This window comes from Homo sapiens, chromosome 4 (genome assembly GCF_000001405.40).
Source record: "Homo sapiens chromosome 4, GRCh38.p14 Primary Assembly".
In the NCBI taxonomy this organism is placed as follows: Eukaryota; Metazoa; Chordata; class Mammalia; order Primates; family Hominidae; genus Homo; species Homo sapiens.
Genome location: NC_000004.12, coordinates 64,038,612 through 64,182,790, shown reverse-complemented (window position 1 = coordinate 64,182,790; position 144,179 = coordinate 64,038,612). Strand labels below are relative to the sequence as shown.

The window sequence follows — 144,179 nt, the reverse complement described above, 5'->3', positions numbered from 1 at the left end:
GACTTATACACTAATAATGTTTCTGGTTCACAAAAGTTATTTATTTTATAAAATATTTTGTTCCATATATCTAGAAAAACATTTTAATAGTTAACTCTTTGGATCAAGTTTCCTGAGAAACTTCCACTTTCAAGATCTTCCAAACAAGAAAATTGACTGAAAGCTTGAAGCTAAAATATCAAACTTTTCTTCATGATTTCTTAATTACAATGTAATCCCTGGGCATAAACAAGGTGACTTCACTACTGTGGTTAAAATCATAGCCTTTAAATACTAGTTACAGGAATACATACCCTTTCCTAGATCAATCTTAGAGTTTTCTGAATACGATCTAAGTTCAATAGGTGGTGATAAATGCATCAAATAAATGTGTTGTAATTATTTTAAATTATGTATACTATTATAAAAGTTTCATTTTCTGAAGCTCTGCAAGAACTCAATGTTACATTTTATATGTACTGTAGGAAGCATAATGCTGTAAAAAATAAACTGTATGGACAATGTGTCCAAAAAAAACTTAGAAATAGGTATAAACTCTAATAATGTTACTACAGTTATGAAACAATTTGCTGATTCTATATGAACTTCTCTCTTTACGTTGAAAATTGCGATAATAACATAACCTTTTTTTTTTTTTTTTTTTTGAGACGGCGTCTCCCTCTGTTGTCAGGCTAGAGTGCAGTGCAGTGCAGTGCCGTGATCTCGACTCACTGCAACATCTGCCTCCCAGGTTCAAGCTATTCTCCTGTCTCAGCCTCCCGAGTAGCTGGGACTACAGGTGTGTGCCACCACACCTAGCTAATTTTTGTATTTTTAGTAGAGACAGGGTTTCGCCACGTTGGCCAGGATGGTCTTGATCTCCTGACCTTGTGATCCGCCCACCTCAGCCCCCCAAAGTGCTGGGATTACAGGCGTGAGCTACCGTGCCCGGCCAATAACATAACCTCTCTTATGCTTTTGACAGAACTCTGCTGGATATCATGTGGAAAAGTCTCCATGTGGTTATTGGCACAAAGTAGTTGTTAAAATAAATGGGCCATTATATTTTACCCTTGATTTGAGAATAAAAATTGAAGATTATAGAAAATGATCAGACAGTCTGGCCAACATAGTAAAACCCCATCTTTATTAAAAATACAAAAAATTAGCCAGGTGCAGTTGTGTGCACCTGTAATCCCAGGTACTCGGGAGGCTGAGGCAGAAGAATCTCGTGAACCTGAGAGGCGAAGGTTACAGTGAGCAAGATCATGACATTGTACTCTAGCCCATGCGACAGCGTGAGACTTGGTCTCAAAAAAAAAAAAAAGAAAAAAAGAAAAAAAAGAAAATGGTCAGAATATATCATGGCTCATAAAATTTCGGGATAAACCTTCCTCTTTATTCTGCTTAGAAATTCACATCTTTTTTTTCCTGTATGCTAAAACATGTCATCTATTCTGCTCTTGCATTATAATCTGATCAGAAAAAGCATTATCAACTGGAGAGACTCATTTTTGCCAACCCTGATTCCCAAGACACACAGGGCAAGTCAACTTAATTATAAAGGAATAGGCTTTCCAAGACAGTTTTAAATAATTGCTGTAATTATACCCCCCAAGAACTTCCTTGTTCTTTATACTCAGACTGATGATATAAAATACTTTTTAAATTTTTAAACTCTGGAAGTTTTCTAGAAACAGGAGTGTAAACAACAACAACAACAACAACAAAAAACACTGCTATTCTTTATTTCCTGCAGGGTTTTTTTTATGTGCTAACACTTTCCACTAAGAGACAAATATAAAAAATATCACTCTCAGAAAGACCAGAGCAAACTTCCCTTACCCAGAATGTGAGGGATTGTTGCTAACCTATTTTTCAGGAGAAGAATCATTAAAATCCTGCTATGTTTCACACCTTGGGGCAAATGTGTACATAAATTTTCCTTTAACAATTCAGTTTTGAGCAGAACTCCTGACATACCTCAGATATTTTCTCTGACTCTTGATACATAAATCTGCCAAAATAATACTTTGTCTACTAAAAATGCTTGGAAAAGATTCTTCAAAATCTCATTACATTTTTGAAGCCTCAGACTACTGTAATTGCCAAAGGCAAATAAATGAAAATTGACTTGTTATTTAGCATTAAACAGCCTTACTCAAATAGTGTTGTCATTGGCAAAGATTTCAAGCTACTTCAATAACCCCTTTTTAATTTCATCCTCAATATCCGATGCCCATTTATATCCACATGCAATTATATTTCCTCCTGCATAAAATACATAATCATACCACCAGCTGGCTATAACCCACCAACATTTCCCCCTCAAGAGTGGGAATAGTTTGGAACCCTAAAATTGTTATTACAAATTAGTTCTTTCCCATTCTAGAATATTATCTAATCAGCCAAAGGTAGATGTGTGATATTCTCAGATTGAATAGCTTAGATTTTTTTTTAAATCTAAGATCCTCATAACAATATATTGAAAAGCAAAGAAGTTAATCACAAAGAGTACTCTACTCATCTTCAAGTACTCAAAAGTCATCACCATATTTGGCAGTTGTAACTACTCATTAACTTTTTTTTGAGTTATTTGATAGGAAATGAAAAGATTTCTTACATTTCAGCTTGCCTCTCTTGTGTCCATATAATGTTTGTTTAATGGATTATACATTTTATTGCATTACATTTAACGTCCAATTGACTGTTTAGTCTTTAATATCCTTTGTTATTATGAAAGCCTCTGTATCTTAACATTTTCAACTATAGGGCCTGAATTTGCCTGTGCCTTGTCATAACAGTGTTATTCCTTATTTTTCTTTAATTTCCTTTGTTTAATATGTTTTTATATCTCCTTGTATTTTCAAACTTTACTTGATAATTTAAAAATGCATCATATTTATAACACATAATAGTAAAATAGTACTAAATAATGGCTAAGTACCTGAGATTCAAACCAGAATTCAAGGCAGACTGCCTTTGCTATTTACTAAGTAAGTAGTGACATTGGATAACATTTAAACTAGTTATTTTTTAGTTTCTTCATAGGAAAAATGAGAAGGATAATTGTCCCTCTCTCATTGGTAACTGTGAAGATTAAGTGGGATATTAAGTATTAATCATTCAGATGCTTTTTAACATCTCTACATTTATATAAGTGAATTTGTATCACTTGAATTTATTAATTGCATTTCCATTCCATGCATAATTATTATTTATTTTATGTTATGGCATTTTCTAGACATTGAGGAAACTGAAAAATTATTAAATATGTTGTCTTAAATGCCTTAAAAGCTAATTTTCCTGTCAATAATACAATATTTGGATGGATACATACAATGAAAATATTAATCAAGAAATTAATAAGATGACTTCTGATCATGATAAATGCTATGAACATTTAATGCCATACTATGGTCATGAATCAAGGTTCAAGGAAGATGTCACTGAGGAGGTAAATTTTGAGCCGAGATCTAAAACCTGAAAGGATTCAAACACTAAGTGTATCAGGGAAGCTAATTACAGGCACTGCAACTTGTAGACTATTTCCAAACAGTAAGATACAGGAAACTTTGGGCTCATATCATTTGTTTTTCATCTCTCAGGAATCATTACTTTGTGTGTTATCCAATATGGAAAGCATGTTTGTAATTTTTCTGTTGTTTAAGGTGAAAGGTATATTTAGTTCCTTTGTGTTTTGAATCTTCATTTACATGAAATAACTTTTTTATTTTGAGATTACTTCCAAATTACAGAAGTGTTGAAAATAGTACAAAAATTCACATATATCTTTTACCAAAGACTACTAATTAACTATACCCTTTACCTAGAATCAGCTATTATTAACATTTTATAATTTTTGTGTCTTTTTTCCTTTGCACACTCACACACTTCTGAATCAACAAAGAATAATTTACGGCCGGGAGTGGTGGCTCACGCCTGTAATCTCAGCACTTTGGGAGGCTGAGGAAAGCAGATCACGAAGTCAGGAGTTTGAGTCCAGTCTGGCCAACATAGTGAAACCCCGTCTCTACTAAAAATACAAAAAATCAGACGGGTGTGGTGATGTGTGCCTGTAATCCCAGCTACTCAGGAGGCTGAGGCAGGAGAATTGCGTGAACCCAGGAGGCAGAGGTTGCAGTGAATTGAGATCCCACCATTGCACTTCAGCCCGGGGGGCAGTGTGAGGCTCAATCTCAAAAAAAAAAAAAAAAAAAAACCGAAAAGAATAATTTACATACTTCGTGACCCTTTACCACTAACTACTTCACAACTACATTTCTAAGCGAAAAAACAATCTCATTCACAACATCTCCAAAATTTTCAACTTCAGGAAATGTAATATTGATACAATATTATCATCTAGTATACAATCCATATTCTAGTTTCATGTAGTGCCCAAAAAATGTATTGTATAGCCATAGTTCCTCTGATCCAGAATTCCACCCAGGATAATTCATCACATTTAGTTATCTTGTCACTTGTTTTCTTTATCTGGAAAATTTTATATCTTTCTTTTTCTTTCATGGTTAACATTTTCTAGGACAGGTGATATGTTTTGTAGTATGACCCTTTATCTAGATTTGCTTACTGTTTTGACATGATTAAATTGAAATCATTTATATGTGACAGAAATATTACATAAGTGACATTTTATCTTTCTCAATGAATTATGTTGGGAAACACATAATGTCTCTTTATCCCACTATTGCTGATGTTAATTTTGATCACTTGGCTGAGGTGATGTTTACCAAAATTCTCCACTGAAAAGTTATACTTTTCCCCTGTGTAATTAATTATAATATTTTATTAGGAAGCCAATTTGAAATTCTGCAAATAGGCTGTTCATTTTTTCACTGAATATTTTTGCATTAATTGATAATTCTTGCTTGAGTCTTCTTTTTTTTACTAATTTTATTGATTTTCTAAACCTAGCATTTTTCTGCATTCATTAGTTGTCATTCTACCATACATTTTGATATTTTACTGCTTCTCTCCTCCTTCCTTCCTTTCTTCCTATTTTTATGCTTTCTTTTTTATTTTCTATAATAGCAGACTGTGTATACATATGCTATTCAATGGAATATAATACTTTATCTATGTTATTCTTTTGTTCTTCAAAATGTGCCAGATTTGTCTAGTCCTTGCAAGATAGCTTCTCTTTTAAAATGGTCTCTTATTTTTTAGCATTTATTATTTTATGACACTAGATATTACAGTTTCACCCAGCACTTTTCTTGTCATAGCCCAAGAATTGTCTATTTCAACACGGTCTCCAATTTCTTATGGCAAAATCAAAGTCAAAATGCAAGGTTCTTATTACTATTGGAATGTCATTGTTTCTAGGCCAAATTAAAAAGAAAAGAAGAAACAAAAATGACTTTTTATGTTATATGTTTACTGTTTTTCTTGTTGTTTTGTTTTTGCTTTAGGTTCATGAATGAAAGACATCATTTATTATGTAAGGATGATTTAAGTAGGAAAATGTTTTGATAGAATATTTTTTGAGATGGAGAATTAGTAGTGTTGGTTTGCTCTTGTTAAATTTGTGATACCTATTAGATATATAGATAACGATAGAAATTAGCCAGATGTAAACATTTGAAGTTAGTGGAAATGTTAGAATCAAGTAATACATTTTAGAATTAGTAGAATATACATGGTATTTAAGGGCATGATATTGGATGAGATCACTTAGGAAATGCATATAGAAATAAAAGAGAAGCAGTGCTAAGATACTGTAATAATTAGAAATCAAATAGAGACCACAGTCAACATCCTCTGTGACATCATATTTTATACCTCTCCCTCTCTTTAGCTTCAGTGAAACTGGCACTTTTGGTTTTCTTGAACATAGCATGCAGCCCTGGAATAAGATTTTAGTATTTCCAGAACTTCCTATCTGAAAGATATTTAGACCAAATCTAATTTTTCATTCTTCCTCAACTGTACATCTTTGAGCAATTGCCATTTTCTCTCTAAAGACATCTCTAACTTATTTAATGTGTCAATCCTCACTCCTCTTTCTTGATTATTTTCTATTATTTCCCTTAACATTATCCAATTAACTATATAATTGATGTATTTATTTTTCTTAGTTTCTGTCTTTCTTGAATGTAAGCCAATCAGGACAGAGAACTTAGCATGCTTTGTTTATTGCTATACTACCAGTACTTTAAAAAGTATATAGTATATAATTATTGCAAAATAAATAATCGAACAAATGATATATAGATTTCAAACCAATTGCAAAAACAAAACCATATAAAGAAGTATATTTGTTGTCATTTAAACACTTACCAAAATGTTTAATGTCAGTAGCAGAACAAAGATCTTTTTGTATTTAATATTATTTTCATTTCAGCAGTACAACATTCTAAATAGCCATTAAAAGTGAAACTACCTTTAAAACTGTTTCGGTTTTTAAATTTCCTTCTTTTTTTTTTTTTTTTGAGACGGAGTCTCGCTCACCCAGGCTGGAGTGCAGTGGCATGATCTCAGCTCACTGCAAGCTCCACCTCCTGGGTTCACACCATTCTCCTGCCTCAGCCTCCCAAGTAGCTGGGACTACAAGCGCCCACCACCGCACCCGGCTAATTTTTTGTATTTTTAGTAGAGACGGGGTTTTACCGTGATAGCCAGGATGGTCTCAATCTCCTGACCTTGTGATCCGCCCGCCTCGGCTTCCCAAAGCGCTGGGATTACAAACGTGAGCCACAGCGTCCAGCCCAGTTTTTAAATTTCTAAGACATAGAACTAATTACCTTTGATTATGTTATTTATTTATTTATTTATTTATTTTTAACTTTTGAGACAAGAGTCTTGCTCTGTCACCCAGGTTGGAGTGCACTGGCGGGATCTTGGCTCATGGCAACCTCCATTTCCCAGGTTCAAGCGATCCTCCCAACATACTGATCTTTTATTAACATGAACTTATTTTACCATTTTTCAATTTTAAAGTATAAAATATTCAAAAGGAATTTTTCAAGTGATAGTTAATGTGCTTTCTTTCATTTTAGTGATCAAACTGTGCGAGTGAAAATTGTTCAAATGTTTATTTTTTACAAGAATCGGATCATAAAGTATATCTACTTCAAACTTGATTTGTTCTTTGCTTAGCTAATTTTTATTAAGTTTCACATTTACGGACAAGAAGAGCATGCTATTTTTTAAGTATTTAAACACTTTTCAAGGAAAATTGTTTCATTAACATTTTAATATTTATCTTCAAATAATGCTTCAACACCTTACCATGAAATTTAATTATATGATTTAAATAGAGATACAATTTGACATTTAATGCTCACATTGAACTTATGCCTTGTTCACATAGAGAACTATACACCTTTATAATGTATTATTTTACAAAAATATTAACAATGGAAACATATTCAAGTTGCTTAAAATAATCAACATATATATACTAACCTGAATTTTTATTAATATGTCAAATGAAATAAAATTGGCTCAAAAACAATTTAATATATATCATAATTCTTACATTTTATGTGTCATAGAATGATGCAGTAAGTATGACAAATATATTGAGCTGCTATCTAGGAGACCAGAATAATTAAATAGTCCTATGTCTTAAATAATCCAACTTCACTGAAAGCATCTTTATTTTTTATTAGTGTCATATTTCTGGGTAATATTTAAATTTCCTGGAACTCCAAAGTAAATAATTTAAAGTATAGCCTAATTATAAACATAAAATTGAACAATGTCAAGGAATAATTTAAAAATTTAGAACAGATTTTAAATAACAATTGTGGATATTAACAGAAATGCAGAATCAGTTACCTTTAATATTGGGCTTTTAATTTTACATATTTTTCCTTGAGTTCAAAGTAGGAAATATGATGGTAGGGTCACAAGATCCTTAGCATGTCACTTTTCCAGCTCAAAACCAACCACTTTTTTATCTGTGGCCAGTGGCACCTTTGCCTGAGTTCTGTTCAGGCTGCTGTGCTGGTTCCACCCACTAGGCCCAGCAGGCCGTGCTTGGCTCGCTCTACTGGCTTGGACTCCATGCCTGCCAAGGGTGAGCAAGACATGGAGCAGTGAGGGGTGTGTAAGCGAGTGTGGGGTCTGGCCACTGCTCACAGCCAGGCGTGCCGGCTGCGGCAGGGTGGACAGCTCTAGGCCCTGGTACAAGCGTCGGCTCCCTACGAGGCTGCGACTGCACCAGGTGTATCACAAGTAGCTTCCATTGTGGGTGCCAGAGAATGCAGTGGTGCCTGGAAGCTTGGAGACACCAGGAACCGCAGAGCCCCAAGGAAGTGTCACAGCCCTGACTTGGGGAGCTACTAGGTCTGGGCTCCTGAAAGTGCTGCAGCACTTCTCTCCTTCTCTCTTCTCTCCTCCTAGTGGAGAGTCGGGGGCATGTCTCAGCCCTGTTTGTGTTACAGCACTTTCAGTCTCATCATTTGGCAGGTCCTGAGTTATTGTCCAATGTCCAGGAAGAATGAGATATGTGGACAACTGGAAGGTGAACAAGGCAGAGAGGAGCTTCACTGAGCAATAGAACAGCTCGCCAGAAATCCGAAGTGGGTAGCTCCTTTCTGCAGTTGGTAGTCCCAGTGCCTGTGTGAGACTGGCTAAGTCTGGGGTTTTTATGGGCTCAGAAGGGAGGAACTGTGTGCTGATTGATCCATCGGTGGTCATGGGTGAGCCCCAAAAAAGCACTCCAGGCCACAGACTCCACCGGGAACTGGTAGCCAATCCCCAGGTTTCAGGCCATCCCTGGCTTGAAGGTGGGGTTTCACCAGGGACCCACCCCTTTCTGCCCAGGAACCTGTCTGCCTCCCACCATCTACATGCAGTCCAAGGCACTCAGTCTGTTTGCACTGAGGAGCACTTGCAGGCCTGTGCTGAGCTGCCATTAGCCCCCTCCAGCATCCCTCTTGTGCTCCTTGGCACCCAAAGTCTGGAGGAGGCCGAGGTGGTGGTGGGGGATAGTATGTCAGTGCCTTCCTGAGCGCGTGCACAACCGGCTGGGTTGCAACAGCACCCAGGCTTGGCCACAACTTTGCTCGAAAATTGGAGCAGGCACCAGGATCAAGGGAGAGGCCAGGGAGTAAGAGCAGAGACATCTGAGCCAGTGGGGCCAGGGGAGTTTCCTGGTCTCCCAAGAGTGCAGGGATGCCTGGGTCTGGAGCTGCAGCTATCCAGCTGTGCCCCAGAGCCTGGCGCTCCTGCCGCACCAACTCAGTAGGGGGCAGGGCTCCCACCTGTTCCTGCCTCCCGCTGGCTCCATGGAGTGTGCAGCCCTGACTGTGCCTCCCCTGCTGCAGCTGGCATCCCCGCAGTGGCTGCTCTAGATGGGCCACCACCACCATCAGAGGCACTTCTTTTAAAAATTATATTTAATTTAATAAATAATATTAGAGCCAAATATATAATTTTAGAAATATTGTGTTTGCCATGATGCAGTTACAGAGTGACTATGGAAATTAAATATGTATTACACACTGAAAGTACGAAAATCATGACATGGCCGGGCACAGTGGCTCATGTCTGTAATCCCAGCACTTTGGAAAGCCAAGGCAGGCGGATCACCTGAGGTCAGAAGTTCAAGACCAGCATGACCAACATGGAGAAACCCTGTCTCTACTAAAAACACAAAATTAGCCAGGCGTGGTGGTGCATGCCTGTAATCCCAGCTATTCGGAAGGCTGAGGCAGGGGAATCGCTTGAACCTGGGAGGTGGAGGTTGCGGTCAGCTGAGATGGTGCCATTGCACTCCAGCCTGGGCAAGAAGAGCGAAACTTTGTTTCCAAAAAAAAAAAAAAAAAAAAGGTCTAGGCACAGTCGCTCAAGCCTGTAATCCCAGAACTTTGGAAGGCCAAGGCAGGTGGATCACCAGGAGTTCGAGACCAGCCTGACCAATATGGTGAAACCCCATCTCTACTAAAAATACAAAAATTAGCTGGGTATGGTTGCACATGTTTGTAATCCCAGCTACTCTGGAGGCTGAGGCAGGAGAACTGCTTGAACCCTGGAGGCAGAAGTTGCAGTGAGCCAAGATTGCACCACTACACTCCAGCCTGGGCGACAGAGTGAAAAAAAAAAAAGAAAATATGACGTAAAATTTTGTTTATTTAGCATATTGCAAGCATAAAAGTTAGAATATGCTTAAATAAGGCTACTTGTGAATTAAGAATTATTATAACAATCTGTTATGATTATTCCACAAGTGATTCCTAGAAGTGAAAATAATTCATGCTCTTCAGCTAATGATTTTATTTTTGCTCAAAGAATAATTATAAGCATATAGATTCATAGCCCAGTTAAATATATTTGAGATGTGAAGTAGAACATGGCATCAATGATGAGACCAATAAGAAATTAAAATATAGCATGTTATTTTAAAAGTTGCTGTTTATAAAAATGTTGTATTATTGGTAGATCATTTGCATATTTTTTCTCTACAAGTCTGCTATGATCATGAAGACAGAGACCACTATGGTTATATCTAACAGAAAGATATTTAAGAAAGGAATTTAGAAACAGCTCTTATAAAACAACTGGAAAAGCTGAGGAAGCACAAGTCAAGGAAACTTGCCAGTGGCTTTTGGGAGATCAAAATTTTTTAGTTAATATGGGAATTAGCCATTGATTTTCTCAGACTTCTGCAGCACTAGTGAGAGTATTTTGATAGACAATGCCCACGGTCACTGTCAAAACCTTATGTCTGCCATATGTATGTCCTGGCCCATGTGATTTTTCACCACATCCACATGAACAAGAATGGCATTTACTTCTGTTATGCCCTCCAAAGCTTTTGTTAATGCTTCTTCTTGGTGGAATACAATCTAAAATTCTGCTGATGGGAATTATGTAGAAATATATGTTCTGGGTTTCTAGCTTCTACTACACTGGCAAAATCATGCAAGGAAAACTTATTATTGAGTTGCTAAAAGACAGCATAAGACAAACTCAAAATCGTATTTAAGGTTTATACCTTTTAAAAGAATTACATGGGACCATAGAGATACTCTAAGTAATACAATCTCCATTGCAGAGTATTAATCACCACACTTAACTATGTAGACTCTTCAAAGAAGCTAAACTATAACTGAAAAAGAATTATAGGCCATATATATAATTTTCATTAGAGAACCAGCATTTGTGTTCTTAAGGAAAATATAAGAATTATCTCTTCTGTGTTATTCTTAGATATTCTGGCATCAGCTTATATTTCAGTCTCTATTTTTATATGCATAATAGTAGTAGAGTTAGAGGTATAAAAGTGTTTTTTTTATGTTTTATATTTTAAGAGGAAAAGTTTTATAAGGCATATATGTTAGTTATACTTATCAACCATTACCAATGTTTAAGTATTATTTTATCTTCACTATTATCATAAATTGCACTAAATCCTATATGAAAACAAGTAAGGTATAAGACAAAACATTACACGTGTATGAGTGTATATGTGTATGCATTGTACATCTATGCACATAGATCTTGTATAGGATATAAATAAAAATGTGTATTCTCTGTGCTTTGTAGTGTATCCAAACACAGATGAGGTATTTCTTGGTATAATTTTACATCCGTACTTAAGACTGTGTTTGTACCCATGTAATTTAGTGACAGTTTCATGCATGTTAAATTTAGTGACAGTTTCATGTAAGTCTGGCCGGGCGTGGTGGCTCACATCTGTAATCCCAGCATTTTGGGGGGCCAAGGTGGGTGGATCACCTGAGGTCTGGGATTCAAGAACAGCCTGACCAACATGGAGAAACCCCGTCTCTGCTAAAAATACAAAAATTAGCTGGGTATGGTGGTGAATACCTGTAATCCCAGCTACTCAGGAGGCTGAGGCAGGAGAATCACTGGAACCTGGGAGGCAGAGGTTGTAGTGACCTGAGACTGCATCACTGCACTCCAGCCTGGGTGACACAGTGAGACTCCATCTCAAAAAATAAATAAATAAATAAAATAAAAGTCATAATTTTTCCAATTATATCTTAGGATGTTTACATAAAATTTTAATTCCTAAGAGCACATACCTTGCAAATTCTCATTTTTCTGATAGGTTTGTTACTTGGTTAAAATGTGTAAAGTTTTAGTGTGTGGTTGATAATCTAGATTCATGTAAAAAATGACATTTCTTGGCAGTTCTACATTTTCAAAAAATTACTCATAATCTGAGAATAGAGTAGCTTTCTGCAGCTTTCATTGGAATACTTATGTTTTAAACATCTTCTCTATACCTGGGGACAGGATCCTCTATGATATAGGCCAATTGTTAATGAAAACATGTTTTTTAAAGTATCAGTATCCTGTTGGTTTACACTGATATTCATTTGGATTAATGAGGCACTCTGGTAGTTTATAGGATATAGGCTAAACTCATTTGATTTATGTATAATAAATAGCTCTGCTTCAACAGTGTTGACTGTTAAAGTACTTCAAGTGAACATTTGTTCTTGAAGAATAAATCACACTGGTTCAACTAACCTGAAAAACTAAAAAATCCTGGTAAAATATGTAAGTTGAGTAAATGAGGTAGAAGCATCTCTACTTTCCATGGAGAATTCTGTTACTTGTAGATCTTAAACATCACTGAATAAAGACAAGTAAGTTCTCAGTGGGGTAAGAAAAATGAACCAAGGGAAAAAAAAGGAACTCTTTTACTTTTTACCTCATCATTGTTGCCAGTCAAGACCACCTGATCTTTGACAAAGCTGACAAAAGCAAGAAATGGGGAAATGATTCCTTATTTAGAAGTGGTGCTAGGATAACTAGCTAGCCATATACAGAAGACTGAAGCTGGATGCCTTCTTTCTTCAGTTTATAGAAAAATGAACTGAAGATGGATGAACAACTTAAAGGCACAAGCCAAAACTATGAAAACTATAAACTATAAAAACCCTAGAAGACAACCTAGGCAATACCATCCTGGATATAGGAATGAGCAAAAATTTCATGACAAAGATACCAAAAGAAATCAGAATAAAAGCAAAGATTGACAAGTGGGATCCAATTAAATTTAAGAATTGCTGGCCAGGCGCAGTGGCTCACGCCTGTAATCTCAGCACTTTGGGAGGCTGAGGCAGGCAGATCACAAGGTCAGGAGATTGAGACCATCCTGGCTAACACGGTGAAACCTCGTCTCTACTAAAAATACAAAAAATTAGCAGGGTGCGGTGGTGGGCGCCTGTAGTCCCAGCTACTCTGGAGGCTGAGGCAGGAGAATGGTGTGAACCTGGGAGGCAGAGCTTGCAGTGAGCCGAGATCAGGCCACTGCACTCCAGCCTGGGCGACAAAGCGAGACTCCGTCTCAAAAAACAAAACAAAACAAAACAAAAAAATTTCTACACAGTAAAAGAGACTATCAACAGAGTAAACAGACAACCGACAGAATGGGAGAAAACATCTGCAAATTATGCATTTGACAAAGGTCTAATATCCAGCATCTATAAGGAACTTAAACGAATTCACAAGAGAAAAACAAACAATCTCATTAACAAGTAAGCAAAGGTCATGAATAAACAATTTTGAAAAGAAGACATACATGTGGCCAATAAGCATATGAAAAAATGCTCAATATCACTGATCATTAGAAAACTGCAAATTAAAACCACAGTAAGATACCATCTCACATTAGTAAGGATTGCTATTATACTAGTAAAAAGTAAAAAAATAACAGATGCTGGTGAGGTTGCAGAGAAAAAGGAACACTTATACACTGTTCATGGAAGTGTTGACTCGTTCAATCATTGTGGAAAGCAGTGTGGCTATTCCTCAAACAGCTAGGAGCACAACGGCCATTGGGCCCAGCAATCCCATTACTGGGTATATACCCAGAGGAACATACATCATTCTGTCATAAAGACACATGCATGCGAATGTTCATTGCAGCACTATTCACAGTAGTAATGACATGGAATCAACTCAAATGTCCATCAATAACAGATTCGATAAGGAAAATACAGTACATATATACCACAGAATACTATGCAGCAATTAAAAGAACAAGATCATGTCTTTTAAATTTAAGAATTTCTACACAGTAAATGAGACTATCAACACAGTAAACAGACAACCTACAGAATGGGAACGTGGGAAGGTGGATAAAGCTGGAGGCTATTATCCTTAGCAAATTAACACAGGAACAGAAAATCAAATGCTGAATGTTCTCATAAATGGGAGCTAAATGAAAGGAATTTATAAACACAAAGGAAGGAAACAACAGACATTGCAGTCTACTTGAGGGTGGAGAGTGGGAGGAGAGAGAAGAGCAGAAAAGATAACTATTGGGTACTGGACTTAATTCCTGGATAATGAGATAATCTGTACAACAAACCCCGGTGACATGAGTTTATGTATGTAACATATCTTCACAGGTACCTCCAAATCTAAAATAAAAGTTAAAAGATAAGAGGTAGATGAGGTTGAAAGAAAAAAGAAAGAATGAAAAGGAGGAAAAAAGAAACAACAACAGATATGTGGTTTGCACTTCATACAGTCCAGACTTCTTGGAAATACTCGTATAACTGAAATTCATCTGCTCTGGAAAATGCCAAATAACTCTCTTTAATTAGACCATTTAAATTCCGTTAAATACTTTACTTCATGGAAAGTTCAAGCTCCAATATGTTCAAAAGCTTAGCTGATTGTTGAAACAAAAAAGCCCAAAGATATTTCTCTTCTCATTATCTTTTAAACAGAAGAAATAAAAAATGATTAATAACCCTGAGGTGCTGAATTAAAGTAAACTTGAAGATGCAAGGGGAGGAGAAAATGAAATGAAAAATGCTCTGTGCTTCCATAGCTTCCACTTTCAACATGAGAGTGAAAAATAAAAAAGAAAGAGAATAAAATAAAACAAAATTACAAAACAATTACTGGTTTCATTCTAAGTGTGGAGATTGCTTTTTTTTTTTCTTTTTTTTGACAGTCTCACTGTGTTACTCAGGCCATAGTGCAGTGGCACAATCCAGGCTCACCCCAGCCTCAATCTCCCGGGCTCAGGTGATCTTCCCACCTCAGCACTGTTTGTAGCTGGGACTGCAGGCGACCATCACCATACCCGGCTAATTTTTGCATTTTTTGTAGAGACTGGTTTTGCCACGTTGCTAGACTGGTCTCGAACACCTGGACTTGCACGATCCTTCGCTTCCAAAGTGCTAGGATTACAGGAATGAGCCACCACACCTGGCCCTATATACTTTTTTTAAAAATTTACTTTAAATATAAAATTCAGCCTTAGCAGCAGAGAACTGGAAATCTCTGGCTTAAAAATATATTGATTTTTTTTTCATTTCTCTAAAGTAAGTTCAAGCTTAAGCAACCTGGAACTTGTGTGCAAACAATGTCCTGAGCAATTTATCACCCATTCTTAGCTTGTCATTCCAAACATATAGTAATATCTTGTTCTTGAGTACAAGATGATCACTGCAGCTCCTGGCCTATTTTCTGTATTCACATGATAAAGGAGAAAAAGCAAATAGCCTGTAAAAACACCTCCCTATGGAGTCAGGTCACTTAAAAAGCTTTTTCCATAAAAAATAATCCAACAACTTCTCTTTCCAATCTTTAGCCATGCTTAAGTTAAGTGCATGAAACCAATCCAATCACTTTCATTTTTTCCAGGGATGCAGTACCAGGTTACCCATGACCTCATTTGAAAAAAATCATTTTACACTCATCTCAAATTAAAGGAAATGTTGGAGAGATGTTCAAACTTCATTTTTTTTCCTCAGCGTAAGAGGGTGAACTTGTGGTAGTAGTATGATACCAAACACTGAAATGAAATACATAGAGAGTATACACGCAAACACACCTTTTAATAGCTTATTTTTCTCAAGATTTTACAGAAATTGTTGCTATGCTTTAATGTGTCATATCTACAGATCCCACAGTGAAGCTTGTTAAATAGCATTATGGCAACCTGGCCAGCTCTCTGTTTCCTTTCCTGGACATAAAAATATTTGTTATATTTAACATGCCAAAGTAAATGGAAACAACTATTGCATGATTGTTGGTTGTATAAGTATTCAATTATATGTATTGTTTATGTATTTTTTGGATAGATGTTAGAGTGAGCATTTGCTATTCATTACCATGAAAAACCTTTTTAAACAAATGATTATATGTATCAGTATGAGATTTTATTTCAGACAGAAGCAATAAGAAATGAAAAATGAGGTAACTGCACAAATAGCAATAGGAAAAGCACGGTTCTTGATTAACGGAAGTAACAGCAGCCTCCTGACTCTGGTAAGGCAAAGTGATTCTGTCTATAAATATCTCAAGCATTAAACAACAGCTCAACCTTCGATGGCACCCTAGAAATGCAGCCAGGTACTTTCTTTAAGCTCTGCCAAAAGTTTTGTGAATTAGTTTATAATTTGTTTTAATCTCATTTTAGAAAATTCCTTCCTGTTTAAAACAGCTAATTTTAGTATCTGAAACCAATTATGTTGGTAAATAAAAAGTACCAAGACTGGTTTCAGACAAAAAGACTTTGAGAAAAGTAGAAATCTGGTTAATTTTGGAAGAAGTTATATCCAAATTAGCATCAAAAGTTATAATTCTTATAGTTTTTACCACATGGTAAGTGAAGTATTTTTCCACCTGTTTTAAATTTTCACAGATAAAGGATCACCCTGATGTTTCTACTGAAAGCAAGGCAATCCATTTTGTGGAATGAATACTTGCTGTTATAAATTATGACTCTGGTCAAAAAGATTATAAGAATGAATAAGCTGGTTGAGTACATATAACTGCTATGAAAACCTTAAAGAAAGACAATTTCAAGCCTGCCATTTTATGTTCTTATACAAAAGGAGAATCCAAGAACTGTGCAATCTCTAGACTGCTTTGGAAGAATTACATTTTTCTTTGTAGCCATGAAAAGATGTAGAAAGAAATAAGATTATGGTCCTATAAAGAACTGAATTACAATAAATCTATAGTAGAGAAACTTATGCTAGATGTACACACATAATCAGAGACAGCTGAAACAGATGGGAATGATAGCAATTGTTCATTTGATTGGTAGACAATGTTGATTGGTACTTAATGTTGGCTTATTCTAAAATATTTGAGATGTCATAAATTATGATAAATTATATAGAGAAGTAATCCAAATGCTAGGAGATATGTAAGTTGAAAAAATGTGTGAATCATTCACTATTCTTTAATTATATCCCTGGAGATGTGTCTGAGAACATTCCCTTCAGGAAAGGAAAGGAAAGGAAAATTGCACTAGTGAGGAAAACAGCAACAATCTGGAAAACCTCTGTATCAACTGTCCTCGGGAAAATAGGGATGGAAGTGAGAGATTCTGCAATGGACCCCCAAATGCATGGAGTAAAGCCAGATAGAGTCACTTAGCAAACAGATACAAGAAGGTATTGTATGCTTGTCAGATTAGACAGCAGGTCAGAAGTGGCAAGCCAAATAGCTACACTCTCAGAGCTCTTTGCTAGTAGTTGATTATTCATTTATCCCACGGATCAACTTAACAAATAACCTAGAAGATCTTTGTTAACTAGGGGGGAAAAAGAGCTCTATTGTGGAGAGCATGCCTGATATGGTATCTTTCTTGTAGAAGCAGTCAGATTGAGACCAGCTTCTTTAGGCTTGTTCAATGCTGGTAAAAAATGTTTCTTTGGTGTCAAATATAAAGTATACGCAAGGGCTTGGTAACCTAAGTTTTCTTTCACCACAGGTCATCTGACATCTAATGTTCATTGGTAAAAACTTCCCAGAAATTTTGTTGCTCCTGCTCATCCAAATAATCTGTGAACTTCCAAGCATTGCTCAACAAACCCTTTACTGCCTAAACTACTGGGTATGCATTTGTTGTCTGAAAATAAAAACTTTGACCCAGAAGTCAGTCTTTGAATAAGTCTACTGGAAAGCAGTTAAACATATTTAAATGATTTTATTGTATTATATACGGTAAATTCTATTGCCACTGCATACTTTAGATAAGAAAATAAATCAGTATGTTTTTCTTAATGATCATCACTGCCAGGTGGTGAACCACTGGTAAAAAGAGTTGAGATTTTAAAAATCATGTCAGGTGAAAACTGTGAAAACATAAAATAATAATAATATAACACCTTACATTTTCCCATAAAGAGTATAAAGTTAATCGTCAATCCCAAACAAGAAAATTTCATTCAGGCTTTATTTATTTATTTATTTGGAGATGGAGTCTCGTTTTGTCGCCTGGGCTGGAATGCAGTGGCGCGACCTCAGCTCACTGCAACCTCTGCCTCCTGGATTTAAGTGATTCTCCTGCCTCAGCCTCCCGAGTAGCTGGAGACTACGGGTGCACGCCATCACACCCAGCTAATTTTTTGTAGTTTTAGTAGAGATGGGATTTCACCATGTTGGCCAGGATGGTCTCTATCTCTTGACGTGCATTCAGGATTTATTAACAAACAAACAAAACCAATACAACATAGGCTCATAATGTTCTTGGCTTCTTCCTCTATGACATTTAGATAAAATGAAAATACAAGTAATTACCAATAATAGGCCTTTATAAGGTATCTTAAGCTGTATCACTTTTAAAGATTGAAACCCCCTTCTCAGGAAGTACCTCATAAGATTACTAACAACCCCAAACTTAGAACTGCTTTCTACCTGAGATACATCTCCTCCATGGATGCTTGCTGAATAAGATCATATCAAATACTTTTGACAACTCACTCTACTAATAGCTGCTAGAATCTATTAACTTTAATAAAAATTCTCTTGCAAGGAATTCCTTGTTTCACCTGGTTAAGAAGATATACAAGGCCCTTCTCCAATCATTACTCCCTGTTGGAATTATGCAAAGGAATTTAAATTGTTTACAAGGGATCTCATGCCTCCATGGGAGGACAGGATTTAAAATAGTTGTGCAACTGAAATATGTTTGACATATTTTAAGCTAAACTTGTGCATGAGGGTTGAAACTTTATTTTCAAGTAGAAAAGAAAAAAAAGGTAGGCACTGGAAGTTTGTAGAACAGTAGTACTGTCTATCTTGGGTTTCTAATCTATTACATCTACTCTATTAGCTTTCAAAGACACCTCCAGAAAAGGGAGTATTTCCCCAACTGACAGAAACTCAGCTTTTAAATGTAGTGTGAAGTCATTTCGTCTCATTCTAAAACTTCCCAGATGAGTAATCTCTTCAAGATCATAATAAGTAGATATTTGATAAAGCATGCTATTTGCAATTCTAAATTTTCCCTTATGAGGAAATTTCCTTATATGACAACAGAATATAGCTACGCATCACCATTAGCATTTATTTAAATTGTCAGAAATCTTAATAAAAGCTTTAGTCAAAATATAATACAAACTAAATTATGACAACGCAAGTTCTCATGCTGTCTTTAATGTAGGTACAAAGATAGTTTCTTTTGCCATCAGACCTACACAGTTGGCAACATAGAATCTAGTTCCATTTGCTGCATTTGCATATTGTCAAATATTGATCATGGTATTTATCTCATTGTTAGTTCAGCAAGATGGTCATATGTGATGAGACTCTCTGTGTTATCTAAAGGAGTTGCTTAAAAACAAACAGATAGCTCTGTTTCACTGTACTGTGTAAACATACAAGGGAAAATGTAGTCTAAGATCAACATTCCATGTTGTATGTATGATAACTTACTACTTGTAGATTTGTGGAAAGATAAAGTCACTGCTGTTGGGTGTTGAATTATGACAGTACAAATGATAGGGCATACGATTTGGAAAATATGATCTCCCAAATTCTATTCCCATAAATTATAGTCTTTATAGTCAGACTTACTATTACCTTGTAACAATGCCTTCACATGTACCCTCATTGCAGTTACTATTCTTAAACTGTCTTAAGCTTAACTTATCCAGATTCTCTTCTTTAATTAATCATATTTTTCTACCATGTATATTTAAGTGTTGATTATTAAATAATATAGTATTTTGTATTAGCATCTGGGCATGTCTTCATGAATTCCCTTTGTAATTGTACAGTAGATTTTTGATCTGTTTTTCCTAGCCAAAAGATACATCAACATGATAATAATTTAGACTTTTCTTACAAATTTTTCTTCTGGAAATTCTTAATAAATGCAAAACTGCATACATTCTAAGGTAAATGTAATCGGTTTTCTGTAGATTTAGGTATGTTTGTGTTAGTATGTGTGCATGTGTGTGTGTATGTGTGTGTGTGTTGTCAAAACTTCTGGTTTTGATTCTTTTGATTTTGTATAGATCAAGACTGTGACTTCAAATACCCTGCTTAACCCAATCCCATCTTCATTTTCTTTTGTGGAAGAAAAGCATAATTTTAAATACTAACATATCCCATGCTTTGATAATTATTATCCCAAGGAAAATTATTCTAGATTCATAATAGAGCATCAAAGAACCTTCACTATGCATCCAAATAATAAAAAAATATAGTTCAGGGAATAAGAGAAAGCAGCCAAAAATAATTTCTTCCAGTCCGAGAACAAGAATTTGAGGAGTGACACACACCCTTAATATTAGAGTTAGACTAGGTTGCATGAAGAATTAATTTTTTGATGTTTCCCAGCCCTTCCTTGTGAAAGTCAGGCCTTTGGGGCTCTGGTGTCCAAATGCTTTAGATCAAATCCAAGTCTCACTCAAAAATAAGCAATGGGATGCCAACTTCCTTAAATCTCTTGGTTTCTATTTTCATTTTTATAAAGTAAATGTAAGAATGCAAAGTATTTCAAATATTATATTTTTTTTTATAATTTACTGAAAAGCACTTTGTGGATTTTCAAGCCTATAATAAACACTTGATACAACTTAATTATGGGTAGTTTTTGTAACTCTGGAAATAAAATCTACCTCACTTTTTGTCCTTTTTTTTAATGATAGTCCCATAAATATTTTAATTACAAATGTGTATTTAATACTGCAAATGTATATTTAACCTATGCATTTAATAAAATTAGATAAGCAATCTATATTTGCATATTTTAAAATAAGTAACATTTAGCAAACAATAGAAAAAGCGAGTCACCAATTTTCAAATCGCAAAATAATAATAATAATAATAAAGGTGAGTTTTTAATATCGATTAAAAAGTATGTGTTTATAATACCTAAATCTGCTTTGCTTTAATTTCAGATTTGCAAAACAAACACTATATGACAACACTATATGTTTTTTTTCTATTTCATGCAGTCATGGTTTAGGAAAATCTGCTTTCGTATAAAGAATAATAAAAGTAAGTCATTTAGCATAAATCTAGGGCAACTAATCATAACCGCATATGTACTATAGTATTTATTAAAGCATTACATTAGAAATTCTTGATTTAATAGCCAATACATTTATCACCTCTTGAAACTTCAGCATATATGCTTTACATCACACAGGAGGAAAGAGTTCTGCATACACAAATGTTCACAAAATAACAAAAAGCAGAATAAACTAAATTCCTAGGAAAATCATAATGATTTGTATGAAAAAGTGTTTCAAAAAAGATTTCTGCAGTTCTTTAAATAAGACTTCTTTAGTAAAGGAGTTCAGAAAATAAATCCACTTATCTAACTATCTGTCTTTTCATTCATCTCTCCATTCATCCATCCATGCATATATACATTCATACATACATAAAAAAATCACAGAACACACATCCTTTTCAAGGTCATCGCAATTGCATTTCAGGTTTTCATAATTCTATGCTACTAACTATAAAAAAGCATGCCTCAAAATAGCCAGTAATCAAATTTCCTAATTTTCTTAAACAATTTTAAGAAGTATTATGATAACCAATATAAAATGATGTAGAATTACTGAAAAAAAAAAGATGTTAAAAAAGACCAAATTTAAAGTCATTGACTTACACTCTCATGTAGACGATGTGTTAGGCCGTTCTTGCATTGTTATAAAGAAATACCTGTGACTAAGTAATTTATAAGAAAAGAGGCTTAATTGGCTCATCGTTTTGCAGGCTGTACAAGAAGCATAGTGGCATCTGCTTCTGGGGAGGTCTCAGGAAGCTTCCAATTATGGCAGAAGGCAAAGACAGAGCAAACCTATCATACAATGAGAATAGAGCAAGAAAGAGAATGGGTGGGGAGGGACCACACACTGCTTAATAACCAGAACTTCCTTAAACTCAGAGAAAGAGCTCACTTATCACCAAGGGGATGGCCTAAATAGCCGTTCATGAGGAATTTACCCTCATAATTCAAACACAACCTACTGGGCCCCATCTCCAACACTGGGGATTACATCTCAACATGAGATTTGGAAGAGGCATCCAAATTATATCAGACGATCAAATACTTTCTACTTGTTAAGTGATCATACTTCCTTATCCAGACTGTAATATATCTCCAAGTCCTGGCCTTATAATCAGTTCTTTCTCAGTAAAGTGATAGTATTCATTGAATTCTCAAAATAACTACCATATTGGATTAGTCCGTTTTCACACTGCTATAAAGAACTACCTGAGACTGATATTTTATGAAGAAAAGAGGTTTAATTGAATTGCAGTTTTGCAGGCTTAACAGGAAGCATGACTGGGAAGCCTAAGGAAACTTACAATCATGGGGGAAGGCGAAGGGGAAGCAAGCACACCTTACCATGGCAAAGCAGGAGAGAGAGAGGGAAGGCGGGATTGCCACACATTTTCTAACAACCAGATCTCATGTCACTCACTATCAAAAAAACAGCAAGTAGTTATTCCATTTCCATGGTTCAATCATCTCCCACCAGGCTCCTCTCCCAACACATGGGAATTCCAATTTGAGATGAGATTTGGGTGGCGACACAGAGCCAATCCATATCACATATGTTTTTTTGTTTGTTTGTTTGTTTGTTTTTTGAGACTGAGTCTCACTCTGTTGCCCAGACTGGAGATCAGTGGCACGATCTTGGCTCACTGCAACCTCCACCTCCCGAGTTCAAGTGATTCTCCTGCCTCAACCTCCCAAGTAGCTGGGATTACAGGTGCATGCCACAGTGACTGGCTAATTTTTGTATTTTTAGTGGAGATGGGGTTTCACCATGTTGGCCAGGCTAGTCTCTGCCCTCCTGGCCTCCGAAAATGCTGGGATTACAGGCATGAGCCACCGCACCTGGCCCACATATGATATTTCGTAAAATAAAACAGGTATGTGAAGCTTACAAAATTAAAACACAAATCACTAATTTTAATACTCTAGCTTTGATATATAAACCTATTATCTGCCAATAGAAACCGATGAATAGATAGATAGAGAAATAGGTAGATAGATAGAAATGTAAACAAATAGATATATGGAAAATGATATGATCTTCATTCAAGGGAAGTTTTGATAGTATTAATCATTAAAAAAATAAGGTAATGTGTTATAAATACTGATGCAAAACAATATGCTTTGTAATTAGAATAATTGTATTTAATTCAAGTTTAAATAAATTTAAGCACCTGGATACCTATAATTTTCAAGATATGAAAAAGGCCTATTTTTTTCAAAACTTTAGGGAAGTTTGGAATATAAACTTTAAAATATATAAGGGATTTCTTATCTTTTTAACTGATCTTTTAACTAATGTTTGCCATTGTCCTTAAACGAAAATTGTTTTGAAATAAATTTATTTGACTTTTAACATTTTTTTAATGCTCTGAAAAGTAAATATTAGTCACCTGGATAAGCATTTTGCCACATTGCATAGGACAGATAAGAACACAGGGGTTGTGGGAATATTCCAGAGTAATAATTGAACCCAAAGAGTGTATTTTGCAACAAGAGAATGTGAAGTACATTAGAAATATCAAGCCTCATAGCAAGTATAAAAACTGGACCCTCCAAACCATCACATCATTGATCCACTTCTCAAGGAACAATTCGTGTGTTGGCTTCCTGTGTATCTGCAAGATACATCAGAATATCAGTGGGCAGACGCCACCTAGTGGTTGTCTGTGTAGAGAAAATGAGAAGTTCAGTAATTTAGAAGATAACTTACACGTCTTTTTAGCTCATTTAGCAACTTCCGTTGCTACGAACATTGATACTTGGATTTTAAATGCTTAACTAGGTGGCTTGTGTGGTTTCTTAATTCTGCTTTGGTCAGCAAGATCCCAAAGAGATTTTGCTGACACTCAAAACAAAATAGCAACAAATACAGCAAACAATGAAACCAAAATGAAAGTTGAAAACGTAAAACAGCAAAACTTATAGTTAAAGATACAAAATGCTAGAAATAGCATTTCTATTAATGCTAATAGAAAATAGCATTCTATTTTGTATTTCATTTACTGTTACATTCCAGCATGTAAAGAGAAACCACCTGTAACTATTTTTTCTTCAGGTTAAACAATTATTTACTATAATTAAATTAAGCCAACAAAGGAATAAAAGAAACATGAAAATAAGTCTCCCCAAATTAATTACTTTGTCTATTCTATATTTATGAAGTAGTCTAAGTCCAGGGAAGTTCTTTAGGTGTTATATTATCCAAGGTTTAATTAAACTATTTTAATTATTTGTTTCTGCTATATCTAAAAGTTTTCTGAATTACAGTTAAACAATTAACATTTTGGGTAAAAAATATGCTTATATGCTTAAATCAAATGAAATTGGTGTTTTTGCCTGGTTTTCTTATTTCATTTGGTTAAAAATTGAATCAAACTAATTGTAATAGTAAAATCTCATATGAGTGTCTGACTTATATTTACATTTTACTCAGATACGTATAGTAAATTTAGAACTATTGAATTATCTGGAATCAAAATTGTTTAATAAGCAAAATGTCTCATTATCTACAGCAGTGTGATATGGTTTGGCACTGTGCCCACACCCAAATCTCATGTTAAATTGTGATCTCCAGTGTTGGAGGTGGGACCACCTGGTGGGAGGTGGTTGGATCATGGGGATGGTTTCTAATGGTTTAACACATCCCCCTAGTGCTGTCTTGTGAGTGAGTTCTCACAAGATCTGGTTGTTTAAAAGTCTGTAGCACGTCCCCCTTCACTCTTTTTCTTTCTTGTGCTGCCATGGTAAGACGTGCTTGCGTGCCCTCACCTTCTGCCATGATTGTATGTTTCCTGAGGCCTCCCAGCCATGCATCCTGTACAGCCTATGGAACTGTGAGTCAATTAAACATATTTTTCTTCATAAATTACCCAGTCTCAGGAGTTCTTTATAGCAGTGTGAGAACAGACTAATAAAGAAAAATGGTAGAGAAGTAGGGCATTGCTTTAAAGAAACATGAAAATGAGGAAGTGACTTTGGAACTGGGAAATGGGCACAGGTTGGAACAGTTTGAGCTCCAGAGAAGACAGGAAGATGAGGAAAAGTTTGCAACTTCTTAGAGAATTGTTGAAGGCTTGTAACCAAAATGCTGATAGTGATATAGACAATGAAGTCCAGGCTTAGGCGGTCTCAAATAGAGATGAGAAACTTATTGGGAACTGAAGTAAAAGTCATCTCGCTATGCTTTAGAAAAGGGACTGGTAGCATTTTGCCCCTGCTCTAGAGATCTGTGGAACTTTGACCTTGAAAGAGATGATTTAGGGTATCTGATGGAAAAATTTTCTAATCAGGAAAGCATTCAAGATGTGGCCTGGCTGCTTCTAAAAGCCTATGCTCATTTGCATAAAAAAGAGATTATCTGAAACTGGAACTTATATCTAAAAGGAAAGCAAAGCATAAAAGCTTGGAAAATTTGCAGCTATACCATGTGGTAGAAAAGCAAAACCCATTTTCTGAAGAGAAATTCAAGCCAACTGCTGAAATTTGCATTAGTAAAGAGAAGCTGTATGTTAACAGTCAAGACAATGGGTTATATGCCTCCAGGGTGTTTCAGAGACCTTGGTGGCATCCCCTCCCATCAAAGGCCTTGAGGCCTAGAAGGAAAACATGATTTTGTAGGCCAGGCCCAGGGCCATGCTGCTCTTGGAAGCCTCAAGATATGGTGCCCTGTGTCCTAGCCACTTTCGACTCCAGCCATGGCTAAAAGGAGCCAAGGTACAGCTCAGGCCATTGCTTCAGAGGATGCAAGCTGCAAGCCTTGTTAGCTTCCATGTGGTGTTTGGCTTGCAATGGCAACAGTTGAGGTTTGGGAGTCTCTGCCTGGATTTCAGAGGATGTATGAAAACACCTCTGTGTCCAAGCAGAAGTCTTCTTCAGGGCTGTAGCCCTCATGGGGAATCTCTACTAGGACATTGCAGAAAGGAATGGTAGGGTTGGAGCCCCCACACAGAGTCCCCACTGGGGCACTGCCTCATGGAGCTGTGAAAAGAGGGCCACCATCCTCCAGATCCCAGAATGGTAGATCCACTGACAGCTTGCACTGTGTACCTGGAAAAGCTGAAGGCACTCAATACCAGCCCATGAAAGCAGCCACATGGGCTGTACCCTGCAAAGCCACAGGGGCAGAGGAACTGAAAGGCCTTGGGAGCCCACTGCTTGCATCAGCAAGCCCTGAATGTGAAACATGAAGTCAAAGGTGATTATTTTGAAGCTTTAATATTTGATGACTGACCTGCTGGGTTCTGGACTTGTATGGGGTCTATATCCCTTTTGTGTTAGCCAATTTTTCCCTTTTTGAATGGAAGCATTTACCCAATTCCTGTGCCCCACTGTATCTCTTTTTTGCTTTACAGGCTCACTTGTGAGCCTTATTGGTGGAGGAGACTTGTCTCAGATGAGACTTTAGACTGAGAGTTTTGAGTTAATGCCAAAATGAGCTAAGACTTTGGAAACTGTTAAGAAGGCATTATTGTGTTCTGAAATGTGATAAAAATATGAAATTTGGCAGGGGCCAGGGGTCAAATGATGTGGTTTGGCTGTGTCTCCCCACCCAAATCTCATGTTGAATTGTGATCTACAATGTTGGAGGTGGACCCTGGTATTGAATCATGTGGGTAGCTTCTAATGGTTTATCAACATCCCCTAGCACTGTCATGGTAGTTAGTTATCACAAGATCTTGTTGTTTAAAAGTGTGTAGCACATTCCCATTTGCTCTCTTTCTGTATCCTGCTCCATCATGGTAAGATGGTAAGACATGCTTGCTGCCCTTTTGCCTTCCACCATGATTGTAAGCTTCCTAAAGCCTCCCTCCCCAGCCATGCCTCCTGTACAGCCTGTGGAACTATGGGTAAATAAAACTATATATATATATGTGTGTGTGTGTGTGTGTGTATATATAGTTTTATATATATAATATATATATGTGTGTATATATACACACATACGTATATGTATATATACACACATACGTATATGTATATATATACACATACGTATATGTGTATACACACATACGTGTATGTGTATACACATACGTATGTGTACACACATACGTGTATGTGTATACACATACGTATGTGTGTATATATATACACACATACGTATATGTGTATATATATACACACATACGTATATGTGTATATATATACACACATACGTGTATGTGTATACACACATGTATATGTGTATACACACATATGTATATGTTTATACACACATGTATATGTGTATACACATTTGTATATGTGTGTATATATATACACACATATGTATATGTGTACACACATATGTATATGTGTATGTATATACACACATATGTACATGTATGTATGAGTATTTCCCAGTCTCAGGTAGTTTTTTATAGCAATGGGAGAACATACTAATACACAGTGATTCAAGAACATTGCTGAAATATTATTTATTGAAAAAATATTGATGGCAGGAATGGAGAAGCATGAATGGAAATACATTTTTTGTTTGCATATATCAGAAGATAGTTTGTTCCAATCAACAAGATGTCATGAAAAATATGTGAGGACTCCCCTTTATTTGTTGGCTTTCATTGTATGGTGACACATTTCAGTGTAAATTTTTCACCAAAAAATAGATCTATAGGATATTTTAATTTTCACTAAACTAATCCACAATAGTGAACAAAAAAACCAAAATATTCTTATAAAGTAACCATAGAAGGATGATACTGATATTATAAAGGATTAGTGGGAAAATAATAACCAAACTGTCTGCTTTACTAATTTTTCAAAATATTTTTTATTAATTACACTATAGTTTTTAAAATAAGCTCACTAGATCTGAAAAGAGTTTTCTCTATATCATAAAATTAAGAAAATGACTTTCTGAAATATGAACTTAAAAACTATTGCTAATCAATAATTGTATATATTATGCCTTGAAAAATTAAGCTACAATTTTTCCAGAGATCAATATTTATAAAACATTAAAAAACTTAATATCTGGGTAAGTAAGGCAAACTAGAAAATAAATTAGCCATGCTTTAAGTGATATCATAAATTTCTACTACATAGCATTTATAGATACATACATATAGAATGTATATATATGTATAGATACATACATATAGAATGTATATATATGCTACGCATGTATGTGTAGCATTTCAGTCATGCCTGTGGTTTAGGATTAATTTTTTATGTTAACAGCATTCTTTGTCATTAGATTTGGCTTGACCTTGGTTTTAATTACTAAAAGCCACTTTATCTGAAAAAATCAACAGAGACTTTAGCTGTTAGAAACACATTAAATGAAAAGGCATTGTAAGAGAGGATCCCAAGTGATACTGAATGCTTTAATTTGCTTCTTTTTATTGGCTTGGAATGTTCTTATTGAATTCCCTTAAAGATTGCCAGAAAAAGAAGCAATGTTATTAGTTTGGTTTTTGACTGAGTTAATTGATAATTGTGTGTCACTAAGCATAAAGAATAAGAACATCAGAACAGAAAGACAAACTCAAAATAATCCTAGTCAACCAAAATTCTTTCTTTGTTCATTTTGTGTTCAAAATTAATACAATGTAAACTTACTGATTCAAGCATAATACTTCTACAAAAATATTTTCTTTCTATTAGAATAATGAGTACAACCAGAAGCTTAATTGCAAACTGAGTAATTAACATAGTAAATGAATCATTAACACATTATGGACACATGTTTATTTTATCTTGCTGGAACCATCAATTTGAATAAAGTGTTCTATAATTTACTCAGTATATATCTCTCATTTCCTACTGTTTGGTTTTGGCTTAAATCATTTGACTTAATATCTGTCATAGATCTTATATTTATAGTATGGTCATTATATTTCAATTTAATTAGAATTCACCAAATTGCATTTGAGGCTTCTGATTTAAAGACTTTAAATATATTCAACCATTCATCTGTAGAAGAAAAAAATAAAAACATTTTCTTAAATTTAATATCTTTTAAATTTTATGTCATCTACATACTAGAAAAATAAATAAAACTTACTGTTTCCTAATTTTGTCTACCCCTGTCCATGTATTAGACAGTCCTGACTTTAGCCAGTTGCAAACAGAGCATATGGACAATGTACTTTTTTTTTCACTACACACTGTTGGTATATAAAACATTTATGAGAAAAATAAGTTAAATTTTGTATTTCAAAGTAGAAAAGAAAATATTTTACATAAGCTGATTGATGTTACCAAAGTATATATCCAGTGAAATGATTGGGAACATACATGTATTAGCAGATTGAGATGATGTTCCACTGATGCAACAAAGCTGAAACAAAAAATGCAAAAGGCTTTGAGTAGTCAGAAATTCCTTGACCTTCTCCCCTTATCATGAGTTTCATTCAGAAACAGCAAAGCACACATACATAAAAGAACTGTATGTTTCTGAACATTTACAGTAGGTGGCTGCTTTTGCTATTGTAAATTAAGCTAAAATTATGTTTGCTTCATCTACACGAAGTTTTTTAACTATTTTATTAAAATCTCTTTTTGACTGCAACTTTCAGAAAAAGAAAAAATGCATTGGAGGCGTGGTGGGCTTGATGGTAGTACAATGTATTCTAGAAACAGAATTGACAAAAATCAAGCACAGGTAAAAGAGTACAGAGACATGAAGGACTCTGTTAATAATACACAGTGAGGATCATGCAATTCTATATTTTTCCAACCTTCACCTCTCTGGAAGTAGGAAAGTGAGACTTACTCTAGTAGAACTGAATCATATGTTAGACTTCTGGATCCATAGTGGTTCTCTACCTTCACTGTACATTAGAATCATCTGTGGGATTTTTAAAAAATATGGTAATAGAACGCCAATATTAAATAGATATTTCATATCTTAAGCTCTGTAAGTAATGCTGATGTAAAATCAGCTTGAAGATTGAAGCTTTTATGCATATTAGGAAATAATTTAATTTTGTATACATAAAACAGTTATGCTGATTTGTATGGGAGACGGAGATTTGAGCAGGATCTAATTGGACTACCTGTTAATAACTTACATAATGAACAAGTCTTGGAGCCCATTCTACACAAAGCTATTTATAAACAAATGAGTAAATCACTGACATATTAATAAAAATAAAGAAAGAGAACAAAATGTAATATAAGATATATAAATGTCTCCAAATATGTAGCAAGTGCCCATTATGTCTATTCATTGAAAGAATACTAACTAAAATAGAGAAATACTACTTCAACTATAAAATTGTCAATATTTTAAAGAATAATACTTGTGCTGGCAATGTGTAATGAGAGAGGCATTTTGTTGGTGGAGATGTAAATCAATACAATCCCATCTAGAAAACAAATGAATAACAATTGCAAAACACTTAAATACACTCCAGAGTTGAATAGACATATTTATTATAAATTGGTAGACATGGGGAAAGTTTCAACAGTGATTTGGGTCTCATTTTGAGAATATTTATGACAAAATGCTATGAGACATAAAAGTAGAACAGTAATTTTCATTTCTAATTTTCCTCTAGGGGAAGGATATTTGAAGTGGTTTAATTCAATAATTAACTAGTAAATAAAGTATAACTGGAGTACTTCAGAATATTCACAATACTGTTTAAAGAGATGCACCTACTACTTTCCCATAGATAGGAAATCCTCTGACACATATGCTAATGTCTGAGAGACCACATTGTTTTGCTCAAGATATCAAAATTGACTTCCATATGAAATATTCTTTAACAAGAAAGAATCAGTTAGTGTGAAAGGAAGGATGTGGGTTACAACAACTTTATTCTTTCTGTGTCTTTAAAACTTAAGTAGTGACTCCAACAACCTCCTGGAGAGTCTTGAACAATAGTTAAACTAAGGAGAGATTCTCTGAGCCAGATGGACTGAGTTAATATTCTAGCCTTGTTATTTCCAAGTAATGTGACCTTGGGCAAATTATTTAACTTTGCAGAAGGTTATTATAAAAGTGGCTTGAGTTAATATATGTTTTTGGAAATTTACCAGACTTGCTATAAACACTGTAATTATTGTAATGTTATATAGTCAGGCACAGGTCTAACATAGCACCATTTTATTTGAATCAACTTGTGATGAACAAAAAACAATGGTATTTGCCTCCGCAAAAGTAAAAAGAAAACCATCAAATATTCAAGTAGGTTAAGAGACTTGAAAACTGATCAATGACCTCAGAATGACCTATGACCTCATATTTGTCAGTCTCAGCTTACTGCATTTTGATTCTATATCAGCCCTAACTTATGAGCATTTTCACTCAAGTGAGTGTATTTTCCTATAAAACTGCACACATATTATGCAGTCAACAATTTGGCTTATTAGGTAAAAACTCATTAACATTATTAGTAAAATAATTCTGTTTATGAGTGAAGTTTTGAATCTGATTTTGGCTTAATGAAACATTATTTGAGCATAATCACACCACATTTCAATTCAAAAATATGTCTGCAACATCTGGTTTTGATTGCAATATAAATGACTTTTGTTTTCAGCAAAGTACCATGCTAATGAGCTCTCAGCTGGCAAAAGCCTATTTAAATATTACATTAGCTGAAGTTAATTTAGTAATATAAGTAAAGTTTGAAGTTTGTAAATAAAAGAAGTGCTTTATTTTTATTTATTAATAAAAGATGTTCATAGAAAAATATGTATCAATGAAAAAATGCAAATAATAGCTCTTTCCACACTTAACAATGTGTTTGAGCATCAACAACATACTCTAATAATGTAGTTATTTGGGTTCTCAGCTAAATACATAGCCTTTTCCAAGTTTGAATGAGCTACATATTTAGTTAAGATCTTTAAATACTTTCATGAAAATGCTGATTCTAATAATACATCTCTTTCATTGCTTTTTAATATACAAATATAGTATCAAATAATATTTTCCCAGATTCAGTTTTGATTGGAAGCTTTTGAAATAAAAGATATTCTCTAGCAAATTCTATAGTAGGCACTAATAAAAATACTCTTCTGTTTCTCATTATTGTTAATGAACCACAAAAAATAAAATACATCTACTAAATCTTAATCAATAAATTGGTAAATGAAGATATTAAAATAATTTAATCCAAAATTTTAATAGATATATCAGCATTTACTATACCAACTTAGTTGCTGAAGGTGTCTGTATAATAGCTCAATACACGTGTGATGGAGAGCATTTATTTGGCCAAGTCTGAACTTGGAAATATCCAGTCATTGGTACTATAGTATATGAATTCCAATCTTATGGTAGCAATAGTAGAATATTGAATCTCCATGAGCAAAATGAGAGTGATATAAACTAATTATTAAATATCAGTTCCCACCTGCAAGCTACTCTTCCAGGTATTGCTGATACAGTAGTGAAGTAAAAGCAGCCCAGCCCCTTCCTAATTACACTTACATTATAGGGGGAAAGATAGGAATGAAACTAACAAATAAATAATTTTATTTTGACTTTAAGGATAAATGCTTAATGGAGATAATAAAGTTAACATAAGAGTGTCATGAGGAACTAAAGCTGCTTTTTTACATAAAGTGATCTAGGATATATTCTTAAGGAAGGTGATGTTTGATCAGGGAACTAAAAGAGGCAGGAAAACATGTTATGGTGATATATCAGGGAAGACAGTTCGGGTCAGAAGAAATGCCCAGCACCTATTCTTTACATGGAGCCTCCTAAGAAACTTCCAAGAGCAGCAACAGATGAGTGAGAATGGGTAAGATGCTTTTCTCTGAAAACTGGTATAGTAGGCAGGCATGACCCGGGATTTCTTTTCCAGTGAAGGAGAGAGAAGGAGCAGGATCATTTGGCTGCATCTGAATATTCATTGTGCCTGAAACTTGTCACATTTTCATAGAAACCTTTCTATTGATTATTTGCATCCTTTTGAACTGCAAAATCAGTTCAAACAGTGAACAGCTCTAAGAATCATTAAGAAAAATATGGATTTTTCCAGAGTATAGACTACATCATTAGTGAATTCTATTTTGAAAGTGTAGTCTTTTGAAACAAAGATAATTATGTGTCACATATGACTCACTACTAACTAAATTCAGGTAAATGGTATTTGGGATCTAATTAGGTGAATTGTCTTTATTGTTCTGTAACTTTCTTTTCTAAAAACTAGCCGAAGTTGGAGCTGTAGGATTTGAAATATCAGATGTTTGTAAATGTTTTATTTGTAGTCAAATAAGCCCTCTTTTAGCCAAATGATTGGTGTCATCTAAATACAGTCTAATTTGTTATGATACTTGATGACTTGATTTTTCATTTTTCACATTTGTCTTCTATGTAGTTTAGTGATGATAACATTGGGCTGAGAGTTATATGACATGGTTTCAAGATCAAGTCTGTTACTAAGTTGCTATAGTGACATTATAAATCTTTAAACGACAATTTCCCCTTTGTTTTTTTTTTTAAATAATACAAGTTATCTACATTCTTACAGAGTTATTTTGAAAAATAGAAGGAGTAATGTATGAAGATACTCTTTGAAATTGTAAAGCACTGTTCAAAGCTATCATTATACCAACAAAAAGGTGATTTAATATGGGTGTTTTCTTGTAATGATAGGAAACCACTCTGTTAAGAAAATATACCAATATGGCATTCCACTAGTATAGAATTACTAAATTATAATTTTTCAGAGAAATAAAAAGATATCTTTTCTAGAAATGTCACCTTTCAATTTGAATTCTATATGCTACTAGTTTTTATGGGCAGCTTATCTGCATTATTATGCTTGGCATCTTATGGCTTTGTATAAAAAAGGTATATAGTAATATACCTGTAAATGTAAAGTTAATATATTAATGTTTAAAAGGCACTCTGTGCTTAAAAAGAAAAGGCTGGGTTAGGCACAGTGGCTCACACCTGTAATCCCAGCACTTTGGGGGGCCAAGGTGGACGGATCACCAGAGGTCAGGAGTTTGAAACCAGCCTGGCCAACATGGCAAAACCCCATCTCTACTAAAAGTACAAAATTAGCTGGGTGTGGTAGCATGCACCTATAATCCCAGCTACTCAGGAGGCTGAGGCAGAAGAATTGCTTGAATCCAGGAGGCAGAGGTTGCAATGAGCTGAGATTGTGCCACTGGACTCCAGCCTGGGCGACAGAGCAAGACTCTGTCTAAAAATAATAATAATAATAATAATAATAATAATAAAAGACAAGGCTGAAAAGCCAGGTCTTCAAATATCTACCTCACTATAAGCAACATGAAGTAAATTTATGAAAATATCTAAGCAGATGAATTTGCTAGTTTGAACAGGTCAGACAAATTCAGGAATTAATAAATGCCAATTATTGTAGTAGCTATTATCTTGTAATAATAAATCAGCCACTAAAATCTAATTAAACTGACTTAAAATAATGTGTATACATGTATCTATCTAGTAGTATAAATGTGCTAGTAAAATTATGGTTGCTTTATCATCCCCCTGGTTTAATCTTTTTTCTTTTTTTTTTTTTTTAGACAAGTTCTTGTTCTGTTGTGTTGCGGGAAGTCAGGGACCCCAAATGGAGGGACCAGCTGGAGCCACGGCAGAGGAACATAAATTGTGAGGATTTCATTTTAATATGGACATATATCAGTTCCCAAAATTAATACTTTTATAATTTCTTATGCCTGTCTTACTTTAATCTCTTAATCCTATTATCTTTGTAAACTGAGGATGTACGTCACTTCAGGATCACTGTGGTAATTGTATCTAACTGTACAAATCTATTGTAAAGCATGTGTGTTTGAACAATGTGAAATCAGTGCACCTTGAAAAAGAACAGAAAAACAATGATTTTCAGGGAACAAGGGAAGACAACCATAAGGTCTGACTGCCTGTGGGGTCGGGCAGAATACAGCCATATTGTTCTTCTTGCAGAGAGCCTACAAACAGACATGCAAGTAGGGAAGATATTGCTGAATTCTTTTCCTAGCAATGAATATTAATAACTAAGACCCTGGGAAAGGAATGCATTCCTGGGGGGAGGTCTATAAATGGCCACTCTGGGAGTGTCTGTCTTATGCAGTTGAGATAAGGACTGAAATACACCCTGGCCTCCTGCAGTACCCTCAGGCTTATTAGGGTGGGGAAGAAATCCCACCCTGGTAAATTTGAGGTCTTACCAGTTCTCTGCCCTCGAGCCCTGCTTTCTGTTGTTTAAGATGTTTATCAAGACAATACGTGCACAGCTGAACATAGATGCTCATCAGTAATTCTAATTTTGCCCTTTGCCTTGTGATCTTTGCTTTTGTCCTTGCCCTCTTTCCTCAGAAGCATGTGATCTTTGTTCTCCCTTTTGCCCTTTGAAGCATGTGATCTTTGTGACCTACTCCCTGTTCGTACACCCCCTCCCCTTTTGAAATCCTTAATCAAAACTTGCTGGTTTTGCAGCTCTGGTTGGCTTCATGTTCCTACTGATTTGTGATGTCACCCCTGGAGGCCCAGCTGTAAAATTCCCCTCTTTGTATTCTTTCTCTTTATTTCTCAGCTGGCCGACACTTAGGGAAAACAGAAAGAACCTACGTTGAAATATTGGGGGCTGGTTCCCCTGATATCTGGAGCACCAACATGGTCTTTCTTTTTCTTAAGTACATGTGAGAACCTGATTCCCTTTGGTAGTTGCAGAGAAACGTTCATTGGTCCGGTCCACAGAAACGCTTGTTTGGTTCCCTGACGATTGGTGAGTTGTCCAGGTCAACCATGGGTCACGCGGAGTCTAAACATTATGCTTATCTCTGCTATATTAAGCTCCTGTTAAAACAGGAGGGAGTTTGAGTCTCCATGGAAAATATGGTCACTCTATTCAGGGCAGTGGAAGAACACTGTCCTTGGTTTCCTGAAAAAGGAATCTTAGATGTGGAAGTAAGGGATCATGTTTGTGCAAAATTCCGGGAACTGGTCCCAACAGGAAATTATGTTCCCATCACTGTTTGGGGTAATCGGCCCACGGTATGTGACATCCTAATGACATACCAATCCTGTGACCCCCTGCAGTTACCACAGTTTTCTAAATCTGGCAACCCTCTACCTCTTCCTCAGCTTTCGTCTCCTGCTTGGCCTTTGTTATCTGATCAGACTCTCCCTTCACCTACTCCTCCCCCACCTGACAATGTTGAGAAATCAATATCTAACTCTGGTGACTTCTGCTTAACATCATCCCCTGATGATCTTATTTCTTTTCACGAAGAGCTGATACTTGTAGCTCCCACAGCCCTGACTTGGACAGCCCGAGAGTGTAAACTTTTGGGTAACATTAATTATTTAAAACCTACTTTAGGCATTCTAACATATGCTCTGTCTAACTTGTTTTCTATGCTGCATGGAGATTCCAATCTCCGCAGTCCCAGGACTTTGACCCCTGAGGCTTTACTGGAACTGGAATTTGTGGAAGAAAGAATCCAGACTGCTCAGTTGTCTAGAGTACAGCTGTCTCAGGCTTTTCAGCTTCTGGTTTTTGCTTCATTGCACTCCCTTACCAGGCTAATAGTTCAACATAATGATTTGGTGGAGTGGTGTTTTCTTCCTCATTCTGTGTCAAAAACTTTGTCTGTTTATCTGGACCAAATGGCCACCCTAATTGGACAAGCTCAGTGTAGAATACTTAAAATTTCCAGATTTGATCTGAATTTAATTGTGGTTCCTTTAAATCAGCTCAAAGTTCAAGCCACTTTTCAACATTCCATACTGTGGCAAATTCACTTGGCTGATTTTATCAGTGTTATTGGCAATCATTATCCAAAAAACAAATTGTTTGATTTTATAAAAATGACTTCTTGGGTGGTCCCTCAATTGACCAAAGATCAGCCCATTCCTGAGGCCGTTATAGTGTTCACTGATGGTTTCAATGATGGAAATGCCAGTTATGTGGGTCCTACAGACAAGCTTATTTCTACCCCTTATTCCTCTGCTCAAAAGGCAGAGTTAATTGCTGTAATTACAGCCTTACAGAATTTCCTCAAAACTTTAAATATTGTCTCTGATTCAGCTTATGTTGTACATGCCACTAAAAATATAGAAACCACTACTATCAAACATATTGATAATTCTGAATTGGCTTCTTTATTTTCAAGGTTACAACAGGTGGTTCGCCAGTGTAGACACCCTTTCTATATTGCACATATTAGATCTCATACCACTTTACTGGGACCCATATCTGCTGGTAACCAAAAGGTTGACTGTTTGGTCTCTTTTGCAACCCAGGAAGCTCAGGAGTTCCATAATCTCACTCATGTCAATGCTGCTGGATTAAAAAATAAATTTGCTTTCACCTGGAAGGAGGCTAAGCTAATTGTTCACAGCTGCCCTCAGTGTCAGGTCTTTGTACTTCCAAATCAGGAACCTGGCGTTAATCCCAGAGGCCTAACTCCTAATGATTTATGGCAAATGGGTGTAACTCATGTTAGTTCCTTTGGCAGACTTTCATATGTACATGTTTCTGTAGATACCATCTCAGGTTTTATCTGGGCTACCTGCCAAACAGGGGAGGGCACAGCCCATGTTAAAAAAAATCTGTATTCTTGTTTGCAGTTATGGGGCTTCCATATCAGATAAAAACAGACAACACCCCTGGATATGTTAGTAAGGCTTTTGATTTATCTATGCAATAATGGGGAATTTCCCACATTACCAGAATCCTTTACAATCCTCTGGGACAGGCTGTGGTGGAACGGGCCAATAATACCTTAAAAACTCAATTGTCCAAACATTCTGAACAACAAAAGCATAATTTGACTACTCCCCACTCCCAATTACATTTAGCATTGTTTACTTTAAACTTTCTAAATGTTCCTAAAGACAATACTCTGACTGCAGCTGAATGCCATTATACAGGCAAAAAATTCTCCTTAAATGAAGGCAAGCCAGTGTTATGGAAAAACTCCCAGATCAATACCTGGGTATCTGGAACAATTATAACATGGGGGAGAGGGTATGCTTGTGTTTCACCAGGAGATCACCAATTCCCTGTCTGGGTGCCCACTAGAAGACTTAAACTTCATGTGAATACTGACAATGAAAACCACGGGGAAAAGACATCCACGTCAGAGACTATCCTCATACATGGTGAGACCTGGGCCGACTCCTCAGAACCTGGCACACCAAATCAAAATAGGTCTGGTTCAATCCTCCCTAATGGCAATGGAGACCCCTCTAACTAATCCCACTTCTCTTAATTACCTTTCTTTTTCTCCTTACAAACCTAAAAATCTCATCACTTCTATTAGCCTGAAAATAACATCCCTCTGTTCTTAGCTTCCTCCTTCAGCACTGGATCTTGCTTAAAATAGGTTTTAATTAATGATTCTCCTCCTTATACTTTCTGTCTCACCAGTTTCCCCTCATACTGAATTACCTGTTACACAAAATTATTCTTACTGGGCTTATGTGCCTTTTCCTCCACTTATTTGACCTCTCATCTGGATGGATGCTCCTGCGGAAATCTATACTAATGATAGTGTGGGGATGCCTGGAGCTACAGATGACCATTGCCCCGCTCAACCAGGAGAAGGCACTGCATTTAATGTTACTACGGGTTATAAATACCACCCTCTGTGCCTCAGACATGCACCTGGTTGTATCCACCTAGAAACTCAAGTCTGGGCTGCTTATCTTCTGGAGAGATTAGCTTCAGAGGAAATGGGACGTTTGGTCTCTGGCCTCTCCCTTTCTCCTTTAAGACAAATGAAAGGGGGAGTAATAGGAGATACTCCATATTTTCAATACAAATGTGCAGGAAAACCACGTCCTAAAAATTTTGAGGGCCCATCTAAAACTTTAATTTGGGAAGATTGTGTTAACTCACATGTAGTAGTATTAAAAAATGACTCATATGCTTTGGTAATAGACTGGGCACCAAAGGGCTATTTAAAAAACAATTGCTCCTGTGGTGGAAGGGAATGCCTGGAGGCTACTTATTTTATTTCTTATTGGGAGGACAAGGATTATCATCCTACTTTGCATAGGAGATTCAGCTCATTCTTTCCCTTAAAATGGGAAGATAAGGGCATTATCCCCCTGAGGCCTCCTATGATATTCCACATTCTGAGCCCAGAACACCCAGAACTTTGGAAATTGGCTATTGTCATGTCCAGACTTCCAGTATGGGAAGCGGAAACTTTTCTGTCTGTTCTCCCCACTACCGCCTCTCGCATCCATGATTCTGAACCCCATGATAAATCCCCTTTCGGCCCTTTTCCTCTTTTTGATGCCCATCTTCCTTTATGGGACTGCAATTGGCATTATAATAATGCTTCTCAATCCAGGTATGTCCCTCTACTTCTTTGGCATCCTGGGGCGCCTTAGATTGCTTCTTTACAGCGGAGAACATCAGGTGTGGCCACAACCACTCCTCTCCCTCAGTATCAATGTAGATTCAGACATTCTGCTTTGTTTACCTCCAACCTAATTATTCCTATACAGAGTTGTGTTAAGCCTCCTTACATGCTGTTAGTGGGAAATATCAGATTTGGATGAACAATCAAACTGTCCAATGCATTAACTGTCATTTATACACTGTGTTAACTCCCGTTTTGACTCCAGGAAAAATGTAATGTTGGTTCGAGCTCAAGAAGGAATCTGGATACCGGTAACTTTGCCCAGACCTTGGGAATCCTGCCCCTCAGTACATTTAATTAATGAAGTGTTACAACTAATTCTCAAAGATCTAAGAGATTTGTTTTCACTTTAATCGCTGTGATCATGGGCCTAATTACAGTCACTGCACTGGCCACCACTGCCAGAATGGCATTACATCAATCTATTCAAATGGCTCATTTTGATAATGATTGGCAAGCCAATTCCACTCAAATGTGGAATTCTCAACAAGGAATTGATCAAAAATTGGCTAATCAAATTAATGATCTAAGATAGTCTGTTATTTGGCTTGGGGATCGGCTTATGAGTCCCGAACATGGCATGAAAATGCAGTGCGATTGGAATACTTCTGATTTCTGTATCACACCATATTCCTACAACGAGACTGATCATTCATGGGAAATGGTCAAAGGACACCTTCTGGGTAGGGAAGATAATTTATCCTTGGACATAACCAGATTAAAAAAAAAATTTTTTTTGAAGCCTCTCAAGCTCATTTATCCATTGTGCCTGGAGCTGAGGCCTTAGATCAGGTGGCAGAAAGTCTTTCTGGACTAAACCCCATGACTTGGATTAAGTCTATTGGGGGCTCCACTGTAGCAAATTTTGGAATTATGTTTCTCTGTTTAATCGGCTTGTTTTTAGTGTGACGGATCAGTCAAAGAATCCTGCATCAAAATCAAGAGAACGAACAAGCCTTCATCGCCATGGCACATTTATATAAAAAGAAAGGGAGAGATGTTGTGGGAAGTCAGGGACCCTGAACGGAGGGACCGGCTGGAACTGTGTCAGAGGAACATAAATTGTGAAGATTTCATTTTAATATGGACACATATCAGTTCCCAAAATTAATACTTTTATAATTTGTTACACCTGTCTTACTTTAATCTCTTAATCTTGTTATCTTCGTAAGCTGAGGATGTATGTCACCTCAGGATCACTGTGATAATTGTATCTAACTGTACAAATTACAAAAAGAGATACAAAAAGGAGCTGGCATCATTCCTTCCGAAACTATTCCAAACAATTGAAAAGGAGGGACTCCTCCCTAAATCATTTTATAAGGCCAGCATCATCCTGGTACCAAAACCTGGCAGAGACAAAAAGAAATTAAACCCTTCAGGCCAATATCCCTGATGAACATCGATGTGAAAATCCTCAATAAAATACTGGCTAACTGAATCCAGTAGCACATCAAAAAGTTTATTCACCATGATCAAGTTGGGTTCATCCCAGCGATGCAAGGCTGGTTCAACATATGGAAACCAATAAACATAATCCATCACATAAATAGAACCAATGACAAAAACCACATGATTATCTCAATAGATGCAGAAAAGACCTTCGATAAAATTTAACATCCCTTCATGTTAAAAACTCTCAATAAACTAGGTATCAATGGAACATATCTCAAAATAGTAAGAGCTATTTATGACAAACCCACAGCCAATATCATACTGAATAGGCAAAAGCTGGAAACATTCCCTTTGAAAACCAGCACAAGACAAAGATGTCCTCTCTCACCACTCCTATTTAACATAGTATTGGAAGTTCTGGCCAGGACAATCAAGCAAGAGGAAGAAATAAAGGGTATTCAAATAGGAATAGAGGAAGTCAAATTGTCTCTATTTGCAGATGACATGATTCCATATTTAGAAAACCCCAGCATCTCAGCCCAAAACTCCTTCACCTGATAAGAAACTTCAGCAAAGTCTCAGGATACAAAATCAATGTGCAAAAATCACAAGCATTCCTATACACCAACAATAGACAAGCAGAGAGTCAAATCACAAATGAACTCCCATTCACAGTTGCTACAAAGAGAATAAAATACCTAGAAATACAGCTAACAAGCGATGTGAAGGACCTCTTCAAAGATAACTACAACCCATTGCTCTAGAAATAAGAGAGGACACAAATAAATGGGAAAACATTCCATCCTCATGGATAGGAAGAATTAATATCGTGAAAATGGCCATACTGCCCAAAGCAATTTACAGATTCAATGCTATTCCCATTAAACTACCATTGACATTCTTCACAGAATTAGAAAAAATACTACTTAAAATTTCATAGAACCAAAAATCTGTCTGAGTCACCAAGACAATCCTAAGCAAAAAATAAAGCTGGAGGCATTATGTTACCTGACTTTAAACTATACTACAAAGCTATCATAACCAAAAAGCATGGTATTGGTACCAAAACAGACATTTGGACGAATGGGACAGAATAGAGACCTCAGAAATAACAAGCAATGGGGACAAAACAAGCAATGAGGAAAGGATTCCCTATTTAATAAATGATGCTGGGAAAACTGGCTAGCCATATGCACAGAACTGAAACTGGACCCCTTCCTTACACCTTATACAAAAATTAAATCAAGATGGTTTAAACACTTAAATGTAAAACAAAAAATAATAAAAACCCTAGAAGTAAACCTAGGCAATACCATTCAGCACATAGGCATGGGCAAAGACTTCATGACAAAAATGTCAAAAGCAATTGCAACAAAAGCCAAAATTCACAAACGGGATCTAATCAAGCTAAAAAGCTTCTGCACAATAAAAGAAACTATCATCAGAGTGAACAGGCAATGTACAGAATGGGAGAAAATTTTTGCAGTCTACCCATATGACAAAGGTCTAGTATCCAGAGCCTACAAGGAACTTAAACAAATTTACAAGAAAAAAGCAAACAACCCCATTAAAAAGTGCACGAAGGATATGCACAGACACTTCTCAAATGACATTTATGTGGCCAACAAACATGAAAAAAAAGCTCAGCATCACTGATCATTAGAGAAATGCATATCAAAACCACAATTAGATACCATCTCATGCCAGTCAGAATGACGATTGTTAAAAAGTCAAGAAACGAGGTTATGGAGAAATAGGAATGCTTTTACACTGTTGGTGGGAATGTAAATTAGTTCAATTATTGTGGAAGATAATGTAGCAATTCCCTAAGGATGTAGAACCAGAAATACCATTTGACCTAGCAATCCCATTACTGGGTATATACCCAAAGGAATATCAATAATTATTCTATAAAGACATATGCATACATATGTTTATTGCAGCACTATTTACAATAGCAAAGACATGGAACCAATCCAAATGCCCATCAATGATAGACTGGATAAAGAAAATATGCTATGTATACATCATGGAAAACTACGCAGTCATAAAAAGGAATGAGATCATGTCCTTTGCAAGGAGATGGATGAAGCTGGAAGCCACCATCCTCAGCAAACAGGAACAGAAAACCAAACACCACATGTTCTCACTCACAAGTGGGAGTTGAACAGTGAGAACACGCGGACACAGGGAGGGGAACAACACATACCAGGGGCAGTTGGGGGATGGGGGACAAGGGGAGAGAGAGCATTAGGACAAGTAGCTAATGCATGTGGGGTTTAAAACCCAGATGATGGTTGATAGGTGCAGCAAAAAACATGGCACATGTGTACCTATGTAACAAACCTACACATTCTGCACTTGTATCCCAGAACTTAAAGTAAAACAAAAAATAAAAAAAAAAAGAAAATTTAAAAAGGAATACTTCATCTTATCAGAATTTTTTAACAAAAATTTTAAAAAGTAAATAAAAACAGGACCAAAGCAAGTCTAGGCAGCTCATTTTTTGCTAAGGGAAATTTTTGCTTATGATGAATTCTTCAAATATTTTTTAATTGCAGTAGCCAGAGAAAAGTATTCAAATAAAATAAACTGTTTAAGATTATTAGCCTTTGGCAAGAACAGTTGCTAGAAGAGTTCAGGACATTAGGAGTAAACTCAATATTCACTTAAAAAACAAGAAAAATTACTCAAGAGGTTTACCTTTTTCTTGGTATGTTCACAGATGCTACTGATACTGCAAAGCAGTTGTTTGAAGAGTCAATGTCAAGTTTGAAGTGACAGCAAAAGAAGTTCCTACAAAATATTTTGCATGAAACAACTACAGGTGACAAGATTTTTAAAGAAATTGAGAAGGCAGTAATGCAGTACAACTTGTAGTGGAATCTGCTGAGATGTTTTATGGCTGATTGTGGAAAAAAGGTATAGAGCAGAAAAAGACATTTAAATAAACTCACAAAGCTTGTAAAAATGCAAGGCTTTAAAGCTTATAGTTATCCAATGCATTATTTTTGAGCAGATACTTTGTGGGAAATATTTAAACCTATCATGTGTAATTGTGCCAGTAGTGTCAATGGTAAGGTTCATTTCTTCTCATGAACTTAATTATTGCCAATTAATGAGTTTTTGCCAAAATAGAAGCTGAATATTCTGGCTTGCTTTACCACAAAGAAGTTTTATGACTTTAAAATAATGAAGTTTTATTGTGACTGTGTTAGTTGAGGGCATAGATTTTTTTTTTTTTTCTGAAAGAGTACCACCCTCAACCACTAATGTAAAACATTAAATAGCATTGGAAAATAACTTTTGCTGCAGACCTTATAAAGTTCTTAATGTTTTTTTATTGAAATTACAAAGCAAAATAGCACTTATCTTTTTAACATGTATTGTAAAAATCTGAACAATTACTTATATCACTAGGATCACAGATACTAACAATTTCATCAAGAGAAAGATCAAATAACATTCAATAAGTATCTTACAACAAATCATGGATTGATAACATTATTTGGAAGTTTCTATATGTATAAAAAGTAAAAAAAATTTGAAAAATGAAATATGCAAATCTCACTCCACATCAGCCTTATATGTTAGATGAATACTTGCAATCAATTTTGATGATATGGAATACTCACTTTGAATCCTGTTTAAGTGAAATGTTATTATCCCTCCCAAATATATTACTTTTATTAGTATACCTGTATTATAAAAATATTCTATTGTTATTATTCTTTGACTTACGAAATTACAATTTTGTGGAAGCGTGTTATTTCTTGTTATATAAGTCCACACATCATATTCTCTATTTTGTCTTTTTGGCCTGAAAGGCATAAAATATTTACTATCAGGCACTACAGAATATACTTACAATGATGTAATTTTATTTGAGAATAATATTTAATTCAAAAGCATAAAAATGTACCATATGTTTACATAAGTTATTATTATAATAAATTTTATAAATTATTATTGCACAATATTTTATTAATAATAACTACATTCATGGTTTTAGTCATTTTCCTATATATTAAAAGTCCTACATTTGAACCCATATTTTAGAAATATTATGTCAATATCAGTTAGTTAGAAAATATTTCCAAAGCTTTAATTTTTCAGACTCTTGTTCATACAGCTATTTCAATATACAGTCATGCACAGCTTAAAGGTGGGTATAAGCTCTGAGAAGTGCACCTTTAGGTAATTGCATTATTAGATGATTTTGTCTTTGTACAAATATCATAAAGTGTACTTACACAAACCGATATGGTATAGCTTTCTATATACCTATATGGTATAAACTATTGCTCCTGGGTTACAAACCTGTACAGTATGTTGCTGTACTGTATACTGCAGGCAGTTGTAATACAATAATAAGTATTTGTGCATCTAAGCATATAAAAGGCATAGTAAACATATTTTATGAGATAAAAAGTGGTACCCCTGTATAGGACACTTATCATAAATAAAATTTGGAAGGCTGAAAGTTATTCTTGAGGAGTCTGTGAGTGAGTGGTGAGTGAATGTGAAGGCATAGAACATACTGTACACTACTATAGACTTTCTAAACACTGTAGACTTAGGCTACACTAGAGTTTTTATTTTAAATGTGCTATAAAATTATGACAACTGTGGTGTCACTAGGCACTAGAAACTTTTCAGCTCCATTACAATCTTTTGAGATGAATACAATTTTTAACAACAATATATTTTTAAAAATTAAGATAGTAGTCCTGATATTCTGAATTTGGGTATTGTCTTTTTTTTTTTTTTTTTTTTTTTTTTTTTGAGGTGGAATCTCTCTCTGTTGCCCAGGCTGGAGTGCAGTGGTGCCATCTCAACTCACTGCAACCTCTGCCTTTCCAGGTTCAAGCAATTCTCTTGCCTCAGACTCCTGGGTAGCTGAGCCTACGACCAGCTAATTGTTGTATTTTTAGTAGAGATAGGGTTTCACCGTGTTGGCCAGGCTGGTCTTGAACTCCTGACCTCAGGTGATTCACCCACCTCGGCCTCCCAAAGTGCTGAGATTACAGGCGTGAGCCACTGTGCCCAGCCAGGTACTGTCATTTCGCCTTCCTTTTTATTTCCCTTTCCTTCCTTTGCCTTGCCTTCACTTCTCTTCACTTCTTTTTTCTTTCTTCTCTCTTCCCCTTGCCTGGCATTGTCAGGCCCTTCTTCTCTCCCCACCATTGATCTCTCCACAAAAGCTTCCTTACAGATAAAGTCTTCTTAATTAATACACAATCTTAGATGCATCATTATTATATTATTCCTCTGGAGCAATATTTACTTCGTCTTGGAGTTCTTTGAAACATCTATAAATCTAATATGTTCACACACGCGCGCGCACATACACACACACACACGCACACATCAAAACAAAACAAGAAATCTCCACAAATTCTTCCAGTTGCCTCTTGATAAAAAAAAAAGGCTTAAACGATTGAGCTTCCATTTTTTATTATAAATTCTTTCTGCTCTGTTCTTATATTTATAATCTGTATTAATTCCTTTTCATTTTTATCTGAAAACTGACATTATTCCTTAACAATTCTTCCTTTGAAATGTATCAGATCCTAATCCTTCCCCTTGTTTTTGTATTTGGTCTCACTCCGTTACCAGGCTGGAGTGCAGTGGCGCGATCTCGGCTCACTGCAACCTCCGCCTCTCCGGTTCAAGAGATTCTCCTGCCTCAGCATCCCGAGTAGCTGGGATTACAGGAGTGCGCCACCACGCCCAGATAATTTTTGTATTTTTAGTAGAGACGGGGTTTCACCATGTTGGCCAGGATGGTCTCTATCATCTCTTGACCTCGTGATCTGCCTGCCTCGGCCTCCCAAAGGGCTGGTATTACAGGCGAGAGCCACCTCGCCCGGCCCCCTTGTTTTATAAGTCCAGAATTAGCATCACACGTTTAGAATTAGATTGGCTTTTCCACATCAGCTAATGTAATCTTGGCTTCCACAAATGAGTCAAAGATGTGATCAAACATTGAGACATTATTTGCATAAACGTAAGATGGGCTGCCATTTCCAGTCCATTTTACATAATGTCGCCAAACCCGTTCACCCAATACATATTTTCAATCATTTCATCAACTGAAAAACTATTCAGTCATTTCTTTTTCCTGTTGAATGTCATCAAAACTCAGTCTCAAAATCAATTATGTATATCCGCGTTTTCCCAAAGTTGTTCTGTAAAACAGAAGTTTGTCCAGACATCAAAATTGATGTAGAACAAATAAGAAATATTGTGTGTGGTGGTCGATTAAGCATGGGAAACTCTGAGTTGAAGAAATTTAGAAAATTTATTTCCCAAAATACCTCTTAAAAATTTTCACTCCATTTTTCTACTCCCCTCAAAGGGTTGTTTGTTTTCAGGCTTTAATATGCATATTCTGTATTCTTATTCTTATTTAGAACTCTGTATTCCCTTCATACTATATTTACTTCTGTTTGCTCCCTAGGTCTTGTGTTTTCCCAACACACATTTTCACATTCTGAAATGAGCATTTTTTACTTAGAAACTATTTAAAGTCTATCATGGTGAAAGTCTTCAAACAAAAACCCAGCATATAATGCTCACTCCTTACTCTGATTAGTTGATTGTACTTGACAGTTATAAATAATCAAATACTATATTGTGCCGCCATTCTCTTGCCTTTTGGATTATCCACAGGATTAAGCACATTAACCACACAAGTATTTTCATCTTTTTAAAAAAATGTGTTGGTACAGAATAGGTATATATATTTTTGGTGTTACATGAGATATTTTGATACGGCATGCAATGTATAATAATTACATTGGGGTAAAATGGTTATTTATTACCTCAAATATTTATCCTTTATGTTACAATTTAATTGTACTCTTTTAGTTATTTTAAAACGTACAATTCAATTATTTTGACAATAGTCACCCTGTTGTGCTAGCAAATACTAAGTCCTATTCATTCTTAATAACTATTTTTTTTGTACCTATTAGCCATCCCTGCATCCCTAATTGAAGGACAAAAAAATTTAGGTTCTTTCTTGGTTGTACTATTTCTGAGAAAAATTAAAAGCTATTGGAATTTATAATACATTGAAACAAGTAGAAAGACAGTGTAAAGTTTATGCTAAAAGAACTGTAATTAAAAGCAAACTTGAATTTTAGTTGTCAGTGTATTTATAATTAATTCATATTTGGTTACCTAAAAACCCATTGCCCCTTTATGTAAATTATGTTGTAAGATTATTTCTGCCAATTCTTGAACTCTTCAGTAGTCTTCTGCCTGCTCTATGGGGAAACATTTGCAAACTAAAAATTATAAAAATTTTAGCCTTCATGGATGGGCGTGGTGGCTCACGCCTGTAAACCCAGCACTTTGGGAAGCCGAAGTGGGCGGATCACCTGAGGTCAGAAGTTCGAGACCAGCCTGGCCAAGATGGTGAAACCCCGTCTCCACTAAAATTACCAAAAATTAGCCGGGCGTAGTGGCGGGCGCCTGTAATCACAACTACTCAGCAGGCTGAGACAGGAGAATCTCTTGAACCTGGAAGGCGGAAGTTGCAGTGAGCTGAGATGGCGCCATCGCATTTCAGCCTGGGCAACAAGAGTGAAACTCTGTCTCAAAAAAAAAAAAAAAAAAAATTAGGCTTCATTCACATTGTCAAGTGTGTATGAATCTATGTTCATACTACATTTTGAAATTTTTTTTCTGTACACTTTTGTCTTACAGCAACATTGAACTTTGTTTAAAATTTGAAAACAAATGCAGTCGTAACAAGAATTGAAAAATAATGTGATTTCCATGAAATATTCTATTGTTTTAAAGTTAGGCAAAAATATTATTTGTGTCAAGAAAGGCAAAGTGCTGTCATTTATTGTAACTTGTGTCTTTCCAACTTTTTTTAAATGTATTTTTTTCTCTCCAATTAGAACTTGCACCCAAAATGGGTAGCAGTATTCTTAAAAATAAAATTTATAAATTATGTGTAATTCACTATTTTACCTTAAACGATAATCATGATTCATATATACCTTGTAAAACTTTAAAATATAAGTACAATATAGTACATGTATCTGTGTATATATATTTATCATATATATACAAATGTACATAAATAGCATGTATATAATAAGTAAACAATCAAACGCATAAACAAATAAAACTCACTATAAGCCACATTGCCTAACTGTTTGATTGGTCTGTCCTATTTAATTTGGAACTAAGCTTTACTTAGACTTTTTCCTTTGAATGACACTGGAAAAAACTCACCAGGTGTTTGAACAATATTAATGAAAGGAATAAAGAGAAAAAACACTTTTTGTTAGCATATTTACCTAATACCATAGTATTAAATCATATCTTGAAATGTTGCTACTGACTGAGCTGCCTTTTAACTAAAGAGTTTTCTATAATATGGAACATAACAAAATAACAATAACATGCACTAATACATGTTTCCATATATTTCTTCCTGTGTTTTGTTCTGAATAAGAAATTTATAGACTTATTTGCAAATCTCATTTCTTTAAAAATGATAAAACCTAAATTTATGTAGATGAAAAAATGTGCATAATTGTGCTAATCTTTTTTTTTTTTTTTTGAGACAGAGTCTCCCTCTGTCACACAGGCTGGAGTGCAGTGGCATGATCTCAGCTCACTGCAACCTCCTCCTCCCAGGTTTAAGCAGTTCTCCAGCCTCAGCCTCCCAAGTAGCTGGGACTACAGGCATGTGGGCATGTGGGCATGTGGCACTGTGTTTGGCTATTTTTTTTTTTTTTTTGTATTTTTATTAGAGACGGCATTTCACCATGTTAGAGAGGCTGGTCTCAAACTCCTGACATCAGGTGATACGCTCCCCTCAGCCTCCCAAAGTGCTGGGATTACACACGTAAGTTACCATGCCTGGCCAACTGTGGTAATCTTAAACAACAAATCACATTGGACACAGTGAAGGATATTCATGCTCTGCCTTGTGTTCTGTGTTTAGTGCCCTGGTGTCACTTTCCACAAACTGCACATGGAGTGATCACACAGAGAGCTAATTATATCTTTATGAAGAAGCTCATCCTTAATCCTTGAACTCAGACATTATTATTTGTGCATTATTGAGCCAAAAGACTGCCTAAAGAAAATAATATGCAATGCACTCCATATTAAAATAGCTAATTTTACAAAATTTTTGGACGGACACCAGAAAAAAAAAAAGTGACATATACGGTCACAGACAATAGTTTACCAGGGTATTTTCAGTATTCTAATACAAACAAAAGATAAAAACAATATATTTTGCTGGAATTACAGATGTAACTATATAATGAAAATATACTAGTCAGGGAATGGCATGAAATGATAAGGAATCTAAAAAATACTATCCAAAAGCTTAATTTTATATATTTATAAAATTTTAGTTGAGATTATTAAAACCCTTGAAGATAATTTTTTGGCTTAATTATTACTTTTTCATATGCAAAATAAAATATATAAATTGAATATTAACATGTATTTCAAAATATCCCCCAGTTAACATAAGAATTGGTATTTCTTGCTTTTAGGAATGTATACAAGTGGTTTTTAATTTTGTTAAATAAAATGCCATCTAGGCAGCATACATTTTCAGAAATTTTTTTTAAAAAAGGATCTTTGCTAGGAAATTTGGCTGTAGTATTGCCCTTTGTATAGAAAGTATCAAGAGAAGTAAAGTTGCTTTTTTCCTCTGTTAATATTGTAACCATTCTTCATTAGATTATCTGCCCTTTGTCAATAGCTGTCACACAATAAACTTTTTTTATTTCCTAGCAAGGACAGTAATTATTAAATGGCTTTTCTAAAGGTTGTCTGTAGTTATGTTGGGAATAGATAGCTATTTGTAATCCCAAAGCTCTGCAATAACATTAATTCTAAACTAAAGGTTAAAAGCATAAATTTTTCCAATATCCCCTGCAGGAAGACCAACTTTGCAATCAACAAAATGAAAACAATAATGCTCTTTCACAAGTTTTTTATTTAATTATTGAAACATTCTAAGGTATTATGTGGTTTTTATATGGAAATATGCAGTTGGCTTGTCATATTTCTTTATAACCCAACTATGATGAAGGTATAACCCTTGATATGCCTTTGATATGTCCTCCAAAAATATATATTTCAGAATTAATTAAATTATTGCAGCATTTTTACTCGACATATTGTTAATAATCAACAGATTCAAATCGAAGCATCCTTCTGATATAAATTGGATTTGAAAAACTTACATAATATATAAACATAAATCAATTTATAGTCATTACTATAGTCTGAACTAATAGGATTGTCTTAGTTTTGACACTGTCAAAAATGTTGTAGATATTTTCAGGTACTGAAAAATACTTATCTAAGTTAGAAGGAAACTGACTCCTAAGCTCTGTGGCTATCACTGCTTCCTAATCTTTGTCAATTTTGCTGGTATTCAGAGAAGACATAGGCAATGTTTGAACATGTCATATATCAGGTAACTATAATATCCAGTCCATGAATATTCTTATAATTTTCTTCCACATTTAGGATTGATATAGGAGTTAAAAAGAAATTACTTAGGCTGATAGTGAGGGTACTGGAGTCCTCGGTATGGTTTTCCTTTTTAATGAAAAGCAGCCTCAAATCATTTTCTGACGAAGAGCAGCCTGTAAAATCGAGCTGTGGATACAGACAAGCAAGCTGGAGGCTTACAATGGTGAATGCCAGCAGGAGAGAACTGCCTGAGACTAGATATGTTCATACTGGAGGCTTCATCTTCCCTTCCCTTTGTCAGCCATGTGTACAGTGAAGAGCAGATAAGATGGTGCCAGTCAACTGGAAATTATATTTGCATAATAAGATTAGGGTGGGGTGGCCAGCCTTCCTGTGCACTATGTAAACGTCCCACCTGATCAAACCAAACTGTGGGCTCTACATAAATCATGCACCACCTCCTCAAGCCTGCCTATAAAATCTGACAAACTTCGCTGATAGCCAGTCTTTCCTTTCAGAAGTCCCTCTCTCTCACTAGAGAGAGAGCTGTCTCCTTTCTCTTTCTTTTACATATTAAATCTCCACTTCTAAAAGTCCTCGTGGGTGTACATGTCCTAAATTTTCTTGGCACGAGACAATGAATCCTGGGTATTTATCCCAGATGACAAAGCTGCTTCAGGATCATGTGGCATTACAGTTTTCCAAAGTTGAAGTACGGAATTTCATTAAATTTGCAAACTAAAATATGCTGTATCATTGGAATGCTAAAATATCCTATTTTGCTTACATATAATGTCTTCAGATAACACTTTGAATATGTGAATATTGTGTTATTTTTAATACATACTCAAAATTCTTTGACATGTCACCTATTAAGATGTCAGGTTTCCTTATTAATGACTTATTTCACCAATAAATAGTGAAAGTGATATTTTGTAATTTCTGAGACTGGGTCATAAAAGATCGTGTAACATCTCTGTTGTTTTCATTGATCTTTTAGCCACAATGCAAGAAGTTCAGCTACTCTGAAGCATCCATGGTATGAAGAAGCTCAAACCATATGGGTACATGGGAAGCCATGTGTAGCAGCTCTGGTTGGCAGTTCCAGTTGAGCCCAGTCTTTGTTTCAGCACAGCACAAGCATCACACTTATGAAAAAAGAAACTGTCCAATGTTTTCAGCTCCTGGTCATTTTAATTATGCTTAGGCATGAAAATCTTCCCAATTGTGGCCATAAGCAGAGCAGAACAAGTCATTTTTCATCCAAATTCCTGACCCACAGATTATGTGACCCCTTAAAAAAGAGTTGACTAGATTTGCTCATATAGATTTGATAACTCAAGTATTTTAAGTCCTTTGTATATTACTTGGACCTGTGGTAAACGATATTTATTTTGTGATATACAGAAAAAAAATTATGTACTGTTTTTCAACCTTAGATTAAACTTTTAAACACAAATCACACAGAGTATACTTTTGGTTCCAGAGCAAAACATACCTATTATTATATTTACTATAAAAGTGGATGTTCCCATGACAGAGCCTATGAAAACAGATAGCAGAGAAATGGTAGTGAGATTTTGGGAGTCAAAGCATCCCCATCTCATAAAGTACTATGTCAAAAAAAATTGCGTATACTTGCTAAAAAAGAAAAAGAAATGTAGAATGTCATTCAACATTGAAGTATTATGTAACAATAGGAAAAGAGAGAAAGCAGAGATAGGTAATGTTACAAGTAAGTTAGACCTCTATATGCCTAGCTTTCTTTAAGTGATAACAGTTTTCTTTATTCCCAATAAAGACTATTCCTATTTACCACATATATAAAATATTAAAAGCATATAAATATGTATATATTAGATATAGAACTATATATAGTTACTTATTTAAAAATGTATAAAATACATAAAATATTCCTATCAACCAGAAGAATAAAACATCTGCTGAGGGATGAGGCAGAGGGCTTATTTTTGTTGTCAGCTTTTCTGTATAACAGTTGAATTTTTAATTGTGTGCATACATTTTCTTGACAAGTATTTTAAATTGATAATCAAATAAAATATATTGAATTCATTGATTTTGAGAGGGAAGTGGGAGCTCACTTAAGGTATGACACTAAAAATGCAAGTAGGGTGCAAGTATTACAGTGATATGATCAGTGGATATGGCAACTAATTACATGAAGAGTGAAGTAGATGAAAGACTAAGAAATGGGAGATTGGGCTAAAGAGATACTATTAATCTGAAATCCAGTCAGATACAAGGAATAACAAGGATATGATAAGTTCAGCTGAAGAACTAAAAGAGGATACATAGAGTAGATCATTCAATTATAGAAGTCTGTGTGCAGATAAGCATTATAAATATTAATATAGTAGCCATATGTATAGTAGTTATTGCTAATAAACAAGATATGTTTTGAAACAGAAAAATATAATCGGTTTACCAATGGAAAGTAAAAGAAAATTACTATTTTCAAGACAGCATGATTATATTTCATGGAAATGCCATTAGGAGAAATGAAAACTTACTGGAACTAATGAAAAGTTTGCGAATTGACAAGCTGGAAAGAAAAATACATACTAATTCATACTTTTATGATTTACCAGTAAAATATTAATAATTTTAAAATAACATCAAAAAAGAACATTTAATCTACATGCCAAATTATTGATTGTAACTATCTCTGTATTAGTAGTAATTAGTAACATTTTTCTTCATCTTCTTATATGTTTTATACACTAAACAGAAAATCATTTTTTAAAAAGAAAATAATTTATATATGTGTAATACATAGTGAAAAAGTATTAAATGACACTAAATATAAAGAAGCATTTAAAAAATGAAGAATAATTAAACAAGTGGCTGTTTGGAAATGTCGGAACACATTAAGAAAGGATTATAACCATGGCACACATTTACCTATGTAACAAACCTGCACATTCTGCACATATATCCTAGAATCTAAAATAAAATAAAATTTAAGAAATATAATAAAAATAAAATAAAATAAAATATCCTTGTTTCAGTAATAATTTTTATCTTAACGTGTATTTTGTCTGATATTAGTATATCCATTCTAGCTCTCTTTTGCTTACTGTTTGTTTTTTAATCCTTTATACTTTCAACCTATTTGTGTCTGACTCTAAAGTGCATGCCTGTTGTAAAGAGTATGGAATTGGTTTACAGTTTTTAAAATCTATTTTGTCAATCTCTGCCTTTAAATTGGAGTGCTTAAACTACTTGCATTTAATGTAATTGTTGATAAGGTAGAATTTACATTTGTAATTTTGCTATTTCATTTCCATATGTCTTATTTCCTTTTTGTTTGCATATTCTGCCATTAACTAACTTCATTTGTATTAAATAGATATTTTCTATTATACCACTAAAAAAGAAAAAGAAAGGATTATAAGGATTATGAAAAAAATAACAATTATGAAAACATAGAAAGTAAAGACATAATTTACAAAATGAGAATTCAACATAAATGTCTAATTCTAAAAACACAAATCTGTGTTGCTATGTTGATTAGCATATTTTCTGTAACAATAAGAACTAACCACAAAAGAGTTAATAAATTTTGAATTCAAATTTTACAGTTGGTTTTCTTGTTATACACCACATATATATATTTTCCTGAAGAAAGAGTAGTTATATTTCTGGATAAGTTATCCTGGTTTATTCTTGTTAAAAAACTATAATAGAAGGGTTTTATAGGCAAACATTGAATAGCAATCTTGTTATTGGGTTACCATTGGGATACAAGAGATGTTTCCAAGGGGACGGAAAGATTGGATAGTTTTAATACAATTAATTTCCAGAACTCAAATTCTTTTTGCACTATTTCCTAAAATGTATCTTCCTGAGTCTGTGCATATGTTGTTCTGGCTTTATGACACCAATTCAAATTGCATGTTTGTAATCTTCCTTCTTCTACTTTACATTAGAAAGGCAAACATTTACCCATTCAAACTCTTACCTGCTCAGGGGTACAAAAAACTGTCAGGAACAATTGGCAATAATTGATGCATCTACTGAAAAAGTGAATGACTCTAAACTGGCTCAAAAGTTGTTTTTGCATGTAGGTGCTTGTAATTATCTGTTTTCAATAAAATAAGGGAGCTTCAAATTAATTTTTTAAGTAATGAATAATTCATATTAATTCTAATGATGCAGAAATATGAGATTAAGTTGTACATTTTCAAGGAATTTTTAAAAACTGAGTTTCATTGCTATAATTTCTTATTTCTACATAAATATTTATGTGAAAAGTTCTTCAACAGTTACATGTATAAAAAAATGAGGAACAGGCCAGGTGCAGTGGCTCACACCTGTAATCCCAGCACTTTGGGAGGCTGAGGCAGGTGGATAACTTGAGATCAGGCATTTGAGACCAGCCTGAGCCTGGCCAACATGGCAAAACCCTGTCTCTACTAAAAATATGAACATCAGCCATGCATTGTGGTGCACTCCTGTAATCCCAGCCACTCAAAAAGCTGAGGCAGGAGAATCTCTTGTACCCGGGAAATGGAGGTTGCCGTGAGCCGAGATCATGCCACTGCACTCCAGCCTGGGTGACAGAGTGAGACTCTGTCTCAAAAACAAAAACAAAAACAAAAAAAAAAAGGAGGAACAAAAAAATAATAAATTTTGCCTCCTTGAATCAGTATAAGTAATATTTATCCATGAGCACAACAACCAATTTTGTATGAGTTATAGTAATCTCACTAAGAGGAGTATCTCTAATTAAATATTATTTACAAAATATTTATAAAAATTTTTAAGTATCTGTATAATTTTGGTTAAATTTACACTAATCATATGTTGAATAATTAAGTCGTAATAAGCTCTAATACAAAAAATTATTTTTAAAATTTAGACATATATATTTCTTTGTTCAGACTGCTGTAACGAAATACCATTGACTGGGAAGCTTCTAAACAACATAAATGTATTTGTCACAGTTCAGGAGGCTTGGAAATCCAAGTTCAGGGTGCTGTCAGATTTTATGTCTGCTAAGAGAATGTTTCCTGATTTACAGATTGTGCCTTTTTCACTGTGTCCTAATATTGTGGAAAGGATTAGGCTTTTCTGAGGCCTAGGCTCTTTGAGGCATCTTTTATAAGGGCCCTAGTCCCATTCATAAAAACCTCCACTTTCACAATCTAATCACTTTCCCAAAGGCCTCATGTCTTAATATCATCATCCTGGGGATTAGTTTCAACATATACATTTTGTGGGACACAAATATTCAGGCTTTAGAAATCTATATTTAAAGTTTACATAGATATAATAACAAATATAAAAGATATACAAGGAAAGACTTTCAGTATTTCAATATGTCAGCATGATATAATCTATTAGTGAAGCATAATTGAAAAGGATTAAATTAGAGATTGTTTGTAAATTGCATTTTTCATTGAATGTTAGTGCACATCAAATCATCTTGTTTAGATAGCACTGGATTCATTGAAAAATGAGGCAATAGTTTATATTAAAATTTTACTGTTAAATATGCATTAAAATATTAAATTATTTAATGGCAAGTTAAATTATTTACTCTCTTTTAAAATAAAAGTATACTTTTTATAAAGAAAAGGATAAGATAACTTGTTTTTTCAGAAGCTTTTAGGGGATACACTAGTAAAATTTTGAGGACAAAATTTTGAGGACAAACTACAGAAGCACAAGAGAGTTGGGTGTGGGCAGGTTTAAGTTAAAAACTATGTTTTGTATGAACAATTAAGAAATGATTATTAAATCTGTTCACCCATTAGAAATATTCAGGGATTTTTAAAAAATGCTGATGCTGAAGGTCCACCCCAAACCAACTGAATCAGCATTTCTGGACAGAGAAGCCAGTCGTGAGCATTTTATTATATCTATTTATTATTTAAAAGCACCTCAGTTTTTTTTCTAGTGTGAAATAAGAGATGTCTCCAAGGTCAATTCATTAAAAAATAAGACATAAGGAATGATATGGGTTCACTTGAGAAGAAGAATTTTTCTCCCTAGTATTAATATCTCTGACTGTTTTGTAAATAATTTGTCTGCTTCTCTTCCTCTTCCACAAAAAGTGTAAATTAAAGAGGTAATGAGTTTTCAGTATTGTAGCTTCCCAGATGTTAGGAAAGAAGGGGAAGAAAAGGCAGAATACAGTAAGGGATAGACAAAGGAAAGATTTGCAACTGGGATAAGATAAAAGGTTTTTCTTTTGATTTTGCTTGGTTTTCTCTTTTGTGCTTCTTTGTTTTACAGCTGAGTTCTATCCTTAGAGGAATTCTAATGAAAAAAGATAATTTTATTTACTGTTTAAATCCAGGAATGATAAACAGAGAAACAGAAACAGTGGAAGATTTTTCGGTAGCTAAATGAGAATTGCTCATCAAGTCATCAAAGAATTCATCGGCTATTGTCAATATTACTAATTCCAATTGGTATAAAAGTGCAATTGATATTTCTGATAAAGGTTTTTACAATGCCTTCTTTGTTACTGGTTATTCTGGAATTTAAATAATTTTAAAAGAGCTCAAAAAGAGAAATGCGATAATATGAAATATACCATACAATAAATACTTAGAGATACCATAAAAACCTGTAAGAAATATGTCACCTAATGTACTTTTTTTAAGAATATAAATAATTTAATTGTTTCTAGACAAATTCAATTTACTCATTATATTAGTTCATATTTTTCCAGTCGCTTATACTGTGACTCCAGAATTTGGTTTCAGTATATTCATCATGTTAAAAGCAGGGTTTAAATCAAATTGCCTACATTTAGCCGCCTAAATGCTAGGACACCAGGACTGAGATTTGCTGCTTTGTCGAAATGTCCTACCTTCTGTCATACCCAAAATTAGTATTTCTGTAATCCTTATAAATTGGTTTCTGTGGACTGTCAATCACTCCTCTGGGGCTCATTGTAAAGCAGAGAGATTTTGTACATGTAATATAATAGCTTATTTTAACAGGGTCCACAGACATTTACTTCTAATTGGTCACATTGAATATATGAAAATCAAGCTGAAAGGTTAGCTATCCCTAAAGGAAGAACAAAATATTTTCTTTATATCTATCATAATTTGTCTCATTAAGGCAATAACTTAGTCATGACATTTTATGCTTGTACCGTGTTTCTTAATTTGAGATTTCAGAGCCAAACTATATAAAACTTTTGGCATATCCAGTGATCACATTTAATGAATATCCACTTTAGTTTCCCCATTATAATGTTATTTCTCAGATTCAACTATTATGTTACGATACATAAAACCTTAAAATTGTTAAAGTATAATTTCTTAATTAATACTAATAGTCATTTATAGAATATTTATTATAAAATATTTTAACATATAACATAAATATTATAAAATATTTAACATATAAGAAAAAGCTACAATCAGGATTATTAAAATATTTCCTCTTTAATATAGTTCTAAGCACTTCATATTGAAATAGAAACAAAAATTATAATAAAAATAAAAACCTATAATGATCTTATTCTACATTTGGTAAAAAAATATATTTTAAAATATTCAAACATTTATTTATGCAAACTTTTTTGGATTTGAATCTTCTAATATTTTCTAGTTTTCTAAGTAAATGACAGAATATAAAACATATACATATATACACCCCAAAATATTGTTTTATGTATACATTTTCTTAAATGTGTATGAAATACACGCACATAAAAACACAAACATGCATTATATTTATTCATCTGCGATATATATTTATAAATATTATACGTATATTTATTTTTTAATGAATTAGTGTGTAAGTACTCAAATTACACATTATATAATACATTTTGAATTTACAGATTATTTTATTGGGTTTTCTTTCAGGATTTTTCTCATATTTTAAATTCCAGTTACCCTTTTCAAGGCTGTTTTTGCATATCACATTTTCATGAAGGCTAATGCTTAGGCAACGGAACTAGCATTAAAGAGTTAATCCTCGGGTTTTCAGAGGGCAAGATGGCCGACCAGACACATCCAGGTGGAACTGCTGCCATCCAGGGACCCAGATGACCGCTGTACTTCTCACAGATCTTCCCTCTTGGGGGAGGGAAACATACAGAAGCAAAGGTGAATGGGGAGAAAGCTGGGAATCCTACACAGTGTTACTGAGCACCTGGACTCATTCCTGGCCCCCAGTGACTCCAGGGGCATGGGTGGGTTGAACCGGCAAGGAGCAACCAGCTCTCCACGGGACCTCTGGAACTCTGGCAAGAGGAGATCCCTCAATCACCAGGAAGACTAGAGTTGGCAGGGAGATCTGCTTAGAGAAGTGGTAGGGGCAGCACACCAACTGAAATGGAGCCCAAAGGGTTTGGTGCAGGAGCCTCTGTAGGATGCATGGATAGAGAAGGCCATCCCCATAGGCTAGACTTGCTACCACACCAGACTTTAACCCTAGGGAAACTGCAGGTCCTGAACTATGCAGGGTGGTCTTGCCCATCAGATGGGGCCTGTCTGACCTTAGCACCCCTTGGTCTGCTGGCCTCTCCAGGAGCCCCAGCCTGGTCACGCCTACCTGCAGGGCAGCTTCGGTGCCCTGGGGATCCGTATCATAGCTTCTGTGATAGCAGGACCCTGTCTGACCAGTGGAGAACTTCAGACGGGCAGCCCCCATGGCCACGCACCAGCCTACAGACTCCCTCCTCTCACTGCAGCTTCCCTTGGACCCATCGCAACTCCCCACATTACTTTGCTGGTGTGTGTCTGAACAGGCGGGTTTTGCCTTCCTTGCTCCACCAGTACGTAAATGTGCCTGCACCCTGCCCTGCCGGCGGACACTGCTGCCAGGTGAATACAGTCCATCCCCTTAACCCCTGGCAACTGTGGAAGGAGCCTTGGAGGGCACAGAGTCAGCCAGCCCACCCTTGTACTAACACTACTGCAGGAGTGAAGCCAGGCAGAGAGAACAATGAATCCTCCCCCGCCCTGAGTGCCCACTCCTGCTTGTGGTACACAGAGAAGGTACACAAACCTGGATCCACCAGGGCTCCACCCCAGAGCCAACACCAGCACCAGTGCAACCAGAACACAGTCGCCAGCAGAGACCCTCTCCCCCACTATCTCCTCCTCCTAACTTCCTGGCCTCCTCCACTGTGATTAATGCCTTCAGGGAAGCAGCTACCCTGGCACTCACTAGCACCTTGCCACAGCCAATAAGCATGCACCCCACAGCACTACCACTGTGGCTGGTGCTGGCATATGTGAAGGAGAACAAATCCCTCTGTCACCACACTATGAAAAGCTTGGGTGACACCAGCCATTAGTGGTACTCCAGGAGCAACTTAACTTCCCACAGTGCAGTGGATTCCTAACCTCAAGGAGCTAGAGAACAAAGTCGGGCCCAATGCAAGTCCCCGCAAGTTAGAGAATTTAGTCTGGGAGCTGGGAGCTAAGCATTGCCCCATAACATCTCCCGGAAATGATGTGACTCAGCTGAATCTACCATATACGACAATCAAACCCTCATGGTCATTAAATAGGATTAAAAAAAAATCCAAAGGTGAGTAGCTGCAAAGATTAAAGGAATGTTATCCCATAAAGATAAGAAAAAATCAGCATAAGAACTCTGACAAAATCCAGAGTGCCTTCTTCCCTCTAAATGACTGCATCACCTCTCCAGTAAGATTTCTGAATGGAGCTTAGTGACTGACATGACAGAAATATACTTCAGAATATGAATAGGAGTGAAGATCATTGAGCTACAAAAATACATCAAAACCTAATCCAAAGAATCTAAAAAACAAGATAAAACAATGCAGGAGTGGACAGACAAAACAGCCAGTATAGAAAAGAATGTAAGCAACCAGTTAGAGCTGAAAAACACACTGCAAGAATTTCAAATGCAATCACAAGTATTAACAGCAGAATAGGCCAAGCAGAGGAAAGAAGCTCAGACCTTGAAAACTGTCATTCTAAAATAAGACAGTCAGACAAGAATAGAGAAGAATGAAAAGAAACAAACAAAACCTCTGTGAAATATGGGATTATGTAAAGAGACCAAATCTTTGACTTATTGGTGTCCCTGAAAGAGATACGGAGAATGGAACCAACTTGGAAAACATATTTCAGAATATGATTCATGAGAACTTCCTTAACCTAGCTAGGGAGGCCAACATTCAAATTCAGAAAATGCAGAGAACCCTAGTAAGATATTCACAAAAAGATTATACCCAAGACACATAATCGTCAGAACCTCCAAGGTTGAAATGAAAGAAAAAATGTTAAAGGCAGATAGAAAGGTTAGGTCACCTATAAAGGGAAGTCCATCAGATTAACAGTGAACCTCTCAGCAGAAACTCAACAAGTGAGAAGAGATTGAGAGCCAATATTTAATATTCTTGAAGAAAAGAAATTCCAATCCAGAATATCATATCCAGCCAAACTAAGCTTCATAAGCTAAGGAGAAATAAAATCTTTTGCAGATAAGCAAATGCTGAGGGAATTCATTGCCACCAGACCCACCTTTATTAGACTAATAAAGAAAAAAAGAGAGAAGATCCAAATAAACACAATAAGAAATAAGGGTATATTACCACCGACACCACAGAAATACAGATAGCCATCAGAGAATTATGAACACCTCTATGCTAATAAACTAGAAACTCTAGAAGAAAGGATAAATTCCTGGACACATATACCCTCACAAGCTGAACCAGGAAGACACTGAATCCCTGAACAGATAAATAATGAGTTCTGAAATTGAGTCAGTAATAAATAGCCTACCAACCAAAAAATATAAATAAATAATAAAAGCCCAGGACCAGATGAATTCACAGTTGAATTCTATCAGATATACAAAGAAGACCTGATACCAAGCCTTCCTCAAAAAAATGAGGAAGAAGGACTCCTCCCTAATTCATTTTATGAGGCCAGCATCATTCTGATACCGAAACCTGGGAGAGACACAACACAAAAAAGAAAACTTAAGGTTGATACCCTTAAAGACCATAGATACAAAAATCCTTGACATAATACTGGCAAACCAAATCCAGCAGTTCATCAAAAAAATGTATCCACCATGATAAAGTAGGTTTTATCCCTGGGATGCAAGGTTGATTCAACATATGCAAATATATAAATATGATTCACCACATAAACAGAACTAAAGACAAAAACCACATGATTATCTCAATTAACTCAGGAAAGCCTTTCAATAAAATTCAACCCCCTTTCGTGTTAAAAACTCTCAATACACTTGGTTTTGAAAGAACATACGGCAAAATAATAAGGGCCATCTCTGTCAAACTCACTGCCAACATTATACTGAATGGGAAAAAGCTGGAAGCATTCCCCTTGAAAAAAGGCACAAGACAAGGATGCCCTGTTGCACCATTCCTATTCAACAAAGTATTGGAAGTTCTGGCCACAGCAATCAGGCCAAAGAAAGAAATAAATTGCATCCATATAGGAAGAGAGGAAGTGAAACTATCTCTGTTTTCAGACAACATGATTCTATATTTAGAAAACCCCATGGTTTTGACCCAAAAGCTCCTTGAGCTGATAGACAACTTAAGCAAAGTCTCAGCATACAAAATCAGTGTGCAAAAATTGCTAGCATTCCTATAACCCAACAATAGTCAAGTGGAAAGCCAAATCAGAAATGCAGTCCCATTCACAATTGCCACAAGAAGAATAAAATACCTAGGAAGATAGCTAATCAGGGAGGTGAAATAACTCTGCAAGGGAAACTATAAAACATGCTCAAAGAAATTAGATGATACATAGAAATGGAAAAACTTTCCATGCTCATGGATAGAAAGAAACAATATCATTAAAATGGCCATACTTCTCAAAGCAATTTATAGATTCAATGTTATTCTTATTAAACTATCAATGACATTCTTCACAGAACTAGAAAACACTATTTTAAAATGCATATGGAACCAAACAAGAGCCCAAATAACTAAGGCAATCCTAAGCAATAAGATCATACTACTTGACTTCAAACTATACTACAGGGCTACAGTAATCAAAACAGCATAGCACTGGTACAAAAACACACACATAGACTAATGGAACAGAATAGAGAACCTAGAAATAGGCTCCTCAGCTTACAACCTCACCTTACAATCTGATCTTAAACAAATCTGACAACAACAACAAAAAAGCAATGGAGAATGGACTTCCTATTGAATAAATGGCACTGGGATAACTGGCTAGCCATGTGCAGAATATTGAAACTGGACCCTTTCCTTACAACATGTTAAAAAATTAATTGGATTTAAGATGGATTAAGGACTTAAATGTAAAACCCCAAACTATAAAATCCTGGGCAAACAACTTAGGCAATATCATTCTGGATGTAGGAACGGTCAAAGATTTTTGTGATGAAGATGCCAGAGTAATTGCAACAAAAACAAAAATTGACAATTGGGATCTAAGTAAATTAAAGATCTTCTGCTTAGCAAAAGAAATTATCAACAGAGTAAACAGAAAAACCTATAGCACAGGAGATAATTTTTGCAAACTATGCATCTGACAAAGGTCTACTATCCAGCATCTAAAAGAAACCTAAACAAATTTGCAAGAGAAAAAAGAACCCATTAAAAAGTGGTCAAAGTACATGAACAGACACTTTTTAAAATAATATGTACAAGTAGCCAATAATCATATGTAAAAAAAGCTCAACATCAGTGATCATTAGAAAAATTCAAATTGGCCGGGTGTGGTGGCTCACACCTGTAATCCCAGAGCTTTGGGAGGCCGAGGCAGTCGGACTGCCTGAGGTCAGGAGTTCGAGACCAGTTTGAGAACAGTCTGGCCAACATGGTGAAACCCCGTCTCTACTAAAATTACAAAAAAATAAAAATAAAAAAATTAACGTGGCTTGGTGGCAGACACCTGTAATCCCAGCTACTCGGTAGGCTGAGGCAGGGGAATTGCTTGAACCAGGGAGGTGGAGGTTGCAATGAGCCGAGATCACGCCACTACACAAGCCTGGGTGACAGAGTGAGACTCCGTCTAAAAAAAATAAAAAAAAAAAAGAAAAATTCAAATCAAAAGCAAAATGAGATATGATGTCACATCTATCAGAATGGCTATTATTAAAAAGTGAGAAAAAATAATAGATACTGGTGAGATTAATTTGTTCAACTATTGTGGAAGATAGTGTAGGCAATTTCTCAAAGTCAATAAAACATAAATATCACTTTACCCAGCAATCCCATTACTAGGTATATACCCAAAAGAATATAAATCATTCTATCGTAAAGACGCATACATGCGTATGTTCATTGCAGCACTATTTGCAATAGCAAAGACATGGAATCAGCCTAAATGTTCATCAATGGTAGATTGGATAGAGAAAATATAGTACATATACACCATGGAATACTATGTAGCATAAAAAGTAACAAGATTCTCTTCTTTACAGGAACATGGATGGAGCTGGAGGTCATTATCCTTAGCAACCTAACTCAGAAACAGAAAACCAAATACCATGTGTTCTCACTTTTATGTAGGAGCTAAATGATGAGAACACATGGATACACAGAGGGAAACAACACATACTGCAGACTATCGGAAGTTGGTTGGAGGATGGGAGAAGGAAGAGGATCACAAACAAAAGCTAATAAGTACTATGCTTAATACCTGGGTGATGAAATAATCTGTAAAACAAACACCCATGGCAGAAGTTTACCGATATAACAAACCTGCACATGTACCCCTGAACTTAAAATAAAAGTTAAATTTGTAAAAGTTAATCTTCAATAAATACTTGTTGTCTAAGCAAAAATTGATATGCTTAGAAATATAAGCATATAAGTAAAGCATAAAAAACATAAATCTTGTTTCTTCATGTTATCTCTTAGGAAAAATTTTATTTTATTGCAGGTAGAAGGACTAGAAAATTCATTTTGATTCACTAAATATTTGTTGAATTGTGAGAATTCTTTTCTTTGTCAACTGATGTTAATTGAAGAAAATATTTTTGTTTTTAAAAGAGGTACTCTTTACCTTAAGGGGAAGAAATAGAAAAGATGTTACTAAAGTAGAAAATTATTTCACAATGTCTATTGTCCTGTTAACCATACATGAAACTAAATGGAGAAGAGAAAGGAAGTATTCTTGAGTGGTCCAGGAATGTCTGTTCTGTCACTCTTGAAAAATAAGAAGAGCTTATTAAGTGGACAAAATGAATAAGACAGTAAAGAAAAGAGCATTTCCTGCAAGATTAATATAATGTAGAAATAAGTTAATTAAATAGGTACATATTTATTTTCAGAAATCAAGGAATAGCTATGTAAAAATACAGCCTAAAGTTACATTATGAGTTAGGGTTAGAAATGTGACTGGATTTTAGATTGTAGATATTGTTGATCAGCCATTCTAGGGTACTTTAACTTTATTAAATAAGCAACATGGGGGCAGAAAAGTATCAAAATCGGTGTTTTAAATTAGGCTAGTCACAATCAGATCATATTTTCTGAAAAATAGCAGTGGTATGCAATATTGACTAGAGTGTTAAAATGAGAAAAAAATAAGTTAGAAGAATGTTCACATTTTGTAGTCAGACACATGGGTACAAAGCAAAATTTTTATATTTATTAGTGTTGGAATTTGGATAACATTTAAAAAAAATCTGACACTTGTAGAAATTCTTTCATTCATTCATACATTCATTGACATATCCATTCACATTCCTGGCCTTTAATATTTGATTAATAAAAGGAATGTGCATTTCAGTCAAATAAATAAATACATAAAAATATTATATACTAGTAACTATGATGCAGAGAATTAAGAAAGGGTAATAGGCAATTAGCAACATAATAACAAGATCTTGGGAGGCTGAGGTTTTGGAGGAGTCCCCTTTGAAAAGATGACATTTAGTTTTGACTGACAAAAAGAGTAAGCAACTGTTTTTGAAGCATACGATGCAAAATATGATGGAACTAGATTTGCACGTCTGAGAATTTTTTTTAAAAAGCCATAATATTTGTCATTATTAAAGGAAAATACCCACACACACAAAGATAATATATGAAGATGTAAGGATTAGGAGTGTCATAACATAAAAACTATTAACCATGTAGTCGACGTACTGTGTTGTTATTTTGAAATTCCCACCTTTTCAACCAATTACAGAATTTGGTACATTATCAGTTTCAAAGAATTCTTAGAGAGTGATCTTTGCCATTCTGTGGGGTAGATGATGTAGGATAAAAGTGAAGCAGATAGAATCATAAAAGGCAGGAAATGATTTTATTAATTGCTATTTTCTGAATTTGAATTTGTACATGTATTTTCTACTTACATACTAAATAGCTTAGAAAGTTAGTTTGAATATGGTTATCCTTAGAGAAAGATGTTAAAATTACATGTTAGTACAAAAACCTCATAAAGTCTCCAATTACGAGATTAGATAATACTATTGAGATTTTTATAGTTTAAATAAGCATTTTTTTCTTTTGCTTTTAAAACTGTTTGCAAGTATTTAGCTTAATTAAATTCAGCGGAAGTCATATAAATCTTTTTCAGATTTCTTTTTATTTATAAAAGTACTTCACAATTTCATTTACAGAAACATTGAACATAATTATTAAAAATAAAAAGAAGACTAAAAGCTACCCCTTTTAAATTCAACATCTATTATGACCTAGACAATGAATTGAAGGCTTTATATCAAGTCTTTCATTTTAGCATAAAAGTAAAGTTTATTGATATTTTATAGATGAAAAAATAGAAGAGGTTTAGAGATAAATAAGTTGTACAAATACACACATCAGATATATGGTCTATCCAAGATTCCACTTCATGTCTGTTTTACTTCAAAATGCACAGTGCTGGAGTATGCGGTATCTTGTGTGTTACATTATAATCAGTAATGGAAATTTACAGATGAGGAATTGGTTTATTTCTTATGCTGAGAATGAGGGGAGAAGCTCATAGACAAGTGAAGGCATGCATCTATAGATTCAAAACTTTTATTAATCAAAATATTTTTGACAAATATGGACCTTCCAAAGATTAACATCTAAATTTTGATCACATTAATGAGTAAACAAAAATTGTGCCTTATATCTTGGCAAACATCTTACGTTTATGTTCCGGATCCCTTTATGTTGACTTTAAAATTTCATAATAATATTTGCTATGTAAGAAATGTAACGCATCACTTTGAGGACTGAAAACATCGATAGAGTAACAACTATGTTTGTTCTTACCGTTTTCTGAGCTATTATACAAATACATTCATATTTGTGTGTGTGTGCCTGTAGTTACAAACTTCTCAAATATGGCACATTGTGCTTCTGAGGGGATTATATATCAATATTGAGAAAGAAGTTTAATATAAAATGGTAAATTATGAAAAAAATTTCTAGTACCTGAATATGATGTACACATTGCATTTTTAAAACTTCAGTTAATGGCGGTTTAACACTTTGCAGCCTCGAAGTGCCTTCTGAAATATTGCATTAAATATAATTTAGCATTGTTTGTTAGGTGACTTTGACTGACTAAAATGCAGTTTAAATTGGCATAAGCAAAAAGGAACCACCATTATGAAAATATAGCAATTTTTTATCAAATGCAAGTGTAGATATATTGTAGGGTCTGAGTAAAAACTAGAAATGGGAACTTCCATGGCCTGAGGACTTTCTTCATTTCTTCTGTTCCCATCCATTTACTGTCCCCAATAGAGGTGTTTTTCCTATGCTACTTTAATATACAATGCAAGAAACATGGATCCAAGCAACTCTATGATTTTCCATAATTCTCTTTTAGCTAAGAAAGGAACCCAGGTCATAGTCTTTTTTCCAATCCATAATAATAAAGAAACATAGGATTAGTTTGTCCAGTTTTGTAGTGTATTGTATATCTGACCAAAACCTCTGGCTTAAAGGCAATTTATGTAGTAAGGCCTTCTTGCTGAAAGTCATGAGATGAGGAAATGAGGTGAGGATCAAGGTGCCAGAAAATAATCTATGCCAGGAAGAAAATTCTGTTTATATTTATTATAATCTATATATACATTTTATTATATGTCATTATGCTTGAATTTATTGTACATTTTTGAGAATCAATAATCTATATCAAGTAAGTTTTATTTAACCAAAAGTTTTTATGAGCCAGGATGCCTTTTCTGTGACCACGATATCAAAAAGCATATCAAGAAAGAGCTAAAAGAAGCTTCCTAATCTCTCATATGTTTTCTCCTAAAATACTTTAAGAGGTGATTAAGTTGCCTATTTTTTTGACTTATTAAAGAATATTTTCTTATTTTTGCATTTGTACATGTATATTTACATTTAACTTGTAAAGCCCTGTTCTGTTTATGGTTGGATAACTGAATTTATCTTAAAATTTATTTAGTAAGATGTAAATTATTCTTTCACTTTCATTGGTATTTAAACTGTCATAAAGTTAGAAATAATTTATCATTGCACATACAAGAAGTATAACATACTACATGGAAAAAACTGTAGATAAAAGGGAAAATAGATCTTAGACTATTGTTATATCTATCCCACATGCAAATTATTTTCATGACAAACACAACAGTTCATAGATTGATTCTTTCTGTCATACTCCATTTTTACTTCTGATTATTATAGCCAGACGACTACATGACTGTGTATAAATTATTAAAACTAAATAAAAATGTTTCATGAATCATATATTGTCCCTTCTGAATTCAAGAGTATAGTTGCAGGACTAATCTTGTGTTCTGATTGGCTATTTATTGTCTAGGCATACAGTTTCACTAATGAAATTAGTGAAATAAACAGGTTGAAATTCAAATAAGACATACTAAATTGTATCATTAAAAAACTCATGAGATTTTAGACCTGAAATCAGTGTAAATATTAATTAAATTAATATCTAAAGAAGCATAATTTATATTTTTACTAAAATAGGCACTTCATAAATACTGGTTAATTTAAAAATTGCTCAAAGATTAATCCAGTTGTGAATGGCTAACCACACTATTAAATAGCTATGCCACATTAAATGCATTTCATTGCAGAGTACAAAAAAAAACCAGAGTGCATATTTGAAATGTAAAACTCTTAATTTACCTAGACTATTCAGGTAAAGTAGTCTCTAATTTTTCTAGGATATGTGATATAGGTATTGTGATTCAGAAAACAAATAAAAATATTTTTGAAAGAAGTAATGTTATACTGATATTGTACTTTTAAAAGTTCTAAATAAATGTAAGTCCTATGTTGGTTAGACATTTCAGACTATACTTCAAGGGGGCTTACAGTATTGATTAGTATAACATGAATACTTGTTTTACTTTTGTATATGTTTGTAGATAATTTGTGTAAATATTTTAAGTAGTAAATATTTTGTGAGACTTTTAAAATTGAAAGTATATTTAGTATGTTATAGAGAAAAAGGTATATAACTTAAGTATATAGAACTGCAAGTATCCATTAGACATTCAATTAATGAATAGATACAGAAATAGGAATAAAATGTAATCATAATAATGCATCATTTTAGAAAACAAATTATAAACCACAAGATGGAGCTGGAATTACATTTTCTATAAAAAGTGAACAAATTTTACTCAAGTTATGTTTTCAAAATGTATGTACTCTATGCAGTACATTTAATTTTTAAAACACCATATAAGATTGTATGTATTTCCAAAGTGCTCATACATGTACAGTCACAAATATTATCATTATTTAAAATATGACTCTACAATACACATGTAAACCTATTGGTAAAAGACAAAATTACAAAAAAAATTAATTTAAAGATTGAGTTGGCTTTTATTTGTAATTTTAGAATTAGGCAACACCTCTTACTATAAAATGACATGAGTATCCCATTAAACTGAAAAGAGAAGTTTGGTTTTATAGGCAGAAAAGGGCTAAAGAAAGCAAAATCAAAGAACAAAAAATGGATTGGTTATTTAAAAGTTACTTGCTTTACAGGCTTAAAACAGAGGAGACTTTCTTACTATGCTAACTCAGAGTGACTAAAGTTTTCTGTTTTTGTAGAAAAACTGACCCATTTTCAAGTTCAGTTTGATCAAATGGCACTAAGCATAATTTGCTTCATTTGATCTGGTCAGTTGGGACCCAATATGGAAGGCTAGTCCAAAATAATGACACGTTATGAATGTTAACACTATCAAATTTCATCTATCAAAATTATGTTAAAATTTTCATAGAAATATTTGTTTTATAATAAAAAGAATCAGTATAACAAACCAGGCTGAAGGAGATTTTTGAAAATGACTGCTGAATTGTTGTCTCTATTAGTTACCAAATAATAAAGTGATATTCATTATGGAAAAAGTATTTTAGCACGATACTTACAGACGATCATTTAGATAGTCTTATATGCACATATATACCTTACACATTATAATACATTATATAAAATGCCATTTATTAAAAATGATATTTGGTGAGAACCAGTTACATCCTTCTTGCTTTTATCTGTTTTCCTGTCTTTGATATTTTTGTGAACTGAGACAAAATTCACTTTTGTAGAACTTCCATTTGAAAAACTTCTCTTTAGACTCGTGGCTTAACTTGCATGCTTGTGAAAGAATACGTAGCACAGTCACCTTAACCAGAGGAAAACTTCAAAAGCACTGCTAATGATAACAATAGATTTTTAAGCTATGGTAGACAATTTATTAGCTGTGAAACTATTTTCGTTTAATACTTTATTTCTAGATTTTTAACAAAATATTGAATAGTGATAGCCGGGGTACTTCACCAAAAATTATTAGAGGTAATATACAAATTCAATTAAATTGTAGAATACAAAATCAACTAATAAAAATCAGTTGCATTCCTATAAAAAACTTTTTTTTATTTTAAATTGTTAAATTGAGCAGAGATCACGTGTTCCCTTTAAATTAAGATAATTTGTTACTCAACAAGAATATATGCTGCCAGAAAGATTATACTTTATTGCTTAAGAGTATCCAGCACCATTGATATATGTCAGAAAGTCTACTATAATATGAACATTTTAAAATTATCTCCAGATTTGTTTAGAAGTGGGATGTAGGCTCAAAGTTTCTTCGTTTTGTACAATCTGCATTAGATATATTGAAACAAAAATTAAAACTATTGAAATAAGCTATTTATTTAGAAAATTATGTAAACATTCTTAAAGTACTGTAATTTAAGTAATGTTCGGGGCCCTTCTGGGGTGCTGAGGAAGTTCTAAGAAACTTCATGGCTCATAGTTTTGTTCTAGTCCCTCTTGTGCTATCTGAGCTGCACTCTCTTTCTTAAATGTAATAACTCATTTCAGTCTGATCAACTACAAGGAAATTACTTCAACAATTTTTTAAACTAAAAAAATAAGGGTTTTTGTAATTTAAAAAATATTCACTCAGTGAAATGGCTAACCTTTTATGAAGAATTTATGCTAGAAAAGTCTCCTGGAAAGTCAGGAGTGAGTTTACTGTCCTGCTATTGCAGGTCTCTTTAGATAACCCAATTATTGGTTATCTAAATAACCAATATTTAGATATTGGTATTGAATGGTCTCTTTAGATAACCCAATCCTGCGGAATTGGGAGGTTGGATGAGGAGCCACTAGGCAGATAAGACTGGTTGTACTGAAGAAGAGAAAAAAAGATGAGCACTTTAAACATTCAGTTTCTTTTGAACCACAAAACAGTTTTGCTCCAGTATGTAAAAAAAATTATGTGTTTTGCCATGAAACTGAAGATCTGATAAGAATAGGTGACAACAGTGCTAGTATATAAATGCCATTCAAATTAAAATATCCAAATCCGGGCCAAGATTAATGATTCACCCTTCAAAACTGGAACCTATACAAGATTGGAGAAGAGGTTTTTAGGCATCAAAGGACACTTAGAAATCCCAGGATATTACAAATGGAAGGGATTTTAAGAATAATCTCATCTTAAATTACAAATAGTTTTCATTGTCCAAGCCACATCCAAATAGTTGATGCTGACTGGCTGAAGCACTGTGTGGATTCAGGTAAATTCAGATTTATTTGTAAGAAATATTTCAACTTATAAATAAGATTCATCAATTAGAGGAGTTGCTGCATACCTGCAGTATATCATGTAAAGCTAAACATCATCTAAAAATCATCACCACACTTAAAGATATGCCCAATATAAAATAGCATTATATCACTTAGAGGCAAGGCTATAAAAGTACGGTCTCTGTATTTAGCACTTAGTCCACTTTGCTATTCTAGAAGTATCAGAGCAATCTGCATATAAATTTTGATAGTTCACTAGTAATTTTTAGCTCAGAAACAAGCAGTTAATATATGCTATACATAAAATAGCTAGTGGATCATTAGTATTTATTTTTAAAATTATATTTGCATTGTATTTCTTAAAATCTATTAATCATCCTGAAATTGATAACTTTTGTAGATTGAAATATTGCCCTCATTATTTTAATTCCCCCTCTTTTCTATGGCTTTCTGAGAGTGATAATGCACTTTCTAGCCTCTTAACTTTGGGTTTAGCCATGTCACAGCAAAGCTTAATGTAAAGTGTTACTTGAATAATTTTTTAAAGGATAAATTACCAAAGTTTGTAATTTATGTCTACAATATAAGGAGCACCCTCATTGTGTCATTATCTAAGCCATGCCAAGTTTCAACTAAGTATCTCTTAGCAGAAGAGTTTCAGATTGTTTTCAAGAGAAAACAATGATTATTTATACAATAAAGAACAAATATATCTTTTCCCCAACATCTTTGCCTATATTAGGTATGCATAAAGGTAAAATGTTATTTTATTGCCTTAGATTGTTTATTTATTCATTTTATTGTTAGGTTCACAGGTCAAGTCATGCCTGACTGCTAACAAGAAGTTCTGTTCTGAATCAAATGTTACACTATGTCTTTGTAGAGAACTCAGACAATAAGCATACTTTGTATTTCTCTTTAAATATCATGGTATTCTCAAATTATTTTAAATCCTTGAGGGACAGGGATATCCACTGCTACAGTTTTTAACCTTAGTCTATTAGACACATGTGGAGCTTAATATATAGAGAGATGTTTGGTTCTGCCTCTTAGCATCTCTTGCACGTGGGGACTATATAGATTTGCTTATGAAACAACAACCACAACTATATCCTCTACTGGTGCAAAATCAGGGTCAAAATTCATTGAAGTTAGCAATACTTCTTTAGTCTCAGATCAGCTAAAAGATAACAACATGCTACTAGGTGTGTGTTATGTCATATCACTGTCAGGAACAGTTTGTTGTATCTGTTTAAACAAAGTATTTTCCACTTAATTGCCACAATTCTAAATGGACATTTTAAGAATACTCAGTATTGGTTGCCTATACAATTCAGAATAACAATAATACTAACTTTGCAGTATAATCAGAATATCAGAAAAAGGTATTTTAAGATACCTACTAATTAATTGAAGTTATACATAGAGACATTAATGAACATATACATGTAAATCCATATTTCTAAAGATTTCTCCAAAGATAGTAAACTAAGCCATGTGATAAAGTTATAAAATTTAGTCTAAACTTTCCTTTGATGAAAAGCAGCGAGCACAGAGGAAGCAAATAGACTTGCTTAGTTAATAATGGAAGGTGCTGCCAGCATGCTTTCTTTCAGTATATCAATTTATCATCCCTCTAGTTTTTTGGTTAACAATTGCTTATTAGTAGTCAGGTCAGGAACCATAGAAAAGAAGAATGTTCAAGTTTTGAACACCAAGATTTCAATTTAACATCTGTCATCTAGAAACTAAGTAGATGGCAACTTATACACCATACTACTCATACGACTCAATATTTGAGTACTCATTACACTCAAATAATAATGATGTTTCCATGTTTTGCAAGCCTTTTTCTAACTAACTTCCAACTGCCATGTTTGTGTAAAGGCAATTAACGAAGGACATTTTAACATAACGTGGAAATAACTAACTTGTTACATGAATTATAGAAATCAGCAAGTCTGAAACAGTTGGTCTCTGCATTAAACTAGTTCTCTGTCACCTCATTGGGTAGTTACTTAATCTCATTATAAAATAGGTGTGGTGAAGATGATGAAAAGCAGTAAAGACAGGAAAACTGGAGAGACAGATCCTGGAGAGAGAGTTACGTCGTGTTCTGCTTGAAGCATCATACATTATTAAACTTCAGAGATATGTATGTTCCAATCAAAAATGTCTGTATCTCTAAATACTTCCACATATTTGCAGTTAACTACACTTTCTTCTGATTCTGTGATGTCTGAAAGGCAATCGTGCACCAGTGGCATTTTGTTAGTCTCAGCTCCTTACTCTGTATATAATGTGTTTTTCTCTGCCCTGAAGGTGCAGCCAACAGAGTTTCAGCATTAAATCTACTATTTACAAACTAGTTTAATGGCATCATAAAAACATTCACAAAATATCATTAAAGGTCGGCAATAAACTGCCTAAATCTTTTTGCCTTTTAAATATATGGGTGACGAGCATATCCCCAAAAGCTATGAGTTTGAAAATTAGCTGCTGAGCATGCACTGCAGTTAATTTTCATAGCTGCTTAAATATGATGCATCAGCAACATAATAAACCATACTCCTGCATAATAAACCCTTCTTTGATGCAAATCAATAGGGAGTAGTGCTATATAAAAATAAGCTAAATACATGGGAACTCTGGGACACCTATGAACAGCCAGAGCACATACAAGCATCACAAAGCCCGTTAAACCATTTTTTTGATATGAGTTTTGGAGCAAACTGGTAATAGCCAACTGTCTTAGAAAATACAAAACAAACATAAGACAATCAAGTAAGACCCAAATTATAGAAGTCTGGCTCTCTCACGTGATTGTTTCCTAGGTAACCAGGACAGTGAAATAGAAATTTCTCAAAGCAATCAAAACCACAAGTAAGATAACATTAAAATGCTTTTGCACTTATATCTTTACTGATCCACAAGAACAAAATTCAATTTAAGTAAAATCCGGGGATAACTTTGAAAGAAGAAAAGTGAGTTCATACTAATACCATCACGTTATTTCAGTAGTAACAGTCACTGCCTTCCAGTGTTTGTAGGTGAGATAATTTGATAAATTTGCCTTAACACATATTCATATTCTCGTTTCATCTAATTAAATTGAAAAGATAAGGTCACAAAGGTAAAGCTATTGCGAACTGCTACTTCAGACTCTACAATATTCAGTCTTCTGAGAAACGTTAGTATTGGAATGCCGGGTATAGCACAGGAATAGTTGCTGCTTTTGACACATATGTTCTTAATAGATTTGAACGACTTTCTTTGGATATTAGATAAAAGTTAGGTGAGTTTTAAGAGCTTCAGATGACAACTATGCTGGATGTAAAGTAGCACCAAGTTTCTAGGGACCCACTCACAAAAGTGCCACATTCAGTTTTAAAATGACCACTTTTAATATTTGACAGTAATGCCGAGAAAGCATTTGACTTTTCAGTGCTTCCATCTACTCCCTTTTAAGTTAAAATGACCACTTTTAATATGTTAAAATGACCACTTTTAATATTTGACAATAACACTAACAAAGCATTTGAATTTCCAATGCTTCTACCTCCTCACTGTAAACTTAGCAATGATATCTGCATGCTTCATTCTGTCCAAAGGAAAAATGAAAACTAAAAGGATGATGTTTTATGCATACTTATACTCTAATTGATTCTCGACTTGTAATTGTTTCACCACATATGCTGGTGTTTTCAAAATGTTTCTATATCCTGGGATGCACATAATCCTCAGCAGCACACATTGTTTTATGTTCTGGCACTAACTGATCCAGAGACTTTCTCCCTGAAACTTACTTGTTCTCTTTAATATTGTCTAGAAAGTGAATTGTTACCTAGGCTATTAAGTGGAACTTTTCCAAGATATATAATGCTTTCCAATAAAACATAACTGAATCATTTATTCATTCATTAATTTTTCAGATTTTAATTGATCACCTAGCCTGAGTAGGCACTTTGCCTGATGATGGGGGAAAAGGGCAACTGTGACCAAGTAAATCCTGTTAAGGAGTCTTCTCTTGTAGAAATTTGTACTAATGTGCAGAGACTGTAAATAGATTATTTATACTCCCTTTACACAAATACTGTAATGTCAACATTATCTTTGTTTTGTAACTAAGAAGGCAGAGAATTAAGTAAATTATCCATTGTTCATCAGAACAGCAAACCAACTAACCATGTCTCTCGTGGCACTAAGCCTAAACCAAAAACAAACAAACAAAAAAATCTGCAAAAGCATATAATCAAAGATAAAGAAAAACAAAAGAAAAAAATAACAAAAACAGAAATGTCATGTAAGCAGAATCTTAAAGACAATATCTGATCCTTCAAATTGTTGTAGACATAATTGGCAGTCCTGTGAGAGATCAAATACATTGAACAAAAAATAAGGGCAAATGTTTTTCCTTATCTCAGAATTTCAGCTAAAGCCACAACATTAGGGAAAGAAGGCAGTTAGTATCTCCATGTCTTAAAGTGCCAAGGAATTGCAATACATAGTCCTGTGCTTATCGTAAAGTGAACAAACTGAAAATCTTTAACTCTAAATTCAATACTAGATTCAGCCCATATAATATGACATCAGAATTTCAAAAGAAAGATCTATATTTTGTGAGCTTGGCTAAGTGAGAGGTTGATCAAGAGTTTTCTTTTATTTTCTGTCTTCCCTTCACATTGAACCAAGTAAGGATGGATATACAACTGTTTTTTCATCTCTTTCCTGTCTTGGATTATTTTGAAGAAGGTAGGAAAACCTAAAGGCCCACCCAAGTGCCATAGAATAACAGATGAAAAGTAAGTTTATAGGAAAGCTTCATATGTGTTTTTTGCAATAAGGAGACAGAAATTCTTTTTGTTTGTTTGTTTGAGATGGAGTCTCACTGTCTCCCAGGCTGGGGCTCACTGCAACCTCTGCCTCCCGGGTTCAAGTGATTCTTCTGCCCCAGCCTCTCGAGTAGCTGGGACTACAGGCACATGCCACCACGCCCATCTAATTTTTGTATTTTTAGTAGAGACGAGGTTTCACCATATTGGCCAGGCTGGTCTCGAACTCCTGACCTCATGATCTGCCTGCCTCGGCCTCCCAAAGTGCTGGGATTATAGGTGTGAGCCACCACGCCCAGCCAGGTTCATGATTTTTATATGAAGACTCCAGAATATAAAAGATGGCCGGTTCATTTCATAAAGACAAGGGAGAAGAGAAAGAGCTCTGGAAGATCTGCTCATTCTGCCATTATTTGCCATGGCAAGAAGTAAGTCTCCCATGGGGCTTAACAGTTTTTTCATTTCATTCGTGAAGTATTTGCATCTATACCCCCTACCTCACTTGCTCTCACTACCATCTCAGTACATGACACCCCTTCCCCTGGACTCTTAAACCTTCTCATATTCTAGAAATTGAAGGGACAGTAAATTTCTACCTTTTTTCCGGCATGAGCATTATGATGCAAAAATGGATAGAGGTTTTCTTTATTTTAGTGCTTGACAAAGCCGACGTGCATACTGGGGAAGAGGCAGCAAGTAATTAGGGGTCACACTTTGTCAGGAACTCCGTAAAGTAGTTATGTTGCTTCAGGAAAAAGGGATTTTCTCGGATATATACATAAAGGAAAAATGCTACACAGCTCTAAAACTTTTTCCTTATATCAATTAAGGCTGTGTACATATTGTTTTCTTCTCGTACACAGCATAACAGTTTTGACAATTCCCTGAGTCAGTGTACTTATTCATAGTTATACTTTATTTCATTTTTTCTTTCTGTGTATGTAACATTAAAGTACCTGTAAATCAATACAAGTAAATGGCTAGAGATACATAATCTTAATGAATAATCGCTGACAATTTCTCAACAATAGTCCAATTTTTTAAAAAAAAATCAGAGATCCTGGTGCCTTCCTTCTTGTGATATCTCCATCTTTCTGGATTTTTAAAAGTTATACAATGATTATACTGCTTTGATCTGGTCTACAAACAAAGACACCAAGAAAGGAAGATATCTCGGCCTGCCCACAGTAATATACATCTCTACTACCCAGGCTTATTGAACCTCTCTCACAACATGCTTGTTGTCAAGGAGATGGGGACATGGACCCTACAGTCCTCTGAGGACTTCTGAGCATCTTGTCTATCCTGACCACATCCTACACAGAAAAAAAAATTTGCATGATGGGAAATATTATCTCAATATTTCCTCCTCTTTTAAACCAGTTAACACATTTACTTAGAAGGAGTATTGTGGTAGACTGAATTACACTCCCCTGAAATTCCTATGTTGAAACCCTAACCCTCAACGTGAAAATATTTGGAGACAGGTCTTTAAAGAGGCTATAAAAGTTAAATGAGTTCATAAGAGTAGGGCTCTAGTTTAATATAATTGCTATCCTTATAAGAAGAGAAAGACATGAGGATGTGCACATGGAGAAAAGACGGAGGAAAGGCAACGTGAAGACAATGAGAAGATAACCATCTGAAAGCCAAAGAGAGGCCTCAAGAATAACCAACCAGCTGGCACCTCTATCTCGGACATCCAGGCTCCAAAATTTTGAGAAGTAAATTTCTGTTGTTTAAGCCATGCAGTCTGTAATATTTTGTTATGGCAGCCCTAGCAGAATAATCCAAGTATTGTCCTTTTTGTTTCCGTAAATGTCTGAAGTACTCCTCTGAATTTCAACATAAAAGTTCCTAAATGGAATCAAATTATCTTAACTCTTACCTTTCACCTCTCATGCTTATCTTTGGCTCCTCTTATTTTTCTTGGTATAATTCTTAAATATTAAATATATATGCTGTGTAGTTATCATATACAGAGCAAAAAATTCCAAGGGAAAATATAAAGTGTTAGGGGAAAGAAACTACTTACGCATCTCTCATTGATCAAATGGAGAAAAAAAGTCATGAAAGCATTGAAGTTGTTATAATGACAGTGCCTTGACTTTGGCTGAAATCTCATCCTGTGAGATAAATACATAGAGGAGTTTTAAAAAAAAAAGGCATGCCAACAACAAAAAACCTAAAAAGAGATTATTGTTTTTCATTTAGTTATCTTTTAGAGTGCGCATATGCCTGCAAACCCTTATTGATATAAAATCACCTCTCTCAGAACGTAATTTAGAAGTACTACACTCAGAGAGGTGCTACATGCAAGTTTTTACTATAATATCTTGCTGTGATAAATGACTGGTTTTGAGTACAAAATCCGATGGAAAATTTCAATAAATCTATTTCATGTCAATAGAGATGGCAAGCAAGAATAAGAAATGTATTGAAAAAATGACAAGTCTTCTCTGTCTATACTCTGCTCTAGTTAGAATATTTACAAAATAGATCTTCCTGCCATGTTTTTTTTTGATCTATGTTTTATACTTATTCCTACTTACATGGATGAAGAAAGTGGATAACATCCTAGTACACCCAATTTCTAAGATTAGACAAGGGTAATTTCTTTAGGCTAAAAGTAGTAAGTCCTCTAAATTGACAAAGCTGATACTTCAAATGTTGACAATAAATTGAGTAATTTACAGAAACCTTTACATGGTAAATAGAATTCTAGGTACTAATATGGTCTTAAAATTATATTTCCTTACTGTATTATTTACAACTGTAAACATTTAAATATAGACAAAAAGGTAGATGTAAATCAACACAAAATCCATAAAAAATTCAAAATCAGTGCTAGTAATGCAAAATATTAAATTAATACCATTATATTCATGTGATGAATGCCGTGTTAAATATGATGTTACATTCATAAAGTAGAATTACTATGACAGATGTAACATATGCTATGTAAAACCACCTCTTCTGCATCTGTGTTCCTTTTAAGTTACAGTGATTTCCTCATTCATAATCAGGAGGTATGGATAATTACAAACAAAACAAAACAAGCTATGGCGTTTGTTAGCCATCACTGGGCCAAAACTAACATAGATACTTAAATTTCTTTGTAGTTCTGAGTTACTTTCATTAAAATGATTGAACAAATGTGATTGATTAAACACATTTTAAAATTAACTTTAAGTAAAAACAGCAGAATTCTTGATAGCTAAACACATTTCATGAGCTACACTAAACTTAATATGGATAAAAGTGGCAACAGATGTCAAGACTCTTAAATCCTAACAAATAACAATATTGTGAAAATTAACTTGGAATTCTACAATAAAGTTTACAAGTTGGAAAATATAATGTATACTAAAAGATCACAAGATATTGCTGTTAATGATATTCAATTTTCACACCAATAAAAAATGTAAAACTAATAATACATGCAAAATAAGGTAACATTTGGCCTTTTTTCATTGTTTACTGCTTTTTACCAAAATTTTTTTCAAAAAAAAAATTGAATGCAAATGTTTTCTTAAAACGAAATCAAAATAAAAAATCAAGCTCTTTTTCTTTTCAAGGAGTATGTTCATATTTTCATAATTTATCTATCACAGCTAGAAAATATTTGTAAAAACTTTGCCACTTTAAAATTTTTAAGGAGTTGGGTCCAATATTTTTAAGCAGAAGCACTCTAAAAATGAATATGTGAAAATTTGTTTGATTTCTATCAGTCATTCACTGCAGTGCCTGACATTAACCTTGTTTGCATATTTGGGATCTATCTAGTTAGAATTAATTTTCAGTGAATAAATTCACCTTCTTCTCTGATATGTTGTTTGCCTGTCGATAGGAAATCCCATTATGAGATAAAAACGCTGTATCATAAAAGAAAAAGGAATAAAAATTTATAGGTGATGCTTTATGTTTATATATAAATTAAGATAGAAATTGCAAACTTTTAGAATAGTAGGTTTATTATCTTGTTTGAAATAATTAAGTAGAACTAAGAAAAATGTATGAACAAATTCAGTTTTATGAGAGAACCAACTTAAATAGAAACAAATCAAAGGAAGTAAATATAAAGAAATATCTCACTTATGTGAGGAATGACACAAATATCAGGAGTCAGATTATCTTCACTAATATAGAGAATAGTGTAGAGAAATTGTGTGGGGTAAAAATATTTTTGTTAATTTTGTTGCAAACAATGAAACCATGAAAGTTTAAATTAATTCCAGTTATTAAAATATTTTATGTACAAAATTAGCCAGGCATGGTGGTGCATGCCTCTAATCCCAGCTACTTGGGAGGCTGAGGCAAGAGAATCACTTGAACCTGGGAGGCCAAGGTTGCAGTGAGCTAAGATCACGCCATTGCATTCCAGCCTGTGTGACAAGAGCAAATCTCTGTCTCAAAAAAAATAAAAAAGCTTTTATGACTTAGTGTGTCGTAAAATAGTAAGCTTTATATTATTTATTTATTATTATATTAACTTTTAAAATATGCCTTATTAATGTCAAGATTGGCCAACCAGATAATCCGTGTGAAAAAAAGATCAAAAGTTTAGCCAACTAAGGCATGACATAATGCAAAGAAAATAACATCTTTAAGATAGTATTATATAAAGTGTGAATTAGAAATAAAAGTAAAATTCTGACCCTTATGTAGATCTTTAACAACTGGAGAGAATCTGAAATTATTGGAAACTCCAATGGACATCAAATGGCAGAGCCTAAATTTCAAGGTGGCTGAAATACACTGATTTAATAAAATAAATGTACTTAATTTAATTAAGATAGCCCTATATCGTTGTTATATTAAAGGCTCTCTAGGAATAAATAATTTAATTAACATTAAAATTATGTAATTTCATAATCATTTCGGAAAGTTTTGCTAGATCCTTTCTACCATCTTACACTAAAATGCAGAGTTTTAATTTTAAAAAATTAAGCACCAAATTAAAATACAATTGAAAAAATGATAAATACAATCTGCCCTGAACTTAACTTAGAGTTGATCATGAGACTCCAGCACTTATATCTATCTATATATAATATAATCTTTTTATATTTGTTTCAGAATATTTAGTAGATATAATCATGTATTTCATATTTCCTAATCTGCAAGTAAGCAAATTTACATTGGCTAAATTTTCTTCACATTATCTAGGGCATGTTATGGCATGAAGTGTACTAATAACTAATCTCAGATTCAGGTGAATATGTTTCTATTCAGGATACATTGAGATTTCCAACATTACAGCAAAATAATGTAACAGTCAAATAATGTATCACCAGAATTACAGAAATCATGAAAGAATATTTAAATATTGAATAAATAATGATTACTTCTGCTAGTATTTCTACTTGTAAAAATGACAGTTAAAATCTCAATTTTTTTCAAATTACCTACATTTTGGTTTTCATATGTATCTCCAGTTTCTTATATATCTGGTATAATACAATATATTACTAATTAATTATAATTGAGATATTATAATTAAAATGGTCAATTTAGAAGAAATAAGGACATCTTATGAGGCATTTTCCATATTTTTGTCCCTTTATTTATTGACAATGTTTAAAAATAAGCAATTTTGAAAATATTGTTTGAAATTAAAAGGACGGAATAAAGAAGTTAGAAAATGATACGAGTGATTAAAAGAATAAGATGAGAAACATAAAAAAAATAGAAAAGTGTAAAATATTTAAAGTCAGTATAAAACACAACTTTTACTCATGTTTCTAATACAACTGAATGTCTAGTCACACTATGATTAAACTTATACAATTGCATGCATTATTTATTATTTCATAGTCAGAATCATTTCAATAGAAATAAAGAAATGATTTTGAAAATTTATTGCATAATCTGAATAATCCAAATGTTTTATTGATTAAAAAATAAATATCAATTTCTGTCACCAAGTAGGCATAATCATAATTAAAACAATATTTAAATTAATTGAAAAATGGCACATCATTTTGAGACTTTTCCTATTTTGACATAAGTTGCTCTTCAGTCTTTTCAATGGGAAAGGAAAAGGATTGAACAGGAAGAGGGATTCTGAGATATTGAGTAGTGCAGATGGACTTTGAAAGCAGTAAGAATCAGGGAAGAGTTACTTTGCATGGTCTTTTTGCCCACACATTAATGGTGCTTATCTATGTCTCTGTAAAATAAGCAATTTCCTGATAGTAAGCTGGATGCCACTCATGTTTATTACAGGTTTTCTCAGAAGTTTTTGTTTATAAATTGTCCTCTCCATCTCCCTCCCTTAGCCACTTTTTCTTTTTCTTTTCTTTTTTTACTGAGACGAAGTTTCGCTCTTGTTGCCCAGGCTGGAGTGCAATGGTGCAATCTCAGCTCACTGCAACCTCCGCCTCCTGGGTTCAAGCAATTCTCCCGCCTCAGCATCCCCAGTAGCTGGGATTACAGGCACCCGCCACCACACCCAGCTAAATTTTTTTGTATTTTTTACTACACGGGTTTTCCCCATGTTAGCCAGGCTAGTCTCGAACTCCTGAACTCAGGTGAGCCACCCGCCTCGGCCTTTCAAATTACTGGGATTACAGGCGTGAGCCACTGCACCCGGCTCCCTTACCCATTTTTTAAAATTCTTATTTAGGACTTCTATTACTTTTTTTTAAAGAAGGAAACAAATAAACATTGTAAACAATCACAAAAATACTGTAAAGTTGTTGAATTCCTTGCTCATTTATACCTCTGATTCAACGTTATTAGAAAAGGGGCTGAGGGGCCTTTGAGGGTTGAGAAGTGTTTTCTGACTACTAGTCTTCCGCACTAATGCGCTAATGAAATCGACTGGTATATATCTTCCTCCTCCATCGGTCCAGGCAGGCACAAGAAGTTTCTTTTAAGAACCCTCTGATAATACTCCAAATGTTGGTTCAATACTAGAGATATGTAACAAAGAACTACTACCCCAATAAATGACTAAATTGTTTCCCCAATATTAGTGATGATGGCTGAGGAAAATGGTACTGTTGCTTTACGTAGTATGTCATAATTTGGTTAAAGAAATATAATAGGGCTGCATTTCTTCAATTAAGGTGAAAACTTAAAGTAGTGGTGAGTGTTTACTCTTTAACTGGTTCTTCATGGCACCATTAGGAAAACAAAAACATTTGAGGGTCTGAATATACCATCTTATTATTCTAAGCAACTTCCCTTGCCACTGATCTGTTTCTTATGAACTTTTACTTAGTTTTTTTGTTTCTGGATAAACCTTCTTTACTATTTGTGGATTTTAACTCAGATATTTTATTATTTGGATTAAAGGGAAGATTACAGGATACTAAAGCTTAATGCCTTAATGCTATAATCTAAGCTAAAACGTTTATCAAACAAGCCATGTATAACAGTTTAGACATTACATTTTGGTATTAAAACCTAATAGGAATAGACTTTTATTAAAGCATAGCCTTTAATTGCAATTTAAGAGAAGACCTGTATACTGCTACCATGAATACTTTTAATGCATGTCTTCTATCCCAACAGTACAGAGAAGTGTTTTCAAATTAAAACTATATTAAAATAGGCTGTTCATAATTATGGAAATTTCAACTTTAAATAAAGCATGTTTACTGTTTTAGGCAAATATCTTATACATTATGAAAAAAGGATATATCGGTCTAGTCTGTGAGTCTATGTCCATTAATATATTGTTAAAATTATGCATAATTTGTCACATTCATATTATAATTATTAATAATAGCAATTGTATCTGACAATGATTTTATTTTTATTATTTTTATTGAGTGCTATGCTGAGAGCTTTATATACATTTCTCTTGCCATCATATTCTTATGAAGCTGCAAATGTCTAGGTACAGATTTAGTGAGTGCTATATTCTGCATTCACACCCAAGTCTACCTTCAGAGCCAGAGCCCTCAACCACTACACTACACTAAAGATAATTGAAATGTGAAAGTAAATATGAAAGTAAGTAATTGAAATATGTTTTCTAGGACTGATATACTTTCACAATCTAACAACATAAGCTGGGTTTGATAGAAAACATTGTTTTAGCTACTTGCAGAGTTTCTTACTTTTCCTCTCAGGTTAATTCTACATGTTCTGTCTCCAAGGCTAGGTGCTCTGGAAACAAAGTAAAAGAAAGAGATTTGCATGCAGAAAGTTTATGGAACAATACTATTAGCAGCAATATCCATGACTGAGCGAAGGAAGCAGGATGGAAAGAGCCACAAGTTGACTTTTGCTATATCTGTGAATAGTCCTCAGCTAACTTCCAGAAAATCTATCAGCTAGAAGGCCTTTCTGAATTGTCCCAATTAAGCCAAGGGGACCTTACCTTTATTACTTCCTATCAGTCAGTGACTTGAATGTGGTATGCCTCCAAGGTGACATACTTGAGTGAGGCTGCTTTATTCCACCAATGGCAATTTCCAGAGTAAGAAGTTTTGAGTCCATAGGAAGTAATGCTCCAGGATTGAGTGCCTCCATTCTCAAGCAGGGATTTGGGAAACACACAGCAGTATCTACTTATGTTTGCTAAAAAATGGTTTTAAAACACTTTTCCATTCATAAGATATACCCCAAAGTTCAGTATATATGAAAATATCTCTTTAATTATATCTCTCAAAGTTATAACACCAAAACAGAGTAATTACATATTAAACATAATTACATAAAAGCATAATTACAGAGTAATTATGCTGTTTAGAAAGCAATGAGTTATACTATTAAGTTTCCATTATTTTTTTCTTTATACTATTTGATGTTATAAGACTTATGATATCTGGTGTCTATCCTGAACCATCAGTGTATGGAATTGTATTCTTTTGTATGATTAAAAGTTTATTTTTTGAATATGCTACCCTTTCTGATTGAGAAAAAAATAAAATTAGCATTTTCTTCTATCTTTAGTTTTAATTAACCAAAGTTTTACTTTTTACGATGAGATTTTTGTTTAGTTCACTAATGTGGTCTTAGGCATAAATTTTTCAGTTTGACATTGAAAGCACTTAGATGCACCAGGTTGTTTGAAACATCTGTCAAAAAAATAACATAAAGTAACACTCCAGAAGGTATCTCATTCATGAAACACCTTCGTTAAGTTTTTAAAATTTTGATACCTAATGATGTTGGTACTTCATGTTCCTATAAAGCTATTTTGCTATTAGGAAGCACTATTACTGACTGATACGGTGATAAATCAGTCATTAAATTGGTGTGTAAAGGTCAAGATCTTGAGTGAAAAGGCCAGTCTTTTCCAGGCAATATTTGCTCCACAATTTCCCAGTGTAATTATTGAATTTTTGTGAGTGTGGGGGGTCTCGGAAAGTATTCCACATGGATAAAGGATGAAGGAATACTACTGCATTCAGAGAAAGAAATAGATGATGGATAGATGATAGATAGATGGATAGATAGATAGATGATAGATAGATAACATTAGTTATATCTGGGTAGAATATGAGATGTGAGTGGCAAAATTCTGATTGTCTTTAATGTTCCTCTCCCTCATGCCGACCCTCTATATAATACCCTCCTCTTGAATTTAGCAAAACCTGTACATATGATGAGATATCATGCCCAGGGTTGTGGCCCAAACCAGTTAAGCTGAGTTAATCAAAATGTTGCTCTATCTAATCAGTTATGTCCTTAAAATGGACAATGTCCAGCCTGAAGGAAGATTTGAAGCATAAGAGAAATTCTGTTACTGGTCCTGAAAATGTAAGTTGCCAGGTTGTGAGACGACCTATGGAAGGGGTAACATGTGAGAAACTGAAAGTGGTCTCTAGAAACAGAGAGTAGTACTCAGTTCACAGACAATAGATAAGGAGACATCAGGCCTGCAGCTTCAAGAAAATAAATTCTGCCAACAACCTGAGGGAGCATGCACCAGATCTTTCTCTAGTACTGCCAGATGAGGACCCAGCCAACTCATACCACGATTCCAGCCTGTGAGACTGTTTTATATATTTTTTTTTATGAGATAGTGAGTCAGATGCAGTCACAAAAGGAGACAGAGAAGAGGCAAAAAAAAAAAAAAAAAGTTTGTTATACTCACAGGTCCTAGAGACATGCCATGCAGGGCCACATGAGAAAGATGCCTGGGTGGAGTCAGAAGGCAGAAAACAAGAGCTAGGGGAAGTTTTAGGCCATTGCCTTAATTGGAATTTTCCAGGGAAAGGTAAGACAGCACAGTGTGAACAGTTTGAGATTGGCTATTTTGAATCATATGGGCAGGTTTTGGGTGGTAGGGGTGGTCCAGGTACAAGGGCCTAGGATGATTAAAGCAGAGGAATATTGTCTCCTGGAGTATATGGGACAGATGGGGGGGTGTATGGATTCAGCTTGGTTAGTTTGATTATCAAAGACATACTCCTTACTGGGCCCCTTGTAATCTTTAAGAGCTGACCAATCTTAAAAGGCAGATTCTCCCCAGTCAGAAAGGCTTTTTAATATGTCAAAATATCATAATATGTAGACAAATTTAATACATTTGCAATATGGAGGCACTGAGCAGAAGATTTATTTGAAATATACCAGATGCCTAACCCATGGAAGATGTGAGATAATATTTTTTTTGTTTTAATCATCTATTAAACTTCTGGTAATTTGTTTCACAGAATATAAAACTAATAAAAAAGAGATTATATGCACCTCAACATTTAATTCATATTTTTATTTTATTTTTTCACATTGACCCTGTACTCTAGAATTATGTATATAATTAACCATAAATATATTTAAAGGGGTATTTTGAAGGAATTGTTTTAAATTGCAGGCAGCACATAGTAACAATATTTCATTAACGCTAAAGACAGAAAGCCTTAGTTATTGACTTTCCTGATATGATTTTATAAATATCTCAGAAGGAATCCATTTTTATGTAAAATTAATGTAAACATATTACAGAAAATGTAACACACCATAGCCTAATATCTATCATTGTGCCCTATAAAATCTCTTCCAGTTTCCTTCCTTGTCATTTCTAAATATAAATGTGATATTCTAAGTTTGAAGGTTTTATTATTTGAGAATAAGCCACTGTGTGAAATTATATAATGCAGATCTATAATAAACATGATTGGAGAAGTAGGTGGAAGAATTTTTGTTTGTAAGACTTTTTATATTTTAGCCATTACCTACCACCCTAGCTTTATCTCCTTGAGCACAGCCTTTGGTTAGGTTCACACTTGACCATCTTTTATATGTCTTCAACATGCCGTGTTCTTCTACATATCTGTGCTTTTGATTACAATGTACTCTTTCTCAATATTCTCCCAGTAATTTGCTTAGGAAAATTCTATTTATTTTTAAGGACTTTCACAGAAGCCAATTGAATTAGTTACTTGTTACTTGAATTTCAGTTATTGTTTTTTGCTTTCACAATTGGTTTTCATGCAGAATAAGCAATCCTCCAAAGTAGGGTATGTGGATAAGTAAAATGCTTTACAAAAGGAGGAACTCAAAATTGCTTTCTAAATAAAAGGGTTTAATTATTTATGTGCTAGGCTAATTTTTAGTTATGAAGACCATTGTTGTTTAATGAAGTACATTAACTTCTATTAAATGAAAATTTTTCTCCCTAGCATAGCATTCTCTATCATTTTTGATTTCAAAATATTTTCTTGTTACTGCTGGTTTGCTTTGTTGTCTTCAAAATGTTATAACCAATCCAGGAAAATGCTTGAGCATTTGTCTTATACTGTTTCTTTTCCACAAAGTAAAGACTCTGAGGAAAATATATATTTTTTTAATTTAACCAGCTGCCATCTTCATTACATCACCATTTTTATAATACTTCAGAAAATATTTTGGCAATTACTTAGAGATTAAAAGTTATTTGAGATACCCAGATTCATAGAATAATCTAAATTATTCACTACTGGGCTCTATATAATGACTTGGTTGTAGATCATTGCTGTACACAATGAACCTGCTGCTACATTATAATAATAATAATAGGCAATTCATCATCTTAGTAATATATTCTTCTTGTGAATCCTCTCCTAGATAAATTCATTATGACATATGAAATATTTGAGCTTTTTTTTTTCTTTTTGATGGAGTATTGCTCTATTGCAGGCTGGAGTGCAGTGGTGCCATCTCGCCTCACTGCAAGCTCCGCCTCCCAGGTTCAAGTGATTCTCCTGCCTCAGCCTTTCGAGTAGCTAGGACTACAGGTGCCTGCCACCACGCCCGGGTAACTGCTTTGTATTTTTAGTAGAGATGGTGTTTCACCATGTTAGCCAGAATGGTCTTGATCTCCTGACCTCCTTATCTGCCCGCTTCGGCCTCCCCACGTGCTGGGATTACAGGCGTGAGCCAACGCGCCCGGCCCTTGAGCATTTTCTTAAACTTAGGAATATCTATTAAATATTTCTCAAATTTGGAGGCTGGAAGCATTTCAGGAATAGCGAAGTAAGAAAAATATGGTCCTCCACAAAAGAAATTTTTAAAAAATAATTATCCATTGATCCTTGTTAAATAATGGTGAAACGACTTTATTCAGGTCCGTTGCAATGGATATAGGGACTACTGCAGTGGGGTTTTGCAGTGGGAAAAAGAGATTGGGCTCAACTTTAAACACAGCATTGGCAAGTGGAAATTTATAGCCAAGGACCACAGTGAATAGAACATTACTATGAAGAAATATCAGCAATAAAGAAGATTCTGGCTAAACTCACTTAAGAGGATTCTTGCTGAAAACAGGCCTGGTGATCAGATATCACCTAAAAGATGGTGGAAAATGAAGAATCTGATCAGATATTAAGGATGATCAGATATAAAGGTTGGGGAATCCTGATAACTGACTTAGCAGGGTTCTCTCCTAAAACTGAATTTTACAAAGGAGAACACAGATGAGCCTAGAAGTTTCAGAAACCTAAATAAAGTTTGGCCAAACAAAAACTGTTTGTCATAATGAGGGCACAAATGATTGCCAAAATTATAATCATCAGGACACAGACTCATACACACACACACACACACACACACACACACACACACAAACGCAAGCATAGGCGCGCACACACGCACACCCCTTTGGCAAATGCTGAGAACCTAATTGGTTCAAGAATTTTAAGTATCTTTTAACCTAAAGGTGCAGGGAGCAAGATCTGATTTCCTGAATTGCCACAATATATTATTTAAAATGAAAATTTTCAACAAAAACTTCCAAGATGTGAAAAGAAATAGGAAATTCTAACTAACATTCAAGAAAAAAAAATTAATAGAAAATTCTCTAAGAAAGGCCAGGTGTTAGGAATACTAGAGAAATTCTTTAAGTCAGTTATTAAAATATATGTAAGAAAGGAAACCATGCCTAAGGAATGAAGAACAGCATGAAAATAATGTCTGTCCAAACACAGAACATCAAGAGATAGAAGTTATAAAAATGAAATAAATAAAAATATTGGAAGTCAAAAGTAAAATAACTGAAAAAAAAGGGCCCAACATCATACTCTAATTGACATAACAGAGAATCAGTATATTCAGAATGGGTCCATTGACTTTGTTTAATGCACAGGAGAGAAAGAAAAAAGAATGAATAATAATAATAAAACACAAGCCCAAGAACTTTGGGACACCAACAATAGTTCTAACACAGGCATCATGGGAATTTTAAAAGGAGAGGATAGAGAGAAAGGGAGATACAGAATATTTGAAAAAAAAAAAACAGTACTTCTTCACAAATTAAAAAAATACATTAATTTGTACACCAAAGAAGCTCAGGATACCCCAAATAGGATCAACACAAACAGATCCATACATATACAGATCACAGTCAGCTGCCAAATACCAAGACAAAAAGAAAAACTTGAACAGAGTAAGAGAAAAAGCAACTCATCATTTAAAAGAGATTATCAATTCAATTAGATCATCAGTTGACTTTTCTTTAGAAACCAGTCAGTTTTCTAATGCAGTGGATGACATATTCCACATCATAAAAGACTGCCAACCAGCAGTTCTTTATTCATTGAAACTATCCTTAAAAATAACACACACACACACACACACACACACACACAGAGGAGAGAGAAACAGAAAGATTTCCATATAAACAAAACCCAGAGATTCTATCACTAGAAGACACATCCTGCAAAAAATACTAAAAACAGTTTTTCCTGAAATGAAAGGACAGTAGACTATAACTCAAATTTTTATGAAGACATAAACGGCATTGGTAAGTATAATTACACAGATAAATATAAAACACTATATTAATGTATTTTTTTGTAAATAATTTATCTTGCTATTTGTATTAAAAAACAATAATAAAGTAATAAGTATAAAACTAAGCTGAAAGGTTGATAATGCATAAATATATAATTTGCATGACAATGATATGATAGAAGAGAGGAAATAGAGCTATACTACCGCAATTTTTTGTATAATTTGAAATTAAGTTTGTGTTAATTGAAATTGGATTAAACTAAGTTCGTAATTTTAATTATCAGGAAAGCCACTAAATAAATAGCTCACAAACATGTAAAAAAAGAAGGAAATTAAAATGGTATTTTAGAAAATAAATATTTATTTAACACAAGAAAAAATGGAGGACTAACACTTAAAAATTCATCAGACATACAAAAAACAAATAGCAAAATAATAGTTTTGTTAAATGTGATCGAACTAAACATTTCAATTGAAAGACAGGGATTAGAAGAATCAGAAAAAATAACCCAAGTATATGTTTTCTACAGGAGACAAACTTTAGATTCAATAGCTTGAAAATGAAAGAACTGAAAAATCATAGACCGTGGAACATACAAAAAAAGAGCTGGAGTAATAATGGTAATATCACGAAAAAAGTAACATTTAAGAAAAACATTGTTTTATTGTTTTAGAGACCAAGAAGGAAATTTAAAATGATGAAAGTGCCAAATCACAAGGAGTCAATTCACTAGCAGTTTATAATTTATAATTATGAAGATATATGCACTTAGCCACAGAAGCTTAAAATACATGAAGCAAAAACGGACAGAATTCATTGGAGAAATAAACAATTTGACAGTAATAGTTGGAGGATGTATTAGCCTGTTTCCACACTACTGATAAAGACATACCTCAGACTGGGAAGAAAAAGAGGTTTAATTAGATTTAAAGTTCCACATGGCTGGGGAGGCCTCAGAGTCATGGCGGGACGTTAAAGGCACTTCCTACATGGCAGCGGCAAGAGAAATGAGGAAGATGCAAAAGCAGAAACCCCCGATAAAACCATCAGATCTCATGACACTTATTCACTACCACAAGAACAATATGGGGGAAACTGTCCCCATGATTCAAATTATCTTCCACCAGCTCCCTCCCACAACATGTGGGAATTGTGGGAGTACAAATCAAGATGAGATTTGGATGGGGACACAGCCAAACCATAACAGAGGCTTAACTAATGCACTTCGAAAAATTACTAGGTGGAAGAAAAGAGGAAAAACAAGATTTGAAAAGCAATATTCTATATTTTGGATGTTTGTTTTCCCAAACCTCAGGTTGAAATTTGATTCCTTGAGGTTGGAGATGGGGCCTAATGGGAGGTGTTTGAGTTATGAGGGGGTTGGATTCTCATAGATTAATTCCTTCCCTGGGTTGGGGATAAGTGAGCTCTCACTCTGCTAGTTCTCTTGAGAGCCAATTGTTAAAAAGAGTCTGGCATCTCCACTCTGTCGCTCTTGCTTCATCTTTTGCCATATGATTTGCACAAACTGGCTCCCCTTCACCTTCCGCCATGAGTAGAAACAGCCTGAGTCTCTCACTAGATTCAGATGCCATCACCAACCTTCCTGTACAGCCTACATAACTGTGAGCAAAATAACCCTCTTTTATATATAAATCACCCAGCCTCATATATTCTTTTACAGCAACACACATAGATTAAGATACAATATAAACCAATGAAACTTAATTGGCTTATTTTGTTTCAGTCAGTAAAAGAGTTATAAACATTCACTTAAGGGCACAGGAAACATTTGCCATAGGCCATATATTAAGTCATTAGAAAGGGTCTCAATAAATTAAAAATTGTAAGGGATTAACATTATACAAAGTATATTCTTGAACCACAGTGAAATGAAATTAGACATCAATTATAGATAGACATTTGGAAATTTATAAAAATGTACAAATTAACATACTACTAAGTAACAAATGAGTCAAAGAAGAAATCAGTAGTAAAATTCAAAAATACTTTGAGATAAATGAGAATACAACCACAATGCACCAAAACTTGAAGAATAGAGCGAAAATGATAAGAAATGTGGCTTTCTACTCTTCCTACTTAAGAAACTAGAAAAAAAAGAAAGTATAAATATAAACATAGAAATAAAAGAGAAAGTAATCCATAATAGAAAAAATCAATAAAATTTTATTTCTTGGAAAATCAAGAAAATTCATAAATCTAGCTGGACTGATCAAGAAAAAAGAAAGACTTAAAATCAGGATTAAAACAGGAGGCATCGCTACTGACATTACAGATATAAAAAAAGTTATACAGTATTTTTATGAAAAATTTTATACTAACAAATTAGGTAACCTAAAAGATATGAATAACCTATACAAAGATACCTAGTGCCAAAACTGACCTAAGAAGAAATACAATCTTAATTCTATTCTATTGTTCTATATATCCATCCAAATGTCAGTGCCATACTATCCTAATTAGTGTAACCATAAAGTAAATTCTGAAATTGGGAAGTGTGAGCACTCTAATTTTGTTTATTAAAGGGTTATTTGGTCAATTTTTGATATTCAGGGTTCCCCGAGTTTCCTAATTTGTGATTAATTTATCAGTTTCTGCCAAACTATCTGAGATTTTGGTATAAATTGCTTTGACTTTGTAAATCAATTAGAGAAGTATTGCCATCTTAACGATATCAATTTTTCCAATTCATGAATCTTGTGAGTTTTTTCATTTATTTCTGTTTTCTCCAATTTATTTCTGTGATACTTTTTAATACACCCTGCACAAATCTTGTACAAACCTTCACGGGACAATCTAGTATCCACAAGCAAAAGACTAAATGTGCAGTGTATATCACACAATATACAAAAATCACCTGAAAGTTAAACACTGACCTGAGAGTAAGATTTAAGACTAAAAAAAGCTTCAAAAAAAAAAAGAAGTGAATGTTCATGACTTTGAATTAAGCAATGGTTTTTTTTTAATGTGTGCCATCAAAAGTACAAGTGAGAAAAGAAAAATAGGTAAATGGGCATAACCAAAATTAAAAAAAAGAAGCAAAACAACTTTTGTGCTTTATAGGACAAGTCTACACAATCAAAAGATGGCTCAAAGCATAGGATAAAATATTTACAAAGTATCTTTTCAAAGGTACTTAATTCCGAAATATATAATTCTTAAACAACAGCAATTTTTGGGTAAATGACCTGAAGGGTAAAAGATTTGTTTAGTTTTTTGTTAAATAAAATTGCCAATTATATGTCAATAATATACATTATTCCAAAGAAGACAAACAAATGGCACATTAGCCCATGAAAATGAGCTCAATATCACTATCAAAATCACAATGAAATACCACTTCACACACACTAGGATGGCTAAAACAAATAAAACAAACAATAAAATGTAGAGGAGTGTTGGTAGAAATAGAACCCATTATACACTGCTAGATTGAAAATATGCAGCCACTTTGAAAAACTGAAAATTCTATGAAAGTTAATCAGAGATTTCCCATATGACCCTGTAATTCCACCCCAGGCATATACCCAAGAAAAATATACACACTCTTTGTAATAGTCAAAAAGTGTAAGTAACACAAATATCTTTAAACTGACTTATGCGTAAAGCGTGGTATGTCCATACAATGGAATATTCTGTCTATTAAAATGAATGAAATATGCATGCTATAACATAGCCATACTTTAAACTAAATTAAAAATAAATTATGTCATTATGCTAAGGGAAATAATCTAGACACAAAATGCCTCACGTTGTATGATTACATTTAAATGTCCAGAATAGAAAAATCCATAGGAACAGAAAGTAGATTAGTGATTTACGGGGCATGGGTATAGGGGAAAATTAGGAGTAACTAACTAATGAGTATAGGGGTTCGTTTTCAGGTGTTAAAATTTTTATATAGTGACATAGTGTTGAAGGTTACACAACTCTGAATATATTTTCAAAATTGAATTGTATGTTTAAAAGTATAGATTTTATGTTGGGACAATTATTTCTCAATAAAACTGTCATTTAAAACAACCCACAACTGAAAAATAATGTAAAATATTCTAGTGGCTTAAAGCATTTAAGTTCTATAATCATTTCATTTTTAAAACAAGATTTCTTTAAATCTATTAAGACTTTCTAATTTAAGCCAAGTAAAGCATTAACTTGTCATAAATTTTAGCTTGACTAAACACTTTGTTTATAGATTTCTTGGCCATATTTATCTGCATGTTTTATATCTTAATAAATATACTTTTCTTTAAATAAACTATTTCTGAGCATTTTTTCTTTCTTTTTTAATGGAAATTACATATATTTAAGGTATACAGTATGCTACTTTGATATGCATATACATGGTGAATGACTAGCACAGCCAAGTTAATTAACATATCCATCTCCTTATAATCACCATTTTTGTGGTGAGAACACTTAAAATCTACTCTACAAGCAAACTTCAAGTATACAATAAAGAAGATATTTATTTAGGACAACCAACAAAGTAAAATTGCAAAAAAACTTTGCTCCTCTGAGTCATTTTTTAAAACTCGAAGTTGAACCCCAGAGAGATAAAATATAATGTATCTCTTCAACTTTTAATTATAACTTTGTGTTTACTACGATACACTGATATACTACCTTCGTTAGTGATTTTATAACCATAATGATTTGTAGGATTTTAACATATAATATTAAATAGATTTATTTCCCATTTCTTCCTTCAATTTAGCTTTTATTGTCCTTTGTAAGTAACTGATTTTTCCAAATCTCTCTGGGAATTTGAAATTATTTTTATGTATTTCTTGATTAGCTTTTGTTATGTCAAATTACCAATTAAATGTCAAAACTATTGTTAGAATATTTTATTATACTTAATAAAGTATATTTCTACTAGTTCTATCTTAAAATTGATATAAATTCAGACATTGATAATTCATAATTTTATGGAAAATAGATGACTTGATTATAAAACATTGCATGCCTTATTTCAAGGCTTATTGAAAGAAAATCTGATAATAGTAGTGTTTTAATTCTAATCCAATGAATCTAGACCACCTTATACATAAACAAATATATTTCTTTATAATTTAAAAAAATAGAAGTACACTGAAGTCATATAAATCATTAAATAATTTTAGTACATTAGAATTATTTTAATAGAAACAAGAGAATGAAAACCGTTTTTAGTATAAGAACAGAGTAAACGTACTTAAATAATTAAAAATGTTTTGCAATATTGACAATTTAGACATGAGTTGTGTAATTTCACTAATGTTCAATTTATTTGTTATTTTTAAAAACTGACATAAGTATATTAAATATTAGATTTTTTTCCTATGAACAATAAGAGAAAAAAGGCCCTAAATCACTTTTCATGGTAACAATTTCAGAATACACTATAAATTTTTTGTGTAATAAAATGGTGTCAAATTCATGAATATTTGTCAGTCATTCATAACTTTTGTGTGGTGTAGTGATTTTGAAAAGCATTCATTCACATTATTAATAAAAGCAGGTTTGATCTCTATTTTAAAATTGCCGTGAGGGGTAAAGTGTATAGACAGAATTAAAAGGGAGACAAGCAAATTGCTTATATGATTGCCATAAAAATCAGAGAATGTTATCTACTACTATTACAATAATTTATTTCTAAAAGTACTCTGCTTTTGAAATATTTCTAATTCTATTAATTAATTCCCTATCTTCTTCAAAAGCCTTTAACTGAAGATTTTAATATAGAATCAAAATATTTTTATTTGATTTTGTAAGTCAATTCATGTTTTCAAACTTGAGAATTCAATACTTTATCTTTCTTTCTTCCTTTCTTTTCTTTTCTTTTTTTTTTTTTTTTTGAGATGGAGTTTTGTTTTGAGACAGAGTCTTGCTCTGTTGCCCAGGGTGGAGTGCAGTGGTGCGATATTGGTTTACTGCAAACTTCGCTTCTTAGGTTCAAGCAATTCTCCAGCCTCAGCCTCCCAATTAGCTGGGATTACAGGCATGCACCACCACGACCAGTTAATTTTTGTATTTTTAGTAGAGATGGGGTTTCTCCATGTTGCCCAGACTGGTCTCGAACTCCTAACATAAAGTGATCCTCCTGCCTCGGCCTCCCAAAGTGCTGGGATTACAGGCATGAGCCACCACACCTAGCTGACAACGTAATACACCTTTAATTTAAGAACTTCTAAAAGAAGGGGATTGAAAGTTTAAGTTAAGGATTAATGAGATAATAAGCATATTTTGCATTATTGTTAATAGAAGATTATATGTAGTTCAGAATGTATATTGTAAAATTTTCATTTGTAAACCAAATTATGTCATTATTATGAAATAATAGAATATTACAAGTTTTTTATTTTGCACAAACACGTCATCTAACATGTACATAATGATATATGTAAACTATTTTCAGTACTAAATACATGCAAGTTTATAAACTTTCATATATATATAAAACATCAATTTTTAAGAAGTTAAACTTAGATTTACTTTTTAATGATAAAATTAGTTTACTACTATAACTTTATCTACACAGCATGGTCAAGTTATATTATGAAAGATGCACATATGTTTATATTGTCTAAGATTATAACAAAGGATGAAATAATAAACAGAAAATAATGTTAATATATTTTTTCCAAGAGTACCTCTATCTACTACCATGTGTTTTCTTAACTTCCATTTGTGCTAATATTGTCAGAGTTCAGAAGGCTGGGAAGTCCATAATCAAGATGTCTGGTTAGGACTTGTTTCCTGGTTCATAAATGAGACCTTCTCACTGTGTCCTGACATAGTGAAAGGGAACAAATAAGATCCCTTAGGCCTCTTTTATAAGGGCATTAATCCCATTCGAAGGGCCTCTGCCTTCATGACCTAATCACTTCCTCAAAGCCCGACCTCCTAATATCACCAGCTAGGGGTTAGAATTTCAACATATACATTGTAAAGGGACACAACCATTCAAGTAATAGCATTTTTTTATTAATACATAATTATTCACTGTGGTGTAATACCTAATAGATATTTGAGAACCTTAATAGTAGATTCCACACTAGACCTTGAAAATCAAAGACAAGATTCTTTTTTTCCTTTACCAGCTTGGGGTAAAGATCCATATCCACTTCTGTTTTACTCTCTTTCAGTTGTGCTTTTAATCTCCTTCAGGAAATCTTTTGAACCCGAACAGTCTCATACACAGGTCTGTGCAACTGTGGAAGTGCATAAATGCATACACACAACATACACACAGAATTAGCAATGATTTTCAAGTTCAATGAATACTACATTCATAATTGTAAATTTCAGATGAATAACTTACAGATTACAGATATAAAATGTTGCCCATACTCAACGTTTCATATTACTAAGCAAACCACTTTATCTTTCCATTTAGATTGTAGATTTTGTTTTATATCTACAAATTAAAAATGATCCACGGTGTTGCTATGAAAAAGGAAGGGTGCATTCAACCAACCAAGGATAAATTCTAATCTTCACTATCTTATTGAAATATTTATTTTGTTCAAAAATTATAATGTTCTTGTTTATGTCTTCTCCATTATTTTAAAAAGAATTAGACATTATTCTTAAGAGGAATCAGGCTCGAAGTCTCATATATTCCCCTTTCTGTAAGCAGTGACTGAACTTACAAGTAAATTTCCAAAATATAACCTAGAAAATCAGAGGATCAGAAGATCGCTGACATATTATTAAGTAAATCCAAGAGACTAATGCATTTTTCCTATTATTTAAGTATTTATTAATGAGACCAAAAACAACAAAAGAGAACATATTAAATTCATTATATGGATATTAGACATGATATTTCAATAATCATAAGCAAATATTTAAAATCTTCAAGTTAGGAGAAAGAAAATGATTAGGTTTTTTAAATCTCTATCTTTGTAAGTTTTTTCATCAGAACAATCTAATTCTGTAAATTTGAAATATTATTTATTAATTTGTCTCCTGTCTTTTTAATAACCAAGTTATTAACTACTTAAAAGTATCTTTAAAGTTACCATAAGAGTTTGGTTTAATGAGCAAATAGTATAACTATTCAAATTATGAAAGGGGAAATGTACTTGTATTTTTAGAATTAAATATGTCTAGTAAAGTAGAACATCCATTGTTTATTTTATGTTCACACATGGCTATAAATAAGGTGAAACGCATAAAGAAAGAAATGACAAGTGTTGGTGCTGAGTATTACGCAGACATGAATGAGAACAAATATTCAAAATAGAAAAAATGGAAATGTATTGGCAAAGAGGAAGCTGATATGAAAATAATCTTAGAAGGTCAATTATAAGTCTGACTCTGAATACATAAAAAATTGTTCTGATTCCTATGTACACCCCCAATGGTTTGTCTCTAGAATACAAAACGGAGTTAGGAATTTTGGAAAATTTTTCTCCAGAAAATAACTGAAGCCACAACTATATTGGAGCCCATTTTCTGAAATGAATACATTAGGAAAATAAAATAAATATATACATAAAGATTAAAAGTTTTTATATGCTGAGATTTCACATGGTAAGTTGACAATCAATAAACCGCATGAATAAAAATATATAAAAAAATGAAAAAACACATTTGGATATAAATTTTTCCATAACTATCTATAATTATTTTTTCCCTTAAAAGCCTTATTTCTTAATACACTAGGAGCCATTTCTTGAAGGCAGATTAAAAAATGTAAAGAAAATATCCACAAAAGGTGAGAAAAAAATAGGTCAAAGTAGATTTTACCTATGTGGACAGAAAAATACCTATTTATGTGATGATAGGGAATTGAAGAAGTGTGTTTTCTGGGAGAGTTAGGTAGAGTCTTAATGCAGGAAAAGAGAGGCATACCAGGTACACATCTATGTAAAAACTGGGTAAATTAATAAGCAAGGCTATAGCAGTATGAAGTACGGGCATAGACTAAATGTGTTAAAAAGAAGCAATTGCTCTGAATATCTTCATACAGGAGTAGACCCAGGGACAAAATGAAGAATAAATAACAGTTTTATTGTTAGTATTATATACTCAAATGGTACGGTCTGCTCAATAGCACTAGGAGTGCCAATAAAATAAAATTATAAGAAAGGATGCATTCGATTTGGAGATTGAACACATGGCTTCAACAGTATAAACTCGAGGTTCCACATTTGTAAAATATAGTTTTTTTGATTAGCTACTTGAAATGTCATGAAATTAAGTACCACAGCTATGTAGTTCACTGTTGTATCTTTATGTCTAGTGGGATACCTTTCACAGAATAAAACTTCATATTTGTTGAATGAATATGCATTAATGAATGAATGGGCTTTTGAAGAGAATCAACAAAAGCAGTTTGCCATAGACTCCAGGGTTATGAGTTTTATATAAATTGTAATTTTTTAATGCAGTAAAAACTTTATTTAACCTAGAAATAGTAACAGCAGTGCATTACAGCATACATCTTTTTTATTTAATTAAATTTATTTATTTATTTATTTATTTATTTTGAGATGGAGTTTCTCTTCTGTTGCCCAGGCTGTAGTGCAATGGCATGATCTCGGCTCACTGAAAACTCCGCCTCTTGGGTTCAAGCGATTCTCCTGCCTCAGCCTCCTGAGTAGCTGGGATTACAGGCAAGTGCCACCATGCCTGGCTAATTTTTGTATTTTTAGTAGAGTCGGGGTTTCTCCACGTTGATCAGGCTGGTCTCGAACTCCCGACCTCAGGTGATCCACCTGCCTCGGCCTCCCAAAGTGCTGGGATTGCAGGCGTGAGCCATGGTGCCTGGCCAGCATACATCTTTATAAAGTAAGCATGATGAATAAATCACTTGATACAAAAACTTTTGAAATGTAGTATTGTAATTTACCTCAGTTTTAGCATCATACATACAGTTAAAATATTTGTTAAATGAATGATACATTAATGCAGTAAATTCCTAATTTTCATTAAATTTACTAAATGCAAATAAATATTTTAGAATTGTAAACTACCCACATATCATAAAGCATGTTAATTTTTAAGATATTTATTAGGTTATTTATAAATTTTGCATTATAGTTTCATTTGGATTTATATATATTACAAGTACAGCATGCCTATCTCTAGCTCTTTGATGAGAAAAAGTAATCAACCATATAGCAAAAATAAATTGAGGTTGTAAGAGATCAAAGACTATCAAGTATTTTAATCAATAAATCAGTGCAGCCAGATGAGACAACAGGGAGAAATCTATGAAACCATATTAGGTTCGCTTTCTAAGCCTAGATGATAATTAAAATTTTGCCTTGAAATACTAATTTCTAAAAAGCAGTGCTACTTAGAATGTTGTTAAAAACTGATGTAATGATAAGACTTTGTAAATATTCAAAAATAATATGAAATAGCTTTAAAATATAAATTTGTAATAGCCATGCATTAACCATATATTCAGTTATGTAGGCATAATAATAGTTGTGTCACCTTTATCATTGTACCTAGTGTTACTTTTATGAAGAGATATAATAGAATCCTATAAATAATAATGCAGTTAACACAATGGGGACATCAATTTGCTATTCTCTAAGAATTTGATAGAATTAGGATGTAGATATAGTAGCTATGTCAAAAAACTTCTAAAAGCAACTTAGTTTATCCAATATTAACAGATAATCATTTACCTGGTAGTCAAACTTTGATGCCTTACAGTAAATATGACATTGAGCAAAAGTCTCAGGGCTTTGGGCTTTGGAAATTATGTCCAGGGCTTTGGAAATTAGCATACCATCAGTTCAGAAGTGGAAATTCACTCCATGACACAAAATTAGAGTGCTAATGAGGAGCACAGAAAAATAATTTTTTTAAAAAAATGCAGTCCAGAAAAGCAATCTGAGGACACAGTGGTTAACAGCTGTGAAAACAGATGCAAAGCATGCATAACTAAAGTTGAAAAAAAAAACTATTAAAAGATTAAAATGCATCTCTTTGATAATTGTACAGAATTCAGAAATTGAAAGACACAACATTTTAAAGCTATTAACCTTTCTCAAAATTATAAAGCATGTGGACTTGATCTTCTAGGAATTTTCCACTTGGCCTTTATAATTATATATGCACGTGAACTAAATGCTTTTTTAATGGTTTTTGATAATTTAGGGAGCCAGTGATTAGTATTTTTGTTTCTATTTTCCAAATTCAGAACTAGTGAGAAGTGGACAACCATAGGCTTGCCACACAAAAACCTTCATGGGCTGGACATCAGAGTAGGGTGATGTCGTTTCTGCTGGTAAATTTGGAACCAAATGCCAAGAGACAGTTGGAGCACGGACAATTTCTTATGCAGAACTCATTCACTTGGCAAATCACTCCTATGCTATGGTAAGGAATAAACTGCAGGGACCAAGAGACAAAATAAATTTTTTGAGTTTATTTCCTCTGGTCGTTACATTGCAAAATTAACCATGAAAGTGGGAAGGATGACACATTATACTATATCATAAATTGCTTCTGGAAACTTAAATGTTGCCACTTCTAGCTTTTTGTCTTTCTAGTGTAAGCAATCATGGAAAGTAATAAACTTTCCGACAGCATTACAGAAGATAACTCAGTCTAAGTTTTTGTTTCTTTTTTCTCTCCTCCTTTTCCCCTTTACTTTTGTTTACATTTTTCCTCACTCTTGCTCTCCATTACTTTCTTTCTTTCTCAGAGAAATTTACCTACAGTTCAATTATGGCAATAACAATTGTTGAGCACTTTCATTCCATTTGCTCTCTATGGTTCATTTGTGAAATTTAATATCCTCTAACTTATTAAGGACAACATTTTCAAAATCACATAATCAGATGAAGGGAAGATAAGTAAATATTGTGGTAGGCAGAATTCTGGCACCCAATGATTCATACTTTTATTACTCTCCTCTTGTGTAAAACACTCCCTGCACCTTGAGTATAAAAAAAAAAAGAAACTATGACTATGTTGGGATATTTCTCCCATGAGTTGTTTGTTATTAATCAGTTGCCTTGAGTGAATCAGAAGGAAGATTTTCCTGGGTGGGCTTTACCTAATCAGGAGAGCACTTAAAAAAAAAAAAAGGTGAAGCATCAGAGGAATTCTTTTGACCTGGTGACCTTGAGTAAGTAAGCCATCAAGGTGAAAGAGAACCTATGAAAGGGGTCATGTGGAATAACCTGGTATCATCCTCCTTAGGCTGACAGGTATTATTGACTGATAAGTAACAAGAAAAGTAAAGTTCTTTTACAAAACAAAGAACTGAATTCTACCAACAAACAGGAGCTTGAAAGATGACTTAAAAACTCAGATCAGATTACAGCCCTTGCCAACAACTTGACTAAAGCCTGGTGAGACCCTGAATAGAAGACTCAGTAACCTGTACTTGGACTTCTGATTTGTGGAAGCGGTGAGATCATACACAAATATTGTTATAAGCCACTGAGGTTGTCATAATTTGCTGCACAACATAAAACTAACACAAATAACTTTTTGTTATAGAAGATATTGCTATCTTACATTCTAAAATTCAAATTTCAAATAAATTTTTTTAGTGCAATTATAATCAAATTACAATCTACTATTTTAAGGTAAGTATTATGAGCCACAATTCCAACATAGATTTTTCCAAACAACAGACTCCAAAATGGAGTTTGTATGTGAAAAGTTTATTAGGAATTGTTCTTAAAAACTATACAGATGAGAAAATAAGAAAAGCAAATCAGAGAAAGAGCGAGAGAGTGAGAGATTGAACTATCATGTATTTGGCTAATAACATGGAAGTTTCTAGAGCTAGTAGAGTTGTCCAAATTAAGGCAAGAAGATGAACTTTATAACTACACAGCCACCAGTGTTAAGATTGGTCTGATCCCAGGAAGAGTGATGTTTCCAAACTCTCTTTGGCTGGAGACAGTTCCTGAAGAGAGACTCCGATGTGAACAATAAGCAGTCTACACTTCCAGGAAATGGAGGAATAAATGCTTTCATCCTTATCTTGGTGGCTTACCACGATGTTAACTACAATTCTTTTGAGTTGCTAAAATTCATTTACTTATTGAAAAAGTTTATCCCTGTTTAGTAGTGACTACTTAGGGATTCTAGTTTATTCCCTTTCTGGTGAAACTTATCTCAGAAAAATTAGTGGGACAACTATAGCTCCCAAGGCTGCATTTGGTTTTGAGGCATTATCTGATATTCAACACCTCCTTCTTTTACCATCCATCTTATGATCCATTCACTTTTTCACTTTTTTCTTGCAACTCTACTCTAGGTTGCTTATCTGGTGGGGTGAATCAGAATTAATGAAGTGGTGTCTAAGCCCCTGGTTATTATACCCCTCTTACCTCTTCACTGCTACATTGTCAATTTACCATCAAAATTAAGAACTTAAGATTCCACATTCATAAACTTTAATTTATGCTATTGTCTACTTTAAGCTCTATAAAAAGTACCAATATTTACTCTATGAAATAATCATGGTTTTGAAATGACAAATTCTGTACACATTACATTAGAACAGCTCTGCAACCTCTTGATAATTGGAATTAATTACCTTTGCCAAGATTGCAACTTTTTTCCTTGCCTCCTGGTTTCTTGGTAAAAATGGAGGTAGGAGTGAATGGGTCACCGTTTAACTTGAAGTTTAACAGAATTCTTAATATGGCTATGTATAAGCATTCCTCCATTGGGAAGGAAGAACTCTAGACCTATAAGGCCATTATACATGAGTATGGAGAACAAATTTTTTTCAACTAAATTACTGGAAGTGATGGTGAGAATAATTTCATTTCTATCTCTCATTTCCCAAATGATAATATTCTGCCAACTTAGGATACAACATCATATGATGGCTTTTGATTTAGACTTTATGTCACATTCTTTGATATGATGGACATCCCCTCACTCCAGTGCATAAACCCAAGCTAGCTCCTAAGCTGCACATAAGAAATGGCTATTTCAGTGTTTTATCAGCCAGGCACTTCCTGGGTACAATGAAAAGACCAATAGATTGGCCCATTCAACATTTCTTTTGGTAACAAGTGGACTTCTTGTTACGGAGGCTATGTTAATCAGTATTTTATGAAAGCCTATCAAATGCATTTTAAGCCCTTGAATGTTAGTGATGGCTACTAGCTTGTAAGCAAAATAATAAACATAATAATAAATTAAATTTCCATAGTTTGAATTTGTATTAATTCCAATCAATATTATTAGCTATGCTTCACAGATGGGCTCTAAAATAATTAATTTGCTAATGAGTGACTCATTGGTTGCTTCAAGTAACAGTGTTGCATTGGGGCTTAATGTTGCTTCTGCTGATAGATTTAATATTCAGTAGCAGCCAGAGAAAAGATCATTGTTGGTGATGGGGATTCCATGTGCTTGAGCCCCTGCATATTATTTAGCCTTCATCCCTTCATAAAAAATGTATTTATGTCTTCATTTTACCAGCATTGGTACAATGGAGGTAAAGACAGGGGCGAAAAGACAGAAGCTGGTTAATATTAACAGGTTGAGTTAGTTTGTCTACTTGCTTTTCTTTTCTTGTTGTTTGTTTTTAGTGCATCTATGATGAAGATCTCTTTTGAAAATTAATATGCAATTAAAAATTCTTCACACTTTGCTTACTCTCATATGTCCATCCACATTATTCCTCCCCATAGCTTTTTGTCCATATGTTCTAATCTTTTTTCTTCCAGGATTCCAACTAACCATTCTGTGAAACTGTATATCTTCTTATTTAGGGTCAATTTTCTTTATATATATATATATATATATATATATATATATATATATATATATCTTTATATATATGTTTATTTTACTATACTTTAAGTTCTAGGGTACATGTGCACAACGTGCAGGTTTGTTACATATGTATACATGTGCCATTTTTGTGTGCTGCACCCATTAACTCGTCATTTACATCAGGTATATCTACTGATGCTATCCCCCACTCCCCCCACCACACAACAGGCCCCAGTGTGTGATGTTCCCCTTCCTGTGTCCAAGTGTTCTCATTGTTCAATTCCCACCTATGAGTGAGAACATGTGGTGTTTGGTTTTTTGTCCTTGCCATAGTTTGCTGAGAATGATGGTTTCCAGCTTCATCCATGTCCCTACGAAGGACATGAATTCATCCTTTTTTATGGCTGCATAGTATTCCATGATGTGTATGTGCCACATTTTCTTAATCCAGTCTGTCATTGATGGACATTTGGGTTGGTTCCAAGTCCTTGCTATTGTGAATAGTGCTGCAATAAACATATGTGTGCATGTGTCTTTATAGCAGCATGATTTATATTCCTTTGGGTATATACCCAGTAATGGGATGGCTGGGTCAAATGGTATTTCTAGTTCTAGATCCTTGAGGAATCACCACACTATCTTCCACAATGGTTAAACTAGTTTACAGTCCCACCAACAGTGTAAAACTGTTCCTATTTCTCCACATTCTCTCCAGCACCTGTTGTTTCCTGACTTTTTAATGATCCCCATTCTAACTTGTGTGAGATGATATTTCATTGTGGTTTTGATTTGCATTTCTCTGATGGCCAGTGATGATGAGCATTTTTTCATGTGTCTTTTGGCTGCAAAAAATGTCTTCTTTTGAGAAGTGTCTGTTCATATCCTTCACCCACTTTTTGTTGGTTTTTTTTTTTTCTTGTAAATTTTTTTGAGTTCTTTGTAGATTCTGGATATTAGCCCTTTGTCAGATGAGTAGATTGCAAAAATTTTCTCCCATTCTGGAGGTTGCCTGTTGACTCTGATGGTAGTTTATTTTGCTGTGCAGAAGCTCTTCAGTTTAATTAGATCCCATTTGTCAATTTTGGCTTTTGTTGCCATTGCTTTTGGTGTTTTAGACATGAAGTCCTTGCCCATGCCTATGTCCTGAATGGTATTGCCTAGGTTTTCTTCTAGGGTTTTTATGGTTTTAGGTCTGACATTTAAGTCTTTAATCCATCTTGAATTAATTTTTGTATAAGGTGTAAGGAAAGGATCCAGTTTCAGCTTTCTATATATGGCTAGCCAGTTTTCCCAGCACCATTTATTAAATAGGGAATCCTTTCCCCGTTTCTTGTTTTTGTCAGGTTTGTCAAAGATCAGTTGGTTGCAGATGTGTGGTATTATTTCTGAGGGCTCTGTTCTGTTCCATTGATCTATATCTCTGTTTTGGTACCGGTACCATGCTGTTTTGGTTACTGTAGCCTCATAGTATAGTTTGAAGTCAGGTAGCATGATGCCTCCAGCTTTATTCTTTTGGCTTAGGATTGACTTAGCAATGTGGGCTCTTTTTTGGTTCCATATGAACTTGAAAGTAGTTTTTTCCAATTCTGTGAAGAAAGTCATTGGTAGCTTGATGGGGATGGCATTGAATCTATAAATTACCTTGGGCAGTATGGCCATTTTCACGATATTGATTCTTCCTATCCATGAGCATGGAATGTTCTTCCATTTGATTGTGTCCTCTTTTATTTCTTTTTTTTTTTTTTTTTTTTTTTTGTGACGGAGTCTCACTCTGTCACCCAGGCTGGAGTGCAGTGGTGCAATCTTGGCCCTCTGCAAGCTCTGCCTCCCAGGTTCATGCCATTCTCCTGCCTCAGCCTCCCAAGTAGCTGGGACTACAGGTGCCCACCACCACGTCTGGCTAATTTTTTGTATTTTTAGTAGAGATGGGGTTTCATTGTGTTAGCCAGGATGGTGTCGATCTCCTGATCTCATGATCCACCCACCTTGGCCTCCCAAAGTGCAGGGATTACAGGCATGAGCCACCACACCTGGCCGTCCTCTTTTACTTAGTTGAGCAGTGGTTTGTAGTTCTCCTGGAAGAGGTCCTTCAGATCCCTTGTAAGTTGGATTCCTAGGTATTTTATTTTCTTTGAAGCAATTGTGAATGGGAGTTCACTCATGATTTGGCTCTCTGTTTGTCTGTTATTGGTGTATAAGAATGCTTGTGATTTTTGCACATTGATTTTGTATCCTGAGACTTTGATGAAGTTCCTTATCAGCTTAAGGAGATTTTGGGCTGAGATGATGGGTTTTTCTAGATATACAATCATGTCATCTGCAAACAGGGACAGTTTGACTTCTTCTTTTCCTAATTGAATACCCTTTATTTCTTTCTCCTGCCTGATTGGCCTGGCCAGAACTTCCAACACTATGTTGAATAGGAGTGGTGAGAGACGGCATCCATGTCTTGTGCCAGTTTTCAAAGGGAATGCTTCCAGTTTTTGCCCATTCAGTATGATATTGGCTGTGGGTTTGTCATAGATAGCTCTTATTATTTTGAGATACATCCCATCAATACCTAATTTATTGAGAGTTTTTAGCATGAAGGGCTGTTGAATTTTGTCAAACGTCTTTTCTGCATCTACTGAGATAATCATGTGGTTTTTGTCTTTGATTCTGTTTATATGCTGGATTACGTTTATTGATTTGCATATGCTGAGTCAGCCTTGCATCTCAGGGATGAAGCAAGCCCCTTTGACCACGGTGGATAAGCTTTTTGAGGTGCTGCTGGATTCGGTTTGCCAGTATTTTATTGAGGATTTTTGCATTGATGTTCATCAGGCATATTGGTCTAAAATTCTCTTTTTTTGTTGTGTCTCTGCCAGGCTTTGGTATCAGGATGATGCTGGCGTCATAAAATGAGTTAGGGAAAATTACCTCTTTTTCTATTGATTGGAATAGTTTCAGAAGGAATGGTACCAGCTCCTCTTTGTATCTCTGTTAGAATTCGGCTATGAATCCATCTGGTCCTGGACTTTTTTTAGTTGGTAGGCTATTAATTATTGCCTCAATTTCAGAGTCTGTTATTGGTCTATTCAGAGATTCAACTTCTTCCTGATTTAGTGTTGGAGAGTGTATGTGTCAAGGAATTTATCCAAAAAACCCTTCAAAAATCAATGAATCCAGGAGCTGGTTTTTTGAAAAGATCAACAAAATTGATAGACCACTAGCAAGACTAATAAGAAAAGAAAGAAGAATCAAATAGATGCAATAAAAAATGATAAAGGAATATCACCACCAATCCCACAGAAATACAAACTACCATCAGAGAATACTAGAAACACCTCTAAGCAAATAAACTAGAAAATCTAGAAGAAATGGATTTAGGGCCAATTTTCTATTGGAACCAAGTGTATAACCAGGTTCACAGCACATAGTTCTGTTAACTTAGAGAATTTCATGATGCAAAGGTCAGGCTGCTTGGTTACCTAGTGTCTCATAATTAGGTGTCTACTATCTACTAAAGCTTATTAGTAGACCTGATTCTATTTATAAAAAGGAAATGGCTTATCTGAAGGAGATGACATAGATTAACTCCAAAGTCCTAGGCTTCTGTACCGTGATTTTTCCAATTAGTTCCTTCCAGAGGGTTCTATAGCAACCTATTTGCAATGAACACTTTAGATATAATTAAATTTCCTGATTCATAAGGGCCAGTAGAGTGTTTTGTGCTGCAGCAGAAACTTGCTATAAAGCATTGCCTTGCTCAGGTCCCCACTCAAAACTGACAGCTTTATCAGTGATCTTTAAATAAGTCAAATTGAAACACTCAAAGGTGATATGTTGCCTCCAGAATCCAAAAAGTTCTTCCAACCATTGTGATTCCTATACGTGATACATAATATAGAGGGTAACAACTTGTCTTCATATTGCTGGGATATCTCAACATTGTCAACACTACTAAATCTTCAGAAACTTCTTTTTGGTTGCAGGCCCAAAATTTTTATGGGGTTTACTTTCCATCCTGTAGTTTGCATAGGTCTTACTAAGACATTTATATTGCTTGCTACTCCTTTCTCATAATTAACATAATTTTATCAATTTATTGGATCAATATAATGTTTGTGGAACCTCAAGACATTTAAGATCTCTGCAGAATATATTATGGCAAAGAACATAAGAATTGAAATAACTCTTAGGCAACACTGTCACAGTACACTGTTTTTTTCTCAAAGTGAATTGCTTCTGATAGTCCTTACAAATTTTTGGTTAAATAGACATTTGTCCAGTCAATAGTTACATATACTATAGCAGGAATAATGTTGATTTTGCTCTGGTAGAGGTATTACAATCAGGAAAGCAACTGAAATTGCAGTCACCACTTGCTTAAGTTTATGATAGTCGATGGTCATTCTCCAAGACCTATTTCACTTCTGCTCAGGTCACATTGGTGAATTAAATGTGGGTGTTATTATTATATCTTTTTATCTTTTTTATTCTTTCAAGTCTTTGATGGAAGCATTATTTGCTAAGATTTTCTCAGAATTTTACTATCTTTATTGGGAAGGGATGTTCCAGGAATTTCCATTTGGCTTTCCATAATGATCTATACCCCATGTTTCAGAGATCCAACTCAATGAACTAACTGACAGAACTCATTCTTCAAGTTTTCAAGTATGTCTATTAAAATGTTACCTTCTGGAGCTAGGGACAATAATTTCCAACTCAGCTAATGGACTGAGTAGTTAATTCATTCTCAGTTAACTTCAGTTAAGATCTCATCTATCAGCTGACCACTTTAAGGCCCTACTTAAAGTGGTAGGTTACAAGAATCTGTGTCATTCAGAGCTTATATCTAATAATTCTCCAAAATTCTGATTATTTTCTGCTCCCCAACAACAAATCCACTTAACAAATGGCCTCAAATCTCAGTTGAATATTTGGTGAAATATTACTGGTGGGTACTTTTGGACACCTGTAATTGTAATAACACAAAGTCCTTTCTCAGGGTAAGTAGGCCTTCTCTTGAATCAATTTGTCTGTGAAATGACTTAGGTCTGTGTATTAGTCTGTTCCCATCTACTATAAGAACTACCTGAACTGGGTAATTGATGAAGAAAAGAGATTCATTCAATTGACTCACAGTTCCACTGGCTTAACAGGAAGCATGGCCAGGAGGCCTCAGGAAACTTACAATTATGGCAGAAGAAGAAGGGAAACAAGAACATCTTACCATGGCAGAGCAGAAGAGAGAGAGCATGAAGGAGGAAGTGCTACATACTTTAAAACAACTAGATCCTATGAGAAGTCACTCATTATCATGAGAACAGCATGGGGGCAATCTGCTCTCATGATCCAATCACCTCCCACCAGGTCACTCTCCCCAACACATGGGGATTACAATTCGACATGAGATTTGGGTTGGGACACAGAGCCAAACCATATCATTCTGACCCCTAGCCCCTCTACGGAGACATTTCCCCCATTGTATTGGCTAACAATATTTGGTTCCTCTTTACTTATGAAAATTTCTGAAGCAGGTTTGAATATCTCACCAGAAAATGAGTTTTTCTTTTCTACCACATGACTGGGCAGCAAATTTTCCTAACTTTTATGCTCTGCTTCCCTTCCAGTTTCAGATATCTCTATGTTCATGCATATGAGTATACACTTTCCAAAATAACCAGGTCACATGTTGAATGCTTTGCTGCTTAGAAATTTCTTCTGCCAGATAGCCTAAATCATCTATCTCAAGGTCAAAGTTCCCTGGATCTTTAGGACAGTGGCAAAATGCCACCAGTCTCTTTGCTAAAGCATACAAGAATGAACTTTGCTCCAGTTCCCGATAAGTTCCTCATCTCCATCTGAGATCACCTCAGTCTGGACTTCGTTGTTCATATCAGCATTTTGGTCACAACCATTCAACAAGTGTCTAGGAAGTTTCAAACTTTCCCACATCTTCCTGTCTTATCCTGAGCTTTCCAAACTGCTCCAACCTCTGCCAATTATCTATTTCCAAAGTTGCTTTACCATTTTCAGGTATCTTTATAGAACTCACTCATTGTCATGAATGCAGCAAGGAGAAAATCACTCAATGATCTAATCACCTCCCATTGGTCCCTCCCCCAACATTGGAAATTACTATTTGACATAAAATTTGAGTGGGAAAACACAGCCAAAGTATATCATTCTGGGAAGTTGAGAAAAAGTATGATTCTTCAGCATAGAGACTGAAGTCAAATTTTTGGCTACTAGACTTTTTACATAGGGAAAACAGTACTCAATAGGCTGCCCATCTATTTTATTTCTAGAGAAACCCTGATCAATTGATCTTCACCAAAATTCTCTGTGGGCAGAGTTCTACTTTTTCCATTGCAATTTGAATGTCATTATTATTATTATCTATACTAATTATATGGACTAGGCCTTTCAGTAAAATGTCAGTAGAACTGAAGAGAGTACACATTCTTCTTTTTTTCCTGATGTTAGGGGAAAACATTCAGTCTTTCATCATTAAATATGATGTTAGCTTTTAAATAAACAGAAAACTTTAATCAGGTTGAAAAATTTCCTTTACCTTCTGTTTGATGATTTTCTTAACCATAAATTGTTATTAAATTTTATCAAAAGTTTTTTATACTTCTATGAAGATTCTATGTGATATGTCTTCTCTAAGTTGGTTAGTATGGTGAATTACATTGTAAAGTTCAAAGTAGATGGATAATGTAAGAATGAATAGATGATATTTACTGAGTCTTTTAACATATTCAGACATTATCTTGAGAATTTTTATATTTAATTCTCATAACATTATTCTGAGTTAAGTATTATGATCACATCAACTTTAAAGATAACAAAATTGAGGCATAGAAACATGGCTAGTAAGAGGTGGAATCAGGATTCAATCTGAAGTTGGGCGATGCCATAGTATCAAACCCTGGGCTAAAAGGATGTTGTAGCTGCCTAGAAGAGTCAAGTTGCTATAGGAAGTAGTAAAGCATTTTTTCCTTTACAGATATATTTTAGGATATCCAGGAAAAAAAGTTCTAATATCTATCTTACAAGTTACATGCAGCAAATCAGAATTCAAACTTATAAGATATAAACACAAATTGGTAACATATATGTGATAACATTTATCAATTGTAAATAATTTAGTGTTAAATGAGGAGATCAGCTCTCTTAGCTTTTATCTTTTGGAAAGATAGATCTGAAATCTGACTGAAAAAAGAAAGGGAATCCTACTATTTAGAAATGGATATCTTTAAAGGAGAAAACAATACTTAGTGGCCAATCACCTATATAATATTGATTATAGATGTGGTTTGTTTGAACATTACAATGCAATGAAACACACTCTTTATATTAATTATTTTTAGAAGACAGAATTACTTTTGCTTTCATATTTTGTGTTTTGAAGTGTATCTGGAAAAATCTCAGCATATTTACAGCTCATTTTAAGGTGATTTCCAAACAAAACAGTCAAAATGTTTATTATTTTATTCTTAATTCATAATGTATTTTACAGTTGTAAAAGCTAAGGACTGTGGAGATCCAGGAGTTTCTCCACTATTCCGTAAAGTCTTTTATGAAGTCCTGTCTTCTATCTCCAAACGCAGAGTTCTAGTTCATTTCTCCTCCAGTAGGGAACCTAAACATCAAGGCATAGACCTAATTCAGAAAAGTAAAATTCATATACCTCAATCACCATTTGTCATAGTACCTGTTGCAGTAGTAAATCTCCCTAAAAGATCTAGAATCAAGAACTGACCCAAGTTCATGTGAGACATGCCTGTGTTAGGAACAAAGGCCATCTAAATATACACATGTGACTTAGTATACTAATTCCTATCCTAAAGCACTCTAAAGTGACATAAAAAATTCCTCAGAAATTTTAAGCAGTGATGAAATCCTGTTCTGGATCTAGAAAATGGCTTCTTATTCTTCATTCAATATACTCTCTCTTTTCCTCCCCCACCACCCATGTACATATTCACACACATGCTCACACTCACACACACGCTCACACTCACACACACACTTTGTCTTCTTAGAGAAGGAGTTTACAGTCTTTAGTGTGCATCACAATCATTCCAAAGGCTTGATAAAACAGATCGCTGGGCTCTTTCCATGTACTCTGATTCAGTAGGTCTGGAATGAAACCCCAAAATATACATATTTAACAACTTCTCTGTGAAATTTATGCTGGTGGTCTAAGAACCTCACTTTCAGAACGAATGCTGGAAAGCAGCTAAAATATTGTGCTATTACTCATTAAACCAGTAGTGCTTCTCAACTGGCTTTCTAGAAAAAAAAGTATTTCTAATTTTAGTGCTGCCAACGGCTACTGCTGATTTCAGGCTACCCATATGATGTCATTGAGCATGAATCTGGGAAGAGATGCATCTGATGTAAGCTGGTATGAGCCAGCCTCAGCAGTCCACTGGGTGAGATCTTGATGTTACAAAATGCTTAACTGAGTTACGACTGGCTACAAGCAACTCTATTGCCAACCAGGCCACAGTAAAATATGCTTTTATATAGTCGTTGTCACCAACATTTTGTATTCAATTTTCTATGAAATTAAATGCATACTATCCAGGAATAAAGAGTACTATTAAAATGTTCTCTTATGCAATTCATGACTTTCCTGAATCTTCCATGTCCTGGCTGCTGGAATTTGTTAAAAAGTCCCCTTCTTCTTTAGCAAATACAATCACAGAATAGTGAGGGAGGAAAGTTTCTGATTCTGGGAGACTGGGGGGAGAGAAATTTATGGAGGAGTGGTGGAATTGATTTTATATTAAAGATTGTCAGATGGTTTTTATTTTATTCCTTACTATAATGTTGGCTCAACAGGATAGAGAGGATATCATTAAAATACACACACACACACACACACACACACACACACACAACTTTGCCATTAATCACTATATGTATTTACAGAGGCAGTTTCTCTTCCCCTTAAACATGAAGGCATGGCAAATTCCCCAAAACATCATTTTGTTCTTTGATGACTGAAACAGTAGTGTCTAATTTCTCAGGGAATGTTAGTAGGTTATCTTTGAGGGTAAATAAATTTTTTGTGACCAAATATATTTTAAGACAATGTGGTAAACAGTTGAATTTTATTTACTGCAACATTTATCGTATTTTAATGTACTAAGTTGAACTAATAATGTCTAGAAAGGTAACAATATTAACACTACTCAAATTTATTGCAAATGGAAGCATTTTGAAAAAAAAATTTTAACATATTGATAGACATAAGTATGACCCTGAACCCACATATATATATGTGACGATTTCATAGTCACAATAGTCATATATATATATACATATATATATATTCTGATTCAGTAGGTCTGGAATGAAACCCCAAAGTATACATATTTAACAACTTCTCTGTGAAATTTATGCTGGTGGCCTAAGAACCTCACTTTCAGAACAAATGCTGGAAAGCAACTAAAATATTGTGCTATTACTCATTAAACCAGTAGTGCTTCTCAACTTATATATATATATGATGTATATATATCATATATATATCTCAAATGATATATATACATCATATATATATGACTATTGTGACTATTAAATTGTCACATATTAGAATCAATATCAATTATATTACTGTTGATAATTGGAAGCAAGTATTTCTGTGTCAAGTTATCATTTTGGTTGATCAGCAGATTAAAACACTAATGGTATGCAGCTGTGCAAAAACAACTGCTAAGGAAAAGAGTAAAATATTACAGGGTTTTCTTTTTTATTTAAATAATTATTCAAAAATAAAATGCTGTTGTATGCTGCTACCTACAATATTAATTTGACAATTAAGTCTACGTTTCTAATTCAATATTATGTATTCCTTTCAGGATTAATTTTCCCTCTTTTTCTTAAATAGGTTCTTTTTCAAATGAGTGACATAAACATATGCATATGTATGTGTGTATAAATATATCTCATATATTTGTATCCATTAGGAGATTTTTCTCTCATGCAAATAACAATTTTGGGGTTAACCATAATGAAGCATAGTTATGCATGCAAAATTAATAACTGGATTTGTAGTGAATCAGACTGCTTGAAAAATTATTGACAAACATGTCCAAAGACTACTACACATTTCTTAAAGATTATGGAAATGAGTTGTAGACATTATAACAATTGTATCAGTAGGACACATATAATACAGAGAAATTCAATGCACATCAAATGTTTATTTCTTTAGATATTTACTGCTATTATCGGAATATATAGCAGGTGAAATTCCAGGTATATATACTTAAATAACATTTAGCCAGTATATGCTGCTATAACCTAAAAAGAAATAGATTTTGTTTTAATCTCACCTCCAAATGTCTGATCCTTTCTGTGCTAGCTACCTTATCTTTATTTGCTTCCCTATTAGTGTGAATTCGTAATCTCTCTTTATAGAATCAAGCCTTCCATTTTGCTCTGGATTCTATTTTTATCTTTCGAGACTGATTATTGAAATTATTGATTTTCTCTCATGTTTTCAGTTGGTAACGCTCTACTGAATCATACTTATTAGCAAACAGACATGCTCTAAAATTCCCAACACAAACTAAAAAATATATGCAAATGTAAAAAAATTTCAAACTTGAACCCATGTCTTTTTTTTAGCTATAAACTCATTACTGATTTCTTTTCAGAGCAAAATTTTCAAAAACCGAATCTATACAAAGTCAATCTGCATCCTCACCTCCCCTGTGTCTTCCCAGACAATTTCGATTAGGTTTTTTTCCCAATATAACACTGAAATAGTTCTCAAAAAAAAAAAAAGCATCAAATACCACCATATTACTAAATTCTGCTGAATTAAGCCTGAAGTTTGTCCCATGTTTAGCCAATCCATATCAACTTTAAAAACAAATGTGGTTTTACTAGCAACATTTAAAAATTAAGACATCACAATTATATTTTTGTTATTTCTAAAATGCCTAAGTGTGCCTAAATAATGGACTAAAAGTGAAGGGCCATCGTAATCAGAGCAAGCACACTACAGTCTATACCTGAGTTATACCATTCCCTTTGACAGTCCGAAATAAAAACCACTGACCCTTGACATTCATCATTGTGAATGTATCTTTGATTATAAAATATATAGATTTTGGAAGAAAAAATCCCTATGTTTTATTGTTCTCATTTTATGTTACTTACATGGTCTTGGTATATCAGCCTTTCTCAAACTTGACATGATTTGAGGCTGAAATATTCTTTGTTGTGGTGGGTTGCTTTGTTCATTGTGTGATATTTAGCTCCTACTTTATTCTAGAGACAGAACACCCACCCATGTAACAAATAAATTCAGAAGTATGTATTTGCAAGAATAAAAATAACTACATACATAAAAATAGTAGTAGGAGAGATTATAATGCAGTGTTTTTATTTTTTAATGTAATGCAATTTTGAGACAGGGTCTCATTTTGCTGCCCAGTGGCACAGTCATAGTTCACTGCTGCCTTAAACTCCTGGGTTCAAGCTCCGAAAGTTCAAATGCAGTATGTTAAAACATGTGTTTTCATCTGTAGCTCAGTATATAGTTTTTCAGAGAAATGACACATTTGAATATCAGAATTTTCACCTAAGTTGGAAGTGTCACTTCAAAGAATTATATATAATTCTATTTATATACAGAAAACTCTCACTTATTTGTATGAGGTTCCAATGTTTTTTCTTATTTTTATTTTTATTTTTTTGAGACAGCATCTTACTCTGTCACTGAGGCTGGAGTGCAGTGAGCAATTATGGCTTACTGCCTTCTCTACCTCCTGGGCTCAAATGATCCTCCTACCTTACCCTTCCCAGCAGCTGGAACAATGGGTATGTGCCACCACACCAGGCTAATTTTTTATTTTTTATTTTTTTCTATACAGAGTCTATCTATGTTGCTGGGGCTGGGAAAAGTGTTGAAATTCTCAAGCTCCTGGGCTCAACTGATCCTTCCATCTTGACTTTCTGGTGTTAGGATTACAGGTGAGAACCACCACACCTCTCAATATTGTATTTTTATAGGTGGAATACCCAAGGTATGATCACTAGACTTCTAAACTCCAGTGCATTCTTCATACATACCTAAGTGATAGTTTTACAGCATAAATCACATTATGTAACAGCAACACCAGGAAACACTTCCAACCCCAACCCAAACATCTGCTTTATATTGCAGAGATTTTCTGTTCAGAATAAAATCTATGCTTTCTAGTCCAGCATACAGGGTTTTCTTTGGTCTGGGACTGTAGCACCCCAGCCAAATCTTGTGATGTTCTAACACTTGTTCCCCAACAGCCAATGTCAACGTGGCCTTTATATAGTTCAATGACTATACAAATAACTTTTCAGCACTAAGGCTATCAGACAGGCTGGTCATTTGTCTGGAGTGCACTTCTATAGTGATAAATCATTCTGGAGGTTTCACCTTATATATCATCTCCTCAGTTAACTAACGTTTGTGTAATACCTTTGAATGTGCACTTCCCACAATCCTCTATAATAGCCTCCAATAAGTTTCCTCCATCTGCACTTTACATTTTGCAGTTATCTGTGCATTTATAATTTCTATAAATTTTAGGACTTTGACTTTTTTTCCAACCCCATATGAGGAGAGGAGAGATTATATCTGTTGCTTTCACTACCTTGTACATGGAACCCAATAGGGTGGTTAGGCATGTAATAAATTTTTGTAAATAGTTGTCAAATAAAATAATGAATAAAAACACGATTAAAGACAATGCCTTATAAAGTTTCCTAAGTGTTTTTTACCTCTGTATGTTAAGTAATTAATTATCTGATTTGATTATCATCAGAGAAATCATTTAAAAGCTCCCAAAGGCATACTGAGATGTCTTCAATTTAAGTCTTTCCTTGAAAATTAGACAATAGGTACAGAGACAATTTCTAAAGAGAAATTTATGTCCTTCTGTAAATTAGCAGATGTATATTTATCCACTTAAATTCATTATCATGAGGGTTTCAAAATATTAATATCAAGGTTTTAATTTCTTGATTTTTTTCCTGTGGAACTATGTTAAATATTGGTGAAGTATTGTAGGGATCCCCAATTTACTCATCTTGGTTCTTAAGTGAGATCTTCTTTTGGGTCTAGGAACTACATTGACAAAAGATAGAGTGATAGGATTAAAACACACATTTTATTAATTTTACATGTACATGGGGATTTTCACAGAGTGGAGATCCAAAGCAATGTCCAAAACAGAAAGCTTTACACTTTTTCATCAAAAAATGATGAATTTTGTGAAGAAATGACAAGAAAGAGGGGTCAGAGCTAGGGGCAATAAATTCCAGGGGATTCATTGAGACATATATATAGAGCTGTAAAGCTAGTGGGAGATAAGGGATATTTTAGTAAGTTTATTTATACAGCTCCATCGCAGCATCAATTCTCAGTCTCACTGGCAATAAGGGTTATCTTCTAGTGTTATTGCAGGGAAGGCAGCTTTCTCACAGGGATTTGTATGGCTTGCTATAGATAAGCAAAGGCAGTTCAGATGGCTCTTTCTACAACTGCTGCTTCCTAAGTGCTTTCAACTCCAAATAATCTATATGCCAGGTCATGGCATATTGGGGTATTATGTCCTTAACTCCTTCAGTATCCATATAGATCAATCCATTAAAATGAGACTGTTAGAAAGATAGCCAGAAAATTTTGCTATGGTAGTTTTTAACAACTTTAAAGAAAACAATAAAAACATTTTAGCCTGTGTTTTTTTGAAATAGGTGGGAAATATAGAAAATTGAATGAAGTTAAGCTTTGCTTATCTGTACAAATGGAAGTGAGACTTTCCATGAATATAAAAATAAGTAGAATATACATACATTTATATTTGAAATGGAAATGCATTTCTGTTGACAAATTTATACTTGGAAACACTATTTTTTTGAAACTTTTGTTTATATTTTTCTAACCACACATTGAATACTATTCGAGGAAAACAAAATATTCACAGAGCAACACAGTCATTTACAGTTTAAAATATTACTTATTCCAACAAATTATTCATTGTCTTCTAGAATAATTAGCAATGGATTCTATGTTTACTATATTTCATAGCATAACCAACAGAGATGAAGCTTAATAAGGCACTGTTCCTTAATGTGTATTTGCATGGTTTTACTTCATCTTGGTATGAAAATTCTCGCTCTTTAATTATGATATAAAAGCCTCAAAATTCATACATTTTGGTGTATAAAACTGACCAGGAAGTTTAGTTTTATATTGCTTATAAACTAGACATTAAAAACATGAAGAGAAAAAGTAAGTAAATTATCTCCATGAAACTACTCTTTTAAAAAAGTTGAGGTCGAATATGCTCTAAAATTATAAATTTCTTTATACTACTATTTATTTATAATTACTAATACATTAAACTGTGATTCTGATGTTAAACTTTTACCTCCTTCTTACTGCAGAATTGAGGAGAAGTTTTTTGCGAGTCTGGCTTAAAAATATATATTAATTATGATTGGGAGTTTTCTTTCCACTTTCTACTTACCATTATTCTGATTTTTCTGCCTTACTTCTCTTTTGTGTCTCAGAGCCCATTTTTTAAAACTTTACTTGCTCAATAATTTTAAGTTTAACATATCTAAGGTATTTGCATATACATTGCAATAAAGGTAATCCTGGCTATCCTTTTGACCTTGTTCCCCTAAACAGCTGGTCCACTCACTGACAATATTCTTGTTAATCCATTAAGCCAATTGTTCTGGGCATGTTCCTCATGTTAGCTTAAATCTTCCCCTTCCTGCATCAGATTAAATATGTACTATTTGTCTAGTCCCTTCCACATACAGTATGGAGACTAGTCTATTTACAAGAACTATCTCAAATAATTTATCTATTGACTGTGTGATTAAGCTTCATTATTCCTATATTTATTAATATATATATTTAGACTGAAGGCTAAAGAATCCAATATTAAAATAACTGAAAAAATAAGCAACATTTATTTTCACACAGGCATTTAGGTATGGCTGAATTCAAATGATCAAAAGACTGTTCTGATTCCAGTTAATCTCTGCATCTCCTGGACAGGTTCTTACTAATTGCCAGACATCATGGCCCCTGGTATCTTATACATCTTAACTTTTCAAGGACAATAACAAGTATTAAGCTTAAGTTTATTCAAAACTGTGGAATAACATTCCAGAGGAGTTGTCTACTTGGCTTGACTTGCCTACCTATGTCTAAGCAAGACAGGTCATTTTATAAGAAAAAGATTGGCCAAGGTGCCAGAAAGGGATAAATAATATGTGTGCTATATATTTATTTTCCTATTTTATTTAATTTTTAAACATTTACTTGAATATCAAGCGTATACAGCCTGAAGAAACAAGGTACCATTTAAAACAAAATTTCATCTTTGAAAAAGGTTACCTGTACATCAGGATACATTACATATCAAGTACACTGGTGAAATTTATAAGAGGAAAGTTTACTTATGCAAAAATGTAGAGTCTGGTATAATGGACCATCTTGGACCCACCACCTAATTCTCATTTATCAGCTCAGAATCAATTGTGTTTCATCTCTAAATCCTACATTATACCCATACCCAACAGATTATGTTGAAGTCCATTGTAGATATTATATTATATTATCTTTAAATATTTCAGTATTTATCAGTGGTAATCTTTATTTTGTCCCCTTATATTTTTTACTAAAAAAGGTATATTATTAAGTCCTTTACATTATTATTTGAAAAAAATGTTTCAGGCATATCTTTTACTGTTCTACCAGACCTAGAATCTGTTATGTCTCCAAGGAAACCTAGAATTCTTTTGTGATTTACATGCTTTTTAAAAATATCATTTTGAATACCACTTCATAAAATTTGTTCCTTTAAATCATTCAAGTTTAGGATATGACTTTGTCCTGATGGGATTTTTATTTTTACCACATTGTGTAAATTATTAGTGGCTTCTATTCAAGTAGTTCATTCATTTGTCCATTCATTTAGTATTTATCAATGCTAACCATAATGCCAAGTGGGGTACCAGGTGCTGGGAATATGATTATGAAAAACAAAATAAAATTATTTTTTTTTTCATGGTGCTGTCATTCTTGTGAAGGATTTCTTTAATTTGAATACACATTGGAACTCTCCAACAGAAATGCTACCTGCATAGTATATGTGTTCTCTTTTCCATAGGCATCTATGCCTAGCACTGGCCTATTAGAAGGTACCCTTGTCATATTTAAGAATGATTGTTGCTTCTTTTATAAGTTTTTCAACATATTACTTGTCTTCTATACTTGCTATTTTGGGAATAGTTTACCTTTCCCATATTTTTTTTTCTGGGTCTGCCTTTTTAAATCTGAATATTTTTCCATATTCTTGATTTTCTGATGTATTTCTACAGAAGAGGTCATAATAAATTTGGGGAGGATTTAAAAAAGTATATTTCTTGAAAGAATGTAAGTTTTTTTATTCCTTGGGAGCCAGAAACAACCCACATTATCTTGGTAAATGTATGGAAAGGCAGTGAATCATCACCACTACTCAAAGGCATTAAATCAGGCAACTGTTGCTTCAAACTGGCAAATATATACGAGTTTGAAAACTGACATTTATTTTTACAAGTTAGTAAAATAAATTTGAATAATTTTTTTATATTTAATTTTTTTAAAGCACCAAACATACCTTGCTAATATACATCCCTATGAAACCAAGGACACAAATTTAGCCACAAATAAAAGCCCTGCACAGAACCTTGGCCCTGTGAAAACATCTAGACATGAAGCCAATTGACTATACTCAAATTATACCACTGTTAAATGAACACCAATCATCTCAGATAAAAAAGAACCAGCACAAGAACTCTGGCAATTCAAAAAGCCAGAGTGTCCCTTTACCTTCATACGAGTATACTAGCTCCATAGCAGTGGTTCTTAACCAGTCTGAAGTGACAGAAATGACAAATATAGAATTCAGAGTCTGGATGGATGGCGAGGAAACATTGAGATTCAGGAGAAAGTTGAAATCCATCTCAAGAAATCCAAAGAATCCAAAGAATCCAGCAAAGCCATCCAAGAACTGAAAGATGGAATAGTCTTTTTAATAAAGAACCAAACTAAACTTCTAGAGCTAAAATATTCACACAGAATTATAGAATACAATTGTAAATATTAAAAGCAGAATAGGCCAAGCTGAGGAAAGAATCTCTGACCTCGAAGATTAGTTCTTCAAATCAACTCAGTCACATAAAAACAAATTTAAAAGAATTTTTAAAAATCAGCAAACTTCTAAATATAAGGGATAACGTAAAGAGACTAAATAAATGCTTACTGGCATTCCTGAGAGAGAAAAAGAGAGAATAAACGGGACATAGTTCATGAAAATTTTTCTAATCTTGCTAGCAAGACTGACCTACAAATCCAAGAAATACAGAGAAACCCAGCTAGATATTATACAAGATCCCCATCCCCAAGGCATATAGTCATCAGATTCACCAAGGTTAACAAAAGAAAAACCTTAAAGCCAGGAGAGATTGAGAGTCTATTTTCAGCACCCTTAAAGAAGAGAAATTCCAACCAAAATTTTATGTCCTGACAAACTAACTTCATTAAATGAGGGAGAAATAAAATCCTCAGACAAGCCAATGGTGAGGGAATACATTTCCACTAGACCAGCCTTATAAGAGGTCCTTAAAGGAGTGCTAAATATAGAACCAAAAGAATGACATCTGTTACCATTAAGCACATAGCCCACAGGCACTATAAAGCAATCACACAATCAAGTCTACATAACAGCCAGCTAACAACACAATTACAAGAGCAAATCTCAAATATCAATATTAATCCTGGATGTAAATAGGCTAAACACCCACTTAAAAGGCACAGAGTGGCACGTTGGATTGAGAGAAAGACCCAATCAGTCTCAATCTGCTGTCTTCAAGAGGTCCATCTCACATTTAATGATACTCAGAGGCCACCTGTAATCTCAGCACTTTGGGAAGCTGAGGCAGGTAGATCATGAGGTCAAGAGATCGAGACCATCTTGGCTGACATGGTGAAATCCCATCTCTATTAAAAACACACAAAAATTAGCCAGGTATGGTGGCACGTGCCTGTAGTGCCAGCTACTCGGGAGGCTGAGGCAGGAAAATTGCATGGACCCCAGAGGTGGAGGTTGCATTGAGCTGAGATCTCGCCACTGCACTCCAGCCTGGTGACAGAGTGAGACTCCATGAAAACAAGAACAAAAACAAAAACAAAAACAAAAACAAAACAGCAGTAGCTATTCTTATATCAGGTAAAACAGATTTTAAAGAAGTAAAATTCAAGAAAGACATTACATAATGATAAAAGATATAGTCCAACAAGAAGACTTAACTGTTTTAAATACGTATGCACCCAACATTGGCGTGCCCAGATTCATAATACAAATACTTCTCAGTGTACAAAAAGACTTAGATAACCAATAATAGTGGGAGACTTCAACGTCTGTTGCCAGCATTGGACAGATCATTGAGGCAGAAAGCTAACAAGAAAATTTGGACTTAAACTTGAGACTTGCCCAATTAGACCAAATACACATCTACAGAATTCTCTACCCAAGAACCACGGAATATACATTCTTATCATCTGCACATGGAAAATATTTCAAGATCAGTCACATGCACGGCCATAAAGCAAATGTCAATACACTTAAAAAAGTTAAAATCATATCAAGCACACTCTTGGATCACAATACAATTAGAAATAGAAATCCATACCAGATCTCTCAAAACTACTCAAACACATGGAGATTAAACAACTTGATCCTGAATAACTGCTAAGTCGACATTGAAATTAAGGCAGAAATAAAATCATTATTTTATTAGTAAAAATAGGGACACAAATTGTGAAAATCTCTGGAATGCAGTCGTTTTTTTTGAGAAGGAGTCTCGTTCTCCAGGTCAGGCTGGAGTGCAGTGGCGCAATCTCGGCTCACTGCAAGCTCCGCCTCCTGGGTGCACACCATTCTCCTTGGAATGCAGTCTTCAGAGGAAATTTTTTAGCACCAAATGCCTTCATAATGAAGTTAGAAAGATCTCAAATTAACAATCTACCTTTGTACCTCAAGAAACTAGAAAAAATTGAAAAGAAGAATACAATCTCAAATCTATGAGAAAAAAAGAAATAACTAAAAGTAGAGAGGAACTGAATAAAATTGAGATGGAAAAATCCATACAGAAGATCAATAAAATCATGAATTGATTTTTTGAAAAAATTAAACAAAATTGATAGACTGCTAGCTATATTAACAAAGAAAGAAAAGAAAATCCAAATAAGTACAATCAGAAATGACAAAGATGATAGTACAGTCTATTCCTCAGAAATACAGAAGATTCTCAGAAACTACTATGAACAAGTCTATGTGCACAAGTTAGAAATCTAGAGGAAATAAATACATTTCTACAAACATACAAACTACCAAGATTGAATCAGAAAGAGATTGAAAACTTGAATAGACCAAAATCGATCTCTGAAATTTAATAAGTAATAAAAAACCTGATAACACACAAAAAGCCCTGGACCAGATGGTTTCACAGTTGAATTCTATTACATATAGAAAGAAGAACTTATACCAATCCTACTGAAATCATTCAAAATAAGGTGAGGAGGAAGAGCTTTTTAACTTATTTTATGAAGCCAGTATCAGCCTAATACAAAAATCTAGCAGAGACAATAAAAAGAGAAAATGTCAGGCCAATATTTCTGAAGAACATAGATGCAAAAATCCTCAACAAGATACCAGCAAACCAAATCCAGCAACACATCAAACAGTTAATACACCATGATAACGTAGGCTTTACTTCTGGGATGCAAGCCTGGTTCAACATATGCAAATCAATAAATGTGATTCGCCACAGAAAGAGAATTAAAAACAAAAACCATATGATTATTTCAAAAGATGCAGCAAAAACTTTCAATAAAATCCAATATCCTTTTATGATTAAAAACCCTCAACAGAGTAGGCATTGAAGAAATATACCTCAAAATTGTAAGAGCCATCTACGTCAAACCCACAGCCAACATCATATTGAGCAGGTAGATGCTGGAACCATTCCCCTTGAGAACTAAAACACTCTCATGACTCCTATTTAACATATTACTGAAAGTTGTAGCCAGGGCAATCAGGCAAGAGAAACAAATAAAAGGCATCAAAATAGGATAAGAAAAGTCAAATTATCTCTCTTCACTGATGTTATGATTCAATACCTAGAAAACCCTAAACAATCTATCAAAAGGCTTCTAGAACTGATAAACAATTTTAGTAAGGTTTCAGGATATCTTACTTGAATTGTACAAAAGTTAGTAGCACTTCTATACCTCAATAATGTTCAGGCTGAGAGTTGAATCAAGAACACAATCCCACTTACAATAGCCATAAAGAAAATGAAATACCTAGGAATACAGCTAACAAGGGAAGTGAAAGGTCTCTATAAGGAGAACTACAAAACATTGCTGAAATAAATCATGAGAAGAAAACAAGTGTATAAACTGCTGTCAATAAATGTCACCAAGAACTTCCAGCTCAAAAGAAAGAGAAAACAGAAAAATCAGAGACAACAAAAGTAAATGGAAAAACATTCCATGTTCATGGATTAAAAGAAGCAATATTATTAAACTAGCCATACTGTCCAAAGCAATTTACAGACTCAATGTTATTCCTATCAAATAAGCAATGTCATTCTTCACAGAGTTTTAAAAAAACTGTTCTAAAATTTAAATGGAACCATAAAAGAGGCAGAATGTTCAAAGCAATTGTAACCCAAAAGAACAAAGCTGGACACATCAAACTATTCAACTTCAAACTACATTGTAAGGCTACAGTAACCAAAAAAGCATGGTATTGGTACAAAAACAGCCATCTAAACCAATTTAACAGATTAGGAAACTCAGAAATAAAGCCATACGCTTACCATCAACTGATCTTTGACAAGTCTGACAAAAATATGCAATGGGGAAAGAACACCTTATTTAATCAATTGTGCTGTGACAACTGGCTAACCATATGCAGAAGAATGAAACTAGACCCTTACCTTTCACCATATAAAAATTAACTGAGAGGAAATAAAGATTTAAATGTAAGACCTTAAGTTATCTAAATTCTAGAAGAAAACCTAAGAAATACCCTTCTTGACACTGGCCCTGGCGAATAACTTTTGGCTAGTTCTCCAAAAGCAATTGCAACAGAAAAAAATAAAAATAAAAAAAGGCAAGGGGACCTAATTAAATTGCAGAGCTTCTGTATGGCAAAATAAACTATTAATAAACAGATAACCTATAGAATGTGAGAAAATATTCTAAAACTATGCATCTGAAAAAAGTCTAACATCCAGGATCCATAAGGAACTTAAACAAATCAACAAGCAAAAACCATAGAATTCCATTAAAAAATGGGCAAAGGACATGAACAGACACTTCCCAAAAACAGACATACAAGTGGCCAACAAACATGAAAAAATGCAAATTTTTTATTAATCATCAGAGAAATGCAAATCAAAAACACAATGTGATACCGTCTCAACCAGTCAAAATGGCTGTTATCAAAAAGTGTCAAATAACAACAGATACGGACAAGACTGTGGAGCAAAGGGAATGCTTATACACTGATGGTGGGAATTTAAATTAGTTCAGCCACTGTGAAAAGCAGTTTGGAGATTTCTCAAAGAAGTTAAAAAAGAGGTACCATTTGACACTGTAATCCCATTACTAGGTATATACCCAAAGAAAAGTAGATTATTAAGCCAAAAGACACATATGCTTATATGTTCATCACCACACTATTCACAAGAGCAACAACATGAAATCAACCTAGGTGCCCATCAGAACTGGATTGAATAAAGAAAATGGTGTGCACATACATTATGGAATACTACACAGCCATAAAAAAGAATGAAATTATGTTCTTTGCGGTAACATGGTTGGAGGAGAAGGCCATTATCCTAAGTGAATTAATGCAGGAATAGAAAAACAAATACTGCATGTTCTCACTTATAAGTGGAAATGAAACACTCAGTACACATGGACATAAACATGGGAACAACAGACACTGTGGTCTACTATAAGGAGGAGGGAGACAGGCGAGTCTGGGTTGAAAAATTACCTTATACTATAGCATTAGGCACTATACTCACTACTTGGTTGCAATATATAATACCTATGTATCAAACTTGCACATGCATAATCTGTACCTAAAATAGAAGGTGAAAAAAGTTTTTGTTATAATATTTTATTTTATTATTTTAACTATTATACATTTTAAACTGCATATTTCATATATTATATAATTGTATATAGTGCATATGATTATATAGTAATATTGTATGTTTTATGTGATTCATCTGGAGTCTAAAAAAATACCTGGGTGAGTAACTAGGCTATGACTTCAAAGATTTTAACATAAATTATGTCATTAAAACTATTTAATTAAAATCATTAGATTTTTCTATTTTGCTTCTGAGAATTTTGTCTTTTTTTTACTGTTGTACAACACTTTTGCGAATATTGAATTAAAATATTTCTTATAAAAATTCACTTTTGGCCGGGCGCGGTGGCTCATGCCTGTAATCCCAGCACTTTGGAAGGCTGAGGTGAGTGGATCACGAGATCAGGAGTTCAAGACCAGCCTGGCCAACATGGTAAAACCCCTTCTCTACTAAAAATACAAAAATTAGCTGGGCATGGTGGCACGTGCCTGTAATCCCAGCTACTTGGGAGACTGAGGCAGGAGAATCGCTTTAACCGGGACCCGGGAGGCAGAATGCAGGGAGCCCGAGCTCGCACCACTGCACTCCAGCCTGGGCTACAGAGTGAGACTCTGTCTCAAAAAAAAAAATTACTTTTAATAATTAACATATACATTTGATTTATAGGCCAATGTCTATATATGTAATTTTGTAATCAAGGTTTTCTAAATTTCATCTACACAAAACACAGACAGAGGACATTGGTGCTGTTTTGCATAAAGCAACATTATATTAGATCTAACAATAGGCCAATTTACCTATTGTTAATATTTTAAATTGGCAATGGGTCAATTATTTGGAGCTAGAGGGAAGGGCTGGCTGATTTATGTTTTAAATTATTATCCTGAAAATTGGGCATTGCCCAATTATACTAAATAAAAAGCATTTTTTGGTATTTAAATTAAATTATACTACCTCAATTGCAGAAGTTACTTTTCCTAGTCATTTCAATTTCAGTATACATTTGTATTCAATAAAGAAAAAATATTGGCTGGATGTGGTGGCTCACGCCTGTAATCCCAGCACTTTGGGAGGCCAAGGCGGGAGGATCACAAGGTCAGGAGATCGAGACCACCCTGGCTAACACGGTGAAATCCCATCTCTACTAAAAATACAAAAAAATTAGCCGGACGTGGTGGCGGGCGCCCGTAGTCCCATGTACTCGGGAAGCTGGGGTAGGAGAATGGCATGAACCTGGGAGGCGAAGCTTGCAGTGAGTGGAGATCGTGCCACTGCACTTCAGCCTGGGCGAGAGAGCAAGACTCTGGCTCAAAAAAAAAAAATGTGTATATATATATATGTATATGTATATGTATATGTATATGTATATGTATATGTATATGTATATGTATATGTATATGTATATGTATATGTATATGTATGTATAGGCCGGGCGTGGTGGCTCATGCCTGTAATCCCAGCACTTTGGGAGGCCGAGACGGGTGGATCATGAGGTCAAGAGTTCAAGACCAGCCTGGCAAAGATGGTGAAACCCCGTCTCTACTAAAAATACAAAAATTAGCTGAGCGTGGTGGCAGGAGCCTGTAATCCCAGCTACTCAGGAGCCTGAGCCAAAGAATTGCTTGAACCTGGGAGGCAGAGGTTGCAGTGAGCTGAGATCGTGCCTCTCCGCTCCAGGCTGGGCGACAGAGTGAGACTCTGTCTCAAAAAAAAAAAAAAAAATTCAATAAATATTCTTGGGAGCTGAAATCAGGAACTAGTGAGTTCAGAAATGTCAGCTTTTATTAAATATGTTTATAATAGACCGAGAACTAGCAACAGAAGTTTTAAATACCTGTCATAGGCTGTGACAGCTTAAAGCTTCCCTCCTTCACATTACAAAATAATGTATGAAATTCACTTCCACGTTTTGCAGTAGGTTGAATAAGTCACAAATAACATTCTTCCTCCAGATAACAAAGAAGAAAATACAAGCACACATAAACTGATGAAACTGATTATTCCGGTGTTATTCCTTGGTGAAAAATAATCATAAAGAATAGACCTCATTGTAAGATGTTAACAACTCATGAATTTTCCAGCACTTACTTTAATGTGAATATTTGGCATATTTATTGATTCAGCTATGTTGGCACTTAAAAAGCTGATTTATGTTTTACAGCAATAATAAATATACTTTAAAATCAGAAAGAAAGGTAAGCAAAATATATACTCATATTCGATATTATAATATGTTTAACTGAGTTCTAACGTTTTCTTCAAGTATAGTAAATCTATAATTACAAAATTTTCCCCCAAAATGCCCAGATATGCTCAAAGACATGTAGTGAAAAGTAGAGTGGAAAAATCATGTTATAGTCCTTGCCCTTCAGAAACTTCCATTTTTTATTTAAATTTTTGAGCCCAGGTTGACTGTCAGAGTATCTAAGAGGCTATAGATAACCCGAAGACTTTATTTTATATATTATATTTGTGAACTTATGTATTCATTTTTAGCCTTCAATAATGAACATTTATTATCATGCTCACATATATACTAGAAAATCTCTGCTTTAAACTGGGGCCTACTGATTGGCTGGTTTGCTTCTGCTCCATGTGTTTCTTTTTCTTCTGGAACCAGCAGGCTACTTGGACATGTGCTTCCCATGATAATGGCAGAAGCTAGGAGAGCAAGGTCAACTGCACTAGCACATACCAAGCTTTTACTTGTGTCATTTCTTCTACAACAACACTGGCTAAAGCAGGTCACTTGTCTGAGCCCAGAGTCAAATTGTGGGAAGACATTCCCCAAAGGGCCAAGAGAACTACATTGCCAAGTCCAACATCAGTAAAACAGATAAGGGTGAGCAAGTGGGTTGGAGGAGTAGAGAAAGTGAATATTTACTGAGCAGTAGTCTCTAATTTGTACAACCTCCAGTGGGAATGAGAAGCACAGCTTTTGCTAACAGGACACTGGGAATGATGATGAGAGAGATCATCCTTACTTCCACACAATATTTCATCCTTTGTTTCTATGCATACGTGGCATAGTGAGGAACTTGCCTCCAGACCTACAGGGTGTGATACCCAATTTGGTGCATTCTAGGTAATGTGGTTATGAGAATAACAAGTCCCAGGGCATGTGCCATTCAGAGCACCTCCTGCAGAACAAAAATCGGTCCCTTGTTCGGAGGCTATGATGTGAGAGATCCCACATATTTAAACTAGTGACGACTTTCTTTTAAATAGGAATTATCTAAGCATTAGGCAAAGAAATGGTATATGTGTGTATATATGTATGTATACACACACACACATATATATATAGCTGTAAATTACTATAAACATGTAGGTTTTTCAATAATCATTATAAAATTTTAGGACACTAGTAAAAATATTTATTATACTTTGTAAAAGAGCAGTGATGCATGTGTGATTCATATATCATAGACTCAAATACATGTCCTTGAAAAAAATGTTATTTACAATGTCCAATACACTTAAATAACTATGTCACTTTAATATTATTTAATATCAACATTCTGAAATATTTTTCTTCAAAACTAATGACGGTGCTGTTGAAGCTGATGTTTTTGCTCCAAAATTTTGGATTATAAATGTCAAGTATCTACAACTGGAGTTACAACAATGTCCAACAAAATTAAAAATATGTACTCTTCTGGAAATTTGGAGACATAAAATAAAATTTTGTGGGACAGTATCTTACATTTTCTTATTACTGAGATCTTATTAATAATTATAATTATGACAATTATATGAGCCAACATATACAAATATTAATTTGAAGGCTCACACCATTCATTTTTGTACTTAATTTTTATAAATGCTAAATGAGTTACATATTGCTTTAAATATATAATTTATACACATAAGGCACAGAACCTCAGTGATCATTTGCTAAATGAAACTCCAAAGTGAACTAGAATCTACTTCTAACATATCACAAGTTTGGGGATGGCTAGCTGACTATTTTCGGTATGTGTGATTTACTTCATATATATGTAGGAAATGAAACACATATTAAAGATTTTTTCTTACATTCACGAATTTCTTCACAGGTAGAAAGCATTCAATAGATGAAATTACATATCTATATATCTATTAGAATCAGTGTATATGTATTGTAAAAGTTGATCATAAGAATTGGGCCGTTTTTGTCATAAATAACTGAAATGGACTCAAGAGATCGAGATGGGAAAACCACTCGGGACACATAACATTACTCTAAAATGCAATTCTCTGCAAGCCTGGCTGCTAAAAATGCCTTTTGTAACCTGAGATCAGCTTTATCCAATAGTTACTGAAACTTTTACCCACTGCCTTCACTCATCAATCAGAGCTTGCCAGATCCCGAAGACTTTACTTATACCGATAAACTTTGTTTTAAAACAACATGTAACAATAGGAGAATGGCGCATAGGTTATATGCAAATGCTATGCCATTTTATATAAGGGACTTGAGCATTAGCATATTGTGGTATCGGCGGGGTGAGGGGAGGCTGAGCTAATCCCCTACAGATAGCAAGAAACGAGTGTGTATGTATGTGTATGTTTATATGCATACATGCATTTATCAAGTAGATATATATACACATGTGTATTTCTATGTATGTGTAGACAAGTACACTCCATTGTATCATGTTTTATATCTCCATTCAAATTTATGTGTTACCATCCAATTAACCACAAAAAGATGATTTTAAAAATTAACAAATTTTCATAAATAATTTTTCATACAGAATAAGTAAAAAGTAAAATAGCAAGGATGATCGATTATGTATTAATTTTGTCTGCAATTGTCTTTAGAAAGTAATGTCATGCATAGAATTGGGATTCTCCAATTAGCTCACCATTAAAATTTGGCCTACAAGGATATTTAAATAAATTTTATCATTAGAGGGCTGACACATGAGTACAAGCTACCAGCATATCATGGTCACTTATTACTTGTTGACTCCTTCTTGTTTTTTCATCCTAAATTGTTACAAAAAATTCAGAAACCAAGTTATACCATATAGTTATGCCATCTCTATGACTATTTGGCCAAACTTGCAATGATAATTTGAGCATCAAATATATTTCATTTAATCACTACTTGATAAGAGACATGATGTGTGTAATTAGAATATCCTGTTTATTTAAATATATGGTGAACTAGATTTACATGGATTATTTTTCTGGATCATGAAACAAACTGAATTGGGGAATATTTCTGTATTCATTGTGCAATGCAGACACATGATTTCAATTATCAATTTATAAAATAACACATTAAGCTTTTTTTAGAAGCTTTTATTTTATTTTTACTTTAAAATTTTTTTATTTCACTTTACTTTATTTTTTATTTTTTTTGAGCAAACTCCATACTGTTTTTTTTTTGTAGCTGCAGCACCATTTTCATTCCCATCAATAGTTTATGGGGGTTCTATTTTTTTCATAGCCTCACCAGTAGTTGTTGTCTTTGATTGTTTCTTAACAATAACTATCCTAAGAGGCATGAGGTGATATCTCATTATCGTTTTGATTTGTATTTACCTGATGATTAGTTTTGTTGTGCATCTTTTCATATACCTATCAGCAATTTGTGTATCTTCTTTGGAGAAATGTCTATTTAAGTTCTTAGCTTATTTTTTTAATTCAGGCTATCTTTTTTTCTTTTTGCTATTGAGTTGTAAGAGTTACTTACATATTTTAGATATATTGTTTGCAAATATTTTCTAACGTTCCATAAGCTGTGTCTTCACTCTATTTATTATTTCCTTTCCTTTAAAAAAGTGTTTCTTAATTCATTTTGGCTGAGATATATATACTGTATTATATATATATACTTTATGTTATATATATATACACATACATATGTATACACACATATATAATATATATGTATGTATGTGCGTGTGTGTATATATATATGTGTGTGTATATATGTATATGGTTTATATACCATAAACCAGGTGGCTTGTAGTCAAGAGAAATTTGTTTCTCACAATACTGGAGGCTGAAAACTTCAAGAAAAAGGCAACAGCAGATTTGATGTTTGGTGATGGCCTGTTTTCTCATTCACAGGAAGCCATATTTTTGTTGTGTGCTCACATGGTCAAAGGGTGGTGGGATCCCTACAGGGTTTCTTTTGAAAGGGAACTAATTCCTTTCATGAAGGTTTTGTCCCTATGACCTTATTACCTCCCAAAGGCCCCACATCCTAATACCATTATCTTGCAGATTAGGAATTCAAAATATAAATTTTGGGTGGACATAAACGGTTCATAGCAAAGCATTTTAGTTTGATGTAGTGTAACTTACTTCTGCTTTTGTTGCCTGTGCTTTTTCTGTCATATCTATGAAATCACTGCCCAGGCCAGTGTCATAAAGTTTTTTACCTATGTTTTTTTCTGAGAGTTGCATAGTTTCAGGTCTTATGTTTAAGTATTTCATCCATTTTTAATTCATTTGTGTCTACGGTGTAAGGTAAGGGTCCAATTTTATTCTTTTTGCCTGCAGATATCTAGTTTAACACCATTTACTTAAAAGACTATTATTTCTCCATTGTGTATTATTCGTATTCATGTTAAAAATCAGTTGATAGTATATGTGTGGATATATTTTTGGACTCTGTTTTGTTTAATTGGTCTATATGTCTGTCTTTATGCTAGTGCCCTACTGTTTTAATTATGGTAATTTTAGTATATTTTGAAATCTGGAAGTGTGATGTCATCAGCCTTCTTCTTTTTTCCAAGATTGTTTTAGTATTTTGGTGATTGTATTAGTCAGTGTTCTCTACAGGGACATGACTAATATGATAGATGTATATATAAAGGGAAGTTTATTAACAATTATTAACTCACATGATCACAAGATCCCACAATATGCTCTCTGCCAGCTGAGAAGCAAGGAAGTCAGTCTGAGTCCCAAAGCTGAAGAACTTGGAGTCCAATGTTCGAGGGCAGAAAGCATCCAATATGGGAGAAAGATGTAGGTTAGGAGACTAAGCCAACCTAACCATGTACTTCTGCCTGCATTTATTCCTTCCACGATGTCAGCTGATTAGATTGTGTCTACCCAGATTGAGGGTGGGCCAGCCTTTCCCAGTCCACTGACTCAAATGTTAATATCCTTTGGCAACATCCTCACAGTCACACCTAGAAACAATACTTTGCATCCTTCAATCTAATCACGTTGACACACAGTATTAATCATCACAGTGATCCTTAATGGTTCCATAAAAATTTTGAATTTTTTTTAAATTTCTGAAAACATGTCATTGCAATTTTGATGGAGATTGCAATAAATTTGGATTGCTTTGGGTAGTATGAATATTTTAACTTATGAGATTTTTAAATCTATGAACACATGTTGTTTTCCACTTATTTCTGTCTTCTCTCACTTTTTTAACTAATGTTTTGCAGTTTTTACTGTATAACGCTTTGCACTCCTTGGTTAATTTTATTCCTAAGTATTTTATTACTTTTATGCTTTTGCAAATAAGGACGTTTCTTTAATTTCCTTTTCAGATAGTTCATTGGGAAGGCATAGCTACTCAGTTTTGTATGTTGATTTTTTTATCCTGCAACTTTACTTAAGTTGCTTGTCAGTTCGAACAATTTTTGGTGAAATTATTAGAGTTTTATCTATACCAGATCACATCCTCACCACAAATAGAACAAATTTCCCTTTCTCCTTTTCAATTGAGACCTTTTACTTCTTTTTTCTTTCCTAATTGCTCTGTTTAGTATTTCGCATAGTGTGTTGAACAGAACAGTGTCTATTCTTGCCTCCTTGTTCCTGATCTTGCATGAATATCACATTGTAATTTTTGGTCTTCTTAAAATTTACTTTCTCAAAGTTATAGAAGCCAGAGGTCTGACATCAAGGTGGTGGCCGGTTCTTTTTTGAAGCTCTTAGGGGTAATCCATATCATGCCTGTTTTCTAGGTTCTGATGGCTGACAGAAATCCTTGGCAAACATTGTCCTATAGATAAATCACTTCAATACTTTTCATCTTCACATGTCTTTCTCCAAAGGCCCTATAAGTACCCTTCACTTATTATTGGACTTATTGCCCAACCTAATTTAAGATAATCCCATTTCAATATTTTTAACTTAATTTCATGTGCAAATACTTTTTTTTCCCCAAATATGTAAGGTTACCTTCATAGCTTTTAGGGAACATATGGTTTCTGCTTGTTTGTTTGTGGGCCACAATTTAACCCAGCACACATAGAAAATTAAAAGTTGAAAACTTGAGTTTCCTTATCTTAAATATAACCAGTCATTTTCCCCAAAAGTAAGAAATTTTTAAAAAGTCTTATCTTATGTTCAAGGGTACATATGCAGGTTTGTTTTATAGGTAAACTAGTGTCATGGAGGTTTGTTATCCAGGTTATTTCACCACTCAGGTTCTAAGTCTTGTACTCAGTAGTTATTTTTTTTCTGATTCTTTTCCTCCTCCTACCCTCTACACTCAAGTAGGCCCTAGTATCTGTTGTTCTCTGCTATGTAACCATGAGTTCTCATCATTTAGTTTAGTTTCCATTTATAAGTGAGAACTTCTGGTATTAGACTTTCTGCTCCTGAGTTAGTTTTCCTAAGGATAACTGCCTCTAGTTCCATCCAGGTAACAACTTTTCATGTTATTTGTATACTCTTTTAAAAATTCATTATATGCACACATACATAAAAAAGCAGTTCATTTTTATTAATTCCAAAATTGGCAAAGAGCACATAGTGGTCTTTATAGTAAGCTTTAATTGTGCTCTTTACACATTAGCATTTACTCACACACTGCATTTAATATATTTTGCAAATTGTCACAGTATTAAAATCAACCAAATTCCCATAATGTATTAAACAATGCTTCTATAATCAATTTATTTTATTGATATATTTGCTTTTAAAGTTGTCCACTATTATTTCCATTTGATTTTTTAACATACTATCTTTTGCCAAAAATATGGTCCTCTTATCCTTAAGGATTATAGGAGACAATTTTGTGTTACTAATGATTTGGGATCAAATTTAATGGATAATTAAACATTTTCTGATAATATGGAAGGCTAAAGCACTCTTATTGAAGGGAAAACACAAAAACCCGATATCTTGTACATACATGTGCCTCTGTGTGTGTGTGTGTGTGTGTGTGTGTGTGTGTGTTGGGGGGATGTTTGGGGTTAGAAGAAATAACAAAAAATCATATGGTAAGTTTCCTTAAGTCTAGTTCATGAGACTGGTGAAAGAGTGGATCTTTAGAATAAAAGGTATCTAGAAAGAATACAGGGCTCTTGAATCCTATGAGAACAATTTTTTTGTCCTATTATAAGTGACCTTTGCTAATGGTCACTTCTAACCCTAAATAAGAAACCTGAAAACCATTACATTTAAAGGTGGAGACTAGGACATTGATACTTCAAGCACTCTAGAACATTCAATCCAAGAAGCATTGAATAGATGTCCATCTATTTCAGATAGATAAAGCTTACTTATTGAATTCCTATTTGGCTCAAAGTTAGTTGGGAAACGAATATGTTTAACAAAAAAATATCTTGAGTGGCAAAATTGAGTAAAAATAGACATAAATATAAATATTTTATAAAGAGAAGATCAAAGAATAGGCTTAACTTTATTTGGAAAAATTATCTGCAAATTTGATTTGTCTATAATTTAATAAGACTGTCAAACAAGCTAATGCAAAGTTAAAATTGCTAAGAGTGACTCAATTCGTTTTCATATTTACTGTTTCCTAGAACAATGTATTGAACTTTGGGAAACATGTGACACACTGACTATCCTCATGCAGTTTTTCATCCAACATGGGAGAGAACCATTCAAACATACTACATTTTCATTGAGTAAACAAGTGAAATAGATCAGGAAGTCTAAGGGGAAAAAGTGAACAATTCAGAAAACCATGGGTAGAAATCACATATTTTCAAGATTATTTTTTGATAGAAATTTGAAGATTGTGGCTTCTACGGTAAGAAAGGCTGCCCTGTCTCACTAATCCTATTCAACATAGTATTGGAAGTTCTGGCCAGGGCAATCAGGCAAGAGAAAGAAATAAAGGGTATTCAAATATTAAAGGAGGAAGTCAAATTGTCTCTGTTTGCAGATTATAGAATTGTAAATTTAGAAAACCCCATCGTCTCAGCCCAAAAATCTCCTTAAGCTGATAAGAAACTTCAGCAAAGTCTCGAGATACAGAATAAATGTGAAAATATCACAAGCATTTCTATACACCAATAATAGACAGATATCCAAATCATGAGTGAACTTCCATTCACAATTGCTACAAAGAGAATAAAATAACTAGGAATATAATTTACAAGGCATACGAAGGACCTCTTCATGGAGAACTACAAACTACTGCTCAACGAAATAAGAGAGGACACAAACAAATAGAAAAACATTTCATGCTTATGGATAGAAAGAATCAATATCATAAAAATGGTCATACTACCCAAAGTAATTTATAGATTCAATGCTATCCCTATCAAGCTACCATTGGCTTTCTTCACAGAATTAGAAAAAACTACTTTAAATTTCATATGGAACCAAAAAAGAGCCTGTATAGCCAAGGCAATCCTAAGCAAAAAGAACAAAGTTGGAGACATAATGCTACCTGACTTCAAACTATGCTACAAGTCTACAGTAATCAAAACAGCATGCTACTGGTACCAAAAGAGATATATAGACCAATGTAACAGAACAGAGGCTGCAGAAATAACACCACACATCTACAACCATCTGATCTTTGACAAAACCAACAAAAGCAAGAAATGGGGAAAGGATTCCCTATTTAATAAATGGTGTTGGGAAAACTGGCTAGTCATATGCTGAAAACTGAAACTGGACCACTTCCTTACACCTTATACAAAAATTAACTAAAAAATGGACTAAAGACTTAAACATAGACCTAAAACCATAAAAACCCTAGAAGAAAACCTAGGTAATACCATTCAGGACACAGGCATGGGCAAAGACACATGACTAAAACACCAAAGCAAGGGCAACAAGAGCCAAAATTGATAAATGGGATCTAATTAAACTAAAGAGCTTCTGCACAGAAAAAAAACAAAAACAAAAACAAAAGCTATCATCAGAGTGAACAGGGAACCTACAGAATGAAAGAAGATGTTTGTAATCTATCCATCTGACAAAGAGCTACTGTCCAGAATCTACAAAGAACTTAAAAAAATTTACAAGAAAAAAACCCCATCAAAAAGTGGACGAAGGATATAAACAGACACTTCTCAAAAGAAGATATTTATGTGGCCAATAAACATATGAAAAAAGGCTCGTCATTACGCATCATTAGAGGAATGCAAATCAAAACTACGATGAGATACCATCTCATGCCGGTTAGAATGGTGATCATTAAAAAGTCAAGAAACAACAAATGCTGGAGAGAATGTGAAGAAATAGGCACGCTTTTACACTGTTGGTGGAAGTGTAAATTAGTTCAACCATTGTGGAAGACAGTGTGGCGATTCCTCAAGGATCTAGAACCAGAAATACCATTTGACCCAGCAATCCCATTACTAGCTATATACCCAAAAGATTATAAATCATTCTACTATAAAGACACATGCACACATATGTTTATTGCAGCACTGTTCACAATAGCAATGGCGTGGAACCAACCCAAATGTCCATCGATGGTAGACTGGATAAAGAAAATGCTGCACATATACACTATGGAATACTATGCAGCCATAAAAAAGGATGAGTTCATGTCCTTTGCAGGGACTATCATTCTCAGCAAACTAACAAAGGAACAGAAAACGAAACACTGCATGTTCTCACTCATAAGTGGGAGTTGAACAATGAGAACACATGGACACAGGGAGGGGAACATTGCACACTGGGGCCTGTTGTGGGGTAGAGGGTTAGGGGAGGGATGGTATTAGAAGAAATACCTAATGTAGGTGACGAGTTGGCTGGTGCAGCAAATCACCATGACACGTGTATACCTGTGTAACACAACTGCATGTTCTGCACAAGTATCCCAGAACTTAAAGTATAATAAAAAGAAAATATTCTACACGGCATAAAAAAGAAATCATAGTTTTACAAAGGATATAGTGTAAGAGGAAACAGCAGATGTAGGAACAATAAGACAATTACCTACTAAGTGTCAAATGATTATCTGAGTATCCAGTTGCTTAAAAACACTGAAATATAAGTAGTTGTTATTGCTCAGTGTTCCAAACGTAAGATGCTTTTCTAATTTACTGATCGAATTCATAAGGTGACAAAAGCAAACCAAAAAGGAAACAGACAAAAACCCCAATTCTAATTATTATATTGTTAACAAATAGACAATGAGGGAAGAATGGTAAACATAAATTTTGATTACTTTCTTTGGCTCTCTTTTATTCAAATGTATAGAACGTTAAAATAGACCTCAGATATTTTAAACTATTAAAGCTAATTTTTAAAGTTTTTTAAAAAATATTTATTTTAGGTTTGGAGGCACATGTGAAGGTTTGTCACATAGATAAACAGGTATCATAGGGGTTTATTGTACATATTACATCATCCAGGTATGAAACTCAGTACCCAATAGCTATATTTTCTTCTCTTCTCCCTATTCTCACTCTCTCCACTCACATAGACCCCAGTGTCAGTTGTTTTTTGTGTTCCTAAGTTCTCATCTTTTAGTTCCCACTTATAAGTGAGAACACGTGGTATTTGTTTTTCTTTCCTATATTAGTTTGCTAAGGATGATAGCCTCCAGTTCTACCCATGTTCCTGCAGAAGACATGATCTCATTCTTTCTTATGGCGGCATAATATTCCATGGTGTGTAAGTACCACATTTTCTTTATTCAGTCTTTAATGGATGGTCGTTTAGGTTGATTCCATGCCTTTGTTATTGTAAATAGTGCTGCAGTGAACATACAAATGCACTAGAATATAAATAGTTGTCATGTGTCTTTATAATGGAATGATTTATATTCCTTTGGGTATATACCCAGTAATGAGTTTCCTCGGTCAAATGGTATTTCTGTTTCTAGGTTTTTGAGGAATGGCCGCACTATCTTCTACAATGGTTGAACTAATCTACACTTCCACCAACAGTGTTAAATCATTCCTTTTTCTCCACAACTGTTTGTTTTGTTTTTTTTTTTACTATAATAATAGCCATCCTGACTGGCATAAGATCTAAGATGGTATCTCGTTGTTGTTTTGATTTGCATTTATCTAGTGATCAGTAACATTGAGTATTTTTGTACATATTTGTTGGCCACATGTATGTCTTTTGAGAAGTGTCTGTTCATGTTATTTGCCCACTTTTATATGGTGTGGCTTGCTTTTCTCTTGTAAATTTGTTTAAATTCATTATAATGGCTGGATATTGGACCTTTGTCAGATGCATAGTTTGCAAATATTTTCTCCCATTCTGTAGGTTGTCTATTTACTTTGTTGATGGGGAATGGACAAAAACTGGAAACATTCTCTATGAAAACTGGCACAAGAAAATGATGCCCTCTCTCACCACTTCTATTCAACATAGTATTGAAAGTCCTAGCCAGAACAATTAGGCAAGAGAAAGAAATAAAAGGCATCCAAATAGGAAGAGAGAAAGTCAAATTATCTCTGCATACAACATGAATCTATATCTAGAAAACCCCATAGTCTCAGCCCAAAAGCTTCTTCAGCTGATAGACAACATCAGCAAAGTTGTAGGATACAAAATCAGTGTACAGAAATTACTGTCATTCCAAAAGCTACTTTAGAGTCACAAAATCTAAATTTAATTTGTTTTTTTTCAGTAAGTTATCATTTACTAAGGAACAAAAGAGCACCTTACTTTTAGAAGAATTAACATATTTGAGTTTTTCACACCACAAAAGCTAAAATATCCCCATGAATACATAGCATTTCACACATACCAAATATTTAAACCAATCATGTGATGACAAATGTAAAGAAACTTGTGCAATAATAAATGACAAACATTCATTCAAAACGTTCTAAATACTCATAGTCTTGTTGAGTTATATTCTGCTCTAAAGATGGATGTTAATAATGAGAATGGACTTTTTAGTATACACTTAATGTCAATAGAGTGAAGCATTTTGAAATGTCTATGGTTCTAGATTTCTAACATGTCTGTGATTATATTAATAAGATCTTAACACTGAAGATGATTTTATAGTATTAGTGCACTTGTGTGTAAATATGCATTGTGGATGTTGTTAATCCCTCCCTTTTTGTTTTACTAATATAGTCACTAAGAACAGGAGGGCAGTGGAATTCAGAGTGAGTATAAGGCTGTAGATTCTTAGTTTAATTCTTTTTCCATTGTACCAGAGTGTTTCTCAAGTTAAATATGTAATGTAGGAAAGACACCAGTAAGGAATATGATACATGAAATAATGTTAGACCTTGAAAAAATAATTTTATCTTTGCTAGGAACTCCTATATTACTGTTGTGTATACTTAGTTTATTGAATGAGGATTTTATGTTTTTTTTTGTCTTTCCACAATGTCAGGCTTTTATTAATGCTATTCTGATCCACAAGCTACATGGAGTCAAAGCCCTGGGCACACAGGCTCAAGCCACTCCACAAGTCAGTCAATATTGTAAACCATACATAATAGTGCACTTAATCAATGTATAAATCTTTTAGTTTAAACATTTCACTACAAACAAAGTAACATTCAACATCAAGAAGAAAAAGACATAGGAAAAAAGATTAATGAACTAGTCCAGGAAGAGCTAAGAAGACTGAAGGATTCCTGGACTGCGCTGGTTGTTCCTTTGGACTTGCAAGGAAAAGTATCTGAGGTGGCAGAGCCTTCAGCAGCAGATGTCAGGTTCCTTTTTTGTTTGTTTGTTTTCCCCACTGTCCAAAACTTTACTGAGATTTACATTTTTGATACATGGTTGCAAGTTTCTGCCAAAGCTAACTCTATATAATGTGTTCTGTGTCACTGCCTCTGTAAGCTTCTGGTGGAACACCTAATGGAAGATTTTGTTTTTTTTTTTTGAGACCGAGTCTCACTCTGCAGCCAGGCTGGAGTGCGGTGGCATAATCTCGGCTCACTGAAACCTCTGAATGCCTGGTTCAAGCTATTCTCCTGCCTCAGCTTCCCGAGTAGCTGGGACTACAGGCACACGCCACCATGCCCAGCTAATTTTTGTATTTTTGGTAGAGAAGGGTTTCACCATGTCGGCCAGGACAGTCTGGATCTCCTGACCTCGTGATCCGCCCACCTCGGCCTCCCAAAGTGCTGGGATTACAGGCATGAGCCACCGCACCCGGTCTCTCTTTTTTTTTTTTTTTTTTTTTTTTTTAATAAATTTTTGATTTCCAAGTCTTATTTTAAGGTTAGGGGAACATTTGCAGAATTTGCAAGTTTGTTACATACGTAAATGTGTGCCATAATGGTTTGCTGCACAGATTATCTCAGCACCTAAATAATAAGCTCAGCATTCATTAGCTATTCTTCCTCACACTCTCCCTCCTCCCCCACCGGACCCTCCAACAGGCCACAGTGTGTGATGTTCCCCCACCATGTGTCCATATGTTCTCATCATTCAGCTCCTACTTGTAAGTGAGAACATGTGGTATTTGCTTTTCTTTTCTGGATTTAGTCTGCTGAAGACAAAGGTTTCCAGCTCCACCCATATCCCTGCAAAGGGCATGATCTCATTCCTTTTCATGGTTGCTTAATATTCCATGGTATATATGTACCACATTTTCTTCATCCAGTCTATCATTGATGGGCATTTAGCTTAACTCCATGTCTTTGCTACTTTGAATAGTGCTGCAATGAACATACACATCCATGTGTTCTTATAATGGAGCAATTTATATACCTTTG

General features: G+C 34.1%; 1 annotated feature.

The window, feature by feature from the left end:
• Positions 25,508 to 26,019: an enhancer, noted in NCBI's record as "NANOG hESC enhancer chr4:65022490-65023001 (GRCh37/hg19 assembly coordinates)". NCBI's record gives its function as "activates a minimal SCP1, AML or CMV promoter by ChIP-STARR-seq in primed H9 embryonic stem cells {active_cell/tissue: H9 hESC(primed)}" and the evidence as "EXISTENCE:reporter gene assay evidence [ECO:0000049][PMID:30033119]".